Source organism: Eleutherodactylus coqui, chromosome 2, assembly GCF_035609145.1.
Source record: "Eleutherodactylus coqui strain aEleCoq1 chromosome 2, aEleCoq1.hap1, whole genome shotgun sequence".
NCBI classification, from domain to species: Eukaryota; Metazoa; Chordata; class Amphibia; order Anura; family Eleutherodactylidae; genus Eleutherodactylus; species Eleutherodactylus coqui.
The window spans coordinates 230,355,364-230,497,321 of NC_089838.1; the positions used below are offsets into that span (position 1 = coordinate 230,355,364).

General features: G+C 43.9%; 1 protein-coding gene across 2 annotated transcripts; it reads left to right on the forward strand.

Moving 5' to 3' along the window:
• Positions 1-34,799: 34,799 nt before the first annotated feature.
• LOC136612326 (tropomodulin-2-like) lies at positions 34,800-103,547 on the forward strand. 2 transcript variants are annotated; one of them, XM_066592596.1, is made up of 10 exons: positions 34,800-34,833; positions 52,049-52,199; positions 63,844-64,000; positions 83,122-83,262; positions 85,665-85,739; positions 88,515-88,645; positions 89,457-89,564; positions 90,603-90,746; positions 90,827-90,971; positions 99,047-103,547. In XM_066592596.1, the coding sequence occupies exons 2-10, from the start codon at positions 52,074-52,076 to the stop codon at positions 99,079-99,081; spliced, it is 1,062 nt and encodes a 353-aa protein (XP_066448693.1). In that variant the 5' UTR covers positions 34,800-34,833; positions 52,049-52,073; the 3' UTR covers positions 99,082-103,547. The 2 variants fall into 2 exon arrangements, with proteins under 2 accessions (XP_066448693.1, XP_066448694.1); XM_066592597.1 differs by having other exon boundaries at positions 83,140-83,262.
• Positions 103,548-141,958: the final 38,411 nt, after the last annotated feature.

Genomic DNA, 141,958 nt, shown 5'->3' on the forward strand with positions numbered 1-141,958 from the left:
ATATGATCTGATTGTTATTTAAAGCTCCTTGTATAGGGTAATATAAATCAGAATGAGCATGCATCCAGCGGTGATGTAACATTCAGATATTGTTCGCTTGGCTTGCATTTCCACTGAACACTTAGAATAATCTACCCTTCTATTCGACAAATTGTACAATGTCTATTTATATGAAACAATGCCCCGCAGACCAACAATCATTTTCTGGTCTGCGATCAGCACCAATCTAATGATTTATAGCTGGTTGTTAGCTCGCTGCACGCATTTAGGCTGCCTGTTCACGGGCGTTTTTGCATTGCGTTCCCTGCAGCGATAATCCGGCCGCGGGGAACGCAGTGCACGCCTTCCATAGCGTTGCTTTGGAAAGTGCAGCCCCCCTTTCTACGAGCGGAGAATCATTGCGATTCTCCGCGGTCGGTCAATCGCAGCATGCTGCGATTTGCCGCGATTCTCCACAGTCGGCCTATCTGTCAGATAGGCTCACAGCGGAGATCCGTCCTCTGGCTCCTGCTCCCCGCGGACTCTCCGAGGACGGCAGAGGAAAGACACGGCCAAGTCAATGAGAGCGCGTATGCATGCGTTGGAACCGACCCCTCGCGCACCAGGTAAACAGCTGAGGGAGAACAACAACAGGATTAGGTGAGTTAGGTTTTTTTTTCACTTTTCTTTTTACAAGTTACACTCTACAGGGATGCAGGGCAGGATATATATATTTTTATTTTACTGACAGAACCCCTTTAATGACCAGGCCGACGTGTCATTTTAACATAGAATAACTCTGTAAAGGCTTTGCATATCCAAGTGATTCTGACATTGTTTTTTTCGCCACATATTGTACTTCATTTAGGCGGTAAAAATAGACCGATAGAATTTGTGTATATTTCTTAAAAGCGCAGAAATTAGGAAAATTTTGAAAACATTTTTCATTTTTTCACATTTTTAACTGCAATATGTCAAATTATGCAAACATACAGTATTTTTTGATGAGTTTTTCCCTCTCTTTACTTTTTTCTGGAAGCACATTTGAAAAACTGTCGAGTATTTTTACCCCACAGTTTTTTTAACATTTAATGCAATTTAATATTTTTGCAAATATGTCATTTTAAAGACAGTAGTTTTCCTATAGTTTACATAAAAATGAGGCTTTGCACAGCAAAATGGATACCCCTGTTTGTCCCGTGTTCAGAAACATACCCATTGTGGCTCTAATCTTATATCTGTATGCCCAAACTGAAAAGAGCAGCCGGTGGCTTTCAGAACAGACATTTGGCTTGATGGTGATTTAGCCCCCATAGCACACATGTAGAGCCATGAGCTGACAAAAGGACGGAGTACCCCCACAAATGACCCCATTTTATAAACTAGACCCCTTAACGAATTCATCTAGGGGTGTACTGCAGGTTTTGTTTATGATTGAATATAAGGAAATCAGGACAATTGTGTAACTTTAAAAAGCTTTTTTTGTAAAGAACACATATGAATGAAGACTTGCACCCCAAAATGGATCCCCTTGTTTGTTCCGTGTTCAGAAACATACCCATTGTAGCCCCAATCTGCTTACAGGACACATGGCTAGGCCTATAATGGAGGTAAGACCCTTTGGCTTTCAGGGCACAACTGAATAAATTCCAGGCCCCATTGCCCACTTGTAGAGCCATCAAGCTGCCAAAATGTTAGAGCACCCCCACAAATGACTCAATTTTGAAATCTAGACCCTTTAGCCCAATTAGGTGTGTACTGAGCATTCTGACCCCACAGCTTTTTGCAAAAATTATTATAAAGCAGGTAAAAAATAACAATTTATTTTCTTACAAGTATGTCACTTTCATAAGTTTTCTTTGTTACACGCAGGGAAACTGGGGAGACGCCCCCCAAATATTATAGCACTAGTTCTTCTGTATTCAGCATTACCCCCTTTGTAGCCCTGATCTTTTTACTGGACACATGGCCAGGCCTATAATGGAGTGAACACCCATTGGGATTCAGGGCACAACTGAATAAATTCCAGGCCCCATTGCTCACTTGTGCAGAAAAAAAAGAATCCCCCCCCCCTTTTGGCATTCTCTAAATCTTAGATAAAATTAATAATGTAAACTGTGTGGTATGTCTCAAAGCAGAGGCCTGGTTGGGATGGGCACATGGGGCAATAAAACAGGGTATCCCTCCTCATTCCATGCTTGCTGCAAACTTGACACTTTTTTTTTTTTGGGGGGGGGGGGGGTATTTCTTGACCTCAGTGGCAGGGATGGGGTGTAAAAAGTGGCGCTCTGTGAACCTTTGCACCCCCTAAGACTCACAGGCTTGCTGAGGTGCGGTGGTCTCACACTGAAGGCACTTAACGAACTGTTCCTGGAACTGCAGGAAGGTGAGCGTTCCCCGGCCATGACCCTGCGTACGGCCACATAATGTACCGCACTGGGCATGACCGAGTACTCAACAGGCAGTCATGCGCAGTACACTTCTTTTGTTTATATTTCCCATGCTGTCGCTTAGCGATGACACGGGTACCTGCATATGTAATTGCGTATGAGCTGCAGGTATATCCGCAACCATAGAGCACAATATGCGCTGTAAAATAGAACATACTGCGTTCTATTTTCTGCGAGTGTATTACGTAATTCTGATCTGCTAATGAGACCAGCCTAATGGTAGATTGCTACATTTTTATATCATTGGATAATGGCGATTGTGTGACCAAGGACCGCTGAACGAGGCCTCCAGTCACTGTTCCATGCTCTCGGCTACCTTTCGTAGCAAGGAGATTTTAAACTTCCTGGGCCCTCCCCAGCTTCTGTACTTGCATTCGCCATTTTGTCAACGGGCACACGCGCAGAAGTTAGGTAAAGGTCCACAGATAAAAATCCCGTAGGGGGACAAATCTGGGAGCCTTAGGTAAGTAATCTCATTTTGGATCCGTCAGGGCAGGTAAAACGTAAACTTTTTTTTTACTTGATCGCCGTTATCCAATGGATAAGAGACCTGATGATATCCCTTCAGTAGCTGGGAGGTTTTAATTTTCCCGGACTCGCCTGGCTTCTGCACGTGTGCCTGACATTTTTCTAATGGCGCACATGCGCAGATGCCGATGACAGGTCCTTGCAGGACCAGATCGTTGCAGGATATCACGGAGGCCAAAGGTAAGTAGTTTCAGCTCCCCTCACGGAGCGGATCTGTGAGATGAAAATTTTTTTCAACTTTTATGTGATAGCCGTTATCCAATATAGAACAGCGATCGCATGACTGAGAACTGCACACCGTGGCCCCGGTGACAGCTCCAGGATCTCGGCTACTACCGATAGCTGTCACACTTCCAGACCCTTGGATTTGTTTTTACGGTCTTGTAGAATAAAGCCCAGACACCCAGGATGTGAAAACACATATGGGTGGTCACTAAGGGGTTAACCCTTTCCAATCCACTGTCTGACGCCTAAAGACATTCTGATTGAAGGCTGTATAGCTCCGATGTCAGAAGACATCTGGCAGGGTATTCTTACTGTATATTACTGGCCGCTCTGTTGTCGGGGGCCTCTCCGGCATATCACATACCACAGTACTGGCTCTAGCCAGCAGATGGCACCATTGTATAATGACAGAAAGAGAAAGCCCCCTAGGAAACCCTGAATCCAAAATTGAATTGCAAAGGGTTAATGAAGTAAAAGGCTAAATAAATGAAAATAGACAGCCTACAGATCCCATTCAATCCCTCCCCCTCTGTAATGTACATGTGCGTCCCAGAGCTGTGTGTTGGCTATAAAACGGGCTCCCAGTGCGTGAGGGCTGTTCAAAACTGCTGACACCCGCTGCAAAGATCTGCAATCTGAGTTAGCTCCGATTATGACAGTTTGACAAATTAAATGCCCTGGCAAGCCTGACTCGCCACCCTGTGATGCAATTGTGGGTTGCCGATAGCTACTATGCCATATTTCCGTGAAAATAAGCCCAACTCCGCTTCACGTGGGAGGCTTGAAATATAAATTCCCCTCCTTAAATAAGCCCTAGCTAAACTACATGAATAGCAAGCGAGCAAGTGCTGTGATTGGATCACGAGAGCCACTGGCTTAACCAATCAGAGCTGGCTCTGATTGGCTAAGCAACAGCACCTGTGATCCAATCACAGCACTCGCTTGCTGTAGGCGGGGTATTTAAAGCCCCATCACCAGAAAGAAAGTGCTATGTCAACTCTGAGGATTACACTGCAGCTTGCCGCAACGCCGGAGACCAGCGCGAAGGACCCAGACTCCGCGGGTCAGGTGAGTATAAGACACCCCTAAAATAAGACACTGTGGCTATTTTGGGGCAAAAATTTGTATAAGACAGGGTCTTATTTTCGGGAAACACAGCAGTAGCCCTGGCCCCAGTAAAGACATCACTTACTCAAGGTTGTATTCCATTAAAAATGCAACTTTTATTATTTCACCCAAAAGAAGGCAAAAAAATACAGAGCTGCTGAACCAGTAAAGAAATATATCTGACATTAATTAACTGGCTGATGATTCTGATTACAAAATCCATTTTCTGCTATGCAGCTAGGTAAAGACGAGGCTGATAAATCCGTCTTCACCTAGCTGCATAACAGTAGAGGGCGCTCCAGATATGTCTGCACCTGTTTCTGTTCCCATATTAAAGTTTATTAATAAATGTCTCTATTATTCTACCCCCCATGTGATTTACTGCTCTCCCGTCCCACGCATATACTGCCATTCCCGGGAGCTGTGAAGGAGAAGTCCTTCTATGCTGCAGATGGCTTCTTCCCTCACAGCGCTCCCCACCGGACCCAATGCACTGACAGCGGCTCAGTGCATTTGGTTACAGTACTATGTGTCACAACCTGATGCACTGAGCCCCTGACAGTGCATCACGTCCGGTGGAGAAGTGAGCGCTGTGAGGGGAGAAGCTGTCTGCAGAATAGAATGGTTTCTCCTTCACAGCTGCAGGGGAGAGCGGCATATGAGCCGGATGGGGAAGCAGTAAACCACACGGGATGGGGGAAGATTGGAGGCACAGGGCTCTTGAAAATAAATGATATATAATAATAATCTTTAATTATATAGTGCCAACATATTCCACAGCGCTTACAAGACAGATGAAATAAAACAAGACCATAGTTACATGAAGTAATCAATTGATGAAAACAGTAGGGGTGAGGGTCCTGCTCCAACGAGCTTACATACTACAAACAGTGGGGTGATACAGAAGGTAAAGGGGCTGGAGATGTGCACAGTATGGCGATGTGGAGAGTGAGGGATGCTATACACATAGACAATGGTCAGGCCATATAGTGGTGGAATCAATATGACTGCAGGTGCCGGTTAATTATGGCTAGCAGGAGCAGCAGTCGGTAGGACAGGGAGCATGTTATCAGGCGAAGTACAGAGGGGATGTGGTATGCCTCTCTGAGAGGTGCATTTTTACAGCCTGCCTGAAGTTTAGTATGTCAGTGATTGCCCAGATATTTTTTTGGTTGCGAGTTCTAGAGGACTGGTGCTCCTCTGGAGAAGTCTTGGAGGCGGGAATGAGAGGTTCAAATTAAAGGGACACTCAGTTTGATTTAGATAGCGGAGCGGAGGGCATGGGCTGGTTGATGGATTGAGATGAGGGAGGCAATGTAGGGCGGTGCAGTAATATGGAGCTCTTTGTGGATGAGGGTAGTGAGTTTAAATTGAATGCTGTATTTGACGGGTGACCGGCACAGGGCAGAGGTGTCCGAGTAGCGGTTGGACAGGAAGATGATCCTGGCTGCCGCATTCAGGATGGATAAGAGGGGTAGAGTCTGGTGCAGGGGGGTCCTATCAGCAGCGAGTTGCAGTAATCGAGCCGAGAGTGGATGAGAGAACAGTGAGTGTTTTTAGCGTGTCTGCGGTGAGAAAAGGGCATGTATATATGTAATATATAAACTCATTAATAAACTGTAATATGGGAGCAGAACAGATGTGTCTGCAGCTGTTCTGTAGCGAATGGGTGCAGGCAGATCTGGAGCGCTCTGTACTGTTATGCAGCTAGCTGAAAATGCATTTTTCAGCCCCAATCTTCTCCTAGCTGCATAGCAGAAGAGGGGTTTTGTATGAAAAATGTACAGAATAGGTTAATACAACCTATTGTAAAAAATGACCATATGACTGTATGCTTCCAGGTTAAGTGTGGATTGTGAAGATCTTTATGAATATTTGGTTCGGGTGCAACTGCCAACTTTGTTTGATGATCAGAATGAGATTAGAGCCTGCTTTGATACGAGTTAAGTGAGGCAGTTGCAGCACTTTCTAATGAAAAGTTGCCTGGGTAGGATGGTCTTCCAAATGATTTTTTAAGCGCTATCAGGATATGCTTCTGCACATTTATTGCTGCTGTTTAATAAATCATTGCATGAAGTCATCCTTCCACGTTCAATGAAAGATGATATGATTGTTTTAATTCCGGGAAAGGATTTGTCTCTTCCTGATTCCCAGTGTCCAATATCTCTGTTGACTACTGATGTTAAAATCTTGGCGATTGTACTAGTGAATAGATTTCTTTTAGTAATGACTCATTTAATAAATAAGGGTCAGTGGAGCTTCATGCCAAGCTAATTAAACCACTATTTAAGGAGGCTATACTTGAATTTTCAGGCGGATCATTCGATTTTGTGGGAACACGACAGTTTTCTTACTCAATGCTCAAAGCTTTAGACCATGTCAAGTGGAATTATTTGTGGGCTGTTCTTCATAGGATGGGTTTCAGTGAGAAATTTATGGCATAGGTTAAACTGCTCAATTCAATGCCAGTGGCAAGAGTGGGGGTAAATTATCATATTTCGTGACAGATAGTGTCCCCTCTTCACTTTGCCTTGGCAGTTGGGCCACTGGCTGCTTTAATAAGGCAATCGCCTGATATAGTTGTATTGCAGTATGGAGAAATTGAGGAACGTATCTCACTGTATGCAGATGATCTGTTGTATATTAGTGATGGGAGTAAACCAATGAGTTCTATCATGTCAATTTTTTTATTTATTTGGTAATGTCAGGTCTCACTATTAATTAGGGGAAATCTGTAAATCTTCCTTTAGATTTCTTGGCAGTGGACTATTCATGGGAACATACAAAACTACAAATAGTGAAGGAACTCAAATATTTACGAGTTGTGGTATCTTCTAAGCTTCAAGACAATATTAATGTCAATTTACTTCGATTGGTACGACCATTTAACCCCTTCCCGCTCCATGACGTATAGGTACGTCATGAAGAGGCGGAGTATGTATGCAGAGAGGTCGCAAGACGACCTCTCTGGATACAGCGTGGGCGTCAGCTGTTTAATACAGCTGACACCCGCGGGCAATAGCCGAACGGCCGATTGCGCATATTAACCATTTAAATGCTGCTGCCGCTGTCAATTCTGAACGATGTTCGGGGGTCCTGCACTCCCTGAAGTTTTTCAGTAGGTTATATGGTACTATAATAGCACCATTGAAAAATACAACTCGTCCCGCACAAAACAAGCCCTCATACAGCGACGTCGATGGATAAATAAAGAACTTATGATTTTTTTGAAGGGGGGAGGAAAAAACGAAAATGGAAATAGAAAAAGAGGGCGCGTCATTAAGGGGTTAAGGATGAGGTCAAGGTCGGGAATAGTCTCTCCTTGTCGATAATTGACAGGGAAAAACTTTTTAAAAATGGTTTTCATGCTGCAACTCCTTTATATATTCAAAACTCTCCAGTTTGGAAACCATCACAATATTTTTAAGACTCCATACAATATTTAGGAGTTTATTATGGAACACGATATCTGCTAGAATTAAATTGGAGACCCTTCAAAAGGATAAACAGTTTGGAGGATTGGCGATTCTAAATGTTTGAATATATTTTGCTGTCTCAATTGCAACAGTTGAAGGGTTTGGGAGAAAGAAATGGAATGGGGTTAAATGGTAGATTACTTTCTAAAATGACAGGTTGTCGTTCCCTTATACGGTGTGTAAGAGAGGGATGAAAGGAGAAAAAATAGACTGTATCTGAAGATGGCTTTAATAATTAAATTATGGAATACATTGAAGCAGATATTGCAGCTAGATAGATTTACTACATACACCCCCATCTGGAGGAACACTAAATTGCCAGAATTTTTAAGTTTGAGGGATTTTCACCATGGAAGAACCTTTTTGGAACAGGTACATTCTGGGGGTTTGTTTTATAGTTTGTTTTTTTTTAACAAACTGCATTTTAATAATTTTCAATTCTCAGTGGTACAATCAGTTTTAAAGACATTTCAACAGTTAACATAGCCACTATTGGTTTGCGTATCATTACTATTGTCTATCAATTTCTTGCTTTGTGAACTTTTTAATTAAACTAATAAAACTTTTTATCCCACCCACCCTTGCTTTTTTGCGCTCATACTTGCTTCCAGTAGACTTTTATAATCAACAATGCTAAGGCTTTGTCACAGTAGAAGAGGTAGGGGGGGGCGAGAGAGGGGGCTAAAATAGGTAAAAGATGGGGGGGTAGTATTTAAGGCATGGGGGGAAGGGTCGGAGTTTCCAGTCTTGCCTCGGCATCCCCTGGGTCCATAGGAGGCCGGTGGCACAGGAACGGATGGGGGGTGATTATATGTCGCGTATGTTTATATGCTTGTGATGCTTAAGGGTCTGTGGTAGGGGTGGAAGAGATAGGAAGGAGATAGGGAAGGGGGGGTGGTTCTTGGCTCCGGGGCTGTCTCATTTTTTCCTGTGTTTGGTGCTAATTGGGAAGAATTCCACTTGCCAACCATTGGTCGAATCCTGGGGATCTACGGAATGAGAGCCAGGGTTCCCATGTGGCGTGATAAGCGGTGTATTTCGTGTCATCTTTTGCTTTCAGTTCTTCCATATGGCCTATTTCATCTAAGGCGGTCACCCACTGCACTTTAGTGGGGGAGTCTTGGGACCTCCACAGCCTGGGTATCACCGTTCTCATCGCTAGGAGGTAGAACCTAAGTGAGCTTTTCCTATTACTTTTTATTGGTCCCGGGAGGATCGACAAGAGGGCCATCTCTGGAGTCCATGTATATGATCCTTTATTCAGCGCATTATACAGTGCTTCTATTTCCTTACAGAGCGCCCTGACCTGGGGGCATGACAACCATATATGTGAGAGTGTGCCAGCCTCCTTCAAACAATGCCAACACAGGTCAGATGCCCCTCTGCCGTATTTGGCCAGGCGCACCGGTGTTCGATACCACCTCGTTAATAGTTTATAATTAAGTTCTTGGTGGCTGCTTGAGGCCGTCATTTTGTGGGTCATGCATATGGCTTTGCCCCATTCCTCTTCTGATATCTCCCTCCCTAGTTCTCTTTCCCAAGACCTCCTGTGCCCCTCTCCAGAGTCCAGTCCCTCCCCGGCTATCAGAAAGTCATAGATCGCAGAGATCTCTCCTTTAGTCCTCTGAGGTTTCTCACATAGCTCTTCAAATTGTGTGTTTGGCGCCGTCAGGTCTGACGTTGATCCTAAGGAACGTACAAAATGGCCTATCTGGTAGTGTTGGAACCACGCACCTGTCATCTGGTTCCTCGTCCCCAGCAAGTCTCTTAGCGGTCTTAGGCCCCCTCCATCCATCACATCTTTGACCCTGGGGAACTCTATGTCCAAGCCATCTAGGAGGGGTAGTCCTGCGTCTCCCTGAGGAAAGTCTGGGTTCCCTCTCAGTGGTGTCCACGGACCTGGTTCTTTTACCAAATTGTGCCGCGTTACAAAGCCATCCCACGTTTTTAATAAGGAATTTATGAAGGGGAGACTCTAATGCCCCTCCTACCCAACCCTCTCCGTAACCACACCAGACCCCTGATCCTCCCTGCTGTTGTCTCCCTTTCCAGTTCGACCCACCTTTTAGGAGTCCCCTCGTGCACTAGGTCTAGGATAGTCTTACATATGGCCGCTCTATAGTAGAAGAGTAGGTTTGGAAGACCTGTTCCTCCTCTCTCCTTCCGCTGGGTTATTAATCTATAATTCAGGCGTGGTTTGTTTCCCCCCCACACAAAGCGTGTCACTGCTTTTTGAAGTTTGATGAAAAAGTTCCGCGGGACCCGTATGGGCAAGGTTTGGTATAGGTATAGCAGTTTAGGTAAGGAGTTCATTTTAACAGAATTTATCCTGCCAAACCACGAGAGTGTCGTCGACTTCCACCTCTCGAAGTCTTTCGTTATGGTGGTGAGCATGTGCTCGTAGTTTAAGCTGTATGTCTTTCCAGTGTCCGCAGGGAGAACCACCCCTAAATACTTGATGCTGTCCTCCCTCCAACTCATGGGGGTCAGATGTTTAGGTTGAGCAATTTCCGCTGGCGCGAGTGTGATGTTTAGGAGATCTGACTTATAACTGTATCTTTTAAATTCTTGTAGGATTGCGGGTAAGGCCTGTCTGGGATTGGTGATGTATATTAGTAGGTCATCTGCAAACAGAGCGGTATTGTGCTCCTGTCTGGTTTTTGTATATCCTTGTATTTATTTGTTTTCCCTTAGTGCATTAGCCAGTGACTCCATTACCAGGATATATAGCGTCGGTGAAAGTGGGCAGCCCTGTCGTGTTCCGTTTTTTACATTAATTGGTTTGGAAAGCTTCCCATTGACCCGTATCTGCGCTGTAGGGCTGTTATAGAGTGCCATTATCCAGCTTATTATCCTGTTGCCCAGCCCTATTTTTTTTAGTGTAGCCTCTAGGAACCTCCAGTTTACGCGGTCGAAAGCTTTTTCTGCGTCGGCCGAGAGCAGACATAGTGGAATTTTTTCCTCTCGTGCTCTCTCTATCAGGGAGAGAGTCCGTATCATGTTGTCCCTGGCTTCACGTCCTACCACAAACCCCACTTGGTCTCTGTGGATGAGTCCAGGGACAAGAGGGCGGAGGCGAGAGGCTAATGTCTTAGCAAATATTTTAGTATCAACATTTAACAAGGAAATTGGCTGGTAGTTGCTACATGACATGGGGTCTCTGCCCGGCTTTGGGATTACTGTGATTATTGCTTGCAGGGCTTGGGGTGGGAATGGGCAGTTTCCTGATATCGCATTAAATGCTCTGCTTAGTATGGGGGTCAATAAGTCTCTGCATATCTTATAGAACCTGGGCGTGAAGCCGTCTGGCCCCGGGCTTTTGCCAATCTTCAGGTTTTTGATTTCATCTAGTATCACCTGGTCTGAAATGTCCTCCTGAGAAGGATACATATATATCCTTGTAGGTAGAAAAGAAAACACTGGAATATATACATTTATATAGATATAGTTATGTGCCTTTCTTTTTATATGTATACTAACTTTATTCTCATATGTACTAACTCTATGAAAAACTTAATACTTCGCCTTATACCAGATATTCCAAAGGCCTTGCCAGGCGAAGACAAAATGTATTTTAAACACAGCAAAGAAAAACCAGACACAAGGCCGTGTGCTTGGCTGTTTTTCCAGAGGCGCCGTAGCAAGATAACGACTGTTCAACTACGTACATAACTTTCACTGTCTCAGGCCGGAAATCCGGACTTTCCATATATGGTTATACGGTGGAGTTGAGCCAATGAGCCCATCACCCATTCCTGGTGATGAGACCAAAGGGTATAAGATCTCATGTATTCTGTAATAAAGTGCGCAGTCATGTCCCCGTGTGAGGAGCTATACCAGACCTCTGTGTGGTGTCTCTTCTTTACCGCCGGCAGCGGGGCAAGTGGGGTGGGTCTGATTGGTGCTGTACTTGGAATTACCCTGACAATTGGTGCCGAAACCCGGGACGACAAAACCGGAGCCGTGCAGCCCTGTCCACCCGGATCCACGCCACGGGGAAGCTGTCCTGCTGCAAACTGAGCCTGATCAACTCACAGAACTCCAGGTAAGACCAGCATATATTTATGTTGTGTTTTACACTGCGAGTCTTGCAGCAGGAGGGACTATCTGTGTTTTGTGACCGGACAGGTTGGGTTAAGAGTTCTACACGGTAACTCGTGTGGGCTTCGGGTTTGCCGTCATGGACCACTGACCGTGATATGCGCGCCAATCGCTCACCCAGGAACTAGTCTGTAGTCTATTTGTACTTTGAAGTCCGTAGTGTTTTAACAATAGTGAAGATTGTTTGTTGTATCTGCAGAATTTTTTTTCCTCTTACTTTTCATTTTGTCTCATAGAAGAAGGGACCCTCGATTTTAGTTTAGTTAGTTAATGGTTTAGCTGAGGAGGAGATGCACTCTATGAGATAGGTCTCATAGAAAAAGGGACTCTCGGTTGTTTTGCCTTATATATGGGGCTAACGATTTGATTTCAGAGAGATGCATTCTGTGAGGCTGGTTCCATAGGAGAAGGGACCCTCGGTTGTTTTGCCGGTATATAAGGGGCTGACAATTTGGAATTAAGAGGGATGCACTCTATGGAGCGTGTTATTATTATTGTTGTTGTTGTTCTAATATGCGTAAGATCTTATTAAAGAAGACAGAGACCCTCAAGGGCTGCCGCCGTGCGGATCAATTGGTGGAGGAGAGACGAGTTCCAATGTGTAAAATGTAAGAAAACTTGTAACAAGGACCCGCACGGTAGATTAGTTACATTGGCAGTTAGGTAGGGAGAGAAAGTGCTGAAGTAACAAGCAAAGTCGAGAAGAAAGTTACAATGCATGTGATTTGTTGGCAGAGAGAGAGAGGAAAAGGTGTATAATACAAGATAGATAATAGATATAGATGTATATGTGTGTATATATGTATATATTGTATGTGCAAATGGTTAACTGAGCTTGCTTTAAGTGGGAGAAGGGTTGTTTACTTCAAGCTGCAGTCTGTCTAGTTTTCAAGGTCAAGCGATAACAAAGCAGAGAGAATGCAATACTGACCCTGGAAAATATCTTTGCTTGCTTAAAATGAATTGAAATGAATTTAATTAATTATACTGTCTTAGATTTTAGGAAATATAGCAATTTCTAAGGTATATTCTTTACTGGGTTCTAAGGTCACAAATGGAGACGTCTTGGTCTCTTTCATACAGGTGTAAGCTGTCAGGAGGTCCCAGCATATGTGTTAATTATGAGTTCAAATACAGAGAAAGAAAGACAAGGGGGGCTGAAAGATACCCACGCATTCTAAAATACTTCAGCGTTTAATACAGCATATAATAGCTTCAGTACATAAGAAAGATAGAATGTCTCAGTCACTCAGCAAATTTTTTTCACATAATTTGTCATAAATAGCGCTCATTCACAATCTCATCTCAATAGAATCATGTACTTTATAACATTATAGCACTCACCTCAATGTTTTTCAACTGATGTATGTTTGTTTGTCAAACGTTTTTTTTTTTTGTCTGTGCATCTGTATGTACTGGTACACCTTCAATGGGGGGTGACGGGGCAGACTTGAGCGCATGGATGGATGAGAGTTAATGCCCAGTGCTCAGGCTGTGATGAATGTGGGATGTGTGATGCAGATATTGACTAGGGATGGAGGTCCCCCCCATGCATGGGACTTTGCTTGTTTGAGATGTGGATGCTTAGACTGTTAAGCTTAAATGAAGGTTTGAAAAGAAGACGCAAGCGACCAGTATCGAGGGGGTGGAGCTAGATGATGTAAAGGACGTAATGTTTCATCCCTCTTGTCCACAGGGAGGGGGTGAGGATCTTGAGCAGCTAGTAAAAGTTTTTTGTTTTTTTTTCTCTCTCTCTCAAATTTGAAAAGACATTGCAGGCAGGATCAGATTAATAATGAATTTGCTTAAAGGGATATCACATTTCCAATATTAATAGATGTTTGTAGATTATTCTGCCCTGATGTAACTCATGTCTCTGTTATTGGTGCTAACATCTTACAGGCCTTATCTGCATCCATCAAATCTTTTTACAATGTTATACTACCTTGAACTCGGCTACTCTAGTTCCAATTGAGTACCCTGGTTCAAAGGGGGGGAGGAGAAGGCATAGGTGATCTAGGTATTGCAAATCAGCCATTTTTAATTTTTTTTTTGCAACAAGGTTCTGATCTATGTGAAATAGAATATCAGCATGATTGTCTAGCATTGATGCAACAAGAAAATTTAAGTTTTAAAAAGTTACTGAAAGCCCTTGTTAACAATGCATATTTTGAGTTGTTTTTTATAGATGGTACCAGGGTGATTGATGACTCCACACTGGATATGCAGTGGTCACACAACAAGATGTCCTAAAAGCAGAATGCCTCCGCATGTCGCAGCACAAGAAGCGGAACTAGAAAGGCCATCACTGAGGCGTGTAGAGTGGAGGAAGGTAAGACGGTAAACATTTACACTGATTCTCGGTATGCATTTGGCATAGCTCATGATTACGGCCCAACATGGAAGGCCAGACAGATTTTTACCTCAGAAGGACAGCCAATTAAGAATGTTGCAGCGGTGCAGAGTCTCATGGAGACCCTACTTCTACCTGACAAAGTGGAAAGCTCACACCAGTTCCTACACCGGAGAAACAAGAGGCAACGCCATCACAGACCACACAGCAAAGGCAGCGGCCCTCAAGCCATGGAAGAAAAGAAGAAAAGAAGAATTTGATAAAAACTTTGGACTTTGATAAAAACTTGGACTTTGATAAAAATTTGGACTTTGATAAAAACTTTGGACTTTGATATGCTAAAGACTTTACAGTTACAAGCCAGCAAGGAAGAAAAAGACAAATGGACTAAATATGGGAACAGCAGAAATGGGACGGCGTATGGCGAACAGTCAACAGCATTTGCCTACCACAGTCCCTGTGCCCCATGATGGCCCAACTGACGCACGGAAAGACGCACCTCTCAAAGCAGCAATGATGTCGATGCTTGAACAAGGACGAGTTGCTCCTGGGTTTTCTGTAGCTGCTGCATCATTTGTCCAATTTTGCATGATCTTTGCCGTAAAGCAACAGGGCAGAAGTAAATTTGCCACATAACACTTGCCTAGACCACTCTACCCATTTCAGGGATTGCAAATTGGCTACACTCAGCTCCTACTTGTTGGGAAGCATGAATATGTGCTTGTTGTTGTTGATGTTTTTCAGGTTGGAGACCTACTCTGTTACCAAAGTAAATAAGCAGGTAACCACACAGAAGCTCATGAATGAGGTAACCTGCAGATACGGGGTACCGGAAGTGATTGAGTCAAACAAAGGTACACACTTCACAGGTGAAATAATGCAATACATCACGTCTGCTTTGGGTATATTCCAGGCTTTTCACACACCCTACCATCCACGGAGTAGGGGGAAAGTAGATCCAAAAGGCAATGAAGAAAATGGGCAAATCTTGAATTGAGTGTCTTCCATTAGTTTTTCTTTTTCTCCAGGAGGGTACATGCCACAGTGGGCGAGTTTGGGGAATGATTCTCTTGTTAATTTTGTCCTAGGCCTCTCCAAGGAATTGTCAATAATGCATTCTGTAGTCTCTGCTTTTCTCCCAGGTCCTACAGATGAGTGTCACAATCTGAAACCAGGTGACAGGGTCTATGTGAAAAAGTTTGAGAGAGAAACCCTGTTTGAATGTCCCTACCAGATGTTGCTCACCACCCCAACTGCAGTCAAGCTCGAAGGAAAGCCCACTTGGATCCACACCTCGCACTGCAAAACGGCCCTGTATATCCTTTACATGCTATGATGTGGTACAATTCCTCTAACACACACCTTTGACTACTGTACACTAGCCCCGTGTTTCAGGGATCAGAACAAATTAATACAATCAAATGTGCAATATGAAGCCTACACTGAGGGTGAGAATCCAACACCGCATCGTGCTAAGAGAGAAGTTGACGCTCCAGGTGGTAACTTTGATCCATATATATACATAGATGCAATAGGAGTGCCAAGGGGGGTGCCAGATGAATTTAATTCTAGAGATCAGGTTAAAGCAGGTTTTGAGTCCTTATTTGCTATTGTCACTGTTAATAATAATGTAGATTGGATGAATTATATCTATTACAATCAGCAGAGGTTTGTAAACTACACCAGGGATGCTTTACAAGGGTTAGCTGACCAGTTAGGGCCCACTGCATCCATGGCGTTCCAAAATAGAGTGGCCCTGGATATGATTTTAGCAGAAAGAGGTTGGGTATATAACTTCCTGTATGTGTATTATCCTTTTGATCAAAAAGAGTATGAGTAAGGGACTGGATAATGTGACACCAACGTTTCCCTTGTTTGAAAAAGATGAAGAGCCAGTTCCGATAGTGCCAACCACGTACGTTACCAGAAGGATGGAGAAATGTACTAGTACTGCGCTGTCCCGATCTCCTAAGATGGACTGTCAGTGGAATTCCCATTTGCCTAGGGTTAGTGCAGAAGACCTTAGGTTCGAGCGAGGGCACACCCTGTGGGGTGTTAACTTGTACAGATAGAGGGTATGGATGCCCGGAAATAAGCCCAGGGAATCCATGGCCTCCTTCTGAGGTGAGGTAGGGATCCCCCCTCCTAGGAGTAGGGACTTACGGGCAAGTGGAGAAACCCTGACGCAAGGGAGAGGCGACCGAGGAAGAGTGCAAGGTCTGGTGCTTGATCTCCGTATTAAGTTTTTAGGGGGGTTTGAGAAGGATACATATATATCCTTGTAGGTAGAAAAGAAAACACTGGAATATATACATTTATATAGATATAGTTATGTGCCTTTCTTTTTATATGTATACTAACTTTATTCTCATATGTACTAACTCTATGAAAAACTTAATACTTCGCCTTACACCAGATATTCCAAAGGCCTTGCCAGGCGAAGACAAAATGTATTTTAAACACAGCAAAGAAGAACCAGACACAAGGCCGTGTGCTTGGCTGTTTTTCCAGAGGCGACGTAGCAAGATAACGACTGTTCAACTACGTACATAACTTTCACTGTTTCAGGCCGGAAATCCGGACTTTCCATATATGGTTATACGGTGGAGTTGAGCCAATGAGCCCATCACCCATTCCTGGTGATGAGACCAAAGGGTATAAGATCTCATGTATTCTGTAATAAAGTGCGCAGTCATGTCCCCGTGTGAGGAGCTATATCAGACCTCTGTGTGGTGTCTCTTCTTTACCGCCGGCAGCGGGGCAAGTGGGGTGGGTCTGATTGGTGCTGTACTTGGAATTACCCTGACACTCCTCTATCTGTTCCGCGTTTTCCATCGGTATCTCTGTCGGGGCATATTTTTGTAGGTATTGTTCGATCGCCTGAATTTCCCCCATCCCCTCTATGTTATATAGCTCCCCGTAAAATTCCCTAAAGCACTCCAGAATGTCATTAGTGGCGTGGGCTTTACCTTTGTCTGCTTTGTTCAGTGCAAAGATGTATGACTGGTTCTCCCGAGGGTTTAACGCCCTCGCCAGCCAGGAGCTACATTTGTTGCCAAATTCATAGTATCCCCCTTTTATTCTGTCTCTTATGTGCTGGTGTTTTTGATCCATGATCCCTAGTATTTGTTGGCGTGTTGTTGAGATTTCTGCTTTTAGGATTGGGGAGGCGCTGGCTTTGTTAGCCAACTCCAGTTTTTCTAGCTTAGTTATTAGACCGGCTAACTTCGCTACTCTGTCTTTTTGCAATCTTGCCCCATGGGAGATGAATACTCCTCTTAAAACAAATTTTAGGGCCTCCCATTGGATAGTCGGGGAAGTAGCGTCTGTCCTGTGGGTCTCCACAAATGTTTTTATTGTCAGCTTTATCTCCTCTAGGCAGCAGGTGTTTTTCAGGAGGTTGTCGTTAAGTCTCCAGCTATTTAGGTCTCTTATTGTCTCCCCCCCCCCCCCCCACATAAGGCCCCGTAGACAGGTGCGTGGTCCGACCAGATAAAGTTGCCTATTGAGCATCTGGGGCTCCAATCTAAAAGGCCATGTGAGACGAATAAGTAGTCCAATCGTCCATAGTTATTATGGGCAATGGAGTGGTGACTATAGTCCTTGATCTCTGGATGAAGTGTTCTCCAGAGATCGACGAGTTTCAGTTCAGATAGTTTTCTCCGCAATCTATGCAGCGCCGTGAGGGATAGACTGGACTTACCCGTTGAGGTGTCGAGAGTGGGGTCCAGGGTCACATTGAGATCTCCACCTAGTATGATGTGCGAGCCTTCAGCGAACCGGTCCAGTTCTCGTAGCATATGACAAGCGTATGCGATCTGACCTGTGTTGGGAAGATAAACGTTAGCAACTGTAATTATGCGATTTCCCGGGTCTATTTTTAGAAAAAGGTATCTGCCTTCTGTGTCCGCCCTAGAGGTCAGTACCCTGTGGGGTAGGGTCTTGTGTATTGCGATAGAGGTTCCACAAACTTTCTTATCCGGGTGTGTGCTATGGTACCAGTTTGTATAGTATTTATTGTTACCCTTCGGGATGTGATCTTTTTTATAGTGCGTCTCCTGGAACATAGCTGTCGCAATCTTTTTTTATGTAGGTGTGCGAGTATCTGGCCCCTTTTGGCTGGAATGTTTAGCCCTCTGGTGTTATAGGTGCAGAATGACAGATTAATCATGGTTGTCCACTAGTGTACGCGTATGGCGCCTTAAGATACCGCAGCTCCCGGAGCCAAAATTGGAAGGGAAGGAATGGGTGTAGGAACACTTGAAAGGGATAAGGAGGAGTGGGTGAGGGATAGGGTGACAGAGAGTAAATCATCTGTCGACTAGGAAATATATTCCCAGTTCAGCTAGTGGGTAACCAACCTACGGTCAGTTGTAAACGACACTGTTGTGTCGTCTCCCCGAGTGGGAGGGGGGGGTCACCAATACCCGAGCTACCCGGGTCTCCCTCCGCCCCAACCGGCCCAACATTCAATCAATAAACGAGTCCTGTTACCAGGCACGTTAATAACATTTGTAACATTCGAATCGTGCATGTTTAGCAGTCAATCATCTCCAGGATACTTCAGCCATCTGGGCAGCATCCCAGTGGGTTTAGAGCTTTTTGGTCACCGCTGCTTAGAAACTTAAAACTGAACAAGGCAGGGTTTAACAGCTCGTAATAACGCATCACAACAAGAGAGTACATATTCAGGCATTTCGGCCTTCAGAGGTGATCTCACTCAGACCATCTAGTTGGAGAGCAGTCAGCGAGGTGGTCTGCTGGTGCGTCCGCGGGTTCCCGGCCCCGCCTCATGCCAGGTTTCTCTGGGACCGGAGGTGGGCAGGGATGGTGAGTGCGGCCAGTCTGGTAATTTCACCATTGGTAGTTCCAGGGTGCTCAGAAATCTGGGGAGGTCGGCAGGGGATCTGAAAGTCCCTGTCCTGCCATTTTTTGTGGCCGTAAGCTGAAAGGGGTACCCCCAGCGGTATAGGATTCTGTTGGCTTTCAGGACCTCTAATAATGGCCTTACTGCTCTGCGCAGTTGCAGAGTGCGCCTCGCCAGGTCCGAGAATATCGCGATGGGTGCACCGTTGTGGGTTAAAGTGTCCCTTCTCTCTCTGGCGCATTTCATAATTGCTTCCTTCTCTTTGAAGTAGTGAATGCGGCAGACGACATCTCGTGGTCTTTTAGGATCTTCTGGTTTAGGCCCCAGGGTCCTGTGTATGCGATCTATTAGGACCGGTTGGTCGGCAGCGCGATTCAGTAATGAGCTGAAGAAGTTGTGGGCCCATTCCTCCAATTGTGAGGGCTCCACTTCCTCTGATAGACCCCTTAATCGCAGGTTGTTGCGCCTGTGACGATTTTCGAGGTCGTCAATGTGCGCTAGAATGTCCGTTATTTGTTGTGCTTGCGCATTTATTACTTGGCTGTGGTCGTCGAGCACGGTAAGGACTTTTTCCTGGGTCTCTTCCACCGTGTTTAAGCGATGTCCTACATGTTTAAGCTCTTGATGTAGGAGGGACAGTGCTTCTTCATGTGAGGCCTCCAGCCTCTGGAAGTCTCTTTTTGTCGGGAGAGACCTTAAATGCTCCTTCCAGTCCCATTCGTCGTCTGTAGAGTAATCGTCTGCCAGGGCTGGTTTGGGTGGTGGGTTTCTGCCCGCCGTAGGGGTGGTTCTATGCAATCTTTGCGGTAGGCCTCTGCCTCTGTCTAAGGTCTCCGATGCTTCTCCTGTGCTGGGCTTTTGGCGTGGTGTCCAGTTTCCACCAGGCCGCCCTGCCTGTCTTGGGAATGGGAAGGGCCCCTGGTGTACTCAGGACCCCCACTACCAGAGGAGTACACTGCTTGTTCCCCTGTGTTTTGTGGGGACACAGGCTCATTTTCAGTGTGACCCACTGCTTCATGTGGGGCTGTTTGTGGCTGAGGGAATGGCTTGGTTGCCTCCGCTGCTTGGGGTTTGGGGCCACCACTATTCCCACCACTGCTAATATCCCCCCTGGGGTTTGTGCGGTACTTATCTGTCCCTGGTGGTCCTAGTGGTGTTAGTGCCCTCGGCTCCTCCATGCCACTCTCCCCTCTGCTGGATCTGCTTGGCTTTTTCTGTCGCGGGCATCCTTGTTCCGACGCCATCTTGGATGTGGCCGCCGGGGGCCCGCGGCTACCGCTCCTGGGACCTTCGGGCTCTCTCCCGTGGGTTTTGCTGTGCGCCGCTGTCCCCGGAGGTGTCAGTGGGGTCTGCGCACCTGTCTTCTCCGCACCACTCGTCTCCCCACTGGCCCCGCTCGGCTGCCTCTTTCTCCGGCACACGTGGTCCGGCGCCATCTTGGAGGCGGCTGCTGAGGTCCCGCAGCCGCCGCTTCTGTCGTCCCTGGGATCCCCTCTGGGTGAGTCGTTGCGGTCTGCTTCCCCCGATGGCGCTGGTGGGGTCGGCACTCCCGCCTCCTCCGCGCCGCTTGTCTCTTCGTTCGGCTCCTTCTGCCGCGGGCACATGTGGTCCGGCACCATCTTGGAGACGGCTGCCGGTTGTCCGCGGCCGCCGAAAAATCTTTCAGTGGTCTGCGGCTCGTCCTCCGCCGCCTCCTGTGTCCTCGTCATGGTCCTCCTCTTCCCCATGGTCCTGCTGGCTTGTTCTTTTCAGTGCTGGTGGCCCGGTAATTGCTGTTGGCCGGTCAGTGTGTCGGGAGCCCCGCTGGAGAGTGTCTTACTCCGGCATTGGCTAGCTCCGCCCTCTTGTTTTATAGTTTTAAGCATTTATTTATCAATAACAATAATTTTTCCAGTTCATTCAGTTATGACATGCTGCTCAGTCCCAGTTCGATTTTTTGCGCTTAGGGTTCAACACCTTTTGGTGTTCTGAAGCTACGAAGGGTGTAATTATATTTATATAGACAGATACTTTCTTACTATTTACAGCAATTCCCAATAATGGTAAAAGAAAAATAAGAAAAAGATTTAGGCCATGTTATAAATGGGCTGAATAATGTTGCTTATGATTCTAATAATATCTCTACCTGAAAGCTAACGAATATCATAACTGTTTTTAGTGCATAGAGTTTATCATACTCCACTAAAGTTGTTTAATATGGGTATTAGATTAAACTTAGACTGTCCAAAATGTTATATGGATGGTGAAGATTTAATGCATATGGGCTGGGATTGTGTGGAATTGCATGAATTTTGGAACTGGATACTATAGATAGTTTAAGTTCATCTTTAACAGTAATCCTACTATTGTTACTTTTTATGCCCTCCTGAAGTTGCATAAACAGGCCATACTCATTCCCAGTCAACTGATAGCCTTAAAGGGGTTGTCCCGCGGCAGCAAGTGGGTCTATACACTTCTGTATGGCCATATTAATGCACTTTGTAATGTACATTGTGCATTAATTATGGGCCATACAGAAGTTATAAGAAGTTTTTCACTTACCTGCTCCGTTGCTAGCGTCCTCGTTTCCATGGAGCCGACTAATTTTCGGCGTCTAATGGCCAAATTAGACACGCTTGCGCAGTCCGGGTCTTCTTCTTTTCTCAATGGGGCCGCTCGTGCAGGATGCCGACTCCGTGTAGCTCCGCCCCGTCACGTGCCGATTCCAGCCAATCAGGAGGCTGGAATCGGCAATGGACCGCACAGAAGCCCTGCGGTCCACCGAGGGAGAAGATCCCGGCGGCCATCTTCAGCAGGTAAGTAAGAAGTCACCGGAGCGCGGGGATTCAGGTAAGCACTCTCCGGTGTTCTTTTTTAACCCCTGCATCGGGGTTGTCTCGCACCGAACCGGGGGGGGGGGGGGGGTTTAAAAAAAAAAAAACCCGTTTCGGCGCGGGACAACCCCTTTAAGTAACGAAAGTTTGACAGCCGCAAAGTGTTAAGGCAGCAGAAATGCAGTGCTAAGCTCTCACTCATGACCTGAAGGCTGTAAGTTGAACCCCTGCTTGGTTCAGCTAGCCGGCTCAAGGTTGACTCAGCCTTCCATCTTTCTGAGGTCGGTAAAATTACTTGAAAACGCTGCGGAATAAGTTGGCACTATACAAATTAGATAGTTTTTTAAAATATATTTTATTTATAGGTATGTATGATTGTTCTCAGTAAGAAAAAACAAGTAATCTTGTAGATATACCTTTTAATGACTAACAAAAATACATCATGTTATAGCAAGCTTTCGAATCTTCAATGCACTCTTCCTCAGGCTTTATGAAACTGATTTGGATGGGATATATATATATGTATATACACACACAAATGCAGAGATGACACCCCTCTTGACTTTACTATAAATGTTCACACACAGAAATTTAAGACTGATTTGCACTTAATACCAGACAAGTTGAGCAGAGACATAAATACTTAATTAGTCCACTTACCTAAGGAATGTGTCAGTTTTATGATGTATGTTATCTCTCCTTTAGACCTGCACATAAGGAGATGGAACAACACCTCTGCAGTGCCACTTACTGGATGGCAGCATTCCTTCAAATCAATATATGAAGTTTAAAGAAAAAACAAAAAACAACAACCTGTGATTGGGAGAACATCCCTCTTGACCTTCTTCAGACCTGTCATATTCTCCACTGATGCAAGAATCCTGCTCCGAGGTTCATCTCATTCTTGAGGGTATCAAAAATAGCCATAAATTTATACTCCCAAATTCTTCTGGGATGCTGCAACTTGAAGTTGCCCTTCAGTATGATAACTCTTATCTGCTCTATGCTGTGTCCATAACCACAAAAATGTTTTACCACAAGTAATTCCATCTTTCCCTCTCTAATTGAGTGGCTCTCAGTTTTTGTCCTGTTCCCCGATATAAAGCCCCCAACCGGACATTCACTGCATTGGATCAGGTACACAAAATTAGACGTGGAATATGTGAAGGTCTCCTGCTGTGTGTTGAGGATCCGTATCCTGTCCACGGTCAGTACATGTGAGCAGGTCTTGTAGCTACTTACCTTATGGGGATAAATTCCTTTTTGTGTGTCAGAGGGCAATGCACTCCTGATTAATAAGTTCCTCAGATTTGGAGGTTGCCTGTAACGCAGAAGGGGAGGGTCCTAGAATTTGGTTTTCAGACGTTCATCTGGTACCAAACTTTTTTTCATTTACAGGTATGTTTCAGAGTGCATGCGCCTACCTAAGCAAACCTTTTCTTGGGTTGATAGGAGACCACCAAGATCTTCACACAAGAAATAAACCATTACAACAAGCACATAGATGATGTTTTGGGAGGGTGATGGCACTTGATTTGAGCACTTTGTTTAGGTTTTAAATATTAATGATGTCTGAATAACATTTACATAAGAGTATCATAAATCATATATTGATTTCCTGGACTTAACCATCTTTGTAGATGATGAGGGTAGAATCTAGATGGACATCTTCAGAAAATCCACTGCCATCAATAATGACATTCATTAGAACAGTCCTCTCTAAAAAGAGGAAATCATGTTGGGCAGTGCTTACATGCAAGGAGGAATTGATCCAGTAGAACAACTTATCAATAGGAGTGCAATAGGTTGTACTCTAAATTTAGAAGGAGCGGGTACCTACCTGGGTGTCTCCTTAAGGCTATTAAAAAAAACAGAAACTTTGAACTGTAATAAGCACCTGGGCTGCAAAAGTAGAGAAGGCAAGGAGAATAAGATAATTAAAAAGATACTGCAGACAGGTGATGGGCATCCTGAGGAAGTACTACCCAATTTTACTAGTCGATCCTGACTGGGAGAAGGTAGTCAGAAACACCCAATGTTACATTTTGTTGGTGGCAGAACTTGAGAGACATGCTAATTCATAGTCACCAGTAACTCAACAGGCAAGGGTTAGCAGGTCGGAAGGTTCTCCAAACGGCTGTCATCCTTGTAGGGCCTGTTCTTTTTGCTCCTTTGTAGTAGATTCCTCCTCTTTTAGAAATCCCTCTGATAACTAATCATATGCTATAAAAAGTTTATTAAGTGCAAAAGTAAGACGATAATTCACTTGGCAGAGTGTAAATGCCCTAGAGTTTGTGCCCAAGACGATCCAGGAATTCCGCATGAGAATATGCAAACATCTGAGCTCCATTACAACCAGAGTAGACACCCCTGTGGTCTGATATGTTAATATAATGCCTGGGGGTGATGCCAATACACTGACGTTTAGGGGTATTTCTCATATCAGGATGGGAGATTGTTGTGCGAGGAAGTGAGAGAGATATTTAGGCTCAATTCAAAGAGTCCTAGTGGCCAGAACGAGGGTGTCTTCTTCTTCGCCTCTCTGTAATGATTATATAGATGCATATGTGTATGCGTGTGTTTTTTTTCTGGGAAGTGCTATGTGTGAAAGAATGAGAATTTATGTTCATACATATTTTTCACGCTTTTTTAAAATAAAATATATCATATCTTTTTATACCAGTGCCTGATGGTAATGGCAAAATCTCTGAGAGACTTTATATTCACAGTTTTAAATCTGATTGTTGAACCAGAAAATGCTTCTTCATACTTACAAAATCAACATTACAGCGCCTGCACTACCTCTTCTGTTGATCCTAGGTTGTTACTAAGTACCGTTTTGTCAGGCCAGCGCATACGCCTACACTACCTTCTCCTTCTAATTGAATTATTGTCAAAGTCCTACTGTCGGGACTGCACAGGACTGTGCTGGGGCTATATGAATAGCGCATGCGCTTAGCAGCTTAAAGGGGTATTCCGGAGACTGTGAACATTTAAAAAAATTTCTTTAATATTTCCACTTATCATTATTCAAGACATCTATCTAAATCGCCAAACTGAATTCCAGCATCTGAAAAAGAAAGAAGGGGACATATCACGTGAGAGATCCTTAATAGTGATGAGCGAGCATACTCGCTAAGGGCAATTGCTCGAGCGAGCATTGCCCTTAGAGAGTACCTGCCCGCTCGAGAGAAATGTTCAGGTGCCGGCGGCGGGCTGGGAGCTGCGGGGGAGAGCGGGGAGGAACGGAGGGGAGATCTCTCTCTCTCCCTCTCTCCCCCCCGCAACTCACCGCTCCCCCACGCAGGTACCAGTTATGCACACACACGGGCATGGACAGTTTTGATTATATTGAGTTTTGGGAGCACTGATATCTCCCTATTTGGACCTATAGCTCTGTGTTAAAGGGGTTGTCTCGCGAAAGCAAGTGGGTCTATACACTTCTGTATGGCCATATTAATGCACTTTGTAATATACATCGTGCATTAAATATGAGCCATACAGAAGTTATTCACTTACCTGCTCCGTTGCTAGCGTCCCCGTTGCCATGGTTCCGTCTAACTTCGGTGTCTTCTTGCTTTTTTAGACGCGCTTGCGCAGATGCATCTTCTCCCTTCGGCTGGTCTTGGAAGCATCGGCGTTTTGGCTCCGCCCCCTTGTACGCATCATCGCGTGGCTCCGCCCCGTCATGTGCCGATTCCAGCCAATCAGGAGGCTGGAACCGGCACACATCATGGGGCGGAGCCACGCGATGACGCGAAAAGGGGGCGGAGCCAAAACGCTGATGCTTCCAAGACCAGCCGAAGGGAGAAGATGCATCTGCGCAAGCGCGTCTAAAAAAGCAAGAAGACACCGAAGTTAGACGGCACCATGGCAACGGGGACGCTAGCAACGGAGCAGGTAAGTGAATTACTTCTGTATGGCTCATATTTAATGCACGATGTATATTACAAAGTGCATTAATATGGCCATACAGAAGTGTATAGACCCACTTGCTTTCGCGAGACAACCCCTTTAAGCCTTGATATTACCATATCCTAGGTATCGTTGCTATTTTATAAATCCTATTCTCCTTGGTTGACATGGCAGGTTTTCTATCACAGGGCACTAATGAGTAATTGCTTGTAGAGGCAGCACAGGTCTTTTCCAGGGTAGACAGTATGAATAATCAAGTGGATATTAATGTTGCTTTCAAAAATTTACAGAAGATCTACAAGCAATATGTTAACTCTTGGTGGGAAAACATAAAAACATATCTTCAATGAAAAATAGTATATCATGGTTTAAAAAGAAATATTAAACCCAAGCGGTTATTAATGAAGAACTCCTTACGTACGATACAGTATTTACTAAAATCTGAAAAGGATTTTCTGGCAAGAATATCCGTACAATTACAGAAAGAGATAGCGGATATTAAATCCTTTACCACACAGAGTTATCTGTCCTGGAGCAGAAGCTGCCAAGGAATGTAGAAAATCCCAAGAGGGAGACAAAGGTTAAAAAATATAAAAAATGTGTACGGGACATCAGGAATTTTGAGACAGGGTCAGGATTTCTGAGAAAAAAATAATATTAGTATCAAAATAGATATAAATATTTCTGAATCTGAGACATCCGAGATGGTTGAAGAGCTTTCTAGTGGACAGAGTAATTTGAAAAGAAAGATCGAGAATAAGAGGCAATATCATCGGACTAAGACTCCTTATTCCATTACACCTTCTGTCCCAGTAGGCCCCCTTCCAGGAAAAGCAATTTACCCTGCTGTTGCAGATTAATAGCGTGGTTTCCCCTTTAAATATAAACTTGAAACCTTCTACCACTAGCAGTGTAAGGCTGCCTGCACACGAATGGGATCCCGCAGCGGAATCCAACCCTGTGCACGGCCAGAGACCCCACACACCTGTCCGGAATGTTCTTAATCTCTACTGCGAATGGTCTGGCCGTCGCGCCTTTCTAGGCAATGACTTTGATCCCACAACCTTTCAGCAATGATGATTGCGGAAGGGCCGTAGGTCGGATGGCTTCCATTGACTTCAATGGAAGCCGTCCAAACAGAATCCGCCTAAAAATACAGCATGCTGCGATTTTTCCTCTGCAAGCAGAAAATCTCAATTGATTTCCACTCCTGTGCAGGACAAAAAAAATAGCTTTTCATCTGCATGCTATGGGCGGTAATTGCTGCGGAATCCGGAGGCGGACGCCCACTCTAGATTCTGAAATGCAAATCCGCCCGTGTGCAGGCGGCTTTACACAGCTGGGAGGATGTGGATTACAAATGGAACGCTGTACTTCTTTCGCATCTCCATTTCTCAATCTCAAGTAATAGACCCGACGTCAGCTTCTCTGCAGCCTTTAGAACCTCGGGCACTGGCCAATACATCCCTTCCATTGATGATCCCTAGTTTTTGGGACATCCACGTATACAATTAAGGCACCGGGACAAGCTGACTTATGAAGTCATCATCTTCTTCATGGCCTCATCATCATGATATCACCATGTTTAAGGGTGAAGTCACACGAACGTATATCGGCTCGGTTTTCACGCCGAGCCGATATACGTTGTCCTCGTGTGCAGGGGGGGGGGGGGGGGGGATGGAAGAGCCAGGAGCAGGAACTGAGCTCCCGGCCCCCTCTCCGCCCCTCTGCACTATTTGTAGTGGGAAGAGGCGGGGCAGGGCTAAATTCCGTGAATTAGCCCCGCCCCGTCCCACCTCTCCCCATTGCAAGTAGTGCAGAGGGGCGGAGAGGAGGCAGAGAGGGGGGCGGGAGCTCAGTGCCTGCACTTGGCTCTTCCATTCTCCCCCCCTGCACATGAGGACAACGTATATCGGCTCTTTGTGAAAACCGAGCCGATATACGTTCGTGTGACTTCACCCTAAGACCTCATCATGAATGTGACATCGTCATCCTGATTACATTATTATGATGATGACATCATTAGGATTATGACATCACGCAATCATCCTCATCATGATAACATGCTGATTGATTCATTATTGTCACATCATGAAATCTGTTGGATGACTTCCATTTTATGACACTGTCACCACTAGGCTGGATTCACATGAGCGTTTTATTGCGATAAAACGCTGGCCGAAAATCGCGACCATCTGATGCATTGGATTCCAATGCAGTTGTTCAGATGGGTGATTTTCCAGTGTGTAAAATCGGCCGTCCGGAAAAGATAACACATATGGTGCGCATGCCGGCTGGCCATTTTCACACCCAGCCGGAAAAGATAAGTCTTGACCTATCTTTTGCGGGAATATGCTGGCCGTTCCCACAGACTCCTATAGGAGCCTGTGAGAGCCTTCAGGAAAGGGGGAGGGAGTTTAGCAGCTTGTCCCTCCCGGCAGCTCCCATAGGCAGGGGAGGGACTAGCTCTGCCAAGCTCCTGTCCCTTCCCAGCAAGGGGCGGAGAGGGGGGAGGAAGTTTAGCACACTAGCTCTATTAAAGGGGTTGTCCCGCGGCAGCAAGTGGGTCTATACACTTCTGTATGGCCATATTAAAGGGGTTGTCTCACGGCAGCAAGTGGGGTTATACACTTCTGTATGGCCATATTAATGCACTTTGTAATATACATCGTGCATTAAATATGAGCCATACAGAAGTTATTCACTTACCTGCTCCGTTGCTAGCGTCCTCGTCGCCATGGTTCCGTCTAATTTCGGGGTCTTCTTGCTTTTTTAGACGCGCTTGCGCAGATCCGTCTTCTCCCTTCGGCTCCACTCGGCAGCATCGGCGATTTGGCTTCGCCCCCTTGTACGCATCATCGCGTAGCTCCGCCCCCGTCACGTGCCGATTCCAGCCAATCAGGAGGCTGGAACCGGCACACATCATGGGGCGGAGCTACGCGATGACGCGTACAAGGGGGCGAAGCCAAATCGCCGATGCTGCCGAGCGGAGCCGAAGGGAGAAGACGGATCTGTGCAAGCACGTCTAAAGAAGCAAGAAGACCCCGAAATTAGACGGAACCATGGCGACGAGGACGCTAGCAACGGAGCAGGTAAGTGAATAACTTCTGTATGGCTCATATTTAATACACGATGTATATTACAAAGTGCATTAATATGGCCATACAGAAGTGCTTAACCCCACTTGCTTTCGCGAGACAACCCCTTTAATGCACTTTGTAATGTACATTGTGCATTAATTATGAGCCATACAGAAGTAATCAGAAGTTATTCACTTACCTGTTCCGTTGCTAGCGTCCTCGTTTCCATGGAGCCCGCCTAATTTTCGGCGTCTAATGGCCAAATTAGACGCGCTTGCGCAGTCCGGGTCTTCTTCTTTTCTGAAAGGGGCCGCTCGTGCCAGAGACCGGCTCCTGGTAGCTCCGCCCCGTCACGTGCCGATTCCAGCCAATCAGGAGGCTGGAATCAGCAATGGACCGCACAGAAGCCCTGCGGTCCACCGAGGGAGAAGATCCCGGCGGCCATCTTCAGCCGGTAAGTAAGAAGTCACCGGAGCGCGGGGATTCAGGTAAGCGCTGTGCGGATTTTTCTTTAGGTCCCTGCATCGGGTTTGTCTCGCGCCGAACGGGGGGGGGGGGGGGGGGGTTGAAAAAGAAAAAAAACAGTTTCGGCGCGGGACAACCCCTTTAAGCTCCTGCCCCCCACCCCTCCCCCCCTTTGCCGGCAAGGGGAGGAGTGGGGGAGGGAGTTTAGCAGAGCTGAACTCTTCCCTCCCGGCCCACGTTATTCCAGGCTGCAGCCGGGTGTTAAAACGGGAGATGCAGCTGACTCCTGTTCATGCGATTTTCGGACGCGATTCGGGCGGACGAAGATTGCAGCACCTGTTTGAAGGAGCCCTTAAGAAAGGCTTATGACATCATCATGGCAATTATAATTTCATCAATACATCATGATGACATTGTCATTATGATTATTTTCTCTATTTTGTATAATGTATACATATTCCACAATGCTGTACCAAGATTATCACATCCTCCATGGTATGTCATCATCATAATTACAGATCATGTCATAATTATTATGTCATTACCATGATTATGTCATAATATGAGTAATAAGCATGCTGTCAGAATCATATGAGATGCAATTTATTAAAGGTGTCATAATGATGATCTTACAAAAATGATGTCATAATATAAAAATGCATAATTATGTAATAACAACAATCGAACTTACGAAGATAACGTTATGCGGTCTAAATATCATTGTAACATTAACATCACAATGATATAATCAAGACTTTCATAACAATGTCATCATATTGATGACATAATGATGTAAACTTAATGTCATTAAGTGAGATATTGTCATAATGCTGATTTTATAATGATGTGATGTCAATATTATGCCATCATCATGACAATGACATCATTACTGACAATATGCCCATCTTCCATCTTTTCCAACATACAGTCCCATGTAAAAATCAGAACCCCCCTCCACAATAGAGTCCTATGTAAAAACCTCACTCTCCTCTAGCATACAGTCTCATGTAAAAACATTACTCCCCCATCATTTTGCCCCCTCCAAAATACGGGCCCATGTAAAAAAAAAAAAAATGACCCCCTTTCTTTCAGCCCTGTTAAGCCTCATTCACATTGGCATAGTTTTAACACGAAATGGGCGTAGCAAAAAAATTGTGCCTATTAAAAACCATGGTTGATGCGCAAAAAAAAACAACAAACAAAAACAAAACAAAAAAAAAAAATCGCACCACAAAGATAGGACATGGGCGGGTTATTTTGGTGCCAATGTTCCTATAGCATCAAAGGATATGTCTTGTCCTATCTTTTGATGAAAAAACAGAGTCTATGCGAGCCTGGCGCAAAAGAGAGGGAGTTTAACTGGCGCTGTTAAACAATGACAGGTGCCTCTAGTTGAGGCATTTAAAGTAATTTATCATTCTTTTGGCGACTGCAGGACTTAGGGGCTGTGGCGTCAGTTCACTGCAAGACCCCGCAGCCAGCTGTGAAGAATTGCAAATAGCCGCAACTATTCTTCGTTCACGCGATTTTAAAATGAAGGTCGTGTGGAAGAAGCCTTAGGGTGTATCTACATAGGCACATTTCATGTGTCATTTCTGTGCTTTGCAAGATGCACAGAAAACACGTGTGAAAAGAATCCATTATTTAAGACTAGCTGATATACCCGGCTTTGCCCAAGTTAAGGTTACTTTAGAGTAACCGAGGAATAAAATATGTATACATATAGAGGAGTGTTAGATTCTGCTCAGGCTGCATGTACTGATGTCCCTTTGTACAATGTGCCACCCTCCTCATTTAGGACCTAAAGAATGCTTGCGACAAATTTTACGCATGTACAACACGGGGAAGTTACATTACATAGGGGTGCACTTACTTTTGCAGTTAATATTGACTAATCGAGTTGTGACCCCCTTACTTTTCCTATTTAGGACCTAAAGAATGGTCATGCCAAATTTCATGTTTGTACAACACCAGGAAGTTACATTACACAGGGGTGCCAAATTTCATGTTTGTACAACACCGGGAAGTTAGAGAATTAGTGGCTAGTCAGTCAGTGAGTGAGGGCTTTCAGCTGTGATTTTTCTGCCAGTGTGACGCGACATTCTGTTTTTTACTATTGAAACAGCATGCGTTTTTCGCAGCCATAAAAGATGTGATGCCATGTGTATTTCTCACAAACCGCATCGCAGTCACAGAAAAAAAATGCAGGTTTTAAGGCCGTTGTCACACGGCATTTGCTTAAACGTAGCGTTTTACAGCCTTCTAGAATGCCATTTTGACCACGTTTTTAACCCCTTAAGGACATGGCCTATTTTGGCATTGAGGACCAAGCGATTTTTGGTATTTTTTCATCTCCATTTTTCAAAAGCCATAACTTTTTTATTTTTCCGTCAACGTGGCCGTATGAGGGCTTGTTTTTTGCGTAGCGAACTGTAGTTTTTATTGGTACCATTTTACATAGACTACATTGTAAAACTTTTATTTTTTTTATGATCGTAGGGGAAGAAAAAGCAGCAATTCCGCCATTTTTTTTCTTTTTTAAAGCGTTAATTATGCAGCATAAATGATCCACTACATTTTTTTTTTGCGGGTCGGTACGGTTACAACGATACCAAAATCCTTACTTTTTTGAGGGGGGGGGGGTTTCCAATTTTCCACAATAAAAACCCTTTTTTTGGAAATTATTTTTTTCTAAAATCACTGCATTCAACCTCCAGTAACTTTTATTTTTCCATGGCGGAGCTCTCTGGGGGCCTATTTTTTGCAGGACGAGCTGTAGATTTTATTGGTATCATTTTGGGGTACATACGTTTTTTTAAAATCACTTTTATTGCGTTTTTGGGAGGCAAAATGCTAAAAATTAACATTTTGCCTCAGTTTTTTAGCTTTTTTTTTAACGCTTTTTGCCATGCAGGATAAAAAGCACGTTCAATTTATTGTACACGACGTTACGGACACATCAATACCAAATATGTGGATTTTTTATGCTAATATGAGAAAAAGCATAAAAAAGGGGTTTAACTTTTTTTTTACATTTTTATTTTTTGTACTTTATTTTGCTCTTATTTTTACACCATCTGTGTCCCTCTGAGGAACTTTTACTACAGCACTAAGGCTGGGTTCACACAGGGCGGATTCTCGTCGGAAATGTCGCGGTTTGGCCGCAGCAAAAACCGCGAGATCTCCGCCGGGAGAACCGCCGCGGCAGCTTTGAAGCGGCCTGGCCGCTCGCTTTTCCGTTGCGGCCGGCGCTCCCATAGAGGAGAGCGCGGCCGCGACGAAAATAAACAAAAAAAAAAGGTAAATAGACCTGCTGCATCTTTTGAAACCCTGCTGGCGGTTTCAGCCGGACTTACCGCAGCGGATTAGCCGTCCCGTGTGGACGAGATTTCTGAGAAATCTCATCCACATGACTGGCTAATCCCGAGATTAGCGGCCGCGGGCGGATCTGCTGCGGCAAAACCGCGGCAAATCCGCCCTGTGTGAACCCAGCCTAATGATCTCTGCGATAAGGCATGGCAGGACTTCTCTCCTGCAATGCCTTATCGCTTACTACAGCAATCTTAGGCAATGGCAATACAGGACGCCAATATCTGGCGTCCTGTTGCCATAGCAACTTGCGATGTTATCGTGAGAGCTGGCTGAAGTCACAGAGAGAGCGCGCTCCCTCTGTGAACCCTTTCTCTGCCGCGATCTACTTAGATCGCGGCAGAGAAGAGGTTAACAGTGGGTGAGCACATCTGCGATGCCCCCCGCTGTTGCAGCTGGAGGCCGGCTACTAGTGACAGCTGCCTCCCGCTGCGGGATAGGGTGAGATCTGCTATGATCGTGCGCTATCCCTATGATGTAAGGGTACGTCATTTTGCGGGAAGTACCACCCTGCCATGACGTACCCTCACATCATGGGGAGGGAAGGGGTTAGAGCACCTCATCATTGCAATGGCTGATTTAGTGTGTCTGAACACATATAGATAGCACAGGCGTTAGTTTTTGTGCACGTTAGAAATACTACGCTAAAAATGTCTGTCAGAGAAGCCCCACTGAAATTAGCGTCGGCGCAATACTGTGTTTTAGCGGGCATTTCAAACACCCACTACACGCTGTTAAAATCGCCTGTGAGGGTGCGGCCGAAGAGCGGGATATCGGTCGAAGTTTCTCTGACCAATAACGCACTCGTTCGTGTAAATACAGTCCTATCCTGTAAAACATCACTTCCCCTTCGCATTCAGTCCCATGTAAATACCTCGCTCCCTCTTCATACAGTCCCATGTAAATACCTCGCTCCTCTCCTTTCTCCCCCCCTTACAGTCCCATGTAAATACCTCGCTCCCTCTTCATACAGTCCCATGTAAATACCTCGCTCCCTCTTCATACAGTCCCATGTAAATACCTCGCCCCCTCTTCATACAGTCCCATGTAAATACCTAGCTCCTCTCCTTTCTCCCCCCCTTACAGTCCCATGTAAATACCTCGCTCCCTCTTCATACAGTCCCATGTAAATACCTCGCTCCCTCTTCATACAGTCCCATGTAAATACCTTGCTCCTCCCCTTTCTCCCCCCTCATACAGTCCTATTTAAATACCACGCTCCCTGCTCATCATACCGTCCTATGTAAATATCTTTCTCTCTCATCACAGTCCTATGTAAACACCTTGCTCCCTCCTCATACAGTCCTATGTAAATACCTCACTCCGAACCTCATACAGTCCTATGTAAATACCTCACTCCCTCCTCATACAGTCCTATGTAAATGTCTCGCTCCCCTCCTCATACAGTCCTATGTAAATGCCTCGCTTTCCTCCTCATACAGTCCTATGTTAATACTGCACTCCCCTCCTCATACAGTCCTATGTAAATATATCTCTCCCCTCAGTCTAATGCACATATCTCCTTCCCTTGAGCCCCTCCGCCATGCAGCCCAATATAACGCTCTTCTACCCCTGCACACTTCCCTTCAGCCCCCTGCATAGTCATCCACAAGCCTCCCTCCCTGCCTTCATCCTCCGTCCACCAGCTTGTGCACCCAGCGCCGCTACTTCCTGTTATCAGCAGAATCCTCTAATCCCCAAAGGCCACGCCCCTTCCGTGACGTCATACCCACCGGGAGCAACTCCATTCTAAACCCGAGCCGCCATTCATCCCTCAGACGGCCATATTTACTACTGGAAACCAGGAGAGCGTCCAGTTTAAACACGTGCCAGTGGCCATTCTTTGCCCGTGTAAACTTACCAATACGTTTCTTCCTTATCTCTCTCTAGGAGTAACACTAATGGGCGGTACATCCTAGTAGTTTAGGCGAGTAAAACAGTTGCTAGTTTGCCTCATTCGTACCTAAGTAAAGATGGCGGCGGAATAGTCTTTTTGTCAATCCTTTGTATCCGCTGTTAGAATGTCGCCACCTATCGGTCGGCAGATAGAAGCGGTACCCTTGCTGGACATCACTCCCTGAGAGGGATAGCGGGGAGACTGCAGGGTAAGATCAGCGATGCTGCTTTGTATACACCGTGCTGTTTATAGCTGTGGGATATGGCGGGATACTGGTAATGCATAGAGAGGTGACTGGCATTGTAGTGTGCAGTAGTGTAATAATGTATGCATGTGTAGTAATGGGGAGGCATTAGTCTATGGGAGGCAGGAGTTGTGCGGGGGTCCTGCAGCAGATAGCAGCTCTGCATTGTGGATGATGGAGCTGGGTGTGTTGTGCTCCATCACTCTGCACTGACATAGCCTGCCATGTACTCTGCTGCAGGGATAGTATAATGGCTTGTCCTGGAGACACCTGGCCTGGCCTCTGTGCAGCTCCCCGCTATGAGTCATGCAGGGGGTCGTTCTCACCTACGGATTCTCAGTCTGACGCTGTACACGTAGGTGAGGCCATGCGGCAGGGTGAGTGCGCTGCAGTACGCCCCCTGATCTCTACTTCTTGGGATTCCTCCCTACCTGCTATTTCTAGGACACATCTGGGATTCCCTCCTGGATATTCTTGCCTTACTCCATAATTATGTAACTGCTTGTAATGAAAGCGCTATACTTACAAGGCAGGAGAACCACCTGGATGTGTCATGGAAAATAATCATTAGCAATGCAAAGAAATAGATTTATTATGGCTGATAGACTAAGGGCTCATCCACATGACCGTATCCGTAAAATGCTGCAGGAGTCCGCAGGGTTGTACCGGTCTGTGTGAGCCGGCGGAGACCGCATATGGCAGCGAGTGCGGTCATACGCAGTGTAACTTTTTTTTATACGTTCCCCGCTCTGTTTCATGAATCGCTGCCCGTATGCAATGTATTGTGTATGGACAGTGAAAAGTATAGAAAAGTATTGGGCTCGCGCCGCGGGGTACATGGACAAATAGAGCATGTTGTAAGCTTTTTCTAGCGTGTACCTACACGCAGTGTTTACACGCTGATGTTTTTCATTGACTCCATTCACCGTGTATAACGCGGCTGTGTATCGCTGCTGTAATACGTGCCAAAATCACGGTTATGTGAGTCAGCCCTGAGGGAGGTTTCACATCTGTGTTGTAACCTGAGGTCGGAGGTTCCGTCGCAGATACGCTGCATGCTCCACCACAGACCTGCACCCGGGGTTCCATTTTCTTGCTCAGTTCAGGGAGCAGGAAAGTGGAATCCCCATGGCTAAACGACTCCATCTCAGGACAGAACCAAACAGCGCCAAACACACCCCATTGACTATAATACATCACCTAAGAAGCGGTGTCCGGCTCCGGACCGTCTTCTCCTTGGTCCATGGCAGTTGTCTTCAGCATCTCCTCTGGCCGGGGATTGGAAAATCCCCACCTCCAGGAAGCACTGCCTCTGATTGGCTGAGGGATGCGACTCGCCGAATCAGAGCCAGCCAATATATGGGTGTGATTGGTTCATCGAGCGCTGGCTCGAATTGGCTGAGCATCACTGCACTCAACCAATCAGAAGCAGCACTTCCTGAAGGCGGGGATTTTCCAATCAGCCAGAAGAGATGCTGAAAACTAGTGCTGTGAGAAAACAATCTGGAGCTGACAGAGCTTCTTAAGTGATGTATTCTATTTTTTTCTGCAGCTTGGGTATATTTTCGGGGTAGGGCTTATATTTCAAGCCCCCTCCCTGAAAATTTGTGCATGTAGTGCCACAAAATCACGGTATTGCCACGAGAAAACGCAGTGATATCGCACGGACCGCCGATGTGATATCATTGTGATGTGATTTTACTAGCTGTCAATCACTTAACTGTTATCAACAGGCTTGTCTGTGTGAGTCTTTCTGACTGTGTGTCTCCCCAGCAGATCACCCCTGCACCCTTCTCCTATAGATGTTTATGAGCAGCAAGAGTCATCACCCTCCTCCACTTCCCGTTATCTTACTATCTGTATTACTTGCTGGGCATCACTTAACAACAGGCAGTGGACAGAAAATTAGAAGGGAGGCCCATAGTGGGCTGCACTTTATACTGATACTTTAGCACAAATAACTTCATATTAGGTAAATTAAGTGTTCAGCACTTTTGCTAATTATCATATTGGATATCTTATAAACACAAGTAGTTTGAAAAGTTATTGACAATTTAAGCTTAAAGGGGTTGTCTCACGAAAGCAAGTGGGGTTATACACTTCTGTATGGCCATATTAATGCACTTTGTAATATACATCGTGCATTAAATATGAGCCATACAGAAGTTATTCACTTACCCACTCCGTTGCTGGCGTCCCCTTCTCCATGGCTCCGTCTAATTTCAGCGTCTAATCCCTTCTGGTTGGTCCGGGCACGAGCGGCGTTCTGGCTCCGCCCCCTTCTAAGCGTCATCGCGTAGCTCCGCCCCATCACGTGTGCCGATTCCAGCCAATCAGGAGGCTGGAATCGGCAATGGAACGCACAGAGCCCATGGTGCACCATGGGAGAAGACCTGTGGTGCACCATGGGAGAAAACCGCAGTGCATCCCAGGGAAAGGACCGGCGGCCATCTTGGGAGAAAAATTTTATAAGTTCATCTTTCATCACATTGGTGAATAGCAAGCGGTTTAAAAACCACTTTAAATTGCTATTTTATGCCGGGGGAGTGACAGGGGGAATGGGGTAATTGAAAATTTTGATGTTTTGCTGCGAGACAACCCCTTTAAATCCAAAAAATTCCACACATTTTGTCTGCATCTACACCTGCTCGTAGCAGACGTAGATTTCATTTTCTGTCCTTAGTACAGTCCAAAGCATGATACATTTATTAAGAGGCTTGCATCTTTTAATACATTTTATGCAGTTTACTTCAATTATGTTATTTTGTTCTTAAACTGGCACAGTCTTGACCAGATTGTTAGTGATCACCCCACCCCGCCAATCTTACCCATCCAGGTGCCCCTGATTCTTAAGAGAACATTTTTCTGTTGCAGGACCGTAGGGGGTGTTACTGCGCTGCCCCTCTTGCCCCGCACCATGTAGAAGACATAAATAAATTATGTGTTCGATATTTAGATGGAACAGCTGGTCCTGAAGACCAACAGGGGGCGCTACTTAGACTTTTAACATGGCCACTCATGTGGTCTTCAATAATGCAGATATCCTATGTGATCAATCCAGAACGTTCTCAGCAAATCAATAACGCTAAGGAACACATATGTTCCGGAACAGTAATGGACGGTCATATCTTATGCATATCGGTCTGTGCTCTCAGCTGTTATTATGATGACTAATATAATAAAAGCTATACAACACAGGGAAAGATGGCTGCTGGGCGAGATATATGTGTATCTCTATGGCTTACGATGTTGACGCTATTTTACCAGTTCAGTTGGCCTGATAAGTATATTGTATGCGGAATCCGGTGGAACAGTGTTGTTTGATCTGTGTCTTTCTATTGGCCACCAGGGTGTTCTGCGAGATGTAGTTGCGCAATAGTTGGAGACCACTACTGTAGGACAGCACTGTGCGCATAGACGCCTCACTAATCAGCAGTTACTGTTATATTTCAGTTGTGCTTGACAATTATCTTAAAGGGATTCCATCATCACGTTCATGCTGCCTGAACCAATAGGCAGCAAGGACTCAAGATAGCAATGCCTGTTGTCTCCGTGGGCCATGCCTACCTCTCCCACCTGCGGCATGAAGACTGACAGCTCTCTCCCTATACACAAGCAGGGAGAGGGGCTGTCAGCATGCAGCCATCAGAGAACGGCATGGCTCGCCCCCATGACTGCTAGCTTAGTTCTGAATCAAACATTGAAGTGTACTTATTCTGAAATGCTGCAGCCAAACGCACAACAGTTATACCTTTCCCCAAGTTCATGCTGCCCATGGTTTAAATGGCATGAACCAGATCACAAAATCCCTTTAAATTACAGTAATACACATTTAGTAAAAAAAAAAAAATAAATCCAGCACCCAGTTACATCTCAGGCAGATATACAAATGATGAGAGTTGTGGTGTGATTAGATGAACAGTTTTGCCACCTGAGACCCTAAAAGTGGTTCCACTCTTGGCCTACAAGAAGTCCTCACAACATTGTCACACTTTCATGGCTGCCCGGTCACCAGATATATCACCAATAGAATATGTACGGGATATCTGTGACGCCAACTTCCACAGCCTATGGGTTTGCACGATCTAGAGATACAGTTACAACAAAAGTGGACCAATGTGCCCCAAGATGCCATGTTCGCCCGTATCACATCTTGTATCCATGCTAGAGGTGGTACAACAGGGTACTAGAGCCACCATGTTCGCCCGTATCATATCTTGTATCCAAGCTAGAGGTAGCCCAACAGGGTACTAGAGCCTCCATGCCCACCTGTATCACATCTTGTATCCAAGCTAGAGGTGGTACAACAGGGTACTAGAGCCATCATGCCTGTCTGTATCACATCTTACATCCAAGCTAGAGGCGGTACAACAGGGTACTAGAGCAACCATGTCCGCTCATATAACATCTTACATCCAAGCTAGAGCCTCCATGCCCACCTGTATCACATCTTATAGCCAAGCTACAGACAGTACAACAGGGTAGTAGAGCCTCCCTTCAAGGGCTCAGTTGTCCACAATAAATTATCCTTAGGGTGCCTGTCCACGGGCGTGATTTTGCCGGCTGAAGCTTTCCATAGCATTGCTATGGAAAGCCCCGGCCCCGTGTCAATGAGCGGAGAATCATTGCGATTGTCCGCTCGCGGCCGGCAAACGCAGCAGCTGCAAATTGCCCCGATTCTCCGTGGTCAGTCTATCTATCACATTAGGCTGACCGGCGGAGATTCGTCTGTGACTCCTGCTCCCAGGCGCTGGATCTCCGCCACGGGATACCGCAACGCCCGTGGACAGGGGGCCTTATGCTTTAACCCCTTGAGTGGAACGCCCGGAAATTTTCCGGGACGAGCTCCACTGCTCATAGCCACATAGCCCGGAAGATTTCCGGGCTATGTATCACTATGGGAGCTGCAGAGCACAATGCCACAAGCTGTGACAGTGTGCTCTGCCTGCACAGTCCCACAGAGAACAAAGCAAGGGCTTTGAAAAACCAGCAGAAGATATTGCCGATATGTTGGCAATCTCCTGCACTGGTTTGTTTACAGGTTGCCATAGAGACCATCGGCTTGTCAGAAGCAAGCCGATGGTCTCTGTGGCAGGGAGAGCTGGTTGTTAGCTGTCAGAGGACAGATAGGTACCAGCTCTTGCAGCAGAGATCAGAGAAAATCTCCGATCTCTGCTGTGTTAACCCCTTACATGCTGCAGTCTATGTGACTGCAGCATGTAAAAGGGCTGTCACTGCAGCATGTAAAGGGCTGTCACCATCGGACCCCTGGAATGTGATCAGGGGTCCTGATGGGTCCCTGTGGAAGTCCCCTAAAGGGACAAAAAAATAAAATTAAAAAAAAAAAAAAGTTAAAAAATTATAAAAAATAAAAAAATATATAAAATAAAAACACTTGTCTCCCTTTACTTTGTAAAAAGAAATCAAAAATACAATCACACATGTGGTATCCATGCGTCATAATGACCCAGAGAAGGAAGTTAATGCATTATTTAACCCCTTAATGACATGGCCCCTTTTTTTCTTTTTTTCCTCCCCCCTGTTTAAAAAATCACAACTTGTCCCGCAAAAAACAAGCCCTCATATGGCCATGTCAATGGAAAAATGAAAAAGTTATGGCTCTTGAGACGCAACTGCAAAATTAGTTGAAATTCAATGATTAGACCATTTTAAAAAACCTGCCCTGGGGGGTCTGACAGGGTGGTAGGAAACCCGCCACTCAAGGGGTTAATATTGTAATCACTACCTTAAATAAATGTTACAATCACACATAGAAAGTGTCATTCAATTGCAACCACTCCTGGGGAGGGATTGCCTTTTAACAGTGAGTGTACATAAATCCTGTTTTGCTGTTTTCCCACCAGAAAACTGAAACAAAACTGAAAAGAGCATGATAAAGAAACGTGACAAAAATGCTCTTAGGTTTTGTTTCATAACTATATAGGTAACTTTCATCAGTGCAGTTCACTTTCAAGTTTTACTTTAAAGGTGAGAACCTTCCAAAATTATTTATCGCCACAGGATAGGAGATAAATATTAGATCGCTGGATATCGAATTCCACGGACCCCTGGTGATCACAAGAACATCACACCCCAAGTCCCCCTAATGACTGGAACGGTGGTGAACATGGATGATCACCACTCCATTCACTACCTGCGGAGATATCCAAGCACTCTCTGTCAGTCCCATAGAAGTGACCGGAGCAGTGGTCATACATGCTTACTGCTGATTTTAAAGTAACCCTCTGGTTTTTGGACAAATGTCTGTCTTGGGACTGTAGGGGACAGTTATATTACCAATTCACTGGTTCAGGGTTCTGTTTTCAGCTGTCCAAATGGCAGCTACATTTTCTAGCTACTAATGCAAACTGTGCACTGCTCTCTGATTGGCCAGCGCTGATCATATGAGCACTGTCGGCCAATGAAAGAGTAGATATAGTTTATTGATAGTTTTACATGACCAATACATTGTGGGGATTTGGTAGTCTGAAGATTGAGTTGGGCATCTCGACCGCCTGAAAATGGGATCTAGAACCAGCAGATCTGAGGAGTATTGGTACAGAAGATCAAAAGCAGGTGCTTTAACTACCTCCTATGGCCCTGGGAAAAGATGTTGTCTCTAAACTGGAGGGTCGCTTTAAGTCATGTATGACTTCAAAATCTTTGTCTTAATATATAATCACACAGCATCTAGTGCCCTCTGCAGCCTTCCCTCTTGTCTTCCAACTGTCCCCCTCTTATACCCACAACACTGTATCTAATTGGCATCTAATTCCAAATTTGCACTTGAATATAAGCTGTCTAGTGAATTCATATGTAAATTTCCTTTCAGCAGACGCCCCTTCCACAGCACTGCTTACAGAAATGGGGGGCTACTGTGCCTATGGATAAATGTGTAGTACAGAGACAGTGTGGAACATAATCATCATGAGATGTGAGCCTAGAAACAAGATCCGCTGACTCCAATTAAAGAGCTTGCTAATGGGAACGAATTAAAACACAGCTGCTTAAATCAATTTGGCATTAAAAAATCTTTACTAGTGGAATATGTTTTTCAACCTACTGCATTCAACATGTGACGGCTGGGTGATGGTGCATTACCCGTGTTGATGGCGCTCCATGCTAGCAATCTCACCGGGGAGAATGGGTGCTGCTGACCCCCAGTACTCGGAAGAGAAATAACACGCTAAGTTATATTTGCAGAAGGCCCAGAGGGGCCGGGAGTAGAAATGTATTCTTCCTGATATTCTATTAGTAAGTTCAGATTGAGAATTTTCATAAGTAGAATGATAGAGGAGAGTTTATAAGATAATTAAAGTTGTGTCATTTCATCCCGTCTTACATGAATGTGATTATTAGGGCGGTGTTTGAGAAGTAATGATGCCTCATTTTTGTAATGGGAAAGAGCATTTGACAAGGAGATCATTGTTGTGATCCTAATTTCCTTGTAGACATCAAAAGATTCCAGTTCGGTCGGAGAAGCGCCTTGTACATGAGTAGCATCTCTAACAAGGCGGTTGTTAAGGAGCGCGACTCAGAATGGGTCAAGAAATCAGCCGCCCACTGCTGGGAACAATTATGTGACAGATGTAAGATGGGAACGCTGGTACATATACCTGATTGTACCACTGGGGGTTCAGAAAAACACTATGGACTTCAAGTAGCAGAATTGTCTAAGGCTGAAAAATGCCCAAAGCTATCAATTAGAAGCCATGTTTTCAATTTTTTTTTTCAGAGAAGTTTAACCCCATGAGGACACAACCAATTTTGATTTTATCATGCCCTCCTTCCAAGAGCCATAATGTTCTCATTTTTTCTAATGTCATAGCAATATGTTAGCTTGTTTTATAGGGGAAGAGATGTATTTTATAATAACATTTAATCTACCATAGAATGTAATGAAAAAAAATATTTTTGGAAGTCAAAATACACACTGTTGGTGGGGGGTATTGACTCAAAATCAGAATATACCGCTCTTCCTGTCACCTCTGCAGTCTTCATGCTATCGCTGCCTCCTTCACTGAGCACTTGGCGGTCTCTAGTGAGCGCAGTACCTCTGGTCAGGTGATGCAGAAGTGGCCAGCGGTGCTGCATTCACTAGAGGATACCGCGTGCCCGCAATATCGGAGGTAAAATCATACGTTGTGATAAGTACGCCCCTAGCTACACACCCCTTTTTGGTAGGGGTACCTGACGGTAAAAAAACATTCACAGCCACGCCCCTAGCCACACACTCCCTTTTTGGTAGAGGTGCCCCATGGTAAAAAAGTTTTTCCTAGGGGTGCCCCAAGGCTGAAAAGGTTGGGAGATACTGCTGTAGATGTTCACAACCCTCTCTTAATGTGTGTGTGATTTTAAAGGTGTGCACTATGCAACAGACATCTGACTGGCTTTGGCCGCAGAACACAGCCCTAATAGGATAAGCCCCCCCCCCCCCCACCCATCATGGAGGAAGAACAAAAAATGTACATTTACAGAAAGCCGGGATTCAAAAGTCCCAAAAATAAACAGGTTAGATACATTTGCTATTGCTGTAACAATACAGAAGCGAAGAATTAAGTTACAATGTCATTTCTGCTACACGTCAAATGTCGTAAAAATGGCAAATGGCAATTCCAATTGATCTCCTTTTTATCACTTCCCTTTATCTTTCTCTTCTCGCGAAAATTGAGAGCCTGCCCTCTTCTATGTCCACCCAGCAATCAGGAAACACGGCATATTTAAAGATACAGTTACTTAAATTAACAAAGTAACACTAATAAGTAATATGCATATAATATCCAGTCTGGGGCTAACAAAACTATTACACAACCAAAAACCTATTTCAGACTTACTACTAATACTTTTCAAGCGCAAAGTTATGGTAGCTGAATCTGTTGCTTATGTACCGCACAAGAAGTAAGACCATTTCCCCGAAAAAAAGACAGGGTCTCATATTAATTTTTGCTCCAAAAGAGTTTACATTTTTCTATGTATAGTTGCCTGGACACTATTTAAATTGATATTTTTTATTAATTGTAACTAGGGCTTTTTTTTAAAGTAGGCCTTATATTTCGAGCATCCTGAAAAATCATGCTAGGGCTTAAGTGGGGGGAAAACAGAGGATTAATAAGATATTGAGATAATGTTTATTGACACCATTTCAAAACCATGTAAGTCTAAACTATCTATTAAAGGGGTTCTGTCGTTAGAAAACAAAAATTCTATATTTGCCTATTCCTCCCCCATCAGTCTTCTTATCGCATCTTTTCCGCACCAATCCTCTCCTGTCTCCTGCAGTCCCCCCGGGTCACCTCACCTCCAGCCGGACGATTCTTTGTCTTCCGGTGACGAAGCATCCATTTTCTGCAGTCTCCTTCCTGCAGGGTAATGTATGCTACTTTACTAGTGACATAGCTTTCACAACCTAGCAGGGAGTGCCGAGCTATTGCTGAGACTGCATATGCGCGCTCTTTGCAATAGTATATGAAGTCTCGCGATGAGACAGCGTGCATGCGCAGTCTCGGCAATAGATCGGCATTCCTTTCTAGGCAGTGAATGCTACATCACCAGTGACGTAACCTATACTGACCTGCAGGAAGACGAATGCAGAGAAAGGACGCCTAATAACAAGAAGTAGAGGATCTGGCCAGCTGGAGGTGAGGCGACTCGGGGGACTGGAGAAGATCAGCGAGGAGATGATGCGCTAAGAAGACTGCCTGTGATGGTAAGTAGTGATATATATATTTTTTTTAATGACAAAACCTCTTTAAATTAGTCAACATTATACCTTTTATTTCATATTTAGCAGCTTCTATGCCTCTTTGCGAAGTATACAAATACTTTTACATTATATGTGTTCCGCTGTGTGTAAGCCTTTCCAAAATACGGCTTAGTTTCCTGGCAGAACTTCGTGGTGACATCAAGTGCTCCTATAAAGTAGATATGAAGGATATATTAGTAGATGGAATATAGTCCAAAGCCAACTCCTTGTCAGAGAGCTGAGAGTTTCACACCAAGCCCCTGTTTCTGTTGCATTACTTTATTTTTATTGAGTTTCTAGACAATAGAGATACATTTCTATCTATCCACCTGTATGCAGGTCATTCTGAGATCACAGCATGCAGTCATCTGTAAATCCATATTTGTCTCTATGCAGGTAGATTAGTTAAGGGAGTCAGAGAGATTGTCATAAACCTGATAATCCATGCCTACAGATAGAAACAGTGTAACCTACATGGAGACACTTTCTTAATCATATATTAGGTGCTAGCCTCCCTCTCCTATGTAAAATGCATAGTGTGACCCTATAGCTAAATTTGATGCCTTCACTAGACAGGTTAAAGGGAGTTTCCAATACCTAAAAAAAAAGGTTAAAAAGGCTTAAAATCAATAACAATTGAATACTCACTTATCCCAGCCATTCCCCGTCCAGCGCTGCAACCCTGAAGCTTGCCGCATGGAACCTAGAAGAAGCAGCGGGCGGTCACGTGCCGTTCATTGCGCATGCGACCGCTGTGGCACTCACAAGCTTCAGCAGCTATAGACTCTCATTGCAGAAGCCTGTGACTGGCTGAGCCGTCATGTGCACAATGAACAGCATGTGACCACCCGCTGCTTCATCCAGGTCCCATGTGGCGGGCGGTCACATGCTGTTCTTCTTCTTTAAAGTCCCAGAAAACCCCTTTAAGGGATAATAAGCATGTTCCTTGTTGACCTCAGAATAGTTTTATAATTGCACTTACTATTGCATCTCTGACCTAATATTCAATAAGTGGAGCAATCCTGAAACTGTAAGCCAAACCAGTACCTTCAGGAAAGCACATTATCAAGTTACAGTTCCGCGGTTGGGCCGGGACACTCGTTCGTATTACAGATGCATTAGGATTTAGTAATCTGCATGACTATTCAAGGATTTGTACTTGTTCACAAAATGCAAAACCTCGTACCTATTAAGTCAAGAGCACGGAGGATTTTTTTGCCTTATTGGCAATTTATACTTTCTTGGGCATTAACCCCTTACTTGGTAGTAATGGGGTTTCCTCACGCTGCCGCCTAAACCCCGAACCGTGGACTAGGAGTGACTTAATCTATATTCTGCCGGTCAGGATCGCAGGTACTGAGCGGTTTTATCCTTTTTCCAGAGGGATTCCCGCTCGGTGCCAGGTGAGTCCTAATCCTTTTTCTTCCATTTGGATACTATATATTTGCTACTCTCTGGCGCTCCCCTATACATATTTTGTTTTATTCCTGTAAATGAGGCCAGGCTGAAGTACCAAACTCAGTCCGTAGACAAAAGTAGCGCTGTTTCTGGTAAAAAGGTAGATCCAGCATTTCAATCTTGGGCTATCCCTTCAATAGTTCCGTGAAGATGGCTTACTTAATTTTGTTTTTGAGGGCCAAAAAAAGAAGGGGACAGGTTTTTTTTTTTTAGGAACCCCTTTTTTTCTTTGCAACCAGGGCAGATTGAAAATAAAACAGAATAGTAGACTTCATGACACGTCTCCTTCAAAATAAATAATACAACCGCGGGTCTCACAAAACATTCATTTAATTCTTATTCTTGAATGATTTGATCGTGAGTGGAAAAGTCCTTGATGTATGATAGTTAATTCATATCCTAGCATGTGATGCTCAAGGATTGTTTTCAGTCCTGCTAACAGTAACATGATTGTTTTGCTAGGGTCAAAAAGTACAAAGCTGTTGTTGAAGAAGACACTGACATTACACAGACCCCAAACAAACAGTCCCATGTGCTACATATGTGCTGTTCATTTTCTCTTCCAGATCAGGGTAACCAGCGGTCATATATTCACAGATTAGAATGCAGCAGCTATTTCATCACACAGAAGTAAAAGACAAGTCCAACGAACTTCTTAATACGTTCTTGGAACTAATCATGCACTATTCAAAGTAGAGCAGCTAGCAAGTGTCCATGAAGCTGGGTTCACACAGTGTGGTAGTAGCCAATTACCATGCAGACAAAATGCATGCAAAGTCCTGCGAATCACTGCTGTTTTCATATTTTTTTTTAACATGTTTCACCTGTAAAAACTCATCCTGTTCTGGTATTGTGTTAAGTGCAAATTAATCACACCATACCCTATATATGTATGTATGTGTGTGTGTGTGTGTGTGTGTGTATATATATACCTCTTCGGATCTATTTCATTATGCCTGAGGAAGAACCCCGAGTAGGTTGGAAAGCTTGCTGTAACATCATGTATTTTTGTTAGCTATTTAAAGGTATATCTACAAGATTACTTGGTTTCTCTTGCTGGCAACAATCACATTTCACCTGTAAAAAAAAACGTGAAAGTCAATAACCACATTGCAAAACCATGGCAGTTTGCTACAATTGGCAGTGTGGCACACTATGGCAATATGTGAAAACAGTCTTAAAGTTTGTAAAGGTATATTCCCATCTGATACGCCACAGGATATACCATAAAAATTTGCTAGCTATGGGTCTCACCCATCTCTGGTTCTTGCCCCCAGTGTGGCTGAATACGATAGCAGGAGGTGGTTAGGACTTATGGAAACACCCGAGTGCGCTTCACTGCACTATTTCCCCAACTGCCACGGAAGTTGTGCAAACAGCATATCATGGCAAGATTAATGACCCGTTACCTTTTATTAACAAAGATAGTGCATGATAATCTCAGGCCGACTTCACACAACCAGATTCCTATTGCGGAATCAGCGTTCGTACAGAGGATCCACAGCAAATCACACGCGTTGAAAGACATGGATACTCATATTCCACTAGCAGTGGAAAAATCGCAGCATGCTCTATTTTGCTGCAGACTCAGTTCGGGGGTGGTCTCCATTGAAGTTAACAGGGGCCGTCCAAACCGCAGCACATTCGCAATTAACATTGTGTATGGGCGGCAGGTAACCGCGTCATTGCTAAAAACAGACATTCAAAAAGAGAAAACTGCACTACGCATGGCTGATAGCGAGCCGCTGTAGTCATCTGTATTACAGGATAATCAGGTACGCCGGATCGCATGCGGAATTCAACCCGGTCATGTGAAGCCGGCCTCATGGTAAAAGGGGATTTTGTTCTGCAGCAAATTGTTACAAATGACACTAAATTATTGGGGGATATTAGTGACTCTTCCGATATGACGCTATAAAAATTGATGGTGTCACATATGAACGGTCATACCACGAAGGTTGCCAACCTGTAAATTGAGCACTGTGACCTGAGCTGTCAGAAAGTCGTGACTGCCATCATTTTTGTAGATCTGGAAAACCTCTTGGTAATTTATTTGAAGGTTCCTAGACTGTATTTACTGTGCAATTCCCAGGTGTGACAGATGAGTCTAGATCAGGTGTGCACAAGCTGCTGCCCAAGAGCCACATTCAGCCTTCGATGCCATTCAGTGCAGTCGCCAGCCATCTGGAAACAGCTTGTATGGGGCTACATGTAGTTGCCATGTCACATGGCTCAGGAGCAGTGATGGGCAAGTACTAATGGTGCACTGTGTAGCTAAGTCCCCCATAAATCAGCAGAATGGGGTACTATATATAAGTTAGGGCTCATGCCCACAGATGTATATGTAAAACGCTGCGGGTCTCCCATTTTCTGTCCGTAGGCTTTGCTGGCAGAGACCACGGATGGCACTGCACATGCCCGCGTATCGCACAGACATGTGCAGTTTGTCTTTTTTTTCCTTCTTTATTCCCCGCTCTGTTTCAGAGTGGGGATGCAGATAAAACGCAATGTATTGTGTATGGACAGCGTTTTATACGTAGCCTATACAAATGTATAGGGCTCACGCTGCGTGGTATGCCGATAAATATAGCATGCTTCGATTTATTTCTCTTGCCTATCGATACGCAGTGTCTACACGCACATGGATCAATGAAAGTCCAACGCATGCATGATATCCAGTGAAAACATGGTCATGAGCCCTTAGGGGTGGCTGTCTATGCATGCAACTCTCACCATTGTATGAGTTATGACCACAAGACTCATAGTCTTCAATAGAGAAAGACACATATTTGGTCTGAACTTCTCTGTAATGCTGATTGGAGGATAAATGCCTCATATAGTAATACCCCTTTAAGTTTTATTGCGGCCCCTGGGAGTGGTTCAAGATGACAATGTGGCCCGCTGACCAGAAGATATTCTGCACCTCTGGTCTAGACTTTCAAACAAGCACCTGCTGTGCCACTTCTGGTGTTTCAAGGGCATGTCTGTAGAAAACATCATAAAACATTGTGGCAGTGGCAATGAAAGGAGGAGATCTTAGCTGCCTTGTCAAAGGGAACGTTCTCCATGGATACACCGCATGAGGAAGGCTTTAAACAATCGTACACTATTCTTAAAACGGGGTGCAGTTTGGAAAGTCTCACTGTGAACTTTCAGTTCTTTACATTAACTCCTACTGCAGTTAATATAGGCTAATAGAATAGTAGATTTCTGCCTAATTTATAGTTATATATTTATTCTTAATCCCAGTAAAGTCCTAACTGGATTAATAATGGATATACAAGTAGAGTATGTGAGCTATCGGAATGTGACAAAGAAGCCGTGTCTTATCCTTTATATATGGTTGTGTGAATGAAATCTACATGGCTGATATTGTATATGAATGGTTAACTTAGCAGTTAGTTTAAAGGGGTTGTCTAGTTGTAAGCTATTAATTTCTAGCCATAGGGAAGGCTATCATTTGTAGATCAGTGGGGGTCTGCGACCTGGGACCTTTGCTGATCAGCTGTTTGCCAGGCTGTTGCATTCATCCATTGAAATAATTTCTGGAGGAAGCTCACAGTTCCGTTCCCACTGCAGTGGCCAGACTAGGTATTGCCCATTTACTGCAATGATCACTGTCTGCAATACAAAGCATGGCCAGTGCAGTTAGAACAGCTCTGTGCACAACAGAGAACTACTGATCTGCGGATGTGTCGCCCCCCCTACCCCGCTGATCTACTGCTGACAGCCTATCCTGCGAATACGCCATCAACAGCTTCCACCTGGATACCCCCTTTAACTACATTGTGTAATCGGAGTTCATAAGAATCACAAAAACCTGCAACACATCAGCCATCAACATTTTTCAGTTGTGCAATGTTTGTGCAATCCAAAAGTTGTTTCCCTTCCTGCACATTCATTAAAAGCCAATGAGAATTGGCAGTCGTGCGACACTTACATTGAGCCCTTTGCAGACGCTGTTGTTTGACATAGCGTGATATTTCTAGTTATCACTGTGCAGAAAAAAAAGTTGCTGAAACCAATCCTCTTACATCGGGCATTGTACTGTTGAAGTAGCCACTTAGCATGAACATTGGCATTTCCTACATGTTATAGGTGAAAGGTTCCATTTTTGAACAGTCCATTGGTTACATTGGGGCAAATTGCAAAGGGTGTGAATCATGTCCGGGCATTGTTTTCAGTGCACGCCACATCTGAGTGTGGCTATTGCTGCATTCCGGTATTAATACATCGCCCCCATTATTTAGATATTTGGAACTATAAAATATTTACATGTTTATTAAAGCTCTTCCCTCTTTTTTTACAACTGCTATTGTTTCACGTCTCTTATAGATTTACTAGCAAAGAGCAGCAAATGTTTATGAATTATTTATATTTAGGGCTTCTAATAGGCTTAATGGTCTTAATCATCAGCGTATCCTTTAGTTAATCTCCTGTTCTTTTAAGCACAGGGAGCTAAATATAGTTTGTGATGCCCTAGAATTTATGACTTTCTCTGTCTTGCTCTAAAAATAACTATTACTTTTCATCTGATTTTTGGACAATCTGTTTCCAAAATCAGACATAGTGTCTACATCGCAGCCAAGTGTGGTTTCCATAGCTACATTTCCTAACTGAATTTAGTGTCCCCATCGCTACTACATCATAAAAACCCATTCACCCATGCTACATGAACAAGAACACATACCCATGTGAGGAACCAGCTAACTTTTCTTGCATGTCACGTTCTCTCTTGGTGCTGATCAGAGATCAATGTTGGAAAAAGTATTTGTTAATGTCCCGCCATTACTGTTGGGTAGACTACTGGTTGTGCAGTGAACCAGTCTGCTCTGCCATGAGTCTGGGAGGTCTTCCTACTTTTGGGAGTCTTTTCAGTAGTCTAACAACACTGGAGGTTTATCTACATGGCACTAAATGGCATATATAGTATACAAGAAGTTGCCAATAACATGCTGGGTAGACCTACAGGTTTCACTCATAGTAAACACCAAGTTCTGTTGGAGTAGATCATTTACAATATACTGATAACCAGTCATCCTCATAAATGAGGTTGGGTTGAGATAGATATGTAAAGACTGATTGTTGCAAGTTAATCAGTATATTGCCAGTTACATATATAGTACACAGAGCAATATATAATCTCATGTAACTTACAACTAGAGATGAGCAAGCATACTCGCTAAGGCAAACTACTCGAGCGAGTAGTGCCTTATGCGAGTACCTGCCCGCTCGTCTCTAAAGATTCGGTTGCCGGCGCGGGTGAGCGGTGAGTTGCGGGAGTGAGCAGGGAAGGGGGGGAGAGAATGAGAGAGAGATCCCCCCCCCCCCGTTCCTCCCTGCTCTCCCCCGCCGCTCCCCGCCCCCTGCCGGCAGCCGAATCTTTAGAGACGAGCGGGCAGGTACTCGCATAAGGCATTACTCGCTCAAGTAGTTTGCTTTAGAGAGTATGCTCGCTCATCTCTACTTACAACCTTTTGGCCTCATGCACAACTTGCAACAAGGCACCAGAACTAATACACCTAATTTATAGTACAGGCCTTCCATAGGGGACCCTGTGACCACCGACGCTGCTGTCTATGGAGGTTATCTTACATTACAGCTATTAGAACGTGAGATCCTGCATTCTTATAATATTGGATGTTTTCACCCCAGTACTCCCTGTCTCATGTTTGTTTGCTCATGACTTTATGATCTATCACTGCTCCAATATGTCAGATTTTATGTTCTCCATCGTCAGTAATGCCTGCTGTTTCATTACTGTTCAGAATGAGATGCTGAAAGGCTTGCAGTAATAATGATCACCCATTTAACATGCCCTTTCTGTCCCATCACTCCAGTAGATTAGAAGTGGTAGGAAGAAACACATGGAAGAATATAAGACCAGATTCAGTCTATACCCTCAATCTTCATGTGTTAGACTATATTAATAATGAATTAGGGGCTAAACACGCTTGTGATTTTCTTTTATTATTACAGGAGAAACATTCTGGATCGTTCAGTCATGTCTCTGCCATTCAGGAAAGACTTTGACAAATATAAGAATATAAATGAAGATGAAATTCTGAACAAATTATCTGAGGATGAGTTGAAACAGTTGGAGAACGTCCTAGAAGAGCTGGATCCTGAGGTAAGTGCATTATGCAGGTAGATGCAGTCATGGTCACCGTACATCTGCTTTCTGCAGTAGCGGTGTGCACTGTTTGTCTTCTCTCTCGGGTATTTCTTTCAACCCTACACATGACAACGCATTTGCATCATCATTGTTTGCATATACTTATAGCTATAGAGGATTATTGTGAGTGTATTCCAAGTAGTTCCATGATAGATTGTCTAGACCCAGGACCTAAGGAGTAGGAGTATTTTGGACAAGTAATTGTATACACCTAGGAGTTGTCAGAATCAAATGAAATTCTATATGTGCGATTGAAACGTTGATATAAATAAGTGATTACAATATCAGAGCAGATGGATCATTTATTGTGGAAAACTGAACACTTGAAGGGAGGCTCTAATACCCTGTTGGGCCATCTCACGCTTGGATACAAGATGTAATACGGGCAGGCATGAAGGCTCTAGTACCCTCTTCCGTCTCTAGCTTGGATACATGATGTAATACTGGCAGGCATCGAGGCTCTAGTACCCTCTTCCGTCTTTAGCTTGGATACATGATGTAATATGGGCAGGCATCGAGGCTCTAGTACCCTGTTCTGTCTCTAGCTTGGATACAAGATGTCATATGGGTGGGCATGGAGGCTCTAGTACCCTGTTGGGCCGCCTCTAGCTTGGATATAAGATGTGATACGAGCGCGCATGGTAGCTCTAGTACCATGCTGGATCACCTTTAACTTCAATGCAAGATATGATACGGGCGGGCATGAAGGCTCTAGTATCCTGTTGTACCGCCTCTAGCTTGGAGTCAAGATGTGATATGGGTGGCATGAAGGCTCTAGTTCCCTGCTGTACCGCTTCTAGTTTGGATGCAAGATGTGATACGGGGGCATAAAGGCTCTAGTACCCCGTTGTGCAACCTCTAGCTTGGAAGCAAGATGTTATATGGGCGGGTATGGAGGCTCTAGTACTCTGTTGGGTACTGGTGTATTAGGTCTCCACCGGAACTAGGGGTGGAGACATGGGTTGCCCTGGCTCAGTGATAGGGAACAGGCAGGTAACGCCCCCAGCTGTGCATTGGCTGCTCCCCGCACACAGCATCTCAGGTCCTGGCTGTGTTTGCCGATACGTCTATCTCCACCCCCCCCCCCCCCCTCTCCCCGCAGACAGCATGTCAGGACCTGGCTGTACTTTGCTGCAGGTTGTAGGCAAGCCGCTGCTTCGGCTGCATAGCAGCTGTCAGTCCTCGGCACAGCCGGCCAGCACAGCGCAGGATGGTGTGCTGTTGACAAGCCGCCACTCCTCTGCCCGAAAAGCCGCTGTCAGTTCTCGGCCGAGCTGGCCACCAGCGGCGCCATGACAGCGAAGTTGGCAGTGTGCGGCGTTAGGGAGGATAAGAGCTGGGAGCTGACAGGGCAGTCTGGCAGGGAAGGTGTGTGAGCGTGACGCCGGGGGAACCGGAGCGGACATGCCAGTCCGGCACGGAGATGGGAGTCTGCCTGGGAGATGTGTGAGCTTGCCAGGGGGACGGGCGGTACATGTGGGGAGGTGTGTGCGGCAGCCCATCAGCAGCTGTGCCCATCACCTAGGCGTACACTGTAACTCAGGGCTCCTAACCCATGTCTCCACCTATACATTCGGTGGAGACATAATGCACCAGTACCACCCTGTTGTACCACCTCTAGCTTGGATACAAGATGTGATATGGGCAGGCATGGAAGCTCTAGTACCCCTGTTGGGCCGCCTCTAGCTTGGATACAAAATGTGATACAGGTGGGCATGGAGGCATACAGGTTCCATATGGCATTCTGCGGTGTATTGGTCCACATTTGCTGTAACTGATCCTCTAGATCATGCAAACTTGTAGGCTATCGAAGTTAACATCCCAGATAGTCCCATACATGTTATATTGGCGAGAAATCTGGCAGGTCATGGAAGTGTGGCAATGTTGTGACACCCAATTGAAAGTTCGTGCCCAATCATTGACCTGTTTAAAAAGGCCTGAATAATAATGTGATTATTCCACAAACTTCTACATGCTTACTTTCCAGTTTGCACATTATTGAGACTGCCATTCATTTCAAGTGCCACCTTTTCTCTACCTCAGGGCAGAAGTGTATTAAACAGAAAGAGTAATAAAAAATAACGTACAAACATGATTGACATATATGATTGTTCTTAAAATGTGTAAGAGAATGAAATCCATAAATATGAAAAGTGAAAAAAGAAAATAGTTTTGTAATACAAGTGGATAGAAAGAAAGCTGATAGATTGCTAACGTGTTGTACATGTGTATGTCATAAAAGTTAAAGTGTAACTCCAGCTTAGGAGACCCACTGCAGGACACAGCTGACCCAGGGATTTGTATAGACAATGTTATAACTGTCATCTGCTGATGAAGAGGAGGGTTCGAAACGTGGTGGTTACCACAGAGTGGATAACCCAGCCTGAAAGTGCACAGCGCTTCCTTAAAGGCGTTGTCCAGGTTTAGATGACAAGGTCTCATTGTTTTCCCAGAAACAGCATTACTCTTATCCATGAACTGTGCCTGATGCTGCTACTCAACTCCATTCATGGAATGGAACTGCAGTACCGGGCGCATTCCATAAAAATGGGTGGGACTATTTTTCATGGGAAGCAGATCAGTTTTTCTGATCTTGGGCAACCCTTTTCTGTACTGTGAACATCAGGGGTATTTTTAGCAGCCAATTCCGCTCCAGAAAATTTGCAGAATTTCTGTAACATTTCTGTAACGTGTGAACGTACCCTTAAGTAGGTGATGTGCAGAGCAATGGCAGGTGTATTAATAAAGACTTAAGAGTTTAAAAGGGCCAAGCCCTATGTTTAAACTGACACAGTCAAAGGGAAGAAATTGCCAGGATTTAAGAAAAGGTTTTAAAACTTTATAGTGAATTTTAAAAAAATCCTGTTTTGTATTTCTTAATCGGCTGCTTTGCTTCTTCACAGTGTTGTAAAGAGTATTGTGAAGAATCCTAATTCCACATAGTCAAGTTGTAAAAGAATTTAAGCCCTTAACAACCACTGTATAGCCTTCTTGCAGCAGCCGTTCAGGGTACTTCATCTGATGTGTCGCCTTTTTACGCCAGCACTTGAGAAGAGGTTAGCCGTGCTATTTGTGCTGCTGCCAAAGGCCTAAGGCTTTTTATAACTATGCAGTTGCGGCGGTCAATGCTACCCATGGCATCTAGGTGGATTGACGTTTCCTCTCCCACCCCATCGCCCACCACCTACATGCGATCATGGGGTACCATGATGCTGGAGACTAAATAATGGCTTCCTGGTCTGCAATTTGCAATGGCCTATTAGGCTCTGCCAGTGGCCGAGTCTAATATACCTATCTGTTTTTGAGAAAAATGACAGCTAGTCCTAATACACTGCACTATATAAGTAGTACAGTATATTATCTAAGCAATCAAACAATCACATGTTCTAGTCCCTTTGTGGGATGAATGAATGTAGTTTAAAAAAGAGATGAAAATGGTTTATTCTTCCCAAAATAGTACTAATAAAAACATCAACTCAGCCCACAAAAGACAAGGACTTATATAGCTTGATAGACTGAAAAACAAAAATGTCGTGGCGCTCTAAATATGACATCGCAAAAACATATTTTTTCTCTATGAAGACTGCTTTTATTGTGCCAAAGAAGTAAAATATAAAAAGAACTATATACATTTGGTATTGCCGTAAGGCCGGACTCGCACAGCTGTATGATTGCTGCGTATTACATGAGCGCTGTACGGCCGTGTGAAACAATGTAACTAGCAGGCAATCAATTACATTGCCTTACGCAGTTCCACTCACATTAGTGTCTCGGAATTGCGTAATATGCAAGGGCAAAAAAGAAAGCAACATGTTCTCTTTTGCTGTGTATATACATGAGAAGGAGCCCATTGTTCGTATAAACAGACAACCATACGCAATGTAATTTAACAAGATATTAAACAAAAAAAACCATGGTGTACTGCGAATGACAGCGTGCGTGACATACGCATACATGCACAGTACAATTTTGTAGCCATGTGTACACCAGGCCACCGCCAACTCCACAGCAGTAGAACTCTTAAGGCTCCTTCACACTCGCGTGGGCAATATCGGGCTATGAATCACGGCCCGATATCACTCTTGCGATCCATGTGAAACACGTGGATGCAAGGTGGTTTCATGCGAAAACAGCCTCACATCACTGCGGGGAATCGCTTCACCCCCGCCATTTCTGAAGGGATTCCCCGCGGGGCTGAAAGAATCCCCCAACACAGCTGTCACAGCTGCTGTAGGTGATCGCAGTCTTCTCCCATTGTTTTCAATAGGGCCATTGAAACCAATGTGCGATATCGCAAAAAGAAAAAATATGCTGTGATTTTTTTTTCCCCCCCCATACATCATTGCATGAGTGAACCATTGCAAATGTGAAGGAAACCATTGGTTTCATAATCATGCGTTTTCAATCTCTCTCGCATCGTGAGAAAATCACGTGATTTTCTTGCCAATGTGAAGGCCCCCCTTAAGGATAGTGACCACGGCCTGAGGGGGGCCTTCACACATGCAATAAAATTGCGCAGTTCGAGAGTGAGTGCAGATGCAGAATTATGCTACCCGTGCTTTTCAATGATTTCCTTCACATTTGCAGTGTTTTCAGTCACGCGATGTTGTGTAACAAAAAAATAATTTATTCATTTTACATTTGTTCATTACTAGAATGCATATAAAAATTTCAATTTTCAGACCAATCAGACCATGGGTTCAAGAAATACAGAGTGGTCAATTTTGCAAGGGTCACCAAGTGCCGTCATTTTTGATAATTCATATCTTGTAAAGCATTGGGCGTAGGAAGATGTGCAAGGTGTCATTCTCTTAGTAATATGTTGATTTATAACATATTTCCTAACACTGTAATTCTAGTATATGTTAGAGTAAAATTGGAACAAAAATGTCAAAATTTTTTTTTTTTTTTTTTGTAGCTTAGGCACTCCAGAGAAAAAAACTGATTTTCAAAACAAATTCCTCCCTTAGAAAGAGTTGTCAGAATCAAATGAAACTTTCTCTGTGTGATATAAATAAGTGATTACAATATCAGAGCAAAATGATAATTTATTGCGGAAAACTGAACGCTTGAATGCAGGCTCTAGTACCCTGTTGTAGCGCCTCTAGCTTGGATATAAGATGTGATACCGGCGGACATGGAGGGTCTACTACCCTGTTGTACCACCTCTAGCTTAGATGTAAGATGTGATACAGGCGGGCATGGAGGCTCTAGTACCCTGTTGTACCACCTCTAGCTTAGATGTAAGATGTGATACAGGTGAGCATGGAGGCTCTAGTACCCTGTTGTACCATCTCTAGCTTGGATATAAGATGTGATACAGGTGGGCATGGAGGCTCTAGTACCCTGTTGTACCATCTCTAGCTTGGATATAAGATGTGATACAGGTGGGCATGGAGGCTCTAGTACCCTGTTGTAGCGCCTCTAGCTTGGATATAAGATGTGATACCGGCGGACATGGAGGGTCTACTACCCTGTTGTACCGCCTCTAGCTTAGATGTAAGATGTGATACAGGCGGGCATGGAGGCTCTAGTACCCTGTTGTACCACCTCTATCTTAGATGTAAGATGTGATACAGGTGGGCATGGAGGCTCTAGTACCCTGTTGTACCATCTCTAGCTTAGATGTAAGATGTGATACAGGCGGGCATGGAGGCTCTAGTACCCTGTTGTACCACCTCTAGCTTGGATGTAAGAGGTGATACAGGCGGGCATGGAGGCTCTAGTACCCTGTTGTACCACCTCTAGCTTGGATATAAGATGTGATACAGGCGAACATGGAGGCTCTAGTACCCTGTTGTACCACCTCTAGCTTGGATATAAGATGTGATACAGGCGAACATGGAGGCTCTAGTACCCTGTTGTACCGCCTCTAGTTTAGATGTAAGATGTGATACAGGCGGGCATGGAGGCTCTAGTACCCTGTTGTACCACCTCTAGCTTGGATGCAAGATGGTTCCCGGTGACCTTCGGAAAACTAAACTCCTGTATTTCTTGACCCCGTGACCCAATGAGTCTGAAAATTGAGATTTTTCAATACATTCTATTAATTAACAAATATGCAAAGTTTCTGAAAAATTGGAGATGGTCAGATACTAACCCCTTGGGTGATTTGTCCTGGAATGACGCCACTATTTTGGAAATTTTCTTGACAATTTGAAAATTTGCTTACAAGCCGAAATCTTCAAATTTTGAAAATTCGACGTTTTCACGTTTTTCTATACAATTTTTTTATTCATATAAATGCAAAACATATCAACTAAAATTCGCTATGTACAATTTGTCAAAAAAAAGGAAAATTTCTCAGAATTACTTGAATAAGTAAAAGCATTCCAAAGTTATCAGCACCTAAAGTGACACATCTCAGATTAGAAAAATGGGGCTGTGGTACTAAGGGGTTAAAAAGTAAATAAATGTATATTCACCAAAAGCCAATTTATTCTTAGCGGCATGAAAGATTAAAGCCCCATTTCTACGGGACGAGCTGTCAGGCAAACGATGCCTTGTAAATATTCTACATGTGGAAAAGCATTTACATGCAGTAGATGAAATGGATTTCTTGTCAGTTGTATCAGCAGTATTCCAGGACTGCAGCGATGCCCGTAGACTGAAGAATGGGAAACACATGCTTGGAATTAAGTTAAATGTATGCATTTTGCTTTTCTTACATACTAAACATAGACAAGTCCCTTAAATGTCACTCTGGCCATCCCATCACACAGAGTACTACTGAGCTAATTAATACCAGTCATGTTACTTGTGAGATCCTAATTGCACAGCTTTTCTATTACATTCTCTTGGATGTTGTCTACAACTCTCCCGCATGCTGGCAGCTGTTCTTCCCACAGAAGCCAAGAACAACACTGAAAAACTCTTTATTGACTGCAAAGTCACCTTAGCTGGGAACAAATGAGTCCTCATGAAATGAAACATGTGTGTTGGTTTTAGGGAAGGAAAATGTGCAGAAATTTCCATTCTGTCAGGTAAATTAGTAACTTCAGTTCTCTCATAATGCATTTCAGCCAAAAATAGAAAGTGACGTACTGTAGTTACCCTTTAGTGCTGCTCAAGAATACAGAAATTATAAATGAATAACCTCTTCATTACAAGAGGATTACCATTAGTTGTGTGATTACACACAAAGGTTAAAGGGGTTGCCCACTTTGGCAGGTCCGGTGACCACTAGGGAGTAAGTGCTCACCTTTACAGAAAATCTAAAACATTACATATAGTTGATTAAAAGGAAGTGGCCATTAGTCTATCAGAGCAAGAGCCAAACTCTGCAATAGCTCCCTCTACTTCTCTCATTCCCCTCTCTCTCCCCCGCCCCTTTCTCTCTCCCTTTCTCTCCTTCTCTCCTTCCTCTTTCTCTCTTCTCTCTTTCTCTCTCTCTCTCTTTCTTACCTCTTTTTCTCTCCCACCTCTTTTTCTATCTCTTTCTTTCTCTCTCTTTCTCTCTCTGTCACTTTCCAGGACCTCTTTTTTCTGTCACCTTTCTCCTTTCTTTCTTTCTCTCTCTCTCTTTCTCTCTTTCTCTCTCCTGCCTCTTTCTCTCTCTCTCTCTCTCTTTCTCTCTCTCCTGCCTCTTTCTCTCTCTCACTCTCCTGCCTCTCTCTCTCTCCCACCTCTTTTTCTATCTCTTTCTTTCTCTCTCTTTCTCTCTCTGTCACTTTCCAGGACCTCTTTTTTCTGTCACCTTTCTCCTTTCTTTCTCTCTCTCTCTTTCTCTCTTTCTCTCTCCTGCCTCTTTCTCTCTCTCTTTCTCTCTCTCCTGCCTCTTTCTCTCTCTCACTCTCCTGCCTCTCTCTCTCTCCCACCTCTTTTTCTATCTCTTTCTTTCTCTCTCTTTCTCTCTCTGTCACTTTCCAGGACCTCTTTTTTCTGTCACCTTTCTCCTTTCTTTCTCTCTCTCTCTTTCTCTCTCCTGCCTCTTTCTCTCTCTCTCTTTCTCTCTCTCCTGCCTCTTTCTCTCTCTCACTCTCCTGCCTCTCTCTCTCTCCCACCTCTTTTTCTATCTCTTTCTTTCTCTCTCTTTCTCTCTCTGTCACTTTCCAGGACCTCTTTTTTCTGTCACCTTTCTCCTTTCTTTCTCTCTCTCTCTTTCTCTCTTTCTCTCTCCTGCCTCTTTCTCTCTCTCTCTCTCTCTCTCTCTTTCTCTCTCTCCTGCCTCTTTCTCTCTCTCACTCTCCTGCCTCTCTCTCTCTCCCACCTCTTTTTCTATCTCTTTCTTTCTCTCTCTTTCTCTCTCTGTCACTTTCCAGGACCTCTTTTTTCTGTCACCTTTCTTCTTTCTTTCTCTCTCTCTCTCTTTCTCTCTTTCTCTCTCCTGCCTCTTTCTCTCTCTCTCTCTTTCTCTCTCTCCTGCCTCTTTCTCTCTCTCACTCTCCTGCCTCTCTCTCTCTCCCACCTCTTTTTCTATCTCTTTCTTTCTCTCTCTGTCACTTTCCAGGACCTCTTTTTTCTGTCACCTTTCTCCTTTCTTTCTCTCTCTCTCTCTCTTTCTCTCTTTCTCTCTCCTGCCTCTTTCTCTCTCTCTCTTTCTCTCTCTCCTGCCTCTTTCTCTCTCTCACTCTCCTGCCTCTCTCTCTCTCCCACCTCTTTTTCTATCTCTTTCTTTCTCTCTCTTTCTCTCTCTGTCACTTTCCAGGACCTCTTTTTTCTGTCACCTTTCTCCTTTCTTTCTCTCTCTCTCTCTTTCTCTCTTTCTCTCTCCTGCCTCTTTCTCTCTCTCTCTTTCTCTCTCTCCTGCCTCTTTCTCTCTCTCACTCTCCTGCCTCTCTCTCTCTCTCCCACCTCTTTTTCTATCTCTTTCTTTCTCTCTCTTTCTCTCTCTGTCACTTTCCAGGACCTCTTTTTTCTGTCACCTTTCTCCTTTCTTTCTCTCTCTCTCTCTCTCTCTTTCTCTCTCCTGCCTCTTTCTCTCTCTCCCACCTCTTTTTCTCTCTTTCCCGACTTTCTCTTTTCTCTCTCTCATGACTCTTTCTCTCTCTCTCTCTCTCTCTCTCCCACCTCTCTCTCTCTCTCCCACCTCTTTTTCTCTCTGTCTCTTCTGATTTTCTTTCTCTCTCTCTCTCTCCTGACTCTTTCTCTCTCCCTGGCTAAGGCTTTCTGTCATGCTACCTGTGCCAGTCTAACTCTTTCACTGCCAGAACAACTTTCACTATTTTGACATAACAAATAAAATCTGATTTTTAAAATAAAGAAATCATGTTACATGGCCATTAATAAATAAATATAAATATATATATATATATATATATATATATATATATATATGAAATATACTGTGAAAATGCCATCCAGTACTTTAGGTGCACGGACACCTTCATGAAACGCCTCCTTAAAATAAAAATTCAAGATGTGCAGAGTTCATACTATGCGTATGTCAACCTGCAAATACTGTCCCAAATTACCTGAACTAAAGATATAAAAATCCCCATTTCCCCTAAATGTGACAATCAAAGAGAATATATAACCTATGTCCAAATGTACCTGTATCACAGCTGCCTACAGCGGGAGAGATATGATAGGGTATGTACTTTCTTCCTACGCTGACCTGCAGCCTCCCCACATGTTACATGGACAGGGAACCCTGGAAGTAATACTTTTCATATTGTACCTACAATACGATCTTAGTATCATTTCAAAGCAAGGCTTTGTCGCTTATAGTCTAATCGTGACAAGTCATAACATACTACCAGTACACGCAGCCTTGGCAGTGAAAAAGTCAATACATTTCTATAGCTTACATAACATATGCAGTACTCTAATAATATGCCATATGGTGCCCACATAATAGTGCTATGCAGTGCCCACATTTGTAAAGGTTCTGATCGGAGTTTGGAATGTTCTTGCCTTGTTGCTATGTTACCAACATTATGAACCAGTGCCGATTTTCATCTACTGGAAGTAGACAATGAAAGTGTTATTGAAAGAGTGCAAGGAGAAATCTTGAAAAGCATGAGGAATCAATGTACAAAACATAATGGAAAATTGTGTGACCTTTCATAGTCCAGGTGAATAACTTAAAAATTTGTTGAAACTGCACTACCACTTTAATGCACATTTAGCTAGTTTTCATTTTTAAAAATTTATCACGTCCTATGAGCCCCATAAACTTAACTTTTAGGCTCATAGGAGGTGACGCGCTGAGTTTGGGGATGTGTTTCTTTCATACTTACCTCCCCCACCATGTGCTGTCAAAGTTGGGCTACAATGTATCCGGATGACTACTTGGTGTGCGTATTGGATGAGAGGACTAGTACTCTCGTTCTTTGCGTGCCATGTAGTCTACGACATGCATTGCAGCAGTTGCCTTGAGAGCGCACAATGAGTGTGTAGTGGGGAGAGCAAGTACAAGACTCACACCCCTGGGCTTAACATGTCCACTCTTATGAGCCCATAATGTGGGGTAATGTCAACTGCTGTAGCAGCTTTTTGCTGCCATACTGACGTTTCAGACAACTTATGATGATTTAATAGTTCATGTGTCTCATCAATCTTGCAATATACTTTCTTTAAAATATTTTTTGTTTTACCACTGAAAATCAAGGTTGAAATGCAGCCCCTCTGCAATCCACTGCTTCCAAGTTGCTCGGGAAGTTGAAAGCCTAACAACAAGCAATGAAATGCAAAGGGACTGCATTTAGCCCTTTGCAATCCAATTTTGAATTCATGGTTTCCTAGAGTGTTTTCTCTTTCTGCCATTATACAATGGCGCCATCTGCTGGCTAGAGCCAGTACTGCAGTATGGGACATGCTGGAAAAGCCCCCGATAACAGAGCGACCAGTAATTACAGTAAGAATACCCTGCCGGATGTCTTCCGACATCGAAGCTGTACATCGTTGAATCAGAATGTCTGAAGACGTCAGACAGTGGATTGCAAAGGGTTAAACCTCGATTTTCAGTGATAAAACAATACAATATTTAATGAAAGTATATTTCAAGATTACTGAGACACATACAGGCTATTGAATGAACATAACTTGTCTGAAAAGTTAGGTACACTTTAAAGGGTTTTTGTAAGCAATTTCTATGGGGTTTTCCTCAGGATAGATCATCAATAGTTGATCAGCTGGGGTCCGCTGTTCAAGACCCCAGACGATCAGCTGTTTAGGTTCCCATTGTCAGCAACCAAACACAGTGTATGGGCTGGAAGCAGATTGCTCTAACCTCTGTGTAGTGGCCGGCTTGGTAATTGCAGGAACAGCTGCCATTAACATTAATGAGAGCTGTGATTGCAATTACTAGTGCCGGCCACTACACAGAGGTCAGAGCTATTGTGGTGCTGACAGCGGGCGCTCGAACCCCTGATTGGCAGGGGTCCCATGTGGCGGACCCCAGCTAATAAATATCAATAACCTATCCTGAGTATAGGTCATCAATAGAAAGTGCCTGGAAACCCCCTTAAAACGTGGCCTTATCTTAGGCAATGAGAAATATCAGTTTCTTATTTGTATGAGCATTCAGTTTGTGAGTACATTTCCTGCTATACGATTGTAACTTTTCCTTTCCTCACAAAGAGCGCACAGCACATTGTGAAATTGTGACTCTTCTAGGTTTGATGAGCAATAAACAATACCTTCCGTTACTTTTCAGAATGCCCTCTTACCAGCTGGGTTCCGACAGAAAGATCAGACTACAAAGGAAGCATCTGGAACATTTGACAGAGAGCATCTTCTGGCTTATTTGCAGAAAGAAGCCATGGAGCACCAAGACAGAGAGGACGTTGTGCCTTTCACTGGAGAAAAGAAAGGTATTGCAAACTTTGCCAATAGTTCCTGGTGTTGACATTCACTACTTATTGGGTGAGAGGAAACATTTGTCTAAATAGCGTTTAATTGAGCAATGACCACATGCTTCCCCACAAAGAATATACATGGCGAATAAGTACCGTAACTGATGCCAGATTAACACCTGCTAGTTGGCTATTAGAAGTGACAATATCAGAGGTGTGAACACAAACCAGCGAGTTTAAATCCCAAAAACATGCATTCTAACAGTCAGTTATAGAAAAGACATAGAAAATCACACGTCTTTAATTTTCTGTAATTAGATGTAGTTACTGTATGTTTAGGCATTTGTCATTTAGTACAGCATTTAGGTACTCCACCTTCATACATATCACAGGCCAACCTCAAAAATTTGCAAATGCTTGAATTGCTTATATATGATTGGCATACAGTGGCTATAGCAGTTCATACGGTAAGAAGAACTTTCAGAAGTTTGCAAGAAAGGAATGGAACTTTACCATATCCTGGGCATGTCGGAGTGCAATTTGCTGTAATTCTATTACTATCATAAAGAATATTCATATGCGTCTATTCTATACACCTGTAAAAATAAATAAATGTAATACTCCCTCCTCTAAATTTTGGTGGAAGGGATGTGGGTTACCTGGTGACCTGTTCTATCCCATGGAAGTATAAAAAATTACGACATTTTCTGAATATATTTTTGTTATAAATTGGAAAGTGGACCCATGTCATTCTGTACCTAGTCTGAAGAGCTTTCTACTAAACTATGGAATGGAACAGAATCGGTGTTCAAGCTCTGGGCTCTGTGATTGGCTGCAGCAGCCTGTAAACAGGATGTCACAGGGGACCCAGAGCTGTGGTGCAGGACACAGTAGGTGGCCATCAGAGGTGCGTTTAGCCTGTTATATTGTTTTGCTTGTTTTTAACATAGGCAGCAGGATTTTAAAGGAAAAAGTTAACTCAGACAAACCTCTTTAATTTCTAATTTTTTTTCTTTGGCCCTCATTCTCTTCCCCTTTTTCTACAGCAGTGTGTGGGTTTTCTCTCATGTGATGAGATTTGTCATCTTGAGCTGGTATACATTGTTATTATTTACAAGCAACAGATATGTCCTTCCCTAACTTGTCCCTTAACCTGATGTGTCCTGAGATATATGACACAAGGTGGTAAGCAAACATGAAAAACCGCATAGGTCCAATGGCTACCTTTGTGGATGCCATCTGTCAGACATCCATCTGTTACCCATAGTCTACTATATTTTAAAAAAGGATACATTTGTATACATTAAACTGGATGGCTTTGGTGGATTTCTCTCACCAATGCCATCCTTCACCCATATGCTCCCATATAAAAAATATATGTATATGTTTAACATATATATTTTTTACTGGATACAGCAAGATCGCATTGAATTGGTATTATGACAAACTGTATAACTTGAAGCGATTCAAGACAAGTTAAGGGTAGACACATCAGTATGATGTAAGAGTTTGGCATATGTGAATATCCATGCAGCAAGTGCAAGGATTGCAGAGTTCAGAGGTAGTGTATATCTGTATTGAGGAGCATACTGTTTTTTTGAGCTACAGTAATGCAGAATTAGATTTTGAGCTCTTTTATATCTACAGTCTGGATGTTCTTTGCTGTGACAAACAGATAGACGTTGTGATAGAGGGGAAGCATATTTTCCCCAGATTTCTCTCCTTTGTGGAGCAACAGGGAGATAATCACTTGCTGGCTAATTAATCGAGTCAGTTAGTGGATCAATGGGTGGATATTTAAGGAGCTGCTAGAACACTCTGCTGCTTTATCTGGGGACACAGAAAGCTGGTCTGTGTGACTCTCCCCTGTGCAATATGAGTACAGTTGCTAACATCTGTTTTGTGAGCAGCCAGAGAGAAGCTCTCGAGCTGGTGGAGAGGGATAAACTCTGTATTAGTTAGTGCCAGACAGGCAAGACTTTTCTTTTGTTCCTTCTCAATTTAAGTTTTGTCTTTTTGTGGCCATGCTAATAAAGATGGCCAATGGTCAGTTTGAAACATACTTCTGGCTGCTTACTTTGTGTTTGCTGAAAAGCTACATGTCCGTTGACTCCAGCAAGGGTGATTCTGAGCATTACCTTACATTAAAAAGCAAAAAAACTGTGGCGCATATTCCAGATGCCTAATAGAAGCCTCTTTTTTTCTATTTTCTTTCTATAGTTCAAGTACGGTAATTTTTCTCCTTGTAAATATAATTCTTAAAGGGACTGTCAACTCCTATGAGCCCCATAAACAAAAGTTATGGGCGCACAGAAGCTGGGAGGCTGAGTCCATGGATGTGTCTCTCATGCTCGCTTTCTTCTCCGTTCCTTTGCTGTCCGCCCGTAAAGCCACTGTTCTTTGTATACAACAACTTTGTAGGTGGACAGTGAGGGAATGAGAAGGAAGATGAGTATGAACGTCCCATCCCTGGACGCAGCACCCCAGCTTCTATGGGCTTATAACTATAGTTTATGGGGCTCATAAGAGCAGACAAACTCTACATAAATGAGTAAAGATGGTATATTTTCAATGGGTGCCATTAGAATAGAAGGTCAATGTTATCAAACATCCAAATGTATTTATTCTGTACTGTATAATGGTGATTCTGCTTGTTTGTCTTTTCTGCAATAAGAGGAAGGAACATGTGGCTTCTATTATGATGCAAGAGCGGCCAATTTTTTCCTATCTGATGCATTATGAAAAAAGTGGGATTGGTCAACATCCAGATACGCATATGTTTTTTGCCTTTGCTATAATATTTGATTCATCTACTGACAAGCTATATAAGTGCAGTTTTTTAACCCTTTACTTCAAATCACTGAAGATACTTTATACACTTCAAAGGACCTGTAACACAGCCGGTGTGGACCTCCTGTGCCACTAAATGATTTGAATTTTGGCTACTCTTGAGGGTGGCTCTAAGAGCTCCCTGATCTTCACCCTGTAATCCCTTCTTAGTGAGATTTGGCCTTCACTGTAGGGAACCTTCAAGTTGTTTCCCAAGTAGTAGTCTCAGAACAATGACAGCTGACCCAGATGGATCAAAAGGCACCAAAACGTGTTACCGAAAGTTCAGGCAAGGATGTAGTCCATACAGCAGACCGAGATCAGGACTGGTGAAGTTCATACAGTATGGTAGACAGGCAGAATATCAGGACAGGCGGCAATCAAGCGAATTGTAGTCAATAGTCAGGCCATGCTTGGGACAAGGTGAGTTTGGATCAAACCGAGAGTTAATAATAATAATAATCTTTATTTGTATAGCGCCAACATATTCCGCAGCGCTTACATAGACAGGGGATACAGAAAGACAAAAGTACAAACATTACAGAACCCTAGTTACATAGTAATCAATTGATGGAAACAATAGGGGTGCGGGTCCTGCTCCAACGAGCTTGCATACTACAAGTAATGGGGTGATACAGAAGGTAAAGGGGCTGGAGATGTGCACTGTATGGCGAGGTGGAGAGTGAGGGGTGATATACACATAGACAATGGTCAGACATTTAGCCGTGTGACAGCAGAAACAGTATGACTGCAGGAGCGGTTTATGATGGCTAGCAGGGATTGCAGTCAGTAGGTCAGGGAGCATGTTATCAGGCGGAGTACAGAGGGGTTTGTTTAGGGAATTCGGTATGCCTGCCTGAAGAGGTGCGTTTTTAGAGCACGCCTGAAGTTCTGCGAGTCCTGGATTGCTCGGGTAACCTTTGGTAGTGCGTTCCAGAGGACCGGTGCTGCTCTGGAGAAGTCTTGGAGGCGGGAATGAGAAGTTCGAATTAAAGGGGCGCTCAATCTGGTTTCGTTAGCAGAGCGGAGAGCCCGGGCTAGTTGATGGATTGATATGAGGGAGGCGATATAGGGGGACGCTGCACTGTGGAGGGCTTTGTGGATGAAGGTGGTGAGTTTAAATTGAATTCTGTATTTAACGGGCAGCCAGTGCAGTGACCGGCACATGGCAGAGGCGTCCGAGTAGTGGCTGGACAGGAAGATGAGCCTGGCTGCCGCATTCAGGATGGATTGGAGAGGGTAGAGTCTGGTGCAGGGGAGGCCGATCAGCAACGAGTTGCAATAATCGAGCCGGGAGTGGATGAGGGCAACAGTAAGCGTTTTTAGCGTGTCCACAGTGAGAAAAGAGCGGATTCTTGCGATGTTCTTGAGGTGCAGCTGACATGTTCGGGCCAGAGATTGGATGTAGGGGGTAAAAGAGAGATCAGAATCAAATATGACTCCAAGGCAGCGGGCATGTTGTCTAGGAGTTATGGTGGCACCACACACTGAGATGGAGATGTCAGGATGAGGTCGGTTAGTGGAGGGTGGAAATACCAGCAGGTCAGTTTTAGAGAGGTTTAGTTTTAGGTAGAGAGAGGACATGGTGTTAGAGACAGCGGACAGACAGTTAGTGATGTTTTGGAGTAAAGGTGCAGAGATGTCACAGGAAGAGGTGTATAGCTGGGTGTCATCAGCATACAGGTGGTATTGGAGGCCAAATCTCCTGATGGTTTGTCCAATAGGGGCTGTGTAGATAGAGAAAAGAAGGGGGCCGAGGACAGAGCCCTGGGGGACCCCAACAGCAAGGGGAAGAGGAGGGGAGGTAGAGCCAGCAAAGGAGACACTGAAAGAGCGGTCAGATAGGTAGGAAGAGAACCAGGAGAGGGCAGTGTCCTTTAGGCCAATGGAGCGTAGCATACTGAGGAGGAGTTTGTGGTCAACAGTGTCAAATGCTGCGGAGAGGTCGAGGAGGATCAGTAGGGAGTAATCGCCCCTCGATTTGGCTGTCTGTAGGTCATTGGATACCCTTGTAAGGGCAGTTTCTGTCAAGTGTTGGGGTCGAAAGCCAGACTGTAGGGGGTCTAGGAGATAGTGCTCTGATAGGTAGCTTACAAGGCGGGAGTAAACCAGCCGTTCTAGTAGTTTGGAGATGAAGGGGAGGTTTGAGATGGGTCGGTAGTTGGCAGCATCAGTCGCGTCCAGAGTCGGCTTCTTTAGCAGTGGGGATATGATGGCATGTTTGAAAGAAGAGGGAAAGATGCCAGAGGTCAGAGAGAGGTTGAATATAGTGGTGAGATGGGAGATGACCACTGGGGAGAAGGAACGGAGGAGGTGTGAGGGGAGGGGGTCGCTAGCGCAGGTGGTGGGGCGAGCAGAGAAGAGCAATTTGGAGACTTCTTCCTCTGTCGCTGGTCTGAGTACAGACAGTGAGCAGGAGCTAGATGCAGTGCTGACAAGACATGGGTCAGGGCTAGTCTGGGATTGGGAAGTTATTTCCTGACGGATGTCATCAATTTTCTTTTTGAAGTAAGCAGCCAGCTCTTCGGCACTGAGATCCGTCACCGGGGGCTGTGGTTTAGGGCTGAGAAGTGAGTGAAAAGTATCAAAGAGCCGTTTAGAGTTGTGGGATAGTGAGGAGACTAGAGAGGTGAAATAGACTTGTTTGGCATGGTGGAGGGCAAGGTTGTAGGTTCTGAGCATGAATTTGTAGTGGAGGAAGTCTGCGGACGTTTGCGATTTCCTCCACAGCCGTTCAGCACTTCTAGAGCACCGCCGGATGAAGCGCGTTTGAGGCGTGAGCCAGGGTTGCCGTGGTCTACATCGGATGGCTCGGGTCCTGGGGGGCGCCGCTTCATCCAGGGCATGTTTGAGAGCGGTGTTGTAGTGAGCGGCAGCCAGGTTGGGGCAGGTGAGGAGAGAGATGGGGGACAGAGAGGACTGTAGGGATTCAGCAAAGTTCTGGGTGTGAATGGCCTTAAGGTTCCATGTAGGTACTGTAGGTAGGTGGGTCTGGAGAGATGTTAGGGAGCGTGACAGAGAAAGAGAGGAGGTTATGATCCGAGAGCAGGAGAGGGGAGTTAGTGAAGTTGGCAGCAGAGCAGAACCGGAGGAAGACCAGATCCAGGGTGTTTCCATCCCTGTGAGTGGGAGAGGCTGTGAGTTGAGAGAGACCAAGGGAGAAGGTGAGCGAAAGAAGCTTAGAGGCAGATGGGGAGATAGGGTCATTAGTGGGGATATTAAAATCACCTAAGATGAGGGTTGGAATTTCACAGGATAGGAAGTGGGGGAGCCAGGCTGCAAAGTGGTCCAAAACAGCAGCACCTGGGGGGCGATAGATAACTGCTACTCGCATGGACAGCGGGTGGAAAAGCCATAGCGTATGTACCTCAAATGATGGAAAAGTGAGTGAGGGTACAGGGGGGATGACCTGGTAAGTGCATTTCGGGGAGAGAAGAGCACCTACTCCTCCGCCACGCCTGTCATCTGGTCTCGGGGTATGGGAGAACTGCAGGCCATTGTAAGACAGTGCAGCAGGGGAGGCCGTGTCAGACTGCTGTATCCACGTTTCTGTGAGAGCGAGCAGATTTAGAGATTTAGCAGTAAAAAAGTCATGGATAGTGGAGAGTTGAGTTGATGCTGGAACACCTTAACTTGGATCACTAGGAAACTTGCTATTCAATCACCCTCCAGTAGGGTAGGCTGCATTAAATAACACGGGAAACAACTAGCTGGCTGGAGATGGAAAAATTGGGTGCATGCACTGGCCCTTTAAGAGACAATTGACCACTTCCATGCCCCTATTGGCAAATGAGTCAATTGCGAGCACAGTGCTGTGTCTGATGCACAGACAACTAGGAGAATGCCAAGGGCTGCAACCGATGGGAGGTTACGGTGAAGAGAACATCTAGCCACCTAATTCATACATATTACCATTACCTCTTTTTACCCCTATATGAAATCTAGAAAAACTTTTTTAGCCAGCTCCAATTTGTACGCTTTTGCTATATTGTTAGAGTAACATGTTATTTTGTGGCTTGGAAAGTGAACGTCCTCACATAACTTCTTTGGATTTGGGTTGACCATAAATATCATTTTGATACTAGCGATGCTGAAATGATATATGTCAGACGCGGTAAAGGATTGCTGAGCTGTTCGGAATCTCTGCCTAACCACCTGCCTTCTCTAAAGTATATACTTATACAGTAAGTCCCTGGTCATGTTGAACTGTACAGCAAGCTAGGCTAGGACCAGTGAAACTAATACATGGAAAGGTTAAGAATGTAGCAATGCTAGTTACATGAGAGAGTAGTCAAAAAGTACTCAGATATCCCTAGATTCTAAGTACACAAGAACCAGGGCTGCAGGCAGAAGAAGAGGATGAGGGTGCCAGTAAAGTGACACCATCAGCTTATTTTTCACATTTGTCTTTCACTTGCTTCTTTTTTGTTAGGTTCCAAGTTTTTTTTCCCCCCCCCAAAAAATGGAACTCTAATAGAATTGAAGCAAATGAGCAAAAAGACCAATATGAAAGCGGAAACCTAATTGAACAGGAAGTTTGAAAACTGAAGGTTTTTTTGTGTATTTACACTTTTCTGTTACTACTAGAGATGAGTGAGTATACTCGCTAAGGCACATTACTCGAGCGAGTATCGCCTTATAGCCGAGTATCTCCCCGCTCGTCTCTAAAGATTCGGGGGCCGGCGGGGGTGACAGGTGAGTTGCGGCGGGGAGCGGGGGGGATAGAGAGGGAGATCTCCCCTCCGTTCCTCCCCGCTCTCCCCTGCCGCTCCCAGCCGGCCCCCGAATCTGTAGGGACGAGCGGGGAGATACTCGGCTAAGGCACTGCTTGCTCGAGTAATGTGCCTTAGCGAGTCGCTCATCTCTAGTTACTACCTTAAGTCGGAACAGAAAGTGGAAATGTGCTAGTTAGATTAAACAGTAGGGTGACGCCGGGAACAGTCCAGGAATGTAGGTAGTACCCCAGGAAACACAAGGCAGTCCCACAAGGCCTAAAAGCAAATACATTTATGGCTGCAAAATAAGCATAATAGCAAATCAATCAGACAACACACTTTAACAAACTCTCATGTTGCTGGAATTGAGTACAGATGTCTGCTTGTAGAAGGAAATCTTCAGCTTTGTAGAGATTTTTTTCTTCTCTATAGAAATTATCATAGATGACCCCAAGCAACTGACAGCTATGCTGACACCTTAATTATCATTGTACTAATGGAGGGCAACCGTGTTCTGTGGACGTTCACACTTTTGATTGCTGCTCATGTTTTATATGTAGACGTTTTTACTACTGACATGATAATTCTGTGTGAATTCTTTGTAGAGGCAATTTAATGAGTTTATACTGATCACACTTAATTGTGTAACATCTGTTTCCATGGAAACCATGGCACACAATCAATTAATTCATCTTGATATTAGATTTTTTCATATCTGGTTCTTGGTACATTTTGTTGCATGAAAATTTAGCATTCGCTGAACTCCATCAATTACTGACCACCGTTGGTCATGTAAGGTGTTCTGTATATTTTCTGCAGAAGCTGTAGATTTATCTTTTTTCTTTAAGGCTGGATTCACACGAACGTATATCTGCTCTGTTTTCATGCCGAGACGATATACGTCGTCCTCATCTGCAGGGGGGGGGGGGAGGCTGGAAGAGCCAGGAGCAGGAACTGAGCTCCCGCCCCCTCTCTGCCTCCTCTCCGCCCCTCTGCACTATTTGCAATGGGGAGAGGCGGGGCTAAGTTTTGAGAATTAGCCCCACCTCTCCCCATTGCAAATAGTGCAGAGGGGCGGAGAGGAGGTAGAGAGGGGGCGGGAGCTCAGTTCCTGCTCCTGGCTCTTCCATCCTCCCCCCTCCCTGCAGATGAGGACGACGTATATCGGCTCGGCGTGAAAACCGAGCCGATATACGTTCGTGTGAATGCAGCCTTAAGCTGTATTTTTATTAACATTTTTACAAAACAAAATCCCAGAGTTGTTTCCTCTCCATTTGTCAGTCTCAGCATACTGTATAATAAATTCTTACGGAAAGACAGCGAGACAGGAGGAAGGTGTAACCCAGAGTAACCGGAGTGTCCAGGAGAAACATTTTCCCTAATTACAGAAGATTCAAAGACATTCTGTATTATTCACAAAAATCCTCTGTGGTGTTTTGGCATTTCCTGTGTCCTTTTCTGTTCAAGAGCTGCAAAGCCTCAAGATAGGAGGTCTCAAGATTAGTTTGTGTTTTTTGGCTATAAGTTAGTTTAAAGCCACAAAAGTGTAATGCAAAGATAATCCATTCATATCCAATGGAAAACCATGAAGAAAAAATATTTATCAATCAACTCAAATAAATGCTTAGACTTGGTTTGAAAAAACATCAACAGGAGGCATTTACAAGTTTCCCCTGATGCATAGAATTATAAATGATGGCTTATTTTGGAAATGAGAATGAAGAATGAATTGAAACATTAAGCCTCAAACCCACACATACTGTAATTAGGATTATTATATTCACTAGGTTATTTATATTAATTATACTCAATTTATGAGCCACAATTAACATGGAGTTAACCTGACTCACCCATTGTAAGCCATTTGGGGAAATAGAGCAGATCTTGACAAATGTTCATATTCATCATGGATTCTGTTAATAGAGATGGTATGGCAGGGTGCCAGCATGACCAGAGCCTAAGTTGGCAGGCTTTTCCTACTGCATGGTCATTTAAAAAAAGGGATATTGTAGCTCTAGATGACTGTTGATCATGGCTACAGAACTCAACAAAGAAGAGCTGAACCTACATCTTTTTAGTCATCCACATACCACTTGAGATTTAGCAACCCTAACTTGTCAACTAAAAGGCCAAGAAGCTACTCTTATGAGGAGGTAGTGATTGGGGTGTGGGCTTAGTGCAATCTCTTGAACACCCCTGCACATAGCTAAACCAGGTAACAAATTAATGGGGATATAGGTGTACAGGTTCTAGTTATTTTGTAACACTTTATTGTGTAATATTATGAAATAAATTTACTAGGATGATAGCCAAACTTTAAAACAAGGGTGCACAACCTTTTATAGAAGGCCACATTGTCATGTTATTTTACTTAAGGGGCCGCAATAAAATAGTGCTGTCATATTATTATATTATGTAATTGTACCCCTTTGGGATATGCACAGATGTAGCAAACATTGACTTTTCATTTAACGCATCATGATAACTACTGTGCTGTAAATTGAGTTGCCACAGTGTATCAGTCATGTTGACGGCTGCTACATCTGTACATTTACTTGTTTTAACTTTTCAAAATTTCAAAACCTCCTTGGCAACTTTAACCCCTGCCCCACACCATGTCCCTCACTTCCTCAGTGGCATCATCTACACCCACTGTAGCATCTGTGCACTTGCTGTTGTCTCCACAATAACCCAAAGTTAACATAATATTTGTAGCATATGGTGGTTGAATACTGCAAAAATAGATTTTAAAAAAACAACACAGTTTTGTTTCGTTCCCCCCCCCCCCTAAAAAAAAAACGTATGCGCCAACTTTACATGAGACACAAATTCAAAATCTAAAATAAAGTGACATTTCTGTCACTTTTTTCAATTGTATCGTGGCTATCAGCGGGTAAAGGACCCGTTCACAATTAGTTTCTGGCTCTGTCAAACATTTCTGTCTGGATTGTCAAAAACAGCATCCAGATGGAAGCCTGAGCAAAACCATAATTTTTTATTACTCAAACGGGGACCAATAAGGTCTCCTTTTAAACAAGTTTCAGTCCCTGCTTGGCATTTGTGCCAGATATTATACCATCATCGATGATGCTATTCTGTCTGCCACAAATGCTAGATAGCGATAGAAATCTGCTCAGACGGAGACCTTATTGGTCTCTGTTTGACCAGTGAAAGCCTATGCTTCTGCTCAGATTTCCACCTGGATGCTGTTTTGGTGATCCAGACAGAAACCTCTCAAGGAGCCAGAAACTAAACGTGAGCAGGCCCCACCAGAACTTATTGGACCCACAGGATCTCTGTTGATTTGTACTGTATTTGCAGGCTTTGTATGGTTATGGCCGAATGTAGACTGCCGGGTCGGATTCCGACTGCGAGATCCTCGCAGCGGGATGCGACCTTGTGCCCCTGCAGTGACCTCCGACTTAACTGTCCATTGTCTTCACTCTGCGCTGTGGATGTGCCTGCTGGCGCACAACCGCACATGCACCGTGCAGAATCGGTATGTCAGTGATGACTTGGCCGTGTGAGGCTCACACTGAAATAGGACATGCTGCAATTTCCACCCCACGAGCGGAATATCGCAGTTGATTCCCGTTCGTGGGCATGGAAATGCATTTTTCAATGCATGCCCTATGGGCTGTATCTGCTGCGGGATTCAGAGCTTCAGATCACGCAGTGCACATACGCCTTTGTGCATTAGGCCTAACAGTCCCTTTTTAGATGTGTCATTCTTTAAGTTTAGATTTCAGCTATTTAACTACATAACTGCCTTCATACGCAGAGATTAAAACCTTTGGTGGTCCCATCCAGCATGATTCAGCTTGCACAGCTAAATAAATATGTGTCTCTTGGCGCTGTATCCTGCTAAAATCCTATAGCTGGCAATAACATAACAGAGATTTGCAAAAACAGGATCTCCATTTTAATTGCTTCCAGATACGGTTTCTATCCACAAAGCTCACAGGAGTGTTCCACAAAGGCAGAAACGTAGTATTATGTTAAATCTTGTTTACTTTTATCCTGTTGTTTAAATGTACGACACTCTCTACAAATCTGTGCTGTTACAAATTGCCTAATTTCAGATGTTTGACATTTGTTAGCAACGCTGTCATAAGGCTATTCCATTTGCTTTTTGGAAAAAGGAAAATTAGAGATATGATACATTCCTATTACTGCATTAGATTTCTATTGTACAGCCATTAAAGGGAACCCTTGCATCGCTATTAAATCACAATTCACAATATTGAAGTATTGCTCATTCTGAAACGTATTTTGCTACAATAAAAAAATACATTTTAAACATTTCCCGCTCTGCGTAATTCTGACCGAGCAGTCTGGTGGGTGGGCGAGACAGTCTTGGGTCCTGAAGTATGTCTCATAATGCCGCTATTCTCTGCCAGCATGACTTGGATGACGTACAAGACGTCATCCCATCTACAGGGAGATTCAAAATTTGCGTGTGCACTGGGAGGTCGTGGTGGGCAGACTTGGTGTACCAATATAAACATGCGTTCGGTTCTGATTTCCAGCAGCATTATGGGGGGTATACCAAAAGCCAAGACAGTCTTGCTCGCCTAGTGGACCGCTCAGTTAGTTAGAATTAGGTATGATTTAATAGATAACAAAGTAAGTCTCAGAATGAGCACTACTTCCATGTTACAATAGCCTCAGAAATGATGGCTATCCCTATATGTCAGAGCAGCAGTCGTGCACCCACTGTGCCACAAAGCAGTTTGGCTTGGGGTTGCTTTCAAGGGCAGCACCTGGGGTACCCTGGTGAAACACTCCTGTGAACTTTGTGAATACGTAAGCCCACCATTTGAGATCTGGTCTTCACTGGAGGGTTCCCCAGGCCATTACCCTAGAAAAAGTCTTGAAATTTGGCAGCTGCCACAAGTTGTTCAGGATAGCCATAGTGCAATACCAGAGGAACAGGCAGAAACGTGGTCATGAGTCGAGGTCAGGACAGGCAGAGTTCTTGCATAGAGATTTAAAAGAGCAAGGGGCAAAGCAGGCAGCAGACAGGTTATACGTGGTCCAGAAACAAGCCAAGATCAGGAATGGGGAAGATGGGAAAATTGAGTACACCAAGTCAGAACAAGGGAAAACCTTTATGTACCAAACTAGTCTAACTTCTCAGGCACCCTTCAGTGAAGAAAGATGCCTTAATTCGCCATTTGCCTAGATTAGCTATAGATGAAAAATGTCTGTGTGTGTTGCCCCTTTAAGAGGTGGACCAGCCAAACATGTGCATTCTATGGAAATTGATTGAAGGTGATGCAGCATCTGCTGCAGACAACAGGGGGACATGGCTGCCAATGGCAGGCGGCGATAGGGAACGCCGTTGGCCGCAACCAGCAGATTGTTCGTTTGAAAGTAGTAAAGCATACCTGAGTTTTCAAAAAATGTTCTAAAATACAGCAGGTTCTCCTTATCCTGTTATTCGCTGCTGTTTGCATCCTGTCTCATGTCTGTGAGTTCTGATTTTCAGATGGTATTCCCCCATTGTCCAGCTATTCTGCTGTTTGCAGTCCACTTTCAATGGGGAAGGGGGGTGTAGCAAGTATAGAATTCTGCCAGTATTTCACTGATCTGCACTTCCTTGCCCTGACTTCCCATGCTGCATTGCACAGTCTGTGGTCCAATCAGCAGGGGGCAGTATCTGACAGCCCACCCCTCTCCTTCCCAAGTACCAGCAGGCATTCAAAGACATTCTGGCCAAATGGTTTGTAAACCCACTAAAATGTTTACACAGATACACACTCACACGCTGTAACAGCAGGAGAGGCAGAGATTGTGGGGATCAGTATCAGTATCTGCAGATCTGTCAGCCTGCAGCCTGTAAGTTCAGGGAGCTGCCTGTAGGGAAAACCCCTCCCCCTGTAACTATAGAAAGGTATCTGTGTCTTTGTTACTAAGGAATCTATGTACCTAACAGAGAGCAGACTGTAGAGAAGCTGGAAGGGAGACCCCTAGTGGCTGCCACTTCAAATGTGATTTACAGTGGAAAAGCAACATAATGTTTAACTCAAGAATATTACAGAAATGATGAGACTATCACAAGCTAGTAGATGAGCAGAGGTTGTCTGAAAAGTTAGTGACCTTTTAAATTATTGAGGAAACATTCTGTTTTGGAATGCCTGCAGCTATTCCGCCATGTGAGAAAGCAGCCTTAGTAAAAATCCTGGCAGTCAGAGTTGCACTGATCAGAAGGTGATGGCATATTTTAACAATATTTCATTGCTTTGTATTGTGGGAAAACCTCTTTAAAAAGCCACTCTTACAAAAACACACTTCCATTCCTACAGTTCTCATCTGATTGCTTGTCACACTCTGGACATCTCCTATCATGTAAAAAAGTAAAATCTTTTGGAGCAAAAATTAATATAAGACACTGTCTTATTTTCAGGGAAACAGGGTATGTATTTTGCAGTCACCTTCATGCGATGCAGCCTCTTGTAAGATGCGTATCAAGCATCATCTTTATGCTTAAGATTCTCCCTGCTCACTTTCACTATTCAGTGCTATCAATCCCACGAGTAGCTCTAGTAGCAGCCCTGTGGCTGAGTTTGTCTGGAGGTTTTATCACCTGCAGACACACCCATACAGTTGTCCCTGCTGAGTAACAAACAGAATGTCTGTTTTACAGCCATCCTCAGGCCATTCTGTGTACTGCCTTGCCATGGTATATAGCCATAAGGATGATCTCTCCTCGATTATAACTGTGTGATCATCATCAGCAACTGTGATAAGAGTGTCTGTGTCCTCCTCTAAACAAATAGCAGGGTCCATGTAATGTCATCACAGAGGATTATGCTGACTGAGAAACTAATTAGAGAACACATGAAGCCAAGTAAAACTGAGCTAGTCTGAATGAGATCACATAGCCAACCTGAAGAGAAGGACTCCAGGAGTTTCAGAAAGATGCAAATAAGGAAGATGCATAAATTTATTGCATTTATTTGCATAAATTACCCTTGGGAAGAGACTATACCATTCTCCGACCCACTTATCCCCTAGGTGTCTCCTTAAGGAGACCCAATACCCCTCCTGACCCAGATAAAAAAATATAACTAAACAAGCTAGCACTAGTTGATTTATATATACCGGGAGTCAAGTTACATAATGGATGAAGAAAGAAATTACCCGAAGTGCCCTTTAACCTGCTATGAAAATAACCCAGAAAGAAGGAAGATCCACTAATGTATTGCATGTTGTCTACCGAGCAGCTAACACTTGTTGATATCTAATGAAAACAATATGCACATTCCTCAAGTTACACTGTTCATAAGTGACTGCAAACAGAGTTAATATTCTCTATGCCCTTTTTGTTATTACATTACTCCTCCTGATTACATCATTAACTTTAATTAAAGCTTTCTTGTTCTGTGATCCATGACAACCCACAGGGTGAAGTAATTTTTGCCTTGATAAGTTATACTTGCTAATACATGGCATATGATTTCTTCATACATATATAAACTTTGTCTGAACATCAGGATTGTAGGATTGCATAATATGTTATAGCTATATGTTGTTTAGGTGGGTTTTAATGCAGTATATGCGTGTGAAAAAAACGCCCCTATACTGCACTGAAAATAACGTGATTGGACGATTTTTCTTGTGCATAAGACCTGAGCTTCATCTGTTGGAAAATCGCTTATCACTGGAGCAGTGCATTGCTTTAAAAAGTGCAGCTGCTCCTGGAGTAGAAGGAAATCCCCATAGCCCTGGCTTCTCTCTCCCTGCGCTATGAGATTAGCCCTTGGGGATCCCCATTACAGGGAGAGAGAGCGGGGCTATGGAGATCCTTGACGAATATCCCTATAGCGTAGGGAGAGAGAGAGCTGGCCTATGGGGGATTAACCTAAAGCCCCGCTCTCTCTCTCTCTTCCTGCTATGGGGATCCCCGAGGGATATCCCCATAGGGCACAGATAGAGGGGGCGGGGCTACAGTGTTTTCCTAAGGGATATCCCCATAGCGGAGAGGGAGGGGGTGAGGCTAGAGTGAGACGGTGGGGCTAGAGGTCTCCTCCCTGGGATTTCCCCTGTTGCAAGTTGAGAGTGGTGGGGCTGGAGGCGGATCCCTCTAGCTCCGTAACCACTCTCAGGGAAGTCCTGTAACCCCCCCCCCCTCCCTTCTCTCCCGCTATAGGGAAATCGCTTGGGGAACCCCATGCTGGGGGGAGAGGGGAGGTAGTCCCCTACTGCCCCCCGCTGCTGGGGAATTGCCCAGCATCGGGGATGGAGGAATTCCCAGCTGCTTACAGCGGGACATTTAAAACTCTGCCCTGAATTTATTAGGCTGGGCTCTCACGGGATGAAAATCTTGCGGCTTGGGCGCACTGAAAAACCGCGAGATTTCCATGGGATAAGCGCAGCTTCAAAACCCGCAGCCGCGGGTTTTAAAGCATCTTCGCTGCCTGCATCTCCGCTGCAGCCATCTCTCCCCATAGAGAGGTGGCTGCAGAAATAAAAAAAGAATTGTTTTCCGCTCAGCATCTCAGTTTCAATGCGGCTTGGCCGCAGCATGTGGATGAGTTTTTTGCAAAGTCTTGTCCACTTTCCTGGGATTGGGAGCCGCAGGCGGAATTGCCAGTCGGACTTTCCACACGGAAATTCTGCACCAATTCCGTCCCTGTGTGAACCCAGCCTTACACGCCCAATGAAATCTATTTACATTGCTGTTTCCTCTATCTGCAGAAATACTTGAGACTTTTTTGTTATTTTAAGGCAGAGATTCTTTACATCACCGATGATTGGGAGTTATTACAAAGTTAGATTTTTGGGTTATACAGAATGCTGATTTCAGCTTGAGAAACACATACTAAAAGCTCAGCCCATCCCTACTCACTGCCTCTACTGTATCCATTCTGGAGCGTGTTAATCTAAAGGGTGTGTAGGGTTATCGCCCATGACAGACATGTGGTATATTGTTTATTAGACTCTTAAGTTTTAACACATGTCCTACTTGAATCTGTTATCCAATCGCCAGTATCTGCAAACATGCCTGAATACTCAGTGCCACTTTATAGAACTTAAAGAACCTATACAGTATATTACATTACATAGATGGAACATAGAACATACAGAGAAAAGTCACACTGACCAGAGACTGATCACACACGCCTGTTGGCAGAGATGAAATATTCACCCTTGACTCTGTTCAGTAGAATACAGGCCAAATTATGATGGAAAAAGGACAAATCTATTTTGCCAATAAATAGCTCAGACGAGGGAGTGACCTTGTTTTGTTTAACGAAGAGTCAATACACAGTGTAGGCTTCTTATAATGAAGCTTCAAGTCATGTCTTAATAAATGAACAAATTTTTTGATTTCACAGCAGATACACACTAGGAACTGAAGTGTTCATGGCCAGGAAATAAACTATGTTGGATAACATGTATGTGACATGATCATACAGTGTTTATTATAGTGTTTCCTTAATTAATGAGTTACTAATACTGAGCTGCATTGCCGTGTTATGGGTGTCAGAAGTTGTCACATCAGCCAGTGTTTTCATCATAAACAAGCTGGAGTTACTGAGTACCATTGTGAAAGTGTGGCGCAGAAATGCAGTCCTAAACTCTCTGTTAGGTTGTGCGTCTGGGACCTATGGTTCTACAGGTTTCCATCAGCATAGCTTCACAGGTGAGGGTTAAATGAGCTGGCTGGGTGTGGTGTTTCTCCAGCCAAAACCCTCTTGTCTGCTGCACTTAAATACCAGCATCTCTATTACGGTAGAAGATGCTGGTCATTTTATTCTGCTGATGCACTCTGTGTTAATCCCACTCAGCGCTGGTGTTATGCATGCTTGTCTGAAGTGTGTCTCTCGCCTTTCCTGTGGACAGTCTGGACACCTGTAGTCCTTGTCTGCATCATATGCGGACCCCCTCTTCCCTTCCCTTTGACAGGTGTGGGCCCCATTCTGCCAGCAAGGAAGAGAGTATGGTATTCAATGTATAGTACTGCATGTGTATATCGGAGAATGCACAGTCATTGAACCAAAACAATAGACACTCTCCAATGTTTTTTGCAGTGTTTTTATTTGTACCACATGGCTGTGGCCATGTGAATATAGCCTTTGGGGCTTTCTCATATTGATTATTTTCATTTGAGCATGTTGTCCGTATTTGCAATTGATTACACACACACATCACACTGAACAGTCAATAAGGCTATAGAAACGTTTTTTTGTTTTTTTTTCACTGACTGCAAAAAAAAAAAAAGGCAGCATATTGTATGCTGATCTGACTTCTCGGATAGCAGTCACCCAATCAAGTCAATGGGTGTGCAAAGCAAAAACAAAACAGCACACACGTAGGATATCCATGTGTACTCTGTTTTTCATTGATCATTGCTAAGCAAAAAAAAAAAATTTCACCTTTGTTTGTTTTTTTGCATGTGAGGAAAGAATAAGGATGACACACGGGCTTGGAAAATAGAAAGCATATAGATGCAACATGGACTTACAAACGGATTAAAATCTATTTGTTTTCCAACATGTGTTAGTGTTAATTAGGCTTAAATCTAATGTTTATAGCCATCTTTAGTATTTAGAAGTCTTTATAAATCTTCAAGCTGGGTGGTTATGTGGATCTGTTCTTTTCCAATTATGATAACTACCTGTTTCTTTACCTAAGGCCCATTTACACACAAAGATAATTTTTCAAACAACTGAAAGATTAAAAGATTTTGCGATCTATATGCATAAAGTGTTAATGCCCATTAACACTTTATCATCTTCATTTGCATGTAAAAGGTCCTCCAGGAGCTGTTTGCAGAGCTCAGCATGTGATTAATCACACGCCCAAATGTGCACACAGCTGCATTGTTCTGCTCCTGGTTGCCATGTAACTACATTATCTGCTGCCTCCTATGGAGATAACAGCATGCAGTGCATTGAGACACTTTATCTCTGTCTGAACGATGTATTTTAAGTTCACCTTAAAATCATTGTTCAAATGAAAAGTGCCCAATGCCTGCTTTTACATGTAATGGTTATCACTCATTTGTGGTCGTTTGAACGAATTTTGAGCGATAATTGTTACGTGTAAACGGGCCTTTACATTTTCTCCATATGGGTGGGAAATATATTGAATTCTCTGTGAACCTTTCTAACCATGGAACAGACCTAAGTTCACACATAGTCCCACCCCTTCTCAGTAAGGTTTTATTGGCAATGAACTGTTGCAGAGTCTTTACTATATATACTGTACGTAGGATCAGTTAGATTAGTGGCATTTACTACAGCTACATTACTCTGCAGTCTGTAGTTTACATTCATCACTCTTTTAGTTCTTAGTTACAATTTGCACTGAAAACCCAAATTTGTTTTATCTTACAGAATTACATGTTCCAACCCAATGCTGGGAAATGGTCAAAGTATTTCTCCAATGCTTATAAAACATTAATAAAAGTAAAATAAGCAGCCTTTCCTCCAGGACAATTGGCGTCCTTGGACCGGCTTACGAATCCTATTTGGAATGGCCAGCACCAATAGAGTCATACTTGATAGTTGTATGGAATCTAGCTCTAAGCAGTAATGATTTCTGTGGTTTTAAGAGACTGCAAACTTAATTACAATCCTATAGTCTCTGTTTTTTTTGCAGGCAAGATATTTGTTCCCAAGCATATGCCTCTGGAGCAGGAGCCAGAAGAAAGGGTGACCTTGGAGCCGGAACTAGAGGAAGCGCTTGCAAGTGCCACAGACACCGAGCTGAGCGACCTTGCTAGTAAGTAGCAAAAGTATAAACTAATGATTGTACTTGATGCACAGCACTATATCTCATACAGGGTATAAGTCCACTCTGAACCCCATCGAATAATGTAAGAACGGCTGCCCATTGCTCATCTGTCTGGTATGAGGATAAGCCCGGGAGCTGCACTATGGGAAAGACTGGGCATGTATGGCCAGTGACTGCAGCCATTGAACTGGGGTTAAAAATCTAGATAATGGATGAAAATGTTTAGTACTATTATGTTGGATATACTGGAAACTGAGTTATGTAGATTAAGCTGTTAATGCTCCATGACGTACAGTTATGTCATGGGGGTTTGGAGCTTCTCTGGAGCGGGATCTGGGATCCTGCTGCATACAATGCTGATCGCTGCTAACTTTTTAAATGCCACTGTCAATTCTGACAGCAACATTTAAATGTCCCGATCAGAGTTCGGGGGTCCCAGGGTGCCCTTTCGTTGGCATGGCAGCCGGAGCCTTCTGAAGGCCCCCAGAGCTGCCATTGCACATTGTCTATGAAGCCATGCCAGATAAAATATAAAAGGCATTAAAAGTTTTAAAAAATATATATATTTATAATTTTAAAAAATGACATATTTGGTATCGTTGCATTCATAAAAGTCAGATCTCTCAATTAACGCATTATTTATCCCGCACGGTGAACATCGTCAGAAAAAATTAATACACTGCATCAGAATTGTGCTTTTTTTGGTCACCTCATCTTCAAGAAAAAGATGTAATAAAAATCAATCAAAAAGTCGTATGTACTCCAAAATAGTACCAATAGAAACCATGTCAATGAAGAAAAAAAAAAGGTACAGCTGTCAGGAGATGGTGGCAGAAAATAATTGTGTTTTTTTTTTTCCAGAGATATTTTATTTTTTAAAAGTAGTACAGCAAAAAAAAAATACATCTTGTATCTTCACAATCGTACCGACCCATAGAATAAAGTTATCATGTCATTTTTGTTGCAGTTTGTGCGCCGTAGAAACAAGACCCTCCCAAAGATGGCGGAATTGTGTTGTTGTTTTTTTCATTTCACACCACTTAGACATTTTTTAAAGTTTTTCAATACATTATATGGTACATTAAATAGTAACATTGAAAAATATAACTCGTCCCGCAAAAAACAAGACCTCATACAGCGATGTCGATGGATAAATAAAAGTTATTATTTTTTTTAAAGTGGAGAGGGAAAAAAATAAAAACGCTGCATCCTTAAGGGGTTAATTCTCTCTGTAAACTGGCAAATGACATTCAAGCATAACCAAACAGTGTTCAAATTAAATGTGTCGAATGATAGCACAAAGGAGGCAATATATGATGGCCTGTGTGGTAGTTTTCTGTTGTCACAAAGTTGCACATTTTTGCACAAGTGGTATTTTCCTAAAAAAATGTGATATTTTTGCTGTTTTCCACTTCTCACTAGGCTTTTCTAACGTGAACAGAAAAGAGGGTGTGCTTTGTGTGGTGTGACTTTTTAAAAAGTTGCAAAATTTGTCCCAAACGCACTCCAGTGGCTGGGTGGTGTAAACATATTTAAAGAGGCGCCTGATGTATCGTCAAATAACGGCAGTGGGACCTGTAGCAAAACTGACTTTAAAAAACCCTCATATCAAATTCCCCCCATAGTGCTTATATTATGCTAGCTGCTAATCTCTTTTTCTAGGTATGTACTGCCAAGATTGCTGGCCAGTAATGCAATTTGGGGCATATCCATCTGTTTTTATATAATAATGCATATATAGGTAACCTATACTGCACTATTACAATAGAGGGAAGGCTTCATTAATGTCCTCAGAAATGCTTTCTTAAAGGAAACCTGTCATCAACTATAAACACCATATGGTGCTCATAGTTTAGGTTACAGGGAGTCAGTGGAGCCGCTTCTCATACTCGCACGGTCCCCCATTGCTACGGTGTCGCTGGCAAAGTTAGTGCACGCGGAGCCAGAGTGACTACCTTCAGAAGGCCGTGCATGCTCACTCCCTTTCATCTCTATGAGAGTGCTCATGCATAGACTTCTGAAAGGGGTGCACACACACACATACCACAGGAATGGGGGACCAGGCAAGTATGAGACTCAACTCCTTAGACTCTACATCACCTAAGCTATTAGCTGCATAACTTATGTTTATGGTGCTTATGGCTAATGAATGGTTCCCTTTAAACTGCAGCAAGTGATGACAAGCATGAAGCAATATATGAAATCTCTTAAGGGTGGAGCGCATACGAGGGAAGTTACCTCATGCAGCAAAACTATTATAAGGGTGAAAATAATTAGGGATCCGTAAAAACACAACATGCATTGAGTGTTTTTCTTGTGCTGGTACATGCCATTTCAGTGCTGTAGTTTTACTGTATGTCTTGTCTGTGTTCTGCTCTTGCATATTTTAGCTGTCTTAGGAGTGCAACATTTTTCCAGCAGACCAAAGGAAAGTGAAGATGGATCAGATGGAGCCGATCTTAGAAGTAAGTACATACAGTGTTGTGTGCAATAACTGGTAGCTGTTTGCAGGATGCCCGCTGTGTTCATACAAGAAGCTAGCGGATTAGTATTACCATTGCTGATGTTATAGAGGGGACCAGTGGTGTAACTATAGAGGATGCGGTTGCACCCAGCCCCAGGAGCCTCAAGTAATTTGCCTTTGCGAGTACGCTCGCTCATCTCTACTAATAACACTTTCCAGTTTGCAAATTAAAAATAGCCAAATATATTTCTAAATCCTTTATGTTCCTCCCCCAAGCAGTCAATCACAATCATTGGGGATTTCATACAGATACATTTCCCTACAGTTATGTCTCAGTGGTATTAGTGAAATTAAAACACTACTACACTGTTTCCCCTCTGTCTGTTGCGGCTAAAATAAAGCTAGTATGGTCATACTTGGGCTTAAAAACAAAATATCAAAAGACAAAAAAAATCAAAAATTAGCACGTCGTCTTTTGCGAGGGTCTTCTTTCTTTTTAGACCTTAAAACTACAAAATCTCTGGTATATGGAAGTCCATTAGGAGGCAGATGTTTACACTTCTACTCTCCATGTTAATATGTGAGGAAAATGCAAGTGCCAGTGTAGGTGCCCATTGCTGACTGTAGAGCCCCTTTTCTGTGGCTGTTCAGGACCGCCTTCCATCCAGGATGTATTGTCTCTGGCCTTCAGGGAGGAGTTTTGATGTGTGACCCTCTCCTTACGTGACTGTGGATTGTTGTGCAGCCCTGCTGCTGGCGGTGTACCGCTGAAAGACTCTCAGATAAGGCCAACCCCTGGACAACAGAAAGGCAAGCAACAAGGCCTCAGGGATGGCGGACCTGTGGTTAAACTCTTGTGGTTGGACAGTACATACAGGTAGAAGCTGTGTCTTAGAAGACTTATACCTGGTGAAGACTGTCTGTGACTTGTCAGTTCTTCAGGCTCCAATGGACAGATACAGCCTGTACATAATAAAAAAAAAAGTTAAAAAGTTCCCAATGTTCCAACAAAATAACTCAGCTTAGAATCAAATGAATCCAAAATAGCTCAGTCCAAAATAAACAGTCAAGAATCAAGTAAATTAAGAATAGCCCAGTCCTTGACAGTGTAAAATAATGCAGATCATTGCAGTAAGCTCTGTGAGGTGCATTTTAAAACTGCAGGATTTATTCTTCACCACCCCTTCATCAAGTGAATAAAGCAAAGTCACATATTTCACACTTCAGTTTGCTCAGTCCAAGTAAGAGGAAAACAAAAACAAACTTGACTTTGCCCAGAATGACCCCTAAATTTTCCATTATAGCAACAACATGTTTTCTAACCTCTTTCTTCAGGTACATTTACACACACAGATGATCCCTCAAAATTCATCAGAAACTGACAGTTTTGAGCGATCATTTTGCATATGTACTAATGGGAAAATCAGCCCTTTAGTACTTCATATGCATGTATTTAGAGAACAGCGGGTGGTCTGTTCTCTAAACACATCACTATTGCTGTTAACAGCTGCTAAAGTGAGATCTCTCTCTGTCACCCCCGCCACCCCCTCTGAGCCTGCGCGGACGCGAATGCAGTTACTCGAGAAGAGCGATGCTCACTCGAGTAACTGCCTTATCCGAGAGTGCTCGCTCATCTCTATTCATTATCCTTTGTAAAATTATATTCTCCAAATAAACAAAACGCATGTAAACTATGTGTGCACGCATTTAAGCTGCCTGCAGACGCCCTTGGAAGCTGCCATAGGATTGCGTTAGCAAATGCAATCCTAGGCAGATGGCTGCGGTTTGGCCGCGCGAAATCTCGCTCGGCTGACAAACCGCAGCATGTTCTATTTCGAGCCCCGCACAGAAACGTCACTCACCGGCTGCCGGCTCCAGTCTGCGCATGCGCCGGCTGCCCGGCAGCTGGCACTTGAAAGATCCGGAGCTACGGGTCGCGGGTGAGTACGCGCTGCTCTCTGAAGGTGCTCGGGTCGGGTCCCGCGGCGAGAATTCTCGCTGCTGGATCTGACCCGGCCGTCTGCAGGCGGCCTAAGAAATATATATATTCAACTCAAATTGAGACAATTGTATTGTCGTCTTTGTTAGTTTGGCATGTGATGTATGTGTTAACGAGGAGCAAAAGGCTGTCATGTCAGAGAAATCCTACCTATACCTCCTCCCTCCCCGTACATCACTTAGTTCCACCCCATGTAGTCTGGCCAACTACTAATGACGACCCGTCCATGTGTGAGTGAGTTTGTGAGTGACTTACATGCTCTGCCCCTGATCACGTGACTGTGACATCAGCACAGGTCCTGTACACACACAGCTGCTGTGCGGCTACGTGTTCGTTAGTATTCCATAGCAACTGAGGCCGCAGGGGGTTTGTAGTCCGCCCTTAATCTGCACAAAGGTGCAGGACCTTTGATGATGTCACCATCATGTGATAATAGGGGGGTGCATGTAACTCCCTCACTAGCCATGAATAACTTTTTTGATGACGTCACTGTCATGTGATCAAGGGCGGAGCATGTAAGTCATTCACTCGGGATGAGCATCACCGTCATGTGATCAGGGCGGAGCATAACTGTGACATCATCACAGCTCCTTCATCTCCAGCGCTGTGCTGCTTCTGATCCTTGTATGGGATGAACAATGTATGTAGCAGTGCTGTGTGTGTAAAGTGCATGTAGCACAGCTGTGTCGCCAGCTTAATGTGGTTATAGGCATTTCAGTTCCTTTTGCCGCTCTGCCCTTTTGGATGCACTTCATTAATTCAGATCTTCTCCTGTAGATGTTGTGAAAGCTGAAAGGGTTAAACCCACATTTGAAGAGCCTCCAAACCCAACTAATGTGGAAGAGAGCTTGCAGAGGATTAAAGCTAATGATCCTTTCCTTGTCGATGTCAACTTGAACAACATTAAGGTTTGTATTCATAACTTAAGATGGCCACAAATTTGGGGATATCTGAAATATAACATCTTACAAATTAAACAAAAAGTCATGATTACTTCTCTTTGCAGCAGTTATAGAGTTTTACATGTATTAATTAATCAGGATGAAACTAACTTGAAGTCCGTAAGAATGAAAACCTAAAGGAGTGTCCACTTCTTAACTATTGATGGCCTATCATTAGGTGATCGCTGGGGACCTGCTGTTCCTTTGGTGATCAGCTGTTTGGTGGGCCGCTGTCATTTCCCATAGCAGCAGCCCAGGTTGGTACTGCAGTCACTCCTCCCATTTAATTTAGATGGATTAGTGACTGCAATGCTAATCCTGGTCTCTGCCAAGTCTACAGAGCTGATGGCCAGGCTCCAGCGTGGCGGACCCCACTGATCAACTATTGAAGACCCGATCCTGAGTATAGGTCATCAGTAGTTAAGAAGGCAAAATTGGTCCAAAGATTATACAGAAATAGGACCTATTTGAATGGGTGTATGCATGCAGGCTTTTTTTAAAGTCAGACTGATAGTCCGAGTAAAAGAAATCGCAACATGTCCTATTCCTGACCAATATTCGAAGGAGAATAGCACGCGTCAGTGTGTTGTGTTTAGCACATCGGACATCACACGGACGGGGTGCCTGAGTGCTGTCCAATGCACATTGCTCGCAGTCTGACTATTTTCAGATCGCCGTGCACGTGCTCTTCCATAGACTATGATGTAATGTAAGATTGTCAGATTTGTGCTGTGAGACTGTATCACCACGACTTTATTTTTTTTCCAATACACTGTAGAACATCCCAATACCGACCTTAAAGGAATTTGCTAAATCTTTGGAATCCAATACGCATGTAAAGTCCTTTAGCCTTGCAGCAACACGAAGCAATGATCCAGTAGCTATTGTAAGTATATATTAAACATGAATCATTGTAGCATTATGAAAACATATGGTCACTTAATGATTAGAAAAAAAGGGAATCATTTTTGTGAGATTCATACAAAGTGGCTGTGGCAATATGTTGGATAGTTTAGGGAGGCCATGTTTTCTGATCATGGCTGTAATTAAATATTTGTAGTATGAGCATTATTAGAATAGCTGTATTTTAAATTAAAATAGTATCCTCTGTAGTTCCTATTCAGGTGCAAGTAGGTAGAAATGTACAGTTCCCTTATATCTTCCTGCTATATTGGCTGCCTTGATGTCTTGCCTGTGGTGTCCTTACCAGCAATGGAGCCATAAAGGGAAAACTCTATGGCTCTGGCATGGGCCATCTCTGCTCTTGAGTGCACCCACCACAGCTATCTGGCAGCTGGTACTCAATGTATAGGGCAGGCGCCACCATTTGTGATCACATTGCCCACGCATATATTTATATCACAGCCCTGCCATACCCTAAGTGAATATAGCATTTTTCATCCAAACGAATAGACTGGGAGAGTGGAGTATCATAAAAATCTCAGTCATATAGTTACGGAAATCCAAGTATTACCCTTTTATCGTGGGTGACACGCGTTTTATTAGTGCGACACCTAATGAGATTTCCTGAACCAATCAAGACTGCATCCTGCCCTCCCTTTATCGGTTTTGATGTAGGTGTACCTACAGGCATTCGTTAGTTTTCCTTGTTTTGTGTATGTGCGTCATAAGTTTCTAATTTAATAAAAGTTAGCTTTTAAACAAGAGATTGGAATCTACACAGTGAAAGAATTGATTTACAAATATAGATTCTTCCGCTACAGTGAAACTTTAATTAATGTATGGACTCCCATGCTTCCCTATGGGCAGCTTGATTTGTGGATCTCCCACGCGGATTACACAAATCAAACACACCTGTGGACATTGGGCCTAACAATGAGTGTATATAAAACAAGAAGAGCCGCTTAAAATGTCTATTAATGTCTGTGGTCTAACCGTGCTTTATCACGCTGTCATTTTAAAGGCTTTTGCAGATATGCTGAAAGCTAATAAAACATTGAGGAGTCTCAACGTTGAAACAAACTTCATAACAGGAACTGGGATTTTGGCTCTTGTAGAAGCTCTAAAGCAAAACAGAACCATCACAGAGATTAAGATTGCTAATCAGGTAATGGTCCAATCATTTATTTAGCATTGCATAGCATGCTATCGTTCCGATCCATCTCACATCTCCTTACTTGTCTGCAGAGACAGCAGCTGGGGACGGCCGTAGAGATGGAAATTGCTCAGATGCTTGAAGACAACTCAAGTATTCTTAAATTTGGATATCAGTTTACACAGCAAGGTCCAAGGACCCGAGTAGCTGCAGCCATTACAAAAAACAATGACTTAGGTGAGTGCCGATGTGATATTATTACCAGCATAGAGCAGGAGTGTGACTGTAAGTGATACCAGATAGCAGTTGCTGTACCAGTATGATCAACAGATGTCAGACATCAAATATAAGGAAGTCTTTTCCACTCAGGCATAACTGACATAAGGCAAAGCAGCTCCTAATGTGAAGGAGCACAGGCTAATCAGTCCACATATGTAGACGCTCCACCTTTATCATCATTCTCATTGAAAGGTCTGGTGGCAGTACAGAGTTCCTAGAAAACATATTAAAAACTTGAGTAAAAAGTTCTAGACAATATTTTGTTTTCCAAACTGTATCTCACACTGACGCTCAGTTGTGTTTTACCCCAGAGCTGCATTCACAATTCTGTTATTTAGAATTTTGGCATTGAAACTTTACAAAAAGCTCCTTGTAGAAACGTTGTGTCCAATTTTCAGTAACAGAATCTGTGGGAGCAGTGCCAAAGGGGTTCTGTCATCTATTCTCTAGATATATACCCAACTGCTCAGAACTCGTATATCTAACCTAGAGCTGCACAAGATATACAGGATATGAGATTTCATGCTGTGCAGTCGGCACTATTAAAATAAGACAGCATTCATTTAGATAACTGCAAATGTCAATGATAAAAGGTTGGAAACTTCCTTATTTCCGACTCTAAATGAAGCGTACAAAGTCTGATGGCAGTGCCTTCTGGCATCCTCCAACTCCTGTACACCAATCAAGCATCACGTCCAGCTCTGTGAGTCATCTACATTTCTTTCCAGATTGTGTCAGTGAGAGAAGGGGGAAGTTTGTTCCTCTGACCGCTTCTCATTCCAATTTTAGTAAAGCAAGAGGATCATAACTTTTTCCTTCTGTGTATTTGTAGTTTCTTTACTGATGACACAACCGAGGATATTAACCTCTGAACTGGACTGAGGTTATTAGGTTTATGGGAATAGAATGATATTAAAGCACCCTTCATTATTGTTTACTAATAATAGAGAGGAAATAATGTTCCGGTAGGGTGAACCCCGCTTTTAGGATTTTGTGTTTTGCGTTAGGGCCTGTACTCTCGTACAAATCTCCAGAGAGATCAGGCGTATGGGATGCTGTGCTTTTTACTCTTAGAAAGATATCCCAAAAATCTAAAAAAAAAGGACATGATTATAGTGTGAACATAGAATTAAATGTATTAACCCCTTAAGGACCAACCACGGTAAATATATGGTGCTTGGTCCTGGGCTTTAATCCCGGCCGATAGCAAAAAATACGGCGCGGGATTTAAGCCTCTGCTCCTGCGATCAAGCAGGACCAGGTCAGGTCTTTGGCTGTCCCTATAGGAGGTGATGTGTGACACTAGCCTTATAGTGTCCTTACATAAAGCTCAGCCCAACCATCTATTGAGACTAAGGTTGTCCTATCCGGGCAACCCTTGCCCATATGCTCAAGTAAGACATATGAATATCATTGTGGGACTTCCATTACAAGTCTTTCTGCGTTAGGGCTCATTCACACGTGCATATTTGCGCTGCGTACTTACACGTGTAAAATGCAATGCTGAAACCCCAAAGATTTACATTGCATTACGGACCAAGATAGCCCATTAAAGTCAATAGGATTGCTCAAATGCAAAGTGAATATGGATGATGATTTGGGGCCTTTTTGAGTTTTTTATGCCTACATAAAAAAAAACATAATGAACACGTACAAAAAAAACCAGTGCGCAGTACTGATCACAGTATTGATCACAGTAGTGATCCATGAAAACTCTTCGTATTTCACAGACCAAAACTAAATACGTGCATGTGAATGAGCCCTTAGTCAGAGCGAATAGCTGCTGTGCTAGAAAAAGTGGTAATCATACCCGAGTGCTAGGCACAACCATGTATTGCAATGATGCTATATATACTACATTTCTGGCGCATTTTAGCAGCCTTACCAACTGATCACCTGGGTCTGACTGCTCGAACCCTGGATAAGAGTTTTAATAGGATCAGAGTTTGTCATAATGGAACAAACCCTCTTATGTCCACTCTTTATAGGGTACTTTGACTTGCAAACTAATTTAGATCCAAGCATACATGTTTGCCCAAACAGTGACTCCACGGTCAGTTCAGACCTAAGGCACTGTCTGTGACATTATGCTATTCGGTTTCCTTGTTCTGGAGTCTTTCTGACTTCCTAGTCATTTGATATTACTAAAACATAGCTAATAAATGGTGGAATATTGGTAATGCTACAGTCACAGTCTTTTCTTTGGCAAGGAAGACAAATAATAACTAGTATTGTCAGAATGAAGGTTTGTAGTGAAGCTAAAATGCATATTGTACTTGCCAACTTTTGAGGAGGGCCTCAGGGAAAGTCTGTAAACGGGAACAGAAATATTTTGCTTATTCCCCACCCAATTATAGAGAAATCACTCCTACGTATGGCATTTACATCACAAATGGTACAGCCTGTAGCTGACTCCAAAATGAATAGACCACACAACAGGCTCCTTTTATACAGACAACAGAACAGGTACTTCCATCTATAAAGACCCCAGACCAGACCCCACCATCAGTGCAGACCCCAGACCAGACCCCACCATCAGTGCAGACCCCAGACCAGACAACCATCTATATAGACCCCAAACCAGAACCTAGACCAGACTTGACAACTATACAGAACCTAAACCAAAAGCTCCATCTATATAGACAAGAGACCAGACCTTATTCCAGAGCCCTGTCTATGCAGACCCACTTCTTTGCAGTGCCCAGACTAGACCCCCCCACCCCCATAGTTACAAACCCCAGGCCAAACCCCTTTTATGTACAGACCACCCACAAATCCTGTTCAGACACCTAACCCACCCTATAAACAGAACCCAGACCATGCCAATCTATGCAGACCCAATATATGCAGCCCTTAATACACATAAACCCATTTTCCATACAGACTGCAGACCAAACCCCCCCACATATAAAAACCATAGTCTAGGCCCCTTCTTTCTACAGACCCCTCCAACAAATCATGGTCAGACAGACAGACAGGACGTTCACAAAGGTTTTTTATATTAAGACCGGACAGAATAATTCAGCATAAGGTCTCTGATCAGAGCAACCTATGTGTGACACACCGGGCACAACCAGAGACTGTGCCCCTGCCACCAAAGCTGGAAAATATAATGTAGCACTGCCCGCCCACAGTACCTGTATCCAGAGGCGGAACCTGACGATGCAAATATATGCATATGTATGCGGATGGCAAACAAATATGTCCAGGGCTATGGAAGTACCACCAATATTAAATGCTGCACCCTTCCATTGTAATATATATGTCTAGATGGGATGACATTTAATAATCATAGGGGATCACATACATGTGTGGTAAATCTCCTTCTCCTAGATATAAGAGTGCAGACAATCCCCACAGGGATCCCCTCATTCACAAACCCCAAACCATATCCCCACATATTAAAAAATATATAACGGGTGTCAGTACCAAGACTATTATTTATTATCAATGATCATATAGTCCATCAACTGTTGTAGTTCACCAGATTAAGGGGAAACACATAGAAAACAAAACGCCCCCAGTTTCTCTGTTTATCCGCACCACCCCTCATTGGTTATTATGCAGAGTCCACCTCAGTACACAGTAGATTTCCTTGAATTCTATAGCAGCCATTTTCATGCTGAAGACATCAGTCACCCTGGACAGGATTTATGAAAATAAACATATAAATCAAACAAATCTACAATAAAAGCATCCCTACCGATAGGGAATTGTCCAGAATGGTTGGCCAGCTCTATCAAATAAATGTTTGGAATTTATACTCCCTATGAAGAGTATAAATCCATCTTAGTTCCTTCTTTTTAAGCAAGCCAGTTCTATCTCGCCATCTTCCCAATTCTGGTACATGATCTCTCACCCTAAATTGTAATTGATTAATAGTGAACTCTCTCTATACAGTGTTGGGGAACTGGTAGATCCGTGGGTTTCGTTTGTATAGTACTTTTATGTTTACCTCTACGAGAACAAATTCCCATTGTCGTCTCTCCTACATAGATCAGCCCACATGGACATGTAATCATATAGCTCACAAAGGGCGATGTACACGTATATCTATGCTTAATCTGGAAAATCTTCTCAGTATATGGATGGATAATGTTCTCTCCTTTTACTATGTTCTTACAGCACAAACAATTGAGACAAGGGAAATTCCCTGGTTTCAATGAAGGCGATACTGTTTGAACCATTTTCAGACCAGGACCTATATCAAACGTTACCAATTTTGCTCTTAGATTCTTACCTAGTCTATATGACGTAATAGGTGGGTTAGTAAACTCGGAACTCTCAGGGTATCCCCTAGGCAACAGGGACCAATGCTTTCCTAAGTTGTTAGCAATCCTTCCACTATATGGCCTAAAAGTTGAAATAATCGGAATACAAATTGAGTCAGGTGTTTTGTTCCTCACTCAAGGAACCAATAAATCTCCATGGGATTGTGGTTTCACTTCTTGTCCAAACTTAGGGTGCATTTACACTGCAAAGAATATGGCTTTTGATTGATCATTTTGCATAAACTACTACTTGGCACTAATCCCTATTAGTACCAAGTAGTGGCTTGTGAGCCACCAGGAGCTGTAATCGGGGAACAGACCACCTACTGTTTTCTGATTACTTTCGCTTTGATCTGCAGGTGGGGCTGACAGCTGAGAACAGCTGATACAATACAATCAGCTGTTCTCAGCAGTCCCCAGACAGAGCACAGTGTGCAGTCCTGCTTATCAGCTGTTCTGCTGAATGATGGTTTTCAAGCAGAGCTGAAAACAGTCGTTAGGCAGAAAACTGAAAGATGGGCACATTGAGACACAATGATTACCGCTCAAAAGACGGCTTTTGAGCGATAATCGTTGTGTCTAAATGGGCCTTTAGAAACCAAAGTTACCAGATATCCTCTGTTAACAAATTTATCCATCTAAATGGGTATCAGCCATGTCTTCATTAACGATCCATCTTACCCTCAATATCTGGCTCCAAGGCAAGAAGCCAACTCTGATATATCAGCAAGTTGTTCCTCTCAGTAGGCTTAACAAAGATATCTCTTCCATACGCATAACCTTTACATCCAAAAATTGTACTTCCTTCAAAGGTTGCATCAAAGTAATTTGTAATTCCCAAGACAGGCTATTGATTTCCATCTGAAATACCAATAGATAATCAAGAAATACCTTCCCAGATAACAAATGTGTCATCTATATAGCTCCACCAAGCTCAGGCCCTCTGCCAAAAGCATGAAGTGTACACATGCTCCTCCTCCATATAAATGTTGGCTTAACTGGGGGCCACATTGGACCCCATGGCCATCCCCTGACATTGAATATAGTATACTTCCCCGAATAAAAAAAAAAACAGGTCTAGGATAAACCGTGTGCACTCCGGCAAGAGGTCCGAGCCGTTGAGCATTTTGCAAGCAGCCCATAATCCCTTGTTATGTATGACGTATATAATGATATTACATCAGATGAGGCAAGTATAACTCCATCCTGTAACTTCATCCCATTGATCATAGATAAAGTCACTGGTGTCTTGAATGTATAATTTAGCAGTGGTGGCATATTTGTGCAGGACCCTATCCAGAAAAATGGCAATGTTACTAAAAAGAGACCCACGTCCCAACAAACCAGGACAGCCTGGAGGATTTAATAAATCCTTATGCATTTTGGGGATGATATAAAGTACTGACACCAAGGGTGGTGACACAACCAAAAACTGAGCCAATTTGCCTTCATATACAGCCTCCTCAATACAATTCTTTATACACTAGTCTTAAATCTATGAGTAGGGTCCTCACCTAATCGTTCCTATACATCAGGATCTGCAAGTTGCCTCATGATCTCATTTACATATGTATCCATCACAGCACTGCCCTTATCGGCAGACTTGATGGTGATGGATTGAAGGTGAAGCCTCCTGTTCCATAACATGTAAATTAGATGGCAATAACCTGGTTAGTGTGTCAGGTTTACATGTATCAAAGTAATCCTATAATAACCTGATGTATGACTTAATCAAGTAATTTACAGTTGGAGGTTGAAAATCACTTTTGATATAAAGTCTCAAGGATCTTAAAGAAAACCTCTGATCTGAAGTCAAATCTACCTGTGTATTAGACACACTACTAGATGATTGATCAGAGAAAAAGGCTTTAAGACGAGCTCTCCTTAAAAAAATGATGCAAGTCTAAGGCCTCATGTCCAGGGGACAACTCTGATTTTAAATCTGCAGCGTTTCTCCTGCACGTGGATCCGCACCCCATAGGGATGCATTGGACACCCTTAGGTAGTTAAATACCTGCGGATGTCATTTTTCCCTTCACGTGCGGGAAAAAAACGCGACATGCTCCATTTTAGTGCGGGTCTCCCGCAGGGACGGCTCCCGCAGGCTTCTATTGAAGCCTATGGAAGCCGTCCGGATCCGGGGAACACCTGTACCAGAATTAAAACTCACCTGTCCTGGATGCTGCAGGTCTCCCCTCCTTCGCGGCCAGATCGTCTTTCTTCGGCCCGGCGGATGTGCTCGGCACATCCGCCGGGCCGAAGAAAGAAGATCCGTCCGCGAAGGAGGGGAGACCCGCAGCGTCCAGGACAGGTGAGTTTATTCTTATTTTCAGGCCTCATGTCTGCGGGAAAGGAGGGACCCGCTGCGGATTCTGCATGGAGAATCCGCGGCGGGCCTGATTTTCCCCGTGGACATGAGGCCCAAATCTCCATATACACGGGACAAGCTGTCTGGCAAACGATGCCGGACACTCATCCCAGTGATGCTCATTCCAGCGCTGTTACACAGGAGCGAGTATCGCTAGCAGCACTGCTGGAATTGATACTGTTGACTAACTGGGATTTGTTTTGTGTGTGTTGAATATAGCAGTAGATATCCGCTCTGTACAGCCACTCTGCAGACTATATAAGTGATTACAGTACCGTTCCAGTGATCATAGGTGATGTCTCCTTTCACTGGAGTTGTTCACTTTCTCTTTTCATCTCTGTCCAACCCAGACCACCATGACTACTCTTAGTCACAACTGCCTCTGCAGCATTTGAAATAAAGACGTTTGACTCCTCAATTTTCCATCAGCCTGCCTTTGTTTTCCACACTTCTACACCATTCCCCCATCTGTAATGCCCTGAAAAGTAACAATGCCACCCATGCTGCCGCACATAATAGGATCTCCCTGTTTGCACAGGCCAAAAACAGTATGCACTGTTTTTAGTGCCCCAATAGTGAAAGTGCCCTCATTCAGTAATAATGACTTTTATGCCCCCTTTCAGTAACAATGCCCCTTTTTTCCCTACTAAGTAATTATGCCCCCTTTTGCCCTCACTCAGTAATAATGATTGGCACCCATCAGTATTGCTGCCCTATTTTACCACAATCACTAATAAGACCCCTTTTATATACAGTAAAATAAAAAAACGACCACTACTCCCCTCAGTTGCTTCCACGGCAGCTGCAGTCTTCATGCTCGCTCCCCTGCTCACTTCCCAGTAGAGCAATCATGTGATGGACGATCCCCAGCCTTGCAGCTGGTGGAGCAGCTGAAGTATAGGTAGTCTTTTAATTAATTATTTTCCTTCTCCAAGTACAAAATTGAACTGTCAGAAACCGACTCCATGAGGGTGGCATGAGGGCAGAACATCCTACATTGGAACCTGTTCTTAAAACCCCATGCAGCACCAATTGTGAGCGATTTGCAATCCAGCTCAGTCGTGTTCTCAACGAATGACATCGTTTATATTTAGTAAACATTTGCAGCTAGAATCTTTCGATCATCATTTTTTGCAGTAACGAGCTCTGGGAGCTGTGTTGCACATCAATGTACAGTCTCATTGAAACTTTTGCCACCTGGTGGCTTTAAGTGGTACTGCATTTTATCAATTTTTGAGCTGGTTGGAGGATTCTGTCAGCCATAACTTCTCAATAACAAGCTGCTTTTAAGTCATTAATTAAAATCCTTATTGATTGTTCTGTTCTGTGCACTTCAATATCCATGAATAAAAATAAGCAAATTTTAATGACCTTAATTCCTTTTGTCTCTGCAGTCCGTCAAAAAAGAGTTGAAAGGGAACATCAGTAAAGTTGGGAAAGATAAGAATGCATATGCTGTCGTCTTTTGGAGGAAGGGGAAGCCAACTTGCAAAACTGATAGCTGCACTAGTGTAATGCAGTCCTTTTGGACTACTTTATATTGCTGACTTCTGAAGACTTTTAAAGGGCACTACATTTTTTTTTTTTTTTTTTTTTTTTAAACCTGCACTTGTACTTTGCATATAGTAATTCAAAACCGGTTTAATGTGACATACAACTCACGACCGTGTCAGCGTTATGCTGATGTTGCCAAGCTGTGGTGCTGTCATGTGACCCGAGTTTCTTTTTAAATGGGCACATGGCTATGCATTGCCATTTTTGAATAATTTCATGTAAGATCCATTTTTATTTCAGTTCTCATTTTTATGTAGCAGTTTATACATTTAAACAGCGACTACATTGTTGCTTGTATGTGGTTGCTATGCGCTTGTTCCTTTCTGGCCTTGGTTAGAAAAGTGCAACAATAGTGCTTGCAATCATTTATAGAAAGGTTCTTCATAATATTCTGGGTTTTTATCAGCTGTACACAAAGCCATGTGAGTATAATACAAATGGAATGAGAAAACTGATGCTTCCCGTTGAATCTCATGGTGAGAGGTAGTGTTTACATCTAATTCATCTAACGTCCACAGGGTTCTATGTCTTACTCTTATTTTTGTACCAATAGCTAAATCTCTTACGACAAGATGTTCAGATTCTCAGATCTGCACTTTCGCTGCTCTGTCTGCCGCCGCTGCTGTCCTCAGCCCCGCTGCTGTCCTCAGCCACCCAATTCCTGGCGGCAGCGGCAGCAAAGAGAGTAGTGAAAAAAATCTAAATGTTCCCAGACGGGGCTTGACTCGCATTGGTGCAGGAGCCGGGTCACAGCGACTTCCACTTGTAGTTACAAGCAGACAGTAGAACTGACCGCCTGCACTTCTTAGCCAGAATATACAATAAAATCAACATTTATATTGTAATAAAAGCTGTTTGCACATCTTCAAGCCCTTCGTTTTTGGTTTTAGGCCTTTATATTTCACATCCCGCTCTCCTTCTGTAAGTGGGCAATAACCGCCTCTACAAGAAAGTCAGTCCTCCAGCTTGTAGGGCACAGCTACACACTGCAAGTGCTGGAGGGAGACTGTTAAAAATGTGCAATTAATTCCAATTACAAACATTTTTGCATTAAAATATCTTGATTTTTAAAAAGTGTACAAAGGGTCTACAGCCTTTTAGTACCATATGTGTGCTGACAGCCTAAGGGGAACCTGTTACCAAGTGCATGCTAACCCAAACCACGGGCAGCATGAACTCAGGACAGATATGTCTATTCAGCCCATGTATGCTCTAGTCTGAAACTCTGCTGTGTTTCAGAAAAAACATACTTAGAAGTTTGACTCAGTTCTTGTGTCGAAAGGGAAGGCAGCGCTGGACTCTTCCTGCCCGCTGCATCAGGAGTAACAGCTTCTCCCTGCTTATGTATAAGGAGAGGGCTGTCAGTCTTGATGACGTGGGTGGGGACAGCCCAGTGCTGCCCGCTTCTAGAACTTGGAGCTCCTTTCCAGCTTCCACCAAAATAGGTCAGGATCCTAAGCAGTGGACCCCAGGCAATCAACTATTTTTGACCTGCTCTGAGAATAGGTAATCAATAAAAATAGCCCAGAAATCCACTTTAAACTTGCTGTATTACAGCATGGCTGTGATGAGTGACTGCAAGTTAGCTGCACTGTCTCTTTCTCATACTTTACACTGCAGCTTTTCTTTTTCAAAATGTCACTGTTTGCCGGTCCCACAAAGAAGTCAGTGCATAAAGTGTTGACTTCCATTACCATAAGGAAAGAAGTGTGATAAACTACACACCAATAAGCTTATAAGGTAATTACCATACAGATACTGAGATAATTATTACCTATCATTAATTGTTAAGGTTTATGCCACTTTAGACTTTTTTATCATATCTACTTAATATGCCATAAATGTCTCATGGATTCAAAGCTCTTGGCTAATTCTGTAACTTCTATAGTTTCCACTGGAAAAAAGAAACGGAGGCATTCACGGCCACCTACCCATCTAGTCTGCTCCCGTCGCCTTGCTTGCAGAATAGGGGACACGGGACCCTCTTCCAGATGCTACTTCCAAACTTTACATTCAGCTGGTTGACAGGCATAGTATGCAGCCACCAAAATGCGCATTATTCAACTTGTCAGTCTATGTAGCTTATCTTCTGGATGGCACTCTCTTATACAGGCAGCCTAAAGCCCAAATTCTACTATGTCGTCGAATTCTGTGGAACAACTTTTCCATCCTTCTGTACATTAAATTGTACAACGTCTGTGCTCTAAATCTACAAGGTACAAACACTTCTGGATATGTTTACACTACTGTTTTGCATGGGGAATTACAATACTATATGCGTAGCTGTGAATGCCACTGTATACTGCACTAAATGGAATATCAGTGTTTAATATTATGAGCACCCTGTCGAACTGTCTATATCTTTGTATGGGATAATGGTGCTATTAATTTATATATTATTGTGAAAGACTATATACAGCTCATATAATAATAACATGGGAAAAATAGCATTGATGTAATGTAACCTATCACCAGCGACCAGACATTGGATTTCCTTACTCCCAAGGTCTTATTCACACTAACTAGTGTACGGCATGAATCCCAGAACGAATACTACAGGGTAGCTTCTGGGTATTTTAATGGGGAAAATGAATGCATGTTCTGCTGTTATTTTTTGTGAAAACCTCCAAAACCGACCTTGCGTGTCCAGCGTTGTCCTCTATGGAGGATAGAAGGCAGAACTAATACAAAATATAGGGTGTTTCAAAAACACGGACCCAATTACGAAGCCGTATATTTTACAATGGCAACACATTACAATTACACAAAAGGTTACATACGGTTTAAGGAGTTATCAGGTTTCACTAACCATTTTATAAAAGCCCTCCACTTGATTTACTGACAACATCAAGAGGACGGTTGAATTTGTCCGAAATGTCTCTCAAAGTGCCGTCTTCCACTGATGTCACCGCTGTTGGGATTCTGTTTTTGAGGTTATCCGATGAGTCGCTAATGGTGGAACAAAAACAGGGTCTTTGACTTCTCCCCACAAGAAAAAGTCACAGGGTATAATGTCTACAGAACCTGATGACCAAGAGTGCAGCGCCAAGTCTTGGGGTCCCATGCCACCTACCCAACATTGAGGCAGTGTGCCATTTAGAAAACATTGAACCCGCAAGTGCCGATCTGGTGGTACTACATTTCGCTTAGGTGAAACATTGCTTCTTCACTAAAAATGAAATGTTGTAAGAAGCGGTCGTCCTCCATGTTCTGTAGCATCGCATCACTAAACGCTTTCCTTCATCACCTGCATGAAGAGCCAGCACCAGCTGCAACCACTATGGTCTCATGGTTGTCTCATGATAGTCTCGACTGGGATGACCAACAAACTACCAAAAATTTCTTGAATTCTTACGTTTCCTCTGAAGTGCATGGTCGCCCTGTGCTCTTCCCTTACAGCCTTTTTCCCTCAAATGGTCGTTGGTGGATCATTGCCAAAGTGTCATTGAAACGCACATTACATATTATAAATATTTATGTTTTGGAGAAATAAAAATAGTTTAAGAAATAAAGTATTTTTTTAGCCATATGTATGGGTGAAACATTTGTGAACTTAATTTAAAAAGTGGTGACAGATAACCCACGAGTAGCGAAATATCCTCCGTGTCTGACCCTTTCAGATGGTTTGGGTTACTATCATGGTTGCAGAGATACAGCGATTTCCAATTGGGTCCATCTTTTTGGAACAGCTATGCCATTCACTAGCACTAAATACCCCAGAGTGAGTGTGAATAGAAGGTGGTAGGTGACAATACTTCCATGCTATTTGTGCCTTTCTATATTTTGTATATGTTTTATATATTCGTGGTATGCTATTCCATACAGGTACAGTCTAGTCCGAATTCTGTCTAAGCCATGGGATGCAAATACATTTCTAATTAAATTGTGTTTTAATAATCCCGCGTACAATGCAGAATTCTAAAATATAACTTAAATCTAACGCTGACGGTATGATATTAGAGGGGTTTACTATCACCGGTCATTATATGGTAAGATTCTTGGCATACAATTACTGAAGATACATATTACAAGCTAATTGTTAATAAAGTCAGCCGAAACCTCCTAGGGATTAATTGCTCCATCTCAGGCATACACCAAATGATATCTGCTCAGTCTTACAAGGACTCTCCCTGGTATACGTTGTACTCCTGCAAAGTCATGTAATAATCCTACTTACCAGTTTGTGATGTGTAAAATGTCAAATGAACTTGGTGTATAAAGAAAGCTATAAATGGCAATGTGTCTTTCCTCTGTACATTGTATTCGTTCCGGACATGTTCTGTAAGATGTTCATTCTAGATGTAAGAAGCTCTTTTCAATAAATATGACTTTTTTGAAGAATGAAGTGTAATGTATAAAATGACAAATCATGTATGACCTGACGATACTGGATTACACAAGAATGATACATATTGGGAATTCCCTCAGTCTACTGGGACCTGGTAGACGCTGCATTATCAAGTGGAGGGCATAGAAAATTGTAGCAATTCTAACTATAGGGTTGAGAACCTACAGAAAGACCCTTATAAAATGCAGTCCTGTGCTGCATATAAGTGCTGAACTCCCGACATACGTAGATGCTGGATTAAAGGAGTTTTACCAGTATGCAGAAGTAACAACCACGAAACGAACGTTTGGCGCACTGCATCTGTTAGCGTAACGTGTCATTCATTCGGTGCGTTATGTCATTTGCATAAATATTGCCTTGTAATAACTGTGGAGCTATGCTAATGGCGTAGGCGCACTATAATAACTTTTCTGGTGTGCCGCACCAGGATATTTTAGCACTGCTAAGAATGGATTGACAGACCCATAGAATTTGAATCAAACCGTATGCATGCTCGACTGCCACAGAAACCCTGTTCTTATAATCAGTGAAGGTTGAACGGTCAGACCCCCACCGATCAAACACTGTGGATAGGTGATAAGTTGTCACTTTGGGGTAGTCCCCTTTACATTAGAGTTCAGTATAATGGAAAAGTTCTGCGCAGTATTATGGAATCCTCACTTCTTTTACCTACATTTGCAGCAATACAAAACTGAATAAGACAGCTTGACCCTTAAAGGGGTATTCTCATCTCAGCCAAACATGGCCATGATGGGAACAACCCTCTGTATAAGGTGGCCAGGAACACATAAGCAACCAGGCAAGGCTGTGCTACGCTGTATCCATAACTCCTATAAAGGTCAGTTGCAGAAACAGCATAGCACAGCATGCTACATTATTTCTGTAACTTGGGAGCTGCAGAAACGTTGTACCCCGCTGTGCTATGCTGTTTCCATAACCCCTCTTCACTTCTATAAAAGTTATGGAAAACAGTGTAAGACAGCCTGCTCAGCTGTTTCCATAACTGTAGAGGACAGATCTCAAGGTAGGTATGGCTACCAGAGCTGGGACCTATATCTATCCAACTATTATAGTATATCCTGTGGATATAGAAAAAAAAGGCCACATGTGAAACCACCCCCTCCCCCACGTATTATGTGCAATAGCGCCCATTGTTCTCTATGGGCAAGTCATCAACGCTGCACATACACAATTACATTGTGTATGGACGCCACTTACACGTGCCGTTGCGAAGCGACAGAGCAGGAAATTAAACAAAACAGGAAGACTGCGCATGACGGCGTGCGTGAGATACGCTTATGCGCAGTACAGAAATCTCTCATCGCCGGCTCCACAGCAGTAAAGTGTTGCATGACTAATGCAGCGTTTTATGCATACGGTCGTGTGAGCCCGACCTAATTATGAAAGCCTGCCGTAGCCATTTATCTGCCTGTAGGCTCTTAGCGAATGTTAAAGGGGTGGTCTCGCGAAACCAAGTGGGGTTATACACTTCCGTATGGCCATATTAATGCACTTTGTAATGTACATTGTGCATTAAATATGAGCCATACAGAAGTTATTCCACTTACCTGCTCCGTTGCTAGCGTCCTCGTCTCCATGGTTCCGTCTAAATTCGCTGGCAGCTTGCTTTTTTAGACGCGCTTGCGCAGTCCGGTCTTCTCCATTCAGCACGAGACGCTTCAGTGTGCTCCCCGCTACAGCTCTTCTGCGCATGCGCAGACGAGCTGTCACTGCTCGGGAGCGCGCTGAAGCGGCCATTCTGCACCATCCTCTGTTAGAGGAAGGTGCAGAAACTGGAGCTGCCCAGCGGAGAAGACCAGCCCAGCCCAGCCCAGCAGCCCCGAGAAGCCTCCCAGGTAAGTGATGGGTCGGGGGGGGGCTGCCGCTGCGCCGGGCTGCGCCGGGGGGGGGGGGGCTGCCGCTGCGCCGGGGGAGCTAGCGCTAGGCCGGGGGGGCTAGCGCTAGGCCGGGGGGGCTGTCGCTGCGATGGGGGGGGCTGTCGCTAGGCCGGGGGGGCTGTCGCTGCGCCGGGGGAGCTAGCGCTAGGCCGGGGGAGCTGTCGCTAGGCCGGGGGAGCTGTCGCTAGGCCGGGGGGGCTGTCGCTAGGCCGGGGGGGCTGTCGCTGCGCCGGGGGAGCTAGCGCTAGGCCGGGGGGGCTGTCGCTAGGCCGGGGGGGCTGTCGCTAGGCCGGGGGGGCTGTCGCTGCGCCGGGGGAGCTAGCGCTAGGCCGGGGGGGCTGTCGCTAGGCCGGGGGGGCTGTCGCTGCGCCGGGGGAGCTAGCGCTAGGCCGGGGGGGCTGTCGCTAGGCCGGGGGGGCTGTCGCTGCGCCGGGGGAGCTAGCGCTAGGCCGGGGGGGCTGTCGCTAGGCCGGGGGGGCTGTCGCTAGGCCGGGGGAGCTAGCGCTAGGCCGGGGGGGCTGTCGCTGCGCCGGGGGAGCTAGCGCTAGGCCGGGGGGGCTGTCGCTGCGATGGGGGGGGCTGTCGCTGCGCCGGGGGAGCTAGCGCTGGGGAGCCGGGGGCTAGCGCCGGTTACCTGCTGTCTGGTCGGCGGCTGCGATGCGTCCGGTTGCCATGGAGACACAGCTGGCGGCGTCTCGGGAGCGCGCACGTCGGGCTGCAGCGAGCGACGGGGAAAGAGCCGGCGGCCATCTTGAGGAAACTTTTATAACTTGCTGAAACGCTGGAACGGTAAGTACGAACCAGCTAGAAATGTCATTTACAGGGGGGCTTAATAATGTGTGTTTAATGGGGGGGACTGGGCAAAAAAAAAAATTAACTGCTTCCTCGAGACATCTCCTTTAAGAAATGTCCTCGGTCACCAAAGGTCCATCTATAGTAAGGAGAAGACAGAGAGGTAGATATGCATTTGCAGTTTCTACCGCTTCATGAGGCTCAATGCTATGAAAGGGGAAGATTAGTACGGTATGCTGAGCGCAGCACTAACGTGATACCACTCCACAGGCACGATGGAAAAAAATAAGCATTTTCAAAAAATATGCAGACGGATGGAAACAGATTGAATATCACAGCTGGCTATATTCTCAACTGCACAATATTCTACTGGGAATTCTGGACCAGTACAGTTATGTAATTCCTGCCACATTTTGTCAAAAAAGCCATGGAATGTTTTGCAAACCCAGTTTCTCACCAAAAAACTATGTACAGCACTTGTAATTCTATTTCTGACCAGCAGATGGAGATGCAACACCATCCCAATATAATGGGACAACTCATACCAGATTGCATCGGAGATCTATTGAGGCTGTTTAATCAGTAAACTGCTTTATTTATGGGAACACAGCAATTATTGTAAATGATATCCCTTATATATGAAATGATGAGCGTTTCTTCCCTGCAAAACAAAGGCGGAGTGATACGGCTTGCGGCGCCACCAGTCACTATGCAGAGTCCAGGTGCCAACCACAATCAGCATTTTTCTGCCTGCGTTTTGTATGGAAGAAACGTTATTGTGTTATACCAGCCTAAGGGTTCATGGCCAGACCGTGTTTTTACCGCGTATCACGTATGATACGTAGTGCATAGAGGCAATGAAACTCAATGGACTTTCATTGATGCAGGCACACTGGTGTGTGGACACAGCATGTCGATAAGCAAGAAAAATAAATCGCAGCATGCTCTATTACTCGGAGTATCATACGCAGCCCTTCTATGGGCTGTGTATGATACACTGTTCAAACGCAATACATTGCTTACGGGAACTGTTTCCATACACATTCTCACTCTGCACGGAGCGAGGAATTAAAAAATAAAATAAAAAAATGACACTGGGCATATCCGTGACGTGTGATTCATGGGCATGTGCAGTGCCATACTCAGCCAATACGCGGTCTCTGACAGCTCTTTGCCTGCAGATCATATGGTCCATAATGTGTAAAATGGGGCGGTAGACCCGCAGCGTTTTACACATACGGCCGTGGGCATGAGCCCTTAGGCCGGCTTCACATGGGCGTATTTCAGTGCATATTTGCGGACGCAAAATTTGAGTTCGCAATATGCACAGAATAGAACCTATTAATTTCAATGGGTTCATTCACATTTCCATATTTTGCGTACACATGCAACATCTACTTTTCTGCGTATTTGCGCACCAAAAGGTCCCCATAGAAGTCAATGGGGGTGCACAAATGCATGTGCAATACACAAGGAGATGTGTGAAACACTGTGCAATTCCACTGAAAAGAACACCTCTGGAACTATTAAAATCGGTGCGTTTGTTTGCTGCGTGCAAATGATCATCCCTATTGAAGCCGATACGTGCGCAAAAAAGGGTGGTTTATTCCGCAAAAATGCAGTGCTTAGGCGAGCGTAAATGTGCTTGTGCTCTTGTTAAGCCAGACTTAATGTCTTCTTACTGCTCTCTAAACCAATTTTCATAAAATAAAAAAATAGTCTTCCAAGTCCAGCTAATGCCTGGTTTAGACACAACGATTCTCGCTGAAAAGACATCTTTTGAGCGATAATTGTGGCGTGCATTTATAGGGCAAGGTGATCGCTCAAACGGCAGTTTGATTGACAGTTTTGAGCTATCACTTTGCGCTCCCAGCAGGGTATACAGAAGGCAGCTAGAGCACTGTATTCTGTATACTCCTGCTGTGTTCACGGAGTGCACAGCTGTTATACAGCTGAGCGCTAAAAGCGCGGTAAGCGCGGGGCCGCTTGTCTTCTGCATGCAGCCGTTCTCTTCTTGGAGCGCTCAGCTGTTATACAGCTGAGCGCTCTGAGCGGGGTATGCAGAACACAGCTGGACCACTGTCTTCTTCATACTCTGGCTGTGTTCACGGAGCGGGATACAACTGAAACAATAGTATCAGCTGTATCCTGCTGTGAACTCCTGATAAGGCTTATCGTTGTTTTTCAGCACGCTGAAAGACAGCGATGAACGACTGGTTAACGAAAACTGCACAAAGTCATTGCAGTTAGACCCAACATTTCTCGCTCAAAAGACTGCTTTGAGCGATTTTGAGTGAGAATCGTTGTGTCTAAACCAGCCTTAACATGAATACCTGCATTCCACACTTACATTCTAAGAATGGTCCTTTTACGTTAAACATGATTTATGTGTTAATGACCTTCGTATTTGGGGCCTTAATCACAGTTTTACCTTGGAGTAATTAGAACTGGAGATCACTAAGCTGATTTATTTCTACAATACATCAATGATTATTCTATGAATCCTTGTTTTACTGACATTTATAATTGTTGAAAAATCAATTTTCTAGACATCACTTTAATGGGTAATGAGACAAAACGTTGACATCTGCCCATTTTAGAAAACCATGGCAACCTATTCTACTTTTACAGCATCTTCATGCCACGCAAGACAAATTGGAACTGTTCTGATTCAGGTTTTTAAGTGAAGGAAAAAAGTTTTCTAATCTACAAAAAAAGGAGTTATCGAGCATGATCCTTTGTTAGAGGCAAGCATACTATGCCCCAGATTGATAGGAGAAGCCTACTGGATATCAGCCACTGCGCACAGGATAATAGTCTTGCATGGAACACTGCCATCTGGTCATAGTTTGTTTTATCAACAGAATACAGTCTTAATACATGTTTATAAAAGAACATTTGGTAAATTTGCATGATGATACAAAGTTACATCACAGTTCTTGCATCCTTGGTCAAATATGTTGCAAGACGGGCACCCATTTTAGGGTCCATATTGTCACCTCGTATGTAGAAAACATGGATTACAACTAGAGATGAGCAAGCTTACACGGTAAGGCGATATACTCGAGAGAGCATCGCCTTTTTCGAGTACCTGCTGACTCGTCCCTGAAGATGCGGGGGGAGCGGGGAGGTGCGTGAGAGAGATCCCTCTCTCTCTCCCTCCCGATCCCCTCTGCAACCCCCCGCTCACCCGACGCCCCCCCTGATTCTTCAGGGACGAGCCAGCAGGTAGTCGGAAAAGGCGATGCTCTCTCGAGTATATCGCCTTACCGAGTATGCTCGCTCATCTCTAATTACAACTGTAGCATTGTTTTCCATGTGGCCATCGTGTTTACAAGGCCTGTATGTGATTGTTCCCAGCAAGAGAAACCATGTAATCTTGTAGATATGATACCTTTTAATGGCTAACAAAAATACATGATGTAATAATAGCGAGCTTCCGAACCAACGCAGGGTTCTTCTTCAGGCTTATGGATTGGATCTGAAGAGGCATGGATATTTATACACACTTATAACATACATACTTATGACAAGGCACAGATATGGATGTGATTGGTTCGCACTTAAAAGGAATTCTGCAACAGCAAACCAACTTTTTTTGTCTAGGCACTGATAGCGGAGTGAAAGTTTTATGGTCCCTAAATTACTGTTGGGGGGGGGGGGGTCAGCAGGCTAGAAATGCTACAACAGGTACACTGACATTTTTAACTAAACACTGATAAGGGAGTGAAAGTTTATGGTCCCTGAATTACTGTTGGTGGAGGTCTTATCTGTATAATAAATGTCTCACACTTCCTATTCACGCATAAATCATGGGGAATAATTTAACCCAGTATTCAGCGTGTCAAAGGTTGTTATCAATTTATATTCCCAAATTCTTCTGTGGTTTTGTGACTTGAAACCACCCTTCAATATCAAAACTCTCATATCTCCTATGTTATGTCCATGGTTAGAGAAGTGCTCGGCCACCAGCAATTCTCTTTTTCTGTGTTTAATCGTGTGGCGATGAGATCTCATCCTCGCTTTCAGTTTCTGTCCTGTTTCTCCAACATAAAGACCCCCAACAGGACATTTGCTGCACAGGATCAGGTACACAACGTTGGACGAGGAACATGTGAATGTCCTCGGAATCTTATAGTCCTGCTGTGTGTTGGGGATCCGTATCCTGTCCGCAGTCAGTATATGTGAGCAGGTCTTACAGCTCCTTACATTACAGGGATAAGTTCCTTTTTATGTGTCAGAGGGTAATGCCCTCCTGATTATAAAGCCCTCAAGTTAGGAGGTTGCCTGTAACACAGAAGCGGAGGGTCCGGGAATATGGTTTTCAGACGGTCATCCTTGTGCAGGGTATGGTGGAGTTTCTTTGCAGTTTTCCTTAGTACCTCTAGTTTCGGATTGTAGGTCACTACTAGAGGCATACGATTGTTTCTTTCCTTCTCCTTGTATTGGAGTAGTTGATTCCTGGGTATCCTGGTGGTTCTGTTGATTTGGTCATCAATTGAGGTGGGATGGTAGCCCTGATTTATAAATGTTCTTTTAAGATGGTACAAATGTTCCTCTCTGTCTGTTGGGTTGGAGCAGATCCGGTTCTATCTGATGGCCTGGCTGTAAACAATGGACTTTTTCATGTGTTTAGGATAGGACCTGTCCCATCTGAGGTATGTAGGCCGATCAATCGGTTTTTGGTACAGGGATGTCTGTATTGAGTTGTTTACAATCTTTACATAACATAGGAGATATGAGAGTTTTGATATTGAAGGGTGGTTTCAAGTCACAAAACCACAGAAGAATTTGGGAATATAAATTGATAACAACCTTTGACACTCTGAATACGGGGTTAAATTATTCCCCAGGATTTATGCGTGAATGTGAAGTGTGAGACATTTATTATACAGATAAGACCCCATCAACAGTAATTCAGGAACCATAAACTTTCACTCCCTTATCAGTGTTTAGTTAAAAATGTCAGTGTACCTCTTGTAGCATTTCCAGCCTGCTGACCTCCCCCCCCCCAACAGTAATTTAGGGACCATAAAACTTTCACTCCGCTATCAGTGCCTAGACAAAAAAAGTTGGTTTGCTGTTGCAGAATTCCTTTTAAGTGCGAACCAATCACATCCATATCTGTGCCTTGCCATAAGTATGTATGTTATAAGTGTGTATAAATATGCATGCCTCTTCAGATCCAATCCATTAAGCCTGAAGAAGAACCCTGCGTTGGTTCGGAAGCTCGCTATTATTACATCATGTATTTTTGTTATCCATTAAAAGGTATCATATCTACAAGATTACGTGGTTTCTCTCTTGCTGGGAACAATCACATTTTGCTCTGCTGGCTAACAGGGTACCAGATCTTTGTTTTCATTATACAAGGCCTGTAAACATACAGAAAAATCGAAAACATTTAATTCATATTCGTCATTCTATTAATTGCGATACAACTTGTGTAGTCTAGTCTACCCTATCACATGTCAGATCTGTAGATTGCAGTATGTGGGGCGCTCATCAAATGCTATGACAGTGAGGGTTACAAATCACGTGTCATATGCGAGTATTCCCCCTCTTGGATACATTTTTGTGGTATCGACGCTTTTCATGAGTGCATCAAGAAGACACTGCAGGGTTGACCTTGAAGGAGCGTTCACACCTGCAAGAAGTGGGGAGCGCAGCCGCACACTACTGGGCTTGTGTGCCCAGTGATCTGAATGTCACTTATCATTTGTCCCTTTATTATGGGTAAAGGTATATTATTTTGAGTGACTGTTGCATCTTTCTAATTATTCATAACATTGAACCATGATTGGAGGATATTAACATGTAATGGGTCTTGTCTACTGAAAACAGGAACGCATTAATGCCTGCGCACCTGACACTCACACAAATGCATCCATGTCATGCAGGAGGACTAAAATTGGTGCACATGGGTTCTGGGAGGTGTACACTTTTTTGTGTGGGTGAGCAGTGTTTTTTTCTTTTTTATTACTTTATCTTTTTCACATTTTTTTTTAAACATGTTTTCACATTAAGGATTACATCAGGGTCTTTTGCGACATTGAACTGATTATTTCAGTTCCCTCTCATACTGCAGTATCAGGTTGTCAGTGTGATAGCCCAATCCTGCCTATGGTGCTATGTGTAAGAGCACATACTGTGAGCAAACTCATCATGTAAATTAATGGGCTGCAGGTAGAAGGACCAGCCTGCTAGATTATTAAATTTTCTGAGCTGGTTGGCAAAGGGTTAATAGAAGACAATGCAAAACAGTAAAAAGTGCTGGAAGAGGTATGGGAAAATCCCTCCCTCTCCTCTGAGCAGCAGCCAATGGTTATTTGCGCATGGAAACATAAGATAGAAACGCTGGAACTTGATTTTCATTGTATGTCAAGTCAAATAAATCTGATTTCCAGCTGTCCCAATGGAGCAATTAAATTACATGCAATGGTGAGCACGCTGAACTGCATTTCACTACATCCCCATCTCAGCCAAACAAACCGCTCAGTACAAGGTGGCCGCACTGCGTCGTTTCCATAGGAGATACTCAAACAGCATAGCACAGCGAGCAGTTATGAAAAAGCCTTGCTACGTTGTTTGCGTAACTCCCATGTACTTCTATGGGAGTTACAGAAATAGAGCTGTGAAGCCCACTTGGTGCTTTCCTTACTCCAAACAGCCCCTGGCCATCTTGTAAAGTCGGGGCAAAGATGGTAGGAGCCACAACTTCACATAGTGAGGGTCCCATGGGTGGCACCTGTACCTATATGACTTTTATGGCATATGCGGTGTATATAGCATAACAATTATGCACAGATACTTCCAGCCATAATTAGTCTAATGAGTTCTTTTTCCTGCACAATTACATAGTGTTTCACGCATCTTCTAGCGTACTGCATGCACATCCCCAGTGACTTCTATGGGGACTTTTGGTGTGCAAATGCACAAGAAAATAAAGCATTGAAATCAATGGTTTCTATTCACTGCGTATGGCGCACACAAATCGTGTATGAGCAGATACACGCGCAAAGATGTTCATGTGAGTCCGGCCTAAAACTGAAATCACACGGGGAGTTTTTGAACCAGCTTTCATAACTTGGACAAGATTTATTTCTACGAGCTGACCTGGATTTTCAGGGGTGTCAATTGCACTGACACCCCTGCTAAGTAAGTTCCTTCTGCCTTCTCATTCAACCTATCCGGTTACTGGAGCACAGGGGGGGGGGGGGGGGTTCTAATTCATTGTCTATTGCCTTTGCTGCCTCTGGTATACATTCTACCTAGAGTCACCCTGCAATGCTCTCCCCCATTGGGATGTCACTCTGACCAGTGATCAGGATTCCTTGATGACACCATAGCTTCTACCGTAGATATCATTGCCTTCCAGGATCATTAGACGCACCGTGACCTTTCACAGGGTCCGGTACGTCTGGGGTGAGTCCAATTGGATTTCCCTTTTCTTTTCTCTTTTTACTTCTCTCCACCCTGCCATTTTTCTCCACCTCACATTGGAGCGCTAATCTCATTCTTTTACTTATATGTGTGCTGAAGCTATTCTTAAAAAATCAGAAAAACTATGAGTTCACAATTTTGCAGAATTCCCGCAGTGGATCCGCAGCAAAACTGCAGATAAGAGTTGGGACTCTTGCACACGTAATCCGGCCCTGGGAGCAGTGGCGCCTGCGTGTACCTTGTCACTTTCGTTTTCTTCTGTACTGCGGATGGTCCCCATGGCTCACCGTCAGACATGCGCAGTGTAGATCTTTCTTTTAAAACAACTTCTTTTAGAGATGACGTGGAATCCGCGACTTTTCCACAATGTCATTTTGGAAGAGCCGCGGATCAGACCGCTTCCATTGAATTCAATGGAAGCCGTCTGCATGGAATCTGTGGAAAAATGGAGCACGCTGCAAATTTTCCTCCGCTTGCGGACACCGCAATTGATTTCCACAAGTGTGCAGGAAGAATCGATTTCCCATAGCATGGTATGGGCGGTATTTGCTGTGAATCTGCAGTGCGGACCCCCATGGATTCCGCAGCAAATATTCGCCTGTGAGCAGAAGCCCTTACAGTAGTGTTACAGCAGAAAATCTACATATTTTTTTCCTCTACATGTAAACAAGATTTGCTTTAATCCAATTCACTTTAGGCCAGCTGTCCACAGGCGATGCGGTATCCGCGGCGAAGCTCCGCCGCGGGAGCTGCCGCCCGGGAGCAGGAGCCGCTGCTGAATCTCCGCTGGTCAGCCCTATCTAATAGGCTGACCGCGGAGAATCAGGGCAATTCGCAGCATGCTGCGAATTGCCCGCCGCGAGCGGAGAATCGCAATGATTCTCTGCTCTTGGAAAGGTATCGGCGCTTTCCATAGAAATCACTGCCGTGGACAGGGGGCCTTAGTAGTAAGCATTAACGCTGCAGTCTTTCCATAGTTTTGCTGTAGTGCAAAAACTGCAACATTTCTGCAAGGTGTGAATGTACTAAACTGAAAGCTAAAGGTCAAAATGTTATTCAGGCTTACTAGAACTCTTTTTTTCTGGGCTCATAAAAGTTTTATTATGGCCACTTTTAGATTAGAATGACTGATTATCACCAGTTTACACAACAACACTTCTCAGGACCTTTGGAACGTTCAGCATCACTGGTATAGACAGAGGATTTGGGACAGAGGAGCCTTCAGAATAGTACTGTTTTAAATTATATACACGTAATGGTATTAATTAGGAAAGCAGAATTAAAGGCTGCAGCACAATGCTGGGTATACAGGATGATGAAAAAGTTGCATTTTTACAGGAACTGTTTTGTTCTACTGATAACATACTGTAGGAAAAAATGATACAGTGCAAAAATCTTATTCCTCTAAGGGTGCCTGCCCACGGGCGCCTGTCCGCCGACGCTTTCAATAGCATTGCTATGGAAAATGCTGGCACCTGTCCACAAGCAAAGAATCATTGCAATTCTCCACTCGCGGCGGGCAATTCGCAGCATGCTGCGAATTGCCCCGACACTCCGCGGCCAGCCTATCTATTAGATAGGGCTGACCGGCAGAGAATCGGCGGCGGCTACTGCTCCCGGGCGGTGGCTCTCGCGGCACTTCGCATCGCCCGTGGGCAGGGGGCCTGTCATGTCAGTCTTTCAATAGAATGTACATTAGAATCTTCTTACCTTACAAAGTAGTTTTCTTGTACTTTCAAACCTCTTAAACACTGGCCATAGGGAGCACTGACTTCTGTGTACCTACCTGCAATCTTCAACCCTTTCATGACCAAGAGTTCCCACTTTCAAAAAAATCCTGTTTTATTTTTCTGGTGACAAATCTACACGAGAGATGAGATGCATTTAACGTACCATCTAATCTATTGGAAAACTTTAAAAAAATTCTAAGTGGGGTGAAATGTGGAAAAAAAATAGATTTTTTTAAAATATAGTACTACTATAAATAAATGCCTTACAAAAAAAAAAAATATATATATATATCTATATATATAAAATTGAATGTATGCGTGTCTGTCTGTCTGCGTGTCTGTCTGTCTGTGTGCGTGTTTGTCCTTTATGCGCTACTACACCATTCATCCGATCGCCATGAAACTTTGGGAAGTTGTTGAGTACACTCCTGGGAAGATTATAGGCATAGTAAAACTATCCTACGATAAATGGCGTGTGTGCGAGCGTCGTCGAAAGTTACGCCCCCCCCCCACGTAGATCGTTTGATTTCCATCACTGCCACTAATTCTCTCACTTCGCGATGTCATAGAAACTTGAAATTTGGCACGAGCATTGATTATGTCATAAATAGGAAAAGTTAATGGGTCCCAACTCGATTATTCAATTCTAAGCACCAAAGAATTAGCGTCCAAATTTTACGTACGGAATCTAATTCTCTCACTTCCCAATGTCATAGAAACTTGAAATTTGGCACGAGCCATGATTATGTCATAAATAGGAAAAGGTAATGAGTCCCAACCCGATTATTCAATTCTAAGCGCCAAAGAATTAGCGTCCAAATTTTACGTACGGAATCTAATTCTCTCACTTTCCAATGGCATAGAAATTTGGCACGAGCATTGATTATGTCACAAATAGGAAAAGCTAATGGGTCCCAACTCGATTATTCAATTCTATGCACCAAAGAATTAGCGTCCAAATTTTACGTACGGAATGTAATTTTCTCACATAGAAACTTGAAATTTGGCACGGGCATTGAATATGTCATAAATAGGAAAAGCTAATGGGTCCCAACTCGATTATTCAATTCTAAGCGCAAAACAATTAGCGTCCAAATTTTACGTACAGAATCTAATTCTCTCACTTCCTGATATATATAAATGAATGTATGTCTGTCTGTCTGTCCTTTATGCATTACTACACCATTCATCCAATTGCCATGAGACTTTGGGAAGTTGCTGAGTACACTCCTGGGAAGGTTACTGGCATAGTACAACTATCCTACGATAGGTGCCGCGCGTACGAGCGTCGTCGACAGTTATGCCCCCCAGACAAAGATCGTTTGATTTCCATCTCAAGCACGAAAGCAAAAGGCATTACGAGCAACGGGATGCGTGTTCAACCAGAAAATGATGCATCCGCCGAACGTTTCGCAAGACAATTGCTGGATATTGAGAATGCTGAGGTAAAATGAAAGCTGTGCTGTGATTGGTTGCTATTTTTTATATTGCTGAGGCAGAATAAAAGTTGCGCTGTGATTGCTTGTTATTTCTCTTACTGCTGAGGTAACATGAAAGCTGCGCTGTGATTGGTTGCTATTTTTTATATTGCTGAGGCAGAATAAAAGTTGCGCTGTGATTGGTTGTTATTTCTCTTACTGCTGAGGTAACATGAAAGCTGCGCTGTGATTGGTTGTTATATTTTATACTGCTAAGGTAACATGAAAGCTGCGCTGTGATTGGTTGTTATATATTATACCACTGAGGTAACATGAAAGCTGCGCTGTGATTGGTTGTTATATTTTATACTGCTAAGGTAACATGAAAGCTGCGCTGTGATTGGTTGTTATCTAGATATATAAAAACGAATGAATGTATGTCTGTCTGTCTTCGCAGCAACGTGCGACAGGTAAGCTAGTATATATATATAGTTTTCTGTCACCATTTTTTGACCCCTATAACTTTTGTATTTTTCCATTAACAGTGCTGTGTGAGGGCTCATTTTTTGTGCGGTGACCTGTAGTTTTATTGTCACCATTTTTTTTTTACAAACTCTTTTTATTGGCATTTTAAGGAAAACATACATGAGTTTAACCGTTACACAAAGTTCTGATCACATACTATACCATTCTGTTACAGAAGCGTTTTCTCCTTAGGTTTTCTTCGTACATTGTCAAACTTGGTGTTTATTGCTTATAACACAATGTCATACTCTCATATCTTCCATTTTTATATTTTCCCCTTAACCCTCCTCCCCCCAAACTTTCAAGCTTTTAATACACAGCTATAACAGCAGAGATAAACCATATAACTAACTAAACTAAACTGAACTAACCTGGATTTATTGGCACCATTTTAGGGTACATGCAGACTTTGATTGCTTTTAATTTGGAGATCGGATGACCAAAAAATTGTGCAATTTCGGCATTGCATTTTTTTTCTGATGGTATTCAGCGCATGGGATATAGGACTTATTCACATGAACGTATATCGGCCACCATTTTAACGGCTGGCCGATATACACTACCATCTGAGCTGTCTTTCCCTTCCCTCCCCCTCGCTGGCTGTCTGCCTCTCCTCCCCTCCGGCTGTTTGCAATGGGAGGGAGTGGGGGCGGAGCTAAGCCCCCTCCCATTGCTGGCTGCAGGGAAGGGGCAGGACAATCATAGCAGCCCAGGGGGGCCTTCAGGCTGCAACAACACCCAGACAACATCCCCAGGATGTAATCACAGTGGGGTGTTCGGTTCATTGAAATGCCGCTGTCCGAATTAGCAGTGGCATTTATAGACTCAGCTGTCAAAGAGTATGCTCAGCTCCCAAGCCACTGCATAAACAGAATATACTGCAGACGTTCATATATGTCCTAACTGCTCAAGGGGTAATGATATTGCAGTAGAGGTGAAGTGTCTCTAAATTTCTTTCACTTTTTCTTAACACTCAGGCTCTTTACCCGGGGGAGCCAGGAAGCAATTTGTTAAAGGAAGTCTGTCTTGTAACTGTCCCCCACAAGCCGGTATTAGTGTACCTTGATGCTATCAGAAGCTAGGGGTTTGACAGGAGGAACGCCCCTCTCACACCCCTAGCTGCCGATAGGGTGAAGGTACAAAGGTCCTAGCAGCACAGTGTGGATAGATTTGTGCCCACGCTGCAGCCGTAGGCAGAGGGTTACTATAGTTCTTAATCTTATATTACCTGTGAATGCTGCCATGTTACCGCTGTAACATGGCAGCATTTACATGTCATAATGTAAGGCTAAGAACTATAGTAACCCTTAGGGTAAGCCTGCATTGCTGGCACAAATCTATGCAGATGCTGCAGCGTGTGGTCCGTACCAGCCGGCATTTCAGGCAAGCGTGGTAGTTGGTGCCCGCTGACCTCTCTGTGACGGCCTCCTGCGTCGCCTCATGGCTCACTCCCCGTCAGCGCCTCCATCCCGGCTGTCAGCACCTGTGGCATTACTCTTCCGTGACGGCCGCTCATGGGAAATTAGTGTAACTTCAGTTTCGGCTCCCTGCATCCTGGCTGTCAGCCCCATAGCACCTGCCGCAGTACTCCTCTGTGACGGCCGCTCATGGGAAATCATTTTAAAGGGGTTGTCCCGCGAAAGCAAGTGGGGGTATACACTTCTGTATGGCCATATTAATGCACTTTGTAATGTACATCGTGCATTAATTATGAGCCATACAGAAGTTATTCACTTACCTGTTCCGTTGCTAGCGTCCTCGTCTCCATGGTGCCGTCTAATTTCAGCGTCTAATCGCCCGATTAGACGCGCTTGCGCAGTTCGGTCTTCTCCCTGGTGAATGGGGCCGCTCGTGCCGGAGAGCTGGTCATCGTAGCTCCGCCCCGTCACGTGTGCCGATTCCAGCCAATCAGGAGGCTGGAATCGGCAATGGACCGCACAGAGCCCACGGTGCACCATGGGAGAAGACCCGCGGTGCATCGTGGGTGAAGATCCCGGCGGCCATCTTAGTAAGGTAAGTAAGAAGTCGCCGCAGCGCGGGGATTCGGGTAAGTACTAAACGTTTTTTTCTTTTTTTTAACACATGCATCGGGTTTGTCTCGCGCCGAACGGGGGGCCTATTGAATTTTAAAAAAAACCGTTTCGGCGCGGGACAACCCCTTTAACTTCTGTATCGGATTATCGCTGCCACCGGCGCATTGACACTGAGGGGGCCTCCGGCTTCTGGACGTACAGTGCCACCCGCTGCGAAGGCACTTGGTCCAGGGGGTGTGCGGCTGCAGTGCTACCAGCTGCATGACTTCTGTATTATTGTTTAGTGCCCTTGCAGGACCTGGCGGTGTAGACACTGTTCAGCCAATCAGCTACAGGGGGCGTGGCCCCCTCTCAATCTTGACTCCACCAGGAATTCCTGGTGGTGTCAAGATACACTAATACCCCACAAGCCTATGCTAACCACAGGTGGCAGATAGGTGGCAGTCTTGTGGCCATATCAGCTCTTCCAGAACATACTTGTTATTTTCCTTGGTAGTTCTTTATAACGATGACCATATGTTTGCAGTTATTTCCCTGCACCTGATTCATTGAACTGTGCATCAGCTTCTGCTGCAGATGTCTTTTTCCACTGAATAGGTATCAAGGCTGTCGTCTCCAAGAAGATACAATATGTGACATGTCTGACAGGGAACTAGGAGGCATGAGCACCTGCTGAAGACTCAGGATCTGATTGCAGTAGAAAGGTCTGTCATGCGGTAACAGCAGCTGTTTATTGGAAGGTGAATAGAGAATTAAAAGTTCTCCACAAGAACCTTTGTTTTAAAAACAATCGACAAGTTTTTTCCAGGAAACAACTCTGCTCTGAATTAACAGAGAAATCACAAGTACAAAGCAAGAATGGGTAAATAAATAAATGTATTGTTAAAGGGGCCGTACTGTGACCGGACAACATCAATTTAGTAGGGCCCCCGGTAGTAAAATAATAAATAGTGCTTACCTCTCCGTTGCTGCCATCATCCAGCTCAGCAGTTTCACCATGGGTTCAGCGTTTATTGTGACAGTGGCCATCACAGGAAGTCAGCTGACTGCTGCAGCCAATCAGAGGCTGCATCATTACATTTCTGAACTCCCGAAACTCAGGATGCGAGCGCCAACGCCAGTAGAATGAGCCGTGAAGCTGCAGCTTCTGGCTGGGTGTAGCAGTCACCTGATTCCCTGTGACAGCCAGTCACAACAAATGCACAGAACAGAGTGGAATTGTCGCTCTGGATCCCGGTGGTGGCGGAGAGGTAAGCACTAATCTGTTTATTTTACTACTGGGGGCCAAATTAAAGTGATGTTGTCCAGTAACTGTACAGTCCCCTTGAATTCTAATTGTATGTAACTAGAGATGAGCGAGCATACTCGCTAATGGCAATTACTCAATCGAGTATTGCCCTTAGTGAGTACCTGCCCGCTCGGAAGAAAAGATTCGGCTGCCGGGGGCGGGCAGGGAGCGGCGGGGGAGAACGGGGAGGAACGGAGGGGAGATCTCTCTCTCCCTCTATCCCCCCCCCCCCCCGCTCCCCCCTGCTCACAGCTTCAACTCACCTCTCACCTGCGCCGGCAGCCGAACCTTTTCTTCCGAGTGGGCAGGTACTCGCTAAGGACAATGCTCGATCGAGCAATTGTCCTTAGCGAGTATGCTCGCTCATTTCTATATGTAACATGTTTGCTGTCTCAGAAATATCAATCTTCAGGCCCCTCTCACAGGGGCATTTTTTACAGCATTTAGCGCGGCGCTTCAGAAGCCTTATTTCAATTGGGCTTCTCAGACGAGCATTCGAGCGTAGTTTCTAACGCTATGCTTTTCGAACGTTGTCTGCTCTATTTTAGTGCATTTCAGCGCTTTTTTAAAGGTACCTTATCAGCCATTGTAATGATGGGGTGCGTTAAAAAATACTGTTGAACGCATTTGAAAACGCCATTCGAAAATGCTTTAAAACGCAGCGTTTTAAAAGACGCCTGTGTGAGAGCAGCCCTAATCTTCATTTACCTCTCAAAACCTCCCTGTGCTTACCCAACAGTATTTTCTAGCCTACAGAAAATACTTGACTGTGATAACTTTCTGCAACAACTTATCTTAAGCCATTGAAAGGCTATTGGTATCTTATCTTAAACACAGTGAACATAATTGAAAATCTATTGAAAAGGCAAACTAGCGCAAAACATTTTCTTAGAACTTTAATAGTCAAGTTAGACTTTGCTACATATGTACAATCATTTTTATTTGATATTTAACTACAGAGCGAGGAAGGAAAATATAAGAGCTTTGTCAAACCAACAGAGCAAAACATAGACCGTGACTCATTGTGAGTAGGCGGTGTTGTCCTGGAAACTGCTTTTGTGACGTGGTCCTTCTATATTTTGTGCATCGCATTCCTTTTTATATCCATTCTCAGTCTTCCTATACAGCGTACTATGTGCTATTGTTGTGCGCCCTGGATTTCTAACAATTCTATAATAGAGACATTTGCAGAATGGTAACAACTACTACACAATTAGGCTATTGGGAAACAGTAGTAAAAACCTGATTATGTGCATTCCACAAGGTGACCATGAAAAAAGCACAAACATAAATATTGTATAAAAGTTAGTGAATGTCACATTTTAGAAGCCCCGTTAGACCTTATTCAGTCATGGGTTTGTTTCACACGAGCCCATTTGTAAATGTCTGTAATACTGATGTATTATGGAACAAGATGCATCAGTATTAGAGATAAGCGAGTATACTCGCTAAGGCACATTACTCGAGCGAGTAGTGCCTTAGCCGAGTATCTCCCCGCTCGTCTCTAAAGATTCGGGGGAGCGGCGGGGGAGAGCGGGGAGGAACGGAGGGGAGATCTCTCTCTCCCTCTCCCCCCTCCCTCCCTGCTCCCCCCTGCTCCCCTCCACAACTGACCTGTCACCCGCGCCGGCCCCGAATCTTTAGAGACGAGCGGGGAGATACTCGGCTAAGGCACTACTCACTTGAGTAATGTGCCTTAGTAAGTATACTCGCTCATCTCTAATCAGTATCCCATCTGTACTGTATCTCTATTTAAATCCATTGGTAGTATTTTCCATTGCGCAAAAACCATTTTTGCTTTTTGCACAACAGAAGAACCTATAAATGCAAATATGGCTGCAATAGTGCTGGAATATGGATGCATCCATATTGTATTACCCTCCATAGACTTCAGTGGCCTTATTTCATCTGTAAAATGGATTGCTCGTAGAGATGAGCGAGTATACTCACTAAGGCACATTACTCGAGTGAGTAGTGCCTTAGCCGAGTATCTCCCCGCTCGTCTCTAAAGATTCGGAGGCCGGCGTGGGTGACAGGTGAGTTGCGGCGGGGAGCGGGGGGGGGGGGGGGAGGGCGAGAGAGATCTGCCCTCCGTCCTTCCGCGCCTCTCCCCAAATCTTTAAAGATGAACGGGGAGATACTCAGCTAAGGCACTACTCGCTCGAGAAATGTGCCTAAGTGAGTATACTCGCTCATCTCTAATTGCACGCTATTGCACACTGCGTTTTTAAAATATATGCATATTGCATATGCCCATGTCAATAAATTCATAAATTAACATAAACTTTGTATTACAGACAGAAAAATAAGTGAGGAATGCGGATGTAAAATAAACTTGTCTAAAAGTGGTCAACAAGAGTGACAGCGGTACACAGCACCAATGAAAGCAGCAAAAACTACATTGTTCACAGGATGTTCCAAGTATGTTTTACGTGGTAATGTTACTTTAATTGGTTCCTACTAGTTTTAGCACAGCATGACAATTGTGTACACACATTAGCACTTTTCATAGTGACCTGTTGACTATGTACTACTTCCAGAGTCCTGTCTCTTTAAATATGGATTGCCTACATATAGGAGTTATAGTACTCAAGACTGACGTCACTTTAATGTCGTGAAATGTTCAGGGAATGGGAAGTTCAAAAAAATGCACAATGATTTTTTCATGATGTCATAATCCCCATGCACTGTGTCTTCAGGAGATGTACTTGATTCCTGAAAAAAACTTCACTATTACAGAAGCCATGGATTCAGTGGTCCATACAGTCTACTCGTTCTCTATATTCAAGGGCAGGGGGTCCATTCTGGTCCACAGATGACAGATGAAAACCTGGTCGAACTCTTATAGATGGTCAATATGTTTTTACTAGCCGATATACCCGGCTTCGCCCGAGTTAATTTGGTACTCGTGTTTATCTGGTGTTCACACAGAAAATCTTATGAAGTCATGGTTACTTTAGAGATACCGAGGAAAAAAATATGTTCACCATTTTGCATGGTTCTTTGCGTTACCCAGGAAACACCACGTGGAGGTAACCATGCGACGTTTCCTTTATATAAAATGACATCAGGAAGTGAGAGAATTAGATTACGTACGTAAAATTTGGATGCTAATTCTTTTGCGCTTAGAATTGAATAATCAAGTTGGGACCCATTAGCTTTTCCTATTTATGACATAATCAATGCTCTTGCCAAATTTCATGTTTCTTTGACATCGGGAAGTGAGAGAATTAGATTCTGTACGTAAAATTTGGATGCTAATTCTTTTACGCTTAGAATTGAATAATCGAGTTAGGACCCATTAGCTTTTCCTATTTTGGACATAATCTATGCTTCTGCCAAATTTCATGTTTTACGGCATCGGGGAGTTGGAGAATTAGTGGCGAGTCAGTCAGTGAGTCAGTCAGTCAGTGAGGGCTTTCGTCTTAATATATATAGATACAGCCCTGGATAAAGTCAATTCCATATGTTATTATTAGTTTTTACTTGCCACCACCAACTGCTCAGTTTCCTAATGCAACGCTCCTAATTTAACTTACTTTTAGATATACCGCTAGATAAAGTCAACATTACACAGCCATCCTTCACCATAATACATTCCACTTCACCCCTTGTTTACCCTGGAGGTAGGCTGGCTAGATATTTGGATAACTAAATACCCTACTACTGGGTTGTTATGCTGCCACTTAGCTGGTAGAATTTCTCTACCCCACATTGATTATATCTTTGGAAATGCTGAAACATATACTGCAACAATTCATAGTGAATATCTTCCCAGAGTGGTATCAGACCACTCCCCTCTTTGGATTGAACTCCACACATTGGACACCCAGACACAAGACATTATGGGAGATTACATCCATTTTGGTTAAGTCTTTTTGATCCGAATGACCGAATATCCAACCAGCTCAGTAACTTTTTAGAAATAAACAAGCCTGATACTAATCCAGTTTTGCTCTGGGGAAACCCTTAAAGTCATCTTAGAAAAAGCTTATTTAGTTTACCAGAACTCTGCATTTACCCCCATACTACGTATTAGATCGTAATTCTGGTTAGGTCCTTCTTGATAAGGACTCGATTGGGCCAAGATTTCAGCAATTTTATAGTGAATAGTATAATACTGGATTTCACCATTCCCAACAGGAACTGAGTGATTTCTTGGCTCACCTCCCATTTTCAACACTTACTCTGACCCCAAAAAACATTTATGGATGCACCCTTCACATTGACTAAATTGTCAGAGGCAATCTCTAATATATCACATGGTAAATTGCCAGGCCCGACCATATCCTACTGGAAGTATATGCAAAATATCTAGATATATGACTCCCTGCCCTTCTAGTGTGATATAATGCAGCTTATGAAAGGGAATCTGTATCGTTATTCTTTTATGAAGTCACAATTGTACTCCTTTTAAAACCAGGGAAGGATCCCCTAGATTGTGGCTCATGTAGATCAATATCCTTATTGAATATAGATTACGAACTCTTGACTAAAATGCTGGTTAACCATCTCAGCTCCATAATACTAGATCTAATACACCCGGATCAGACCACGGGAATCCACACGTGAAAATCTCCGGAGGGTTGTATTGCCAACTCGAAAGGCAACAAGTTCGGATACGGCTTTAAAGAAGGACAGATAGGTTGATGCAACTCAATTTTATTAATAAGATGATAATTGAACAAAATTGTATAAAATAAGTGATAATCAAAGTAAGTTACATAAAATAGGTGATATGGCATACACTTTTACAATATTTCTTATGCAAAGGTTAAGTACTAAAATCACCAAGAGTTATACATGAATCATATGCACCTTACCTAGGAATACACTCACGTCACAAACACATCATCTGTCTTGGAACATCAACTGCAGGAAGAGGCAGTGAAAAACAGAGAACCAATCCCATCTGTAGGAGCCTTCCTTAACATCATCTGTCTGGACGTCCACTGGAGAAGTGGGCAGCAGAAGACAGAGAGCCCCTGGGAAACTACACCATGAGAGAGCATCCCGTACTCATGGGTCCACGGCTTCTGTCTTCCATGCATCAACTCCAGTCTTTTATACACTATAAAGTAGCTTAGTCATCTACTATGTCCTAAGCTGCATTTTTGCAAAGAACAAAGGTTTGTTTCCCTGAAGTTATTACACATCCAAAGTGGCCACATTTAGAGTGTAATAAAGTCTGGTCAAACAAGACCTTGCTTCAGACAATGGGGATATTAGCACTGGATTAACTAGGCTCAACAGGTCTTTTACAGAGATGTTCATAGTCCATACAATGATATACTCATGGAAAATCTAATTATATAATCATCATATATATAGTCATGGTTACTAAGATACAAACTGGTGGGCTACAAATAGTCACTTTTATACATTTTCACCACAAGGGTCCAGGTGGTTACACAAATAGGGGTAGCTGCCAACATGAACTGGGCCTTGGCCTCTTTAGATGCTACCAAAGTATTTGACGCTTATCGAATGACATTTTCTATTCCATGTTCTGCAAAGATTTGGTTTTGGTGAGGTTTTTATTCAGTGGGTCTCCTCACTTTATAAATCACCCTTAGTGGCTGTCTCGGTAAATGGTTCCGGTTCTCCTTACTTCCATTTATATAGAGGTATAAGACAGGGATGCCCTCTATCCCCCATATTATTTGCATTGGCCATTGAGCCACTAGCCATTATGCTCCAGGGACGCCCACTACATAAAAGGTATTATAGAGGATCGAGAGGACCGAGTGACTATATATGATGACGATCTTAGGCTTTTCATGTCAGACCCAATAATATCCCTTTCTTATGATATTAACTTTATAAATAGATTTGGCAGTTTCACGCGACTACATATTGACTAGGCAAAATCCAATTTGATGCCTCTTTCTCTATAGAGTTCTCTGTGTCACACTGACTCTGTGATCTCCAGATTACTGATACATGTAAATATTTAGAAATCTAGATTTCTACTACCTCTGGATCTAAATTTATATCCTCTCATAGATTCATTTAAAAACCAAATTTAAAATTTGGGGGTCTCTACCACTCTCCATAGCTGGTCGCATAAATTTAACGAATAGTCACTAGTGGGGTGCCATACAGTTCAGTATTAGGATCAATGACCTGATAGAGGGGCTGCACAGTAAAATATCGATATTTGCAGACCATACGAAATTATACAAGGTAATTATTACAAAGGAGGACAACGTATGGCTGCAAATGGACCTAGATAGCTGGCGGGCTATGGAAGACAAACGGCAAATGAAGTTCAACATTGATAAATGTAAGGTTATGCACATGGGCAGGACAAACGGATGTCACCAATACACACTAAATGGGGTACTGCTAGGGAAAAGTGATATGGAAAAAGACCTGGGGATCCTAGTGGATTGTAGACTTAACTGGAGCAATCAACATCAGTCAGCTGCTGCAAAAGCAAATAAAGTCTTGGGGTGCATTAAAAGAGGTATAGGGGCGAGGGACGAGAACATTATACTTCCACTATATAAGGCACTTGTCAGACCCCACATGGAATACTCCGTACAGTTATGGACACCGGTGCTCAGGAAGGATGTTGCAGTGCTTGAGGGGGTTCAAAGAAGGGCAACTAAATTAATAAATGGAATGAGAGGACTGGAATACCCAGAGAGGCTACCAAAATTGGGATTATTCATCCTGGAAAAAAAGACAGTTAACGGGCGACCAAATAACTATGTATAAATACATGAGGGGACAATACAAGGATCTCTACCATGATCTATTTATACCCATGACTGCGACGGTAACAAGAGGGCATTGTCTACGTTTAGAGGAAAGCTTTCATCACCAATACAGAAAGGGGTTCTTTACTGTAAGAGCAGTGAGACTGTGGAACTCTCTGCCTGAGTTTAAGAGGGGACTAGATGTCTTTCTAGAGCGCTATGAATTTACAGGATATAAACAATAAATAACCAGCAGGGTTATTAATTCGGGTCTTGGGGTCAAGTAGGAACTTTAACCCTTTCCAATCCATTTATTTTTTCTCACCCATTCTCCCCAGCTCCAAATAAATTGGAGCTGGGGAGAATGGGTGAGAAAAAATACATTTCCCTGCACCCTCCTGAACTGACAGAGTTCAAGAGGGTGCAGGTGCTCACTGCACCGTGGGGGATCCTGCTTACCTGTCCGGTGTCTTCCACATTCTCCTTCTGCCTCCCGGCTCAGCGATCATGTGACCACTGGGGTCAGGTGGCATCCAGCGGTCACATGATCGCCGAGCCGGGAGACAGAAGGGAGAATGCGGAAGTAAGCAGGTTCCCCCACGGTGCAGGCTCCCGGCTCGGCGTTCATGTGACCGCTGGGGGTCAGGTAACACCGGCGGTCACATGATCGCTGGCAGGAATCTCTATGCATTGCATAGCGCTAATTGAGCGCTATGTAATGTGTAAAGGAGAAGGCAGAAAGGGTTAAAAACCCTTTCTGCCTTCTCCTCAGGGGTCCTCGATGAGGACCAGTGCAGAAGTGTATCTGCACCTGATGTGTCTGACGATCGGGTGCAGATCCACTCCTGCACTGGCAGTGTCGGGCCTGCCCCGACATCGGAGCTGTGGAGGGAAATTATGATGTCGGGGCAGGCCCGACATTGGATTGGAAAGGGTTAAAAACGTTGATCCAGGGATTATTCTGACTGCCATTATGGAGTTGGGAAGGAATTTTTTCCCCCCTAAAGGGCTAATTCACTTCTGCCTCATTGGGGGCTTTCTTCCTTCCTCTGGATCAACAAGGAGGGGGGTAACATACTATGTTACTAAAATGATAGTATTACCAAAGTGTGTCTATATCCTACAACATATCTTGACATCAGTTCTGTATTGTTTTTTCAGATCAATAAACTCCCCAATGTCTTCCTATATATGGGGAAGTTCTCACCCAAAGTTGCGAATTTCTACTCTCCAAAGATTGAGGCAAGATGCTGGAAGGGAGATAAACCCCTTCCTAACTCACAATAACATTTGTTACATTTCATAAAAATCTCTAGTCTGTCGCCTGTGTTGAAATCCCCCTCCATCCTATCTAGTAAAATGCTTCCTATACACAATCTGGTTTTGCAAATCTGAACGCAATCTAAGTCAATTAGTAAATTCACCGATATTGTAGTTGATACACCCCTGTAACCACAGATTTCCAGAATGGTTTTCCATACTTGATGCTCATGTGTGGGAATGATATGGCATACAGATGCTAGGTGACCTATGTACTCTTAATATTTTAGCCTCTTTTGGATAACTATAGGTTAAATACAAATTACGCAGTACCCATTTCTACATATCTTTAGAGGTCAGACATGATTTCAAACACAATTCCCAACTACTGGACCTTGTATATCACATTACCCCTTAATAGGCATTCTACGTTTTCAGGGCCCTTAAGGCCTCATATCAGCATTATACTCGCATCTGATATAATTAAAAATCTCTAGACTACACCTTAGGCTTTATTAAAATTGAGGAGATTAATACCAACATTAACAGATGACACTTTTCAAGAATTATTAGCATCTCCTTTATTTCTTTTTCCAGGAGCAAACAGTAAATGATACAGCTGTGCATTGTATATCAATGTTATTACTCCAGCAAGGTTACAGAAGATAGGTAGAATATCATCAGCCAGTTGTATCAGATGCACCTGCACTTACTCTTGATTTCTGGCACATAATCTGGGACTGTCCAGTTACTCAAGACTTTTGGGAAGAGGTCACAGGTCTCCTCTGTGGAATTCTAGGAGTTCCAATTCCGGCATGCCCTGAAATGTGTTTATTTGGGATACTTGAGGAGTATAGTCCCTACAGCCCTGGTTGGCGTTCTCCCTGTGGACACCGCAAGGCGAAACATGTTGGGGGGCTATAGATTAGATTTTAATATGGTTTTGGTGGTGCTGACTTATTAATTTCCACATAGGCTTTTGGACGTTGGCCATCCAGGCCTATGTTTTAGTGTGTATATGCACAATTACACACAATACTAATTGATGACTGCTGGTCACATTTCATTGCTAGCACCATCTGCCCCTTTATTTTAAATATCATTAAATGCTGTCTTTGTTTTTTTAAAATAATAAAATATTTAGATTAGAGGATATTACCTACGGGTAATACCGGTGCCCAAAATTGTACACAATATTCCATATGTGGTCTAATCAATGATTTGTAAAGAGGAAGAACAAAGTTCTTGACATGTGCCCCTAAACCTCTTTTTAATGCCCCCCCCCCCCATGGTCCTATTTGCCTTGGCAGCAGCTGCCTGACACTGGTTGCTCCAGTTAAGCTTACAGTTAACTAAAATCCCCAAGTCCTTTCCCATGTCAGTGTTACCCAGTGATTTCCCATTTAGTGTATAATGGTCACATGTATTTCATCTGCCCATGTGCATAACCTTATATTTATCAGTGTTACACCTCATTTACCACTTTTCTGCTTAAGCCCCCAACTTATCCAGATCCTCTTTAAATCTCCTTACATCCTCTCGTGTTAATAGCTTTACATAGTTTTGTGTCATCTGCAAATATTGATATTTTACTGTGCAATCCTTGCCAGGTCATTGATAAATATATTAATATAGGGCCCAGTACTGCCCCCTGTGGTACCCCACTAGCAACAGTGATCCCTCCAATACTGCCCCCTGTGGTACCCCACTAGTAATGGTGACCCAATCAGAGTATGTTCCATTTCTAACCACCTTCTGCTTTCTATCACTGACCAGTTACTAACCCACTTACACACATTCCCGCCCAGACCAAGCATCTCATTTTATATATCCAACCTTTTATGCAGCACAGAATTAAATGCTTCGGAAAACTCCAGCTACACAAGATCCAGTGACTCTCCCCGGTCCAATCTAGAACTTACCTCCTCGTAGAAGCTGCTCAGGTTGGTATGACAGGAGCAATCTCTCATAAACCCATGCTGATACAGAGTTATACAGCTATTTTCCTTGAGGTCCTCCAGGATAGCATCCCCTAGAAACTCTTCAAACATTTTACCCACAATAGAAGTACGACTTAGCAGCCTGTAGTTTTTCGGCTTTGCTTTATGACCCCTTTTGAATATTAGCACATTGGCTACGTGCTAATCCAGTGGAACAGACTATCACTATAGAGTCCTTAAACATAAGAAATAAGTGTCTGTGTATGACATTACTTAAAACCCGGGCATGTATGTCATTGGGACCCGGCGGTTTGTCTATTTTAATCTTTTCAACAGTCTCTGCACTTCTTCCTGGGTTAGACTGGCGACATTTAGTGGAGAGTTTACACTATCAGGGCGCCCACCCACTGGCGATTTTTTTCCCTGCAAAATTCGCAGCATTTTTTTCTCTGCAGGGGTCTATGGGACTTGTAATGTTAAAATCGCGATCGCGCAAAATCGCGATTTCGCGGTAAATTGCGATTTTGCGCGATCGCGATTTTAACATTACAAGTCCCATAGACCCCTGCAGAGAAAAAAATGCTGCGAATTTCGCAGGGAAAAAAATCGCCAGTGGGTGGGCGCCCTTACTCTGCATCTCATCTGACCTTTCATTTTCCTCTGTGAATACATTGGAGAAAAAGCTATTTAATAGATTTGTTTTCTCCTCGTTACCCTCTACAATTTCTCCTACATTACTTATTAAAGGGCCAGCACTTTCAGTATTAATCTTTTCCCTATTTATATAGTTAAAGAACAGTTTAGGGTTAGTTTTACTCTCTTTGGCAAGAAGTATCGTTTCCATTTTTGCTGCTTTTTATCTAATTTTTACATCATTTATTTTTTTCCTTACAGTTTTTGTGTTTATTTGGATACAAAATCTGTTGATTGTCTGTACTATTTGAGCTCGTTATACTGCATAAAGACATTCTATTTTACAACAGAATTTGAGTCTGTGCTTCAGGCCCCCTGCACATGGGCGGAAATTCCCGCATAATTTCCGCCCGTGCCCGCTGCTATAGGATTGCATGCATGCACACGCAATCCTATGCACATAGCCGCGATTTGTCCGCGTGAAAACATATGTAGCCAGACATGCATATTGATATACACGTGTGTGTATTATATATATATATATATATATATAAAAATAGTATGTCCACAGATGCATGTACATATATGTAGATATACGTTTCAACCTACGCATATATATGTTTACAACTAGCGTCTATGGGTTTCTTGGCAGGGGACACAGGGTTCCTATACCTTCATGTGCTGTTTCACAAATACGAGCCACCTTTCCTGAGGAAAATGGATTGTATAAGGGATTCAAATGGTATGCTGAAGTGGCCAATGATCGCCTAACATTGAACTTTAGCTTTTAAATACAACTTCACAATGGTTATTAGGCTTAGTTGTTAAATGTCTTTTTACTCCGTTATTGTTTATACTGTTCGTTATCCCGGTATTGTTTAATTATTTTGCATTTCATATTTAATCAATTCAAAAAATTATCATTAATAAATTTGTCTCTTTCCCTTTTTTTTGAAAGCTGTACTCCAGAACTTCAAATTATTTAAAGCTATAGAAATTCGATGAGCAACCGTAAAAAAGCATGCCAACAAGTGTGCATTTAACAGTTTGGTATGAGTTATTTAAATAATAATGCCAAATCAAAGGATATTTTTTATCACACACAAAAAAAAATGGAAACAATAAGAACAATGAATTTGAACAGTAACATAGAGACCTGTGCACTTGCTGGGGCTAGTATGAAAAAAGGTCATGGTAACATTTTTGCAAGCATCGCAAAGCTGCTGAGAAACACTAACACTATTGGCTACGTATGTTTAGGCAGACAGAATGGCGGAATACAGATATTCACTGTGTACAATTACAGGACACAGCCTCACTGTATACACAACAATATCGTGCTTGTGGTGATATATCGTTTTCTGATTGCTCAGAGGATATGTTAATTTCACCAGTCAGTCTGTTTATCCACTGGGCAGCGCCATCGACATTGGTGACAAGAGGCTATAGCAGAGTCAAGTAAATTTTAATTTCCTTCAAAGCCAAACTCAGCAGATGTACAGTGATTTTGTAGTATTCTCAATGCCAATCTCTAACACATTTTCAGAGAACTACAAAGCAACGTTTGCCATATTTAAAAAAAAAATAAGTAATTTTTTAAGGAAATTATTTTTTAATCCAAAAAAAAAAAAAAAAAAAGTATAGCCCTTTTACAATCGTGTTTCATGGCATTGCAGGAGTTCTCGCGTTTCCGGTCTTTCAAGAGCAGCAACATTGCTTGCGTATTCATGTAGTTTGGATTGCGAGGTAGTAATTAGTTCGCTACTCATAATCCGCATAACATCTTCAAGGATATCATTAACAAATTCCTGCGAGATAGACTCATAAAGATCCTTGACAACCCATGCTTTTCTTCCCTTGGAAAATTCAATTCGATGCCGTTTCATCACTGCCGGATCACCTGAGGCATTTGCTTTCTTCAAAACCGACTTAGTGCGTCCGATATTTCGGTTGTGGTCAATTGCGGCTAGTTGTGTGCGTGCAATCAGGCCATCATTATAGAAATGTTGTCTTTTGGGTATGTACTTCAAGCACAAGCTGTGGTATACTTCCAGGTCACAAGTGTGGTAAAAAAAAAGTGATCTGCCTGAGGTCTCGCAATAAGTTTTTGTTTTCAATTATCTTCCGAAGTGTGTGCATGGCAGAGGAATAGAGATGAGCGAACGTACTCGTTTCGAGTAATTACTCGATCGAACACCGCGATTTTCGAGTACTTCAGTACTTGGGTGAAAAGATTCGGGGGGCGCTGGGGGGCGGGGGGAGGCGTGGTGGAGCGGGGGGTAGCAGCGGGCAACAGGGGGGAGCCCTCTCTCTCTGCCTCTCCCCCCCCCCACCCCGCTGCAACCCCCCACTCACCCACGGCCCCCCCGAATTTTTTCGCCCGAGTACGGAAGTACTCGAAAATCGCGGTATTCGGGCAAAAAAGGGGCGTGGCCGAGTAGGTTCGCTCATCTCTACAGAGGAATCATTTTCTATTCACTTTGTAGACCTGATTTGCTCATCAGATAGCAGTGCATGAAAGCAGGCCTTGTACGATCCTTCTTATGTCCATTCATATATGTTTTGAACATGTAAAAGTAAGGACAGCCACCATGAAATTAGTTCGCCCCCGTCTTCCAGACACGTCCGTGCACACCGCCACAAATAATTCTTAGTGGGTTGGAGCTATTGGGCAAGAATGGAACAGGTTTTGTTTTTCGAAGTTGCGAGAATTTTACTACCAACAGACTTTGCCATATGTCACACGTCAAACTGGTGAATAACATTTCAATAGTTGTTCTTTATCACTTTTCTCATTCCTACATGACGGTCAGTTGCAATAACATGATTCTAACACCCTTTTCAAGTAGAAAATCCACATTTCGCTCAAAACCAATTCTCTCAAGATCCACGGACCGAAAAGGAGGCACCAGCTGTTCTACTGAAAAAAATGCAGATCTTCTTTGATGCTTGATCTATTATAGAATATGTGCAATATTTGGCGCTAAACCCAGGACTATCACATTGTCCATCACCACTAAGGGAAACTGACGTCTTATTCAAATCTGCAATAACCGATTCCTGCTCAGCCATCCAAGCATGGTCAATAGCAGGAAAAACAAATGCCTTTTGATTTCTGAAGTGTGTTTATCCCGAAATTGCTGGCATTTTTAATACCCTGAAAAAATCCTCAACTTTTAGAAAACTTGATCTACTCATTAGAACTGCAGCTGAAAAGAGGACATTACCAATTGTGTGCTTGCCTTGTTGTGGTTGGCTCGCCCACAACTTACAATTATGACCATTTCACATTTCAAATACACAATGATCATACTTCCATTATATATTTTTTAAATGCCTGTAAGACTGGCCGAACAATTGACAGCATCTTGACACTTGATAAAGGAGATCAAAACCTGCAAGGCACAGTCAAATACAATGTATTTCTCTTCCATAGCATGACTGTGTTTCCATGTCCATTTCTTCAAATAGTTAATCAGATTCAGACTCTGTGTCGCTTATGGAGTCATCACTGTCCTTTTCACAAGATGAGCATCTAAAGGTTTCATCAAGTTGATCATCGGTGAGGTTGGACTCGGAAAGGTATGTTGAGGTATTTTCTTTATGCTGTGTTATTTGAGCCAATGGTAGAACATCCAAATAAATGGGTGATAAAGTACACATTTCTGGGTCTTGTAGCGATGTTTCAGCTTGCTGTGTGCAATGTGGAGATGTGGCATAACAATGGTCTAATTATAAAGGATTCCTTGGCTTTTGCCAAATTTTTAAGGGTGTTGAAATTGTACTTTTAGCTTTTTGCATTTGCACTTCTAAGTCCGGATCTGTTAATCCCTGACATATTTCTGAAGTTGGTGGTACAGTGTCAAGAAAGCTCTGTTCCACAATACTTTGAAATGGCAGATCATGATGTTGTTCTGACCACCTTTGCTGAGCAAAATTTTCTTCCACTACAGAAGCTGAACTAGAATCACAATAGTAAGCCTGTGGATCAGAAATATAAATAGTTTCTTCAGGGTCTTTTTCTTGTAGAGTTGTTCGCAATAGCCTGAGGATATTTGTTTTGTCTTTCTTGGTAATGGTTGTTTGTGTTTGCTTATTTCTTTGGAATTTTTGGAATTCTGTATTAGTAGCAAATGAACGAGTATCTGCTAGTTGTAGCTTCTGATGGCTTGACAAATTAAGTTCCACCATTCTCTTAGTTGTAGATGGCGTAGCATCTTCCATTGTTAAAGATGCTGACAAGGCTGCGGTTTTCAATAGTTGCATAGCTGGGTATCGGTTTGGTGAGATGACGTCCTTCACGTTACATGAATCAAGTACTTGATCGCATTTGCTCCAAAAATACGTGTTACATGCCGTTGAAATTGTTGGAGCCTCTTTTCTGTAGAGATGTGAAAGAACAGTTGTAGTTGTGCTGAAACTACTGCTTTTGAATGTCACAGTGCTGATGGTAGTGGTGGTCATTGTAACACATGGCACAATAGGGGCACTGGATCTTGCAACAACAGGCAAAGACTGTTCTGTGTGACGCTCACAAGAATCCATTGAACTGGAATTTGTTGAGGTTGCACTTTTAAAAAAAGGTTGGTATTGCACAAGGTCCATGATGTATTCCGATGTAAACTTATAGAACTATCGGTTTTCTTCCATGAAGAACTGCACCCTCGCACTACGCAGGAAGGCATTCTATAAAAATTTTGAAAGAATTAAAATTTCATTGGTTAAGAACATTAGCTATTGACATTTAGAAAACAGTGGGAATAAAGATTCACAATTTCCTTGTCATGACACATGGTTGGAAACAGTAAACTCACTCCATATTATTGATTTACTGTACAAATAATTTTGTGCTTTTTGCAATTGCAGAGGGTATTACAGCATCAACATTATGCAATCTGTAGGCAATTTCATTTTACAAATAGATACTACTGAAAAAAATCTTGATAAAATTGAATTTTTTTATATAAAAAACAAGAGAGCATGCCTAGAACTTCGGCATCACATCTTGTATCCACGCTAGAGGCATCCCAACAGGGTCCTAGAGCCAACGTATAAAACGAAGTTTGAAAGCCACAGGCTTCCCAACAGGTACCTAGAGCCTCCGCTTCACAGCTTGTATGTAAGCTTGAGGCGGACCAATAGGTACCCAGAGCCTCTATATCACTGCTAGCATCTAATTTTGAGACGGCACTCCAGGTTTCTAGAGACTCTGTATCACATCTTGGCTCTATACTAGAGGGGAACGCACAGGTAATAGAGCCTCCGTGTCACATCTACAATGTTTGGTAGAGGTGATACAACAGGGTCCATGAGCTTCATTAGCACATCTGGTATCTAAGCTCGGGGGGACTGGGCAGCGTACTTGAATTACCGCATCATATCTTGTATGCAGGCTATGTTACAAACATGGTCCTAAAGCCTCAATATCAAAGACTGTATTCAAGCGAGAGGCGTCAGAACTGTGTCCTAGAGCCGCTATATCACATATTGTCTCCAAACAATAGGCAGCCCAACATTGTCCTAGAGCTATGGTGGGCAACCAGTGTCTCGCTTGACATAGACAGCCCTCCGAGTAGAGATGAGCGAGCACGCTTGGATAAGGCAGTTACTCGAGCGGGCATCGCTCTTCTCGAGTAACTGCATTCTTGTCTGAGCAGGCTCGGGGGGAGGAGTGAGAGAGATCTCTCCCCCCCCACCCCTGAGCCTGCTCGGACAAGAATGTAGTTACTCGAGAAGACTGATGCTCGCTCGAGTAACTGCCTTATCCGAGCGTGCTTGCTCATCTCTAACTCCAAGCCCTATCTGCTGGCACATGGGCTGCCCATCAGCTCTGAGTTTGGGTGCTGCAAATTCAGTCACAGTTCTCATTGAAATAAATGAAATCTGAGACGTCATATACATATATATGCACCAGGATACATTGAAGATCAGATCGGGGGTACCACCCTGACGTCTGATTTGGCGTGTTGCCAGGATGACCCCTCTCTCACCCGACCTGATTGTGCGATGGCGGCGCAGTGCTGTCTGTGATTGAATAAGTCAGCGCGGGGTTAAAAGGTCAGCTGTCACAGACACAGCAGCGGCTCCCTGAGCTTCCTCTGGTAAAGACAAGAAAAATGGATACGGCCAGGCATGTGGGTATGGGCCAGAGGTCAATAGTAAAGTTGCTATTGGGCTTTGGAGACACAGCATCCCTAGGACTACTATAGGGGCATTTTTACTACTGGGAGTGCAATGGAGGTCGCAATTAGCACTTGGGCCACCATGGGGCAGTGATACAAATGTGACAACAGTAACTATTACTACTGGGAAAACACATGTGAGGTAGAGATTAACTGCAGGAATCGCTATAGCACCACTATTACCACTAGGACTACTATGCGGGTCACTATTACAGCTTGGACCACTATGGGGGTCACACTAATTTATGTATCAACTATAATTATTGGGGCCACTACAGGAGTCTCGATTAATTCTGGTCCCAATGTGGGGGAACAGATACTGATGTGGGCACTGTGGGGATCACTAAAAGGCTTTTTTTCATGCGGGAGTAACTGTATAATGTTTGTAAAAGTACACCGCATTTTTCTGACTAAAAAAAAGTTAAGGACCATTTAGGCCTCATGTCCACGGGCAAAAGATCATTTTAAATCCGCAGCGGATCACCTGCACGCGGATCCGCACCCCACAGGGATGCATTGACCACCCGCGGGTAGATAAATACCCGCGGATGGTCAATAAAAGTGATTAAAAAAAAATATGGAGCATGAAAAAAAAATGGACATGTTCCATTTAGGTGTGGGTCTACCGCGGAGACGGCTCCCGCAGGCTTCTATTGAAGCCTATGTAAGCAATCCGGATCCGCGGGAGACCTAAAATAAGAATTAACTCACCTGCTCCGGATCTTCCCTCCGTCGCGGCCGTATCTTTTTTCTTCGGGCCGGCGCATGCGCGCGGCATGCAACCGGTGTGCCGTGCACATCCGCCGGGCCGAAGAAAGAAGATCCGGCCGCGACGGAGAGAAGATCAAGCCGCGAAGAAGGGAAGATCCGGAGCATTCGGAGAGGTTAGTAATTGCTATTTTCAGCCCTAATGTCCGCGGGACAGGAGGGACCCTGATTTTCCCCGTGGACATGAGGCCTTAGACACAACGATTATTGCTCAAAAGCCATCTTTTGAGCCCTCTTTTGTATACCAGCTAAGCTCCCCAAAAAGACAACAGCTGTATGCAGAAGACAAGTGGCCCTGCTTGTCTTCTGCATACCCTGCTCAGAGCGCTCAGTTGTATACCAGCTGAGCGCTCTGAGAAGACAACAGCTGTATGCAGCAGATAGCAGTCCCGCTTGTCTTCTGCATACAGTGTGAGCTTTCATTTACACACTTATGCAAAGTAAATGCTCAAAACTGTCACTCAAACTGCCGTTTGAGCGAATTTTGAGCGATCATCTTGCCATGTAAATGCACACAACGATTATCGCAAAAAAATATGTCCTTTGAGCGAATTTTGAGCAATAATCTTTGATAATCGTTGTCTCTAAATGGGCTCTTAGACTTACTTCTGTTTTTTATAAAAAGAGAAAAAGGAAATCATCATTAACACAATACATAAACATGCAAGGAATAAGTAGCTTTTCTTCCTATGCACTGCTTGTTTGGTGTAAATACACACCAAAACAGGCCGCCAGCTGTTTGATTTCACGCTTTTGAGCACATCCTGCCGTGTAGGCATTTTGAGATAAATTTGTGGATTTAGAGTTGGAGTTTGGGCACTCGGTCACTAAAAAGTTCACCATTAGTGCCCTAGAGCAGTGGGGGCACATCACTATCATGCAGCATGTGAACAGCTGATCAGCTTTCTGACTGCACCATCACAATCTGCCCGTTGTCAAAGTTGCTTAGGTGACGGGATTTCCCCAATCCCGGCTCATGCGGAAAAATTGAATGTATTCCCTGCCGCGTCACGTACCACCCACATCAGCAGGGCGAGTTCGTTGTTGGTGGGCAGTGGTGGCCATAAAGTTCGGGATGATCAGCATATATACAATACACTTTGCATATATACATACACACACACACATTATATATATATATATATATATATATATATATATATATATATATACACACACACACACACACACATATATGCAGACATATATATGCATATATATTTGTATTTAATTTATTTTTTTCGGACAGTCACATGCCTCTACAAAACAAACCTTTTAAAATTGTACAAATACTATGTAGTCAGTTTCTTGTTGGCTTGCCTGGCAACAGCGTACATTTCTATTGGCCTTTTTTAATGTGCCCGCCTCCCTTCCCGGCATGCATGCGCACTCCAGCCAGGCAATGTAACTGCGTCACTAGTGACGTATCGCACATCGACCTGGCCGGGGATGCCCAGTAATATGCAGAAGAGTCGACAGTGAGTGCGCAAATGCGCCGGGTAGTGGGATGGCATAGGAGTGACGTGCCACGCGTCAACTACTGACCCGGATGGCAGTATAGAATTTTTTTTTTTTTAATGACAGAACCCCTTTAAGGACTCCCACCCACTTGTGTTCTTAATGTGAATGTCATTGGCACTTTCTTATGTAAAAACGCATCGCACAAAAATCAAAAAGCACAATCTTGTGATGCGTTTTTAACATTAGAAAGTCCCATTGATGGGGGGGCGTGGCCTAGCAGCCCAAGAGAGAAGACGTGCCCGGAGAGGCTCCGCTCTGCAGCCGCCTCAATCTGTGGCATCCCGCGCGCTGGAGGCTTGGGGCGACAATTTGGAGGCCGGCACTGACTCCCCTGACCCGGTGGGAACATTTAGAGACCTCTCTGGGTCTTCCTCGAGGAAGAATGCTGCGGGGCCTACAAGGCCTGAAGATCCCTGGGCTCAAGTGCCGGCTGGCCGCGACCGGAAATGTGAAACCGCGAGCTCCCCCGCTCAGAGGACCGAAGCGGGGATCATAACAGAGGAACCAGCGGAGGTGGAGAGCGCTGGTTGCCTATTCCACACAGCGGCGGACCGGGTGAGTGACGCGGCGGCGGCCGCCGGACCCTGCACCCACCCCCTGTGCTCCTCCACCCCCACGGGACTGCAACGCTGCATCTGGGACACCAGAAGCTCCCTGCGGCTATCACCCCAGGCCGGCAGTCACATCCGAAGGCCCCCCGCACCCCTCCCTCCCAGTCAAACACCATCTAACAGAGGGGAGACAGGGGGCGTAGGGGGAAAAAAAAAAAACGGAGTCACAGAGGAGAAAGGGGCAGTGGGGGGAGCGCTGAAGAAGCCGCACATACAACGCGGAGCACCGCGTGCGGAGCCCCTCCAGGAAAGCACTTTACCCCTAAACAGAGGGGTGCAGAGGCAATTGATTGCCCCCCTCCCTGTGCATCTTGCCTCTTGACGGACGGGGCGGGAGCCGAAGGGGGACCCGGACCTGCGGACCCCTTCATCAGAGGCACTCCGGGACTATAACCCATTATCCTACATACACCTATAAACTGAGCCCTGAACTGCCGTCTAGGGGTAGCATGCCGGTGGCACATAGTTACTACTACACTATAACTGTACCCAAACAGCTATGCACTAAAGCCTAAACTGCGCATGAATCCCCCCCTGTGACATCCCATAAGTTCAGGCCAGCGGATATCCCCTACTACTATTCCTCAGCGCGATGGCGCCCAGCAAGCAAGCTAAGATAACTAGCAAGCTGCAGCAGTACTCTCGGCCCAGCACCTCAACGGACTCCAGATCTAATGCGCCCTCCAGCCCGCAGAGTGCACCCTCTGAGGGAGTTGGACCAGCCTCGGCCCTCTGCATCTGGCCCGACTATTGCCGACGTATTAAAAGCAATCACAGATTCACGCTCTGCGCTCACAGAAAAAAAAACAAAAAACGACGCACTACAGTCGGACTTTGGTCTGCTGCGAGCGGACGTCCAAACGCTGAGACAGCGCACAATAGAGGTCGAGACGCGAGTCTCCAACTTAGAGGACACTGTTACACCACTCTCAGATCAGGTGCGCACCCGCAACTCTAACCTTGTGGTGCAGCGGAAGAAATTGGATGATATGGAGAACCGCTTACGTAGATGCAACCTCAGATTTATAGGATTGCCGGAGGGCGCTGAGGGCAGAGATCCTTGCGACTTCCTGAAATCGCTCCTCAAGCAGGAGTACGGTCCCAACTCTCTGTCCCCCCTATTCTGCGTTGAGAGGGCTCACCGCATTCCATCAAGGGCTCCGCCGCCCGGGGGCCCCCCATGCACCTTCATTGCAAAGCTGCTTAACTACAGGGACAGAGACAAAATCCTGGCACTCAATCGTGAGAGAGAACCGCTAAGGGTCGACGGACAAACAGTCTGTATCTTTCCGGATTTCCGCAGCAAAGGCGGCAAAAATTCACAGAAGCAAAGAAAATGCTGCGCTCAAAACAACTCTTCTATGCCATGCTGTACCCTGCCAGGCTAAAGGTGATCAAGGATAACCGGTCCCAGAGGATGTCCTAAACTGGCTTGAACAAAACTGATCCATGAAAATACGTATTTGATGCGGCTGGCTGGCCGAGGCCTTCCTTTCTTCCTGCACTGTAACTGCGAAGGGCGACCCCTCTCCTCTCCCCGCCCTTCCCCCTTTTCTTCCCTCTCTTCTCCCTCCCCCCCCCTCTTCTCCCTCCTCCCTCCCCCCTCTCTTTTTTCCCTCCCCCCCACCCCCTCCGCGTTAGATAAGAAGGCCAGCAGC

What these genes read in the sequence shown, in the direction of transcription:
- LOC136612326 (XM_066592596.1), top strand. Translation starts at nt 52,074, where the DNA reads ATGTCTCTGCCATTCAGGAAAGACTTTGACAAATATAAGAATATAAAT. An exon ending in TAGAAGAGCTGGATCCTGAG is followed by an intron (nt 52,200 to 63,843) that starts GTAAGTGCATTA and finishes GTTACTTTTCAG; the next exon opens with AATGCCCTCTTACCAGCTGG. An exon ending in GCAATGATCCAGTAGCTATT is followed by an intron (nt 89,565 to 90,602) that starts GTAAGTATATAT and finishes GTCATTTTAAAG; the next exon opens with GCTTTTGCAGATATGCTGAA.